At 33.2% G+C, this 110,113-nt stretch overlaps 10 protein-coding genes across 16 annotated transcripts; 5 read left to right on the forward strand and 5 right to left on the reverse strand.

Annotated features, from left to right (window-relative positions):
• Positions 1-12,119: 12,119 nt before the first annotated feature.
• Positions 12,120-14,918, forward strand: LOC125854910 (uncharacterized). Its single transcript, XM_049534510.1, has 3 exons — positions 12,120-12,798; positions 13,605-13,952; positions 14,036-14,918. The coding sequence occupies exons 1-3, from the start codon at positions 12,370-12,372 to the stop codon at positions 14,669-14,671; spliced, it is 1,413 nt and encodes a 470-aa protein (XP_049390467.1). The 5' UTR covers positions 12,120-12,369; the 3' UTR covers positions 14,672-14,918.
• Positions 14,919-22,603: 7,685 nt separating this feature from the next.
• LOC125855592 (uncharacterized) lies at positions 22,604-25,342 on the forward strand. The gene is made up of 4 exons (XM_049535331.1): positions 22,604-23,703; positions 23,827-23,960; positions 24,200-24,866; positions 25,227-25,342. The coding sequence occupies exons 1-4, from the start codon at positions 22,683-22,685 to the stop codon at positions 25,340-25,342; spliced, it is 1,938 nt and encodes a 645-aa protein (XP_049391288.1). The 5' UTR covers positions 22,604-22,682.
• A 2,435-nt stretch (positions 25,343-27,777) lies between these two features.
• On the reverse strand, positions 27,778-31,658 carry LOC125854472 (uncharacterized). Its single transcript, XM_049534025.1, has 4 exons — positions 31,573-31,658; positions 31,252-31,346; positions 29,875-30,149; positions 27,778-28,944 (listed from the first exon to the last, which is right to left on the reverse strand). The coding sequence occupies exons 1-4, from the start codon at positions 31,600-31,602 to the stop codon at positions 28,178-28,180; spliced, it is 1,167 nt and encodes a 388-aa protein (XP_049389982.1). The 5' UTR covers positions 31,603-31,658; the 3' UTR covers positions 27,778-28,177.
• Positions 31,659-31,779: 121 nt separating this feature from the next.
• On the forward strand, positions 31,780-36,138 carry LOC125854475 (cytochrome b5). Its single transcript, XM_049534030.1, has 6 exons — positions 31,780-31,903; positions 32,024-32,068; positions 34,414-34,446; positions 34,535-34,690; positions 35,510-35,565; positions 35,688-36,138. The coding sequence occupies exons 1-6, from the start codon at positions 31,864-31,866 to the stop codon at positions 36,045-36,047; spliced, it is 690 nt and encodes a 229-aa protein (XP_049389987.1). The 5' UTR covers positions 31,780-31,863; the 3' UTR covers positions 36,048-36,138.
• Positions 36,139-36,224: 86 nt separating this feature from the next.
• On the reverse strand, positions 36,225-46,893 carry LOC125854474 (uncharacterized). Of its 4 annotated transcripts, none has more exons than XM_049534026.1 (6): positions 46,453-46,893; positions 45,986-46,100; positions 45,218-45,838; positions 44,525-44,708; positions 38,330-38,403; positions 36,225-36,679 (listed from the first exon to the last, which is right to left on the reverse strand). In XM_049534026.1, the coding sequence occupies exons 1-5, from the start codon at positions 46,527-46,529 to the stop codon at positions 38,363-38,365; spliced, it is 1,038 nt and encodes a 345-aa protein (XP_049389983.1). In that variant the 5' UTR covers positions 46,530-46,893; the 3' UTR covers positions 36,225-36,679; positions 38,330-38,362. The 4 variants fall into 4 exon arrangements, with proteins under 4 accessions (XP_049389983.1, XP_049389984.1, XP_049389985.1 ...); XM_049534027.1 differs by having other exon boundaries at positions 38,330-38,391; positions 46,453-46,763; XM_049534028.1 differs by lacking the exon at positions 38,330-38,403 and having other exon boundaries at positions 46,453-46,759.
• Positions 46,894-50,871: 3,978 nt separating this feature from the next.
• Positions 50,872-54,110, reverse strand: LOC125857009 (MDIS1-interacting receptor like kinase 2-like). Of its 2 annotated transcripts, none has more exons than XM_049536673.1 (2): positions 51,739-54,099; positions 50,872-51,357 (listed from the first exon to the last, which is right to left on the reverse strand). In XM_049536673.1, exons 1-2 carry the CDS (start codon positions 54,074-54,076, stop codon positions 51,161-51,163), a joined length of 2,535 nt encoding a protein of 844 aa, XP_049392630.1. In that variant the 5' UTR covers positions 54,077-54,099; the 3' UTR covers positions 50,872-51,160. The 2 variants fall into 2 exon arrangements, with proteins under 2 accessions (XP_049392630.1, XP_049392631.1); XM_049536674.1 differs by lacking the exon at positions 50,872-51,357 and having other exon boundaries at positions 51,753-51,976; positions 52,060-54,110.
• A 14,628-nt stretch (positions 54,111-68,738) lies between these two features.
• On the forward strand, positions 68,739-71,971 carry LOC125856643 (protein arginine N-methyltransferase 2). The gene is made up of 3 exons (XM_049536233.1): positions 68,739-69,131; positions 70,275-70,670; positions 71,552-71,971. Exons 1-3 carry the CDS (start codon positions 68,858-68,860, stop codon positions 71,863-71,865), a joined length of 984 nt encoding a protein of 327 aa, XP_049392190.1. The 5' UTR covers positions 68,739-68,857; the 3' UTR covers positions 71,866-71,971.
• A 980-nt stretch (positions 71,972-72,951) lies between these two features.
• LOC125854719 (subtilisin-like protease SBT1.7) lies at positions 72,952-75,713 on the reverse strand. Its single transcript, XM_049534301.1, has one exon. It carries the CDS (start codon positions 75,540-75,542, stop codon positions 73,242-73,244), a length of 2,301 nt encoding a protein of 766 aa, XP_049390258.1. The 5' UTR covers positions 75,543-75,713; the 3' UTR covers positions 72,952-73,241.
• Positions 75,714-81,965: 6,252 nt separating this feature from the next.
• Positions 81,966-82,755, forward strand: LOC125854903 (putative glycine-rich cell wall structural protein 1). The gene is made up of 2 exons (XM_049534504.1): positions 81,966-82,386; positions 82,459-82,755. The coding sequence occupies exons 1-2, from the start codon at positions 82,080-82,082 to the stop codon at positions 82,587-82,589; spliced, it is 438 nt and encodes a 145-aa protein (XP_049390461.1). The 5' UTR covers positions 81,966-82,079; the 3' UTR covers positions 82,590-82,755.
• LOC125854902 (acyl-CoA-binding domain-containing protein 3) lies at positions 82,693-87,271 on the reverse strand. Of its 3 annotated transcripts, XM_049534503.1 has the most exons (6): positions 86,573-87,266; positions 85,959-86,404; positions 85,161-85,263; positions 84,990-85,081; positions 84,825-84,870; positions 82,693-82,951 (listed from the first exon to the last, which is right to left on the reverse strand). In XM_049534503.1, the coding sequence occupies exons 1-6, from the start codon at positions 87,041-87,043 to the stop codon at positions 82,946-82,948; spliced, it is 1,164 nt and encodes a 387-aa protein (XP_049390460.1). In that variant the 5' UTR covers positions 87,044-87,266; the 3' UTR covers positions 82,693-82,945. The 3 variants fall into 3 exon arrangements, 2 of the variants coding, with proteins under 2 accessions (XP_049390460.1, XP_049390459.1); XM_049534502.1 differs by having other exon boundaries at positions 85,959-87,265; XR_007445428.1 differs by lacking the exons at positions 82,693-82,951; positions 84,825-84,870 and having other exon boundaries at positions 85,000-85,081; positions 85,161-85,316; positions 85,959-87,271.
• Between the last annotated feature and the right edge of the window lie 22,842 nt (positions 87,272-110,113).

Genomic DNA, 110,113 nt, shown 5'->3' on the forward strand with positions numbered 1-110,113 from the left:
GAGGTCGGATTTTCATTCCCTATACCATCCGATGACCCATTGTTAAAAGTGCATGGATAAAAGTACAATCTTAGCATTTTTAGCGAGTCGATTGAAAAAAAAAACTTTCACCCATCTAATCGTAATAGTTAGTGCATTACCAATATACATACCGATCATACTTATCAAACATTGTACATATTATACTGTGATTATACACTATATATACGTAGTTAATACTTAGAAAACTAGTAAATATTAAGATTATCTCTATTTAATGTGTTCTATTGGACTTCATAAAAAATGTACTGGATATCCTAATAAATTTGGACCTCAAAAGGCCCAAACTACCTTCCATTTGAGTTTTTTCCTTGATGGCTTTCTCCCATGTTGAAAAGTGATAATCCTTGTTGGGCTGGAATTTGACGACGATTGGGCTGGGCTCTACTCAATTCTGTACGACAGTTTTAAATCATTTTTGTCGAAACTTCAAGAATAAATATTTGAATGTTTGTCATATGAATCTTCAAACACGGTATATCTAAAATTATTTCAAAGTGGTTAATCGTGTCGTAAAAGAGGATACATACTAAATAGTAGTATTCAAATGAGGTACCCATGATTTTTTTTACTTATAGTTATATCGAACAATTAAAATTTTCTTACCAATATGGTCCCATAACACATATTCCAATTCAATAAAGCTCACTGAAGCTAATTAATTCATACATTGACACTACAAACGTAGTGAACGTGGTACCAGTACTATACTTTATAATCTTTAAAAAATTTTTATATAATAGCATTTATAAAAATTGTGGTCACCATTTTAATTTAACACCACAGTCGATGACCAACGAATATAAATATCACGACATGTAATATAAAGTGAAAATGAAGTTATAATAAAGTAATGTTCTGTCGTGACACTTAATTAACTAAATGGAAAAATCAAATCAAGTGCTATCTTTTTCTTTAATCTCTGCCATTAATTAATCAGATAAATCATTTGTCAATTCAATTCTAAATTGATTTCCAACATAAAAACAAAAAAACAGACCAACCATTTAAGACTTTCTAAACCTGATTAGGAAAATTCTGTTGAACACAAAAACAACTTGTGGGGATTGTCTTTGATTTTGTGATTATGAAATTAATAACAAGTCATACCTCAATTGCCCCACCTTCTACTAATTTCAATCCCTCTCTCAACTAATTAATAGCAATATCATTTTCTTCTTTAAAATTGGTTACACAGAAAACAATAACATATTCAGTGTAATTTATAGGTGGAAAAAGATTGATACCATACGAGGATGATTCTTTTTCTTTTATGTAAGTAAGGTTGGACAGTTAAATAACACCTCTACTCTTTTAAGTGAAGAATCAAAGTCATCATTTTTAGACGAGGTCTATGTGTTGTGCATCTCTAGCATTCTGCTCGAGGAGAGAGGAATGCGGGAAAGTGGGGTCCTCTCGCATGCGCTCATTTTTGTTTTAGAAGTCAGATTGGATTTGTAAATGGTATTTTCGTCCAAACATACTTAATTGATAATTAATATGATATAAACAATAATAAATTCAAATATTCTGCATTAAGTTCATTACACATTTACACCTACTCACTTCCAACCCGAAGGTTGCGAGTTCAAGTCACCAAGAGAGCAAAAATGGGTGGGAGCTCCAGGGAGGGGTTAAAAAAAAAAAAACATTTACACCTACTCACGGAAGACTTCTCTTTAATAAAATTAAATAATAAGAAAATGTTTTTTTAATGGTATTGATCAGCTAAAGAAGAAATTAATTGATTTTTAAGGCCGTGATCGACCTACCATAGTTGATGTTTAATATATTTTAATAAATTGTGGATTTTTCATTTATACATGTTTGAATATCTATAGTTTGATATTTTTCTTGGTCAGATTATTAATTCTAATTATTACTTACCCGTTTACTGTAGTAATAACCCAAAGGTCCACTTCCAATGAAATAAAAATATCATGCTTAATTATGTAATTGCACAATATTAGAACATGACGTGTAAGAGTACGTTGATCAAAATATACTTTTTTTTAATTGACTCTGATTGTATTAACTTATTCACATTGTCAAATTCATACCCAATTAAAGAAGGAGAATTGAAATAACGTAAAATCAACTAAGTAGTAAATTATGATGTATCATCCGAATACACAAGTGCATGTTCATACATGTTACATGAGAACCTTGGTGTGATGGAAAACGAGTCGAGGGTGAGCTTAATTGAAGTGACATGAACAACAAAAATTCAATAGCTGATTCAAATTTGTTTGATATTGAAGCGTGATTAACGTTTACTACCTCCTTTTAGTAGAACCAAGAAGCATGCACAAATGTTTGTTATTAGCACAACGTGCACACCATGTTACCCATAATTCATGTATTTGCATGGTGAAACACCTACTATGGACAAATTATCTCATTATAAGTATTGTTCCTTTTATTTTTTTTATATTTAATTTATTGTTCAATCATTATTATTTTTCTAAAAAAAATTATATATTAGGGCAAGATTTGACCATGCATGTAATGGAATTTATACAGAATAAAATAAATAATACAAAATAATAATCATATTGCAAGAATAAATTTGTATACAGTCAATGCAGTACTGTGTATAATGTGTGATGTGTTTGGCATTGGAAAAAAAGAAAAACATGAGTAGGAAAGCCAACAACTTAGAGACAAACACCTAATGACATCAATCTAATATTTGTTGACAAAAATAAGGTAGCTAAGAAAAAATAGTGTTTATATATTAATTTTGTGTAGTTTAAATAAACAATTTTTAGTTCCATATCTCTATATACTTCCTCAATTTCAAAATAAGTGTTATCGTAACAAAATTCACGTTAATTAACAAAACAACAAATGCAACATGTAGTTTACTAAACAATATCCTTATTTAATAAATATTTCTTCAGAAGTGAACCGGAGATAAAGTTAAGATTTGAAGCTTTCTGAGTTCGGGTTTGTAGACCTTTTAAGTTAGTAGATTCTAAATTAATAATTTTTACATATTAAATAGATTTCATAAGACAAATATAGAGTTCTGATTAAAGTTACTCCTATTAGATTTGGCCAAACTTGTACAACTTCATCATTATTAGAATGACGTCGTTTGGTTGGGAACAAGTTATCCCAGGATAAGTTATCCGGGGGTTAGCTATCCTGGGATAACTTATCCCATCACTGTGATATAAATTGTGGGATAAGATATTCCAAACATGGCAACCAAACAAGATAATTTTTTTTTATCCCATCACTATTATTTTTAATCCCTCACACTAAACGATAAGAGTATAGTTGAAAAAACATACTAATTTTTATCTTAAATTACAAAGGTGATACTTATTTTGGATTTTTTAAAATTAAAACGATATCTATTTTGATACGAATCCAAAAAAATATGAAGATATGTAGGTCAAAGCGCCATGCATTCTCTTCCGTCAATTGCGCCAAAAAAAGTCCTTACTTGATACCTTCTTTGTTGACATTCCCATATGCTTTTGCTCCCTAAAAATATTTCCACCCAATCCAAAATAATATAATTAAAAAAATAACCAAAATACATTATATTTGGAACTGTATGTGTGTGTGAGTTGTGCCCCATTATATATATTTGACAAATAGTAGAAAATTATTTAAAATAAGTGTTTGATTATGATAAAGATCAACTTTTCATTTGAAATATAGCATTTGAGGTTTGAAAAAACAAGTTCATAAGTTTTCTTTTTTTAAGTTTTCACACACATAACTTTAATTCTATTTTCATGTTCAAACTTAACTATAACTTCGTATCCTTTGTCAACTTAATTTCAAATGATACTTTAAGTATTATTTTTTTAAAATAAAATCATGCTGAAATGCCTACTAAATATGGTAGTCAACACTCAACATAGCTAAGTTTTCGTTTATAAGTCTTTAATTATATGTTTGATGGGGTGAGGTTGGATAATACATTTTTGTTTGTTTGGCTAATTCCTTTTTTAAGTTAGAAGTGTTTATTAGTATTAATAAACAAATAAAAAGGGATTATTTTGAAAAATTAAGGCGTTCAACAATAAAAAAAAAAAAAAAAAAAAAAAAATATATATATATATATATATTTTTTTTTTTAAATTATTTTTTTATTTTTTTTTTAAAAAAAGAAGTGATTTTAAGCCGTAAAATATATAAATACTTTTATGGTGTTGGAAGGAAGCTGAAACTTCTAAATTCGTCATCGAAGTAGAAGAATGAGCAAAAAAATACGTACTTTTTTTTTTCAGAATAAAATTATCCATAAAAAATACATTTTTAAACATATCCTCCTTACTATGAGTATATTGATATATCTAAATCATAATATAGACATTATAGTCTTTTTAATGTTATTGTATTTTTTCAAAAATAATAACATTATTGCTTAGATTTCAAACTTTTTAAGTTAAGAGTTTTATGCATTTTTTTCTATCGTTATCGATTTTATTATAGTCTTTCATAATCAATGTTTAGACTCAATATTTACTTGACTTTTTCATAAAACAACACTCTAAAAGTTCATTTTGGAAATAATAGTCAAAGCAAAGTACTGATAGATATGTTTATCAAGTAATTTTGTCAAAATACAAGTTGTTATTTTTCTAAAGTACTTTCTAAAAAAAGTATTTTGATAAAAATGCATCACAAAATAAACAGATTAAAAAGTTTGACCAAATAATTTGTCTCTTCATTTGGTCGTTATGAGTAGATCAATCAAAATAATACAAAATGCATGTTGCACAACCATGTGCTTCAATAGTACCTCAAACAACATATAATAGCACCTATTAATGCCTATATTATCATTTTTTTTCCTGTTCGAAATCTATATCAAAGTCTCTTCTAAATCTGAATCGCGCACTGCACGATCCATTCGGGAGGACACTCCTCCAACAAAATTTACTTCATACAAGGACTTAAACCCGAAATCTCTAGCTAATTAAGAATAAAATATTTTCACCACTGCATTACAACCCACGTTAGTATGCCTATATTGTCATTAATACTTATTACTCCATGGTATTAACATGTCGCAATTATTCAATGAATTAATGAAAACGATGTGGAACAGTCAAAAATTGCAAATAGCCATAATTAACAATTCAAATATTTAAAAAGAAATAATCTTTTTGGCCAGAAAATTTGGCAAGAATGATATTTTATTTATGTTATTTTACCTTTTAAAACATTTTTGCCCTTTTCACTTTAATACTTTTTAACTAAAAAATGGAAAAAACATCAGTTTATTTTAAATAAAAAAATATTATAATTTTTTTAATTTTCTGATCATTTAGTACTTCCCTTTAAAATTTGTGATTAAAAAAACTTATTTAATTCTCCAAATAATAATTGCATTACATAAAGTGGGAAAGAAGGAGGATTACAAATCTCTAGGTTGTCTAAGAGCGCATCTAATTATATTAGTGGCTATAATTAATTTTTTTTCTTGTAATATTTATTTTTCTTTCACCGCAATAATTTCTTTAGGTATATATTAAAGTAAGGGCGAGGGCGAAAATAAGTAATTAAATCTATCCTGATTATCTAATTAAAGTAGTATTTTAGACAATTTATTTTTGATAATCATGACAACTAAAAATTGATGGAAAGGAATATTTATTTAAGAATCTTGAAATTAAAGAATGAGTCACCAAAATTCCGTACGTATTATTTATCAACTAATTAGTCACTTTATTTAATACCTTTTTATTTATGAATTTATTTATTTTCATTTCAAGCCTTTTGATCTCAATAATTACTATAACAAAATAGTTTTTAGCGGCAATAAATATATACACATTAACAAAGAGGGTTAAAGCTTCTATCGACATTAGTTAATTGTCATTGAATCAATGTCACTACATGCTTTAGAGACATTTACAAAGAGTGTTAATTGTACCTAAAATTAAAATACATATTTAACAGCAATTAAGTTATTATCGTTAATTAATTATCGCTAAAGGTCATTTTCGACGTAATAAATATTGTACATATCATTAATATAAATATAAACTGTTATAGGATGATTGAGATTCATCTACCCCTAAATCACAGATCTTTGAAGCATCATCACAAAAATGAACCTTATAATGCATGAATCTAGATTTAATCAAATTTCAATATTTTACGATTATCAAACAACAAATGAGAAATAAAAAAATAAAAAAAAAAGCAAGCAATATTGTAGTGTTGCCTTTGGCACAAAACAAGAAAATGTGCCCCTTTGTCCGGACCTCTTTGGCATCCTTCACTCAATCGATCCCTTTATTCTTTTCAAGTCATCACAAACCCCATACTCTCTCTCTTTAATTTTTGTCTTTCTTTTTGTCCTTTGCATATTTTTTTTTTTTTACCAAGATTACACATTTCTCAGTAGTATTATAGATTCTAAATTAAAATAGGCATCAGATGATGAAATTTATATATATATATATATATATATATATATATATTACTACTACAGTATATATATAATATAATAAAATGAGTATCAACTTGTGAACTGCGATGGTTTTTTCTTCTTTGGAGTTAATGTACACGTCAGTTGATTCCACTAAAGATTGAGAATCTCAATCTCTGAGTTATCTGACTTTGACTTCTACGAACTAAAACTACATATATGTTCCTCGCTTAACTATTGGCGGAACTAGAATTTTTCATTATTAAGAGCTGAAATATTAAAATATATAAAGAGGTCAAGAATTAACTTTGGCGGAGCTAGAATTTTTCATTAGTAAAAATTAAAATATTGAAGATATATAAAAAAAATTAAGAGAATTCAAAATTTTCTTTTTACATATTCCATAGCCCCGAATGGAGTTGATCATTTCTGCCAATAAAATGAATGTGAAGCCCATTCTGAATGCTTCTACAGTTTGTATTTTAGCTGTCCAAGCTGATATATATACAAAAAATGACTATAATCAGTTACTCCTGAGGTGAATTTATTGATTGAACTAGATTAATTCTTTCTCCCTTCATTTTTTTCACTTAAGCATATATTTTTGGATGCTTACATCAAGCTAATGAATATAATATATATATATATATATATATATATATATATATGTTTTGGGTACACACCAACGCTTAATTATGGTTAAGTTATGTTATGCCTTTCATTTAAATTTGTTAATATTTATTAAGAGTAGTATTTAGTCAGGCAAGGGTGAATGAGATTCAAAAAGTTTAGCTAGTTCCAAATTGGCTATAATTTATGTTAAAGTGATTCAAAATTTAATATTCATGCATAAATAAATAAATAAATTAATCTTATATATATAATGCAATATTCCAATATATCTGATAGCTAATCAAATATAAATACCCGATAGAAATAAGTATTTTTCGAAATTAAGTAGGCCCCAATAGAGTGAATTAAACAGATGTATAATTCAAAATTGATGGTTCAATGGATTACAAATTTAAACAGGAAAATTGACAAACAGTTGGTGTGCACTAAAAAAAAAAAACAAAGTCATCTTAACTTTAATCACAAACAAAACCTTTCATGTTAATGATTTCTCATGACACAAACATCATGTTTTTTTTGCCCACGTTAAAAGTCGTTACCTATGCAACACACAATGTGTGAACCAAACGATTTTTTTTTCTTTCGTTCTTATAAAAAGTTGTCATTTTTTTTTTTTGAGATGTAGGCTGTAAATTAACGTGACTCGCTCCTAGGGGCGGAGCTAGAGTCTCTACTAAAAAAAAGCCAAAAACCGACTTCACGAGGTTCATTTTTAAAGTTTTTATTTTATTTTTTTCATATAAAACCGACATATGAAGGTCGATTCTTTTAACACAAAGAACTGAAAAAATACAAATCGATCTCCAACACTGGATAAAGGTACTATGGTAGAATGTATCTTACCACAATCAAGATAAATTGGGTCGATTTTAAGGATTAATTCAAAATTTCATTATTTTAAAATAAATTAAAATTTAAAATTCATAAATTTTAAATTTCAACTGGATCGATAGAGAGTAATAATGAGTTACATGCGTGATTGTCATTGTCCATCCAATTGTTTGAAGCATGCATTGATATCAGCCTAATGTACTCATTTTGCATAGTCATCATTCATCAACGTCACATGGTTAGCCAAGTCAACCTAATTCAATTGTTTTTAATAATAGTAGGCTCATTAGACAAGCTTCTCAGGACATAAATTCTCATTAATTTTTTCATTTGTTAATTGAAAATATTAAAAAGAAGAATATGAACTTTATGAAAAGAGGGGAAAAAATGAAGTGTAATTAAATGTTATTATAATTTTATAAGGTCCAAGAGGGTGCCAAAAAGAAGCCGACCCGGCGCGATGGGCGCATAATTTTTTTGAATATAAATATCTAACCACTTTGATTCCTATGGCAAATTTGTCAAAAAAATAAATAAAAATATACTAGTATATCAAGTTGTTACATATCTCATCTTTAGTCAATTAGTCATCTAAATGGGAAACAAATAAGATAGTTGCTACGTGGCATAGGGGGTCCCTTTTTGTTGTAGTAGAAGCCAAGAATAACAATAGTTCCAAAAATTGGAGATCGAGTTAGAATTTTGAGTTTAGAAATTTTAAATTTTTATAAATGCTATTTAATGTGTGTTTTAGATAAGTGTGTTAATATAGCCTGAAAAAGCAGGGATATCTCAGTTCTGAAACTGATAACTAACTTTTGATTAATTTAATTTTTTTTGTCCTTCAGGATCAACAAGCGATAGTACATGGGTATTCATATGTTGTCCATTGACTATGTCTTTTGGCATGATCTTAGGCTTTGGCTCATCGTTTGTGGACGGACCGTGAGGAGAAACCTTTTGATCTCACCAATATTTGTGTTANTTAATGTGTGTTTTAGATAAGTGTGTTGATATACCCTAAAAAAGCAGGGATATTTCAGTTCTGAAACTGATAACTATCTTTCAATTAATTTAGTTTTTTTTGTCCTTCAGGATCAACAGCGATAGTACATGAGTATTCATATGTTGTCCATCGACTATGTTTTTCGGCATGATCTTAGGCTCTGGCTCATCGTTTGTGGACGGACCTTGCGGAGAAACCTTTTGGTCTCACCAATATTTGTGTTACTCAACTTGACCTTCTCATTTCTGCTTCAACTCCACCACTATTCACTCGGAGGCTTTTCTCTAAGGAAGAATTTTCTTCTACCGAGTATTATATCACACACTTTCGACAGATTGCTTAGTCTCATTCATCTTACGTACACTTTTTAAGGATGATCTTTTCTAGGCAATCCTTCTGACTGTCTCAAGGTCTAAGTCAATATTATCAAATTTTACCAAACTACGCAGCCCTTTGTACAAAATTGTAACCCTTTGGTCAACATAATTAATGTTTTTTAGAAGATTAAGGACACCATTCATGAAAATAGAGTGTACTTAGCTTCTAAGCTCTCCTTTTTTTCCTACAAATATACGTAAAAGATCATGTTTGGATATTTGTCAGCATCATTTTAGCTTTTACATCAATTTATCTACTTATACGTTAGCAGAATGGAATAAGACTTGAAGCTACTCCTCCCTAATTATCCCTATTATTTACTGTATATAAACAATCAAGTGGTCAAGTCATTAACTTTTTACTAATATAAGTACAAAATATACGTAGAAATCGAACCTATATCAATAAGGGTAATGTTAGATTGATAAATACTCTTTCGTCCTTAATCAAGAGGTCTCAAGTTTCAGTCCCTTTAGAATACAAAGTCGTCTTTGTTAGACAGTACTCTATTCCAACGTGATTCGAATTTAGTCGGCGTTGGGAAAAAATGAAACTATACTCGAAATTCAATAATAACTATTTGATGTTGATCCCATTTTTAATTTTTTTTGTTGGGTGGGGTATGAGAATAAATAAAAGAAATATAAATGTCATAAAAAAACAAAGATAGAAGAAGGCGTTTCACTGTCAGTTGGGGTTAGGATTATAACTCATCGACTGCTCCACTTCAATCTTCCTTTACTCTTCAAATTCATTTCCCACATGCCTATGTTTTAATTGGTACTATATATTTTTGGGTTGTGTTGGTGTGAGGAATTTTTTACTTAATTTTTTTTAATGTTCGGTATGTAAGTAAAAAAAGTTATTCTGAAAAAATTTATATCTATATATAATCTAGATAAATATCGTGGAAGTTGAGTGTGACGGTCATAAGTGCGGGATTGAAGATGAGGTGTGTTGGAGAGTGAAAGGATAACTAATATAGAATATCACTTTTAGGACTTGTTTTCCCTACTTTTTGTGTGTTTTTTTTTTTAGGAAACTTATTTCCCTAGAATAAATGTTTTTTATTTTTATTTGACCAACTAAATATTAAAAATTTGAAAAATTATTTTTCGAAAATGCTTCCTCCGTATAAACACGCCTTGATTATAATAACATTTAGTAGGCGTTTGACCATAAATATCAAATATTCTTTCACTTAGTGGTGAAAGTTTTGAAAATGAAGTTGTAGTTGGTTATAATTTTTGTAAATAATATTTATTTGTTTGTATGATTTTGACTTGAAATGGAGTTTAAAAAAGTAAGAAAATAATATTTTATTCTTGTGGTCTTAAATTAAAGATACTTAGAAATTAGGATTACCAAAACATCATTTGATCTCGTGATTTTAAACATGACATACGAAAATTAAAATTAAGAAATTATCAAAAATGAAAGAAAGATTTCTTTTAAATAGACTAAAAAGAAAAATAAGATAAACATATTGAAACAAAGAAAATAATAGCTTTGCTTGAATCCTATATTTATTTTTAAGAAAATCACTTCAACTGTATAAAATTTGATTTAAAAACCCAATAACTTAATTTTTTTTTCTTCTGAATAACATAATTTTAAATCTCAAATTCCCAAACTAATTTAGGTGATCTAAATAAGAAATAAAATCATTTTAGCATCATTTTTGTAGGGTTCATTAAACCATTTCAAAGAGCAATCAGTAATATGGATTTACAATTAAATATTTTCTCAGATTTGTATATTACTTAATTATTATAATCAAGAAAACAAAAAGGGAAAAAAAGCAAAGAGGGGGGGAATTCAAAAAAGGAAAAGTGAGAAAAACAGTATATTTTGCAAACCCACCAACCAATGAAAGCTTAAGGTGAAAAAAGGACAAAAAAAGAAGGCGCCTAAAATAACAACCTTGTAATTTTCACTCATTTCATCTTTGGATCCTAATGATAATTCTTCTTCTCCTCCTTTCATACCTCTATTTGTACCATACACCTACCTTGCTTGTTGCTTCTTGACATTTCACCCCACCCAATGTACCTTTCTTACACCAAATGACACTTTTACCCCTCACATTTTCCTACAAGTAATCGATGAAACTGATCTCGTATGATCACTTATAAATTGAATAGTCAGTTTTCAGATTATTTTTATGTATAAAATGACATAAAATTAAAAATAACTTTATAAAATGCTACAAAGTCATTTCTCTTGTTCGCTGAGTTTGGTCATACAACAACAATTACATACTCAGTAAAATCAAACTAAATAGAGAGGGTGAAGTGTATACAAATCTTATCACTATTTCATGAAGATAGAAATGTTGTTTTCGAAAAACCCTCAACTCAAGAGCATTAAACCCAAGTAAAAAAAAACATATCAATTGGTCCTATAGTAGATGGTAAAAGAAGTAAAATACATGTCCTAACTCATTAATTTAATGACATCAATCGAACAATCAAAGTACGAATGTCTATTAGTACGATATTTTTTCCTTACTCAATAATTACATAAATCAATCAATTATACGTTAAATCAATTTCTTGAGGTGTGATTTCTTTTTAGACCTTATTAATACTGGATGTTTTGTATATCGAGTTATCATTTTCTTTAGTCAAATTTTCCTTTCTACTTTATTAGGTGGGTTTTATTCCAAGACTCATTTTAAGAAAAATAATCAAGAGTAATAATTTTTTTTCTTTTTTAAAAAAAGATATGATAATAAGGGTATATTTGTCATTAAAAAAGTTATTAGCATAATAAATCTAGGGAATGATGAGTAGATTAGGAGTGCCCCTAGAGGTTCCAAAACTTTACATATTATATAAACGCAAAAGCATGGAAATGTTTTGCTTCTTCATAACGGCATGCCCTTTACCCCACCCCGCCCCCCTACCCTTACTATCTCCTTTCTATCCTTCTGCTTCTGCCTGCATTTAGTTTTGCTTTTTTCAGTGAGACCAACTAGCAAACACCTTCTCTGCATTTCTGCACCAGTTCACACTTGAGAGTTGAGACTCTTGATTTGGGTCTTTTCTGCTCATTTCTCAACTTGGGTTCACCAAAAATGGAGAAGAAACAAGGGTTTTTCTCAGCACTAAAAGATGAAGTGGTAAGAGGATTATCACCGGCTAAGTCAAGAGGAAGAAGCCCATCTCCTTCCGGGTCGGGTTTGCTTCGGAGGAGGAAGGGGAATCAAGCGCCGCAACCGGAAGTTTATATTTCAAGATCGGGGAGTTTAAGGCCGTGTGTGGAGACATTGTCGCCGTTGATGGAAGGTCCGGATCCGAACGGGTCGGAAGTTGGGGATTCAAAGTCTGATAGGTGGTGGATGAAGGGTCAGCTATGTCGGGCACCTTCGGTTTCGACTTCCGGGTCGGGTTTACAGAGGTCGGATCTGAGGTTGCTGCTTGGTGTCTTGGGTGCGCCGCTTGCACCGGTGCATGTTAGCAACAATGATCCTTTGCCTCATCTTAGCATCAAAGATACTCCCATTGTAAGTTGTAGTAACAATTTTTTGGATTTAAAGATTACTTTTTTTGTGTTTTTATTTGTTGTGTGCTAAGTTGTGTGGATTCTCTAAAAATATTTTACTTTTGGAGAATCGGGCACGCACCCATTGACATTTTTGAAGAGTCCGAGCAATATTAGTTGTGTGTGAGATGTGACAAAGGTGGGTTGTCAGTGTAGGTTGTAATTTTGTTTGATTCCAACAAAAATTGTTGCTTTCAGTTTTTTTCTATTTTAAGTATATTTTTTGGACTTCATTGAATTAATAACTGTGTGAAATTGAGACTTTTGGTGTATACTTTCCTGTCGTTTTGCCTTGTTTACTAGTTTTGGATGTTCTCTTGGCTTCTGTTTGAATGCATGATGGGGAAATTGGTTGTGCCATGTTTTTTGACAGAGACTATATGTGGGCATAAATTCTTTTAGATAGAGTAGGAAGGAGGATTGAAGATTATTATATAAATCTTGCTATACACATTGAGGTCCAAAATCAAGAATGGGCTCCATTTGGGGATCTTTTATTTATCATTTTGTGTTTTTGTGGGCTGGAATTGGCTATCTGGATGTAGCCCCTTACTGGTATTTTAGTTGGTGCACTATCAAAGTCTTCATTCAAGGCAATGTTAGGATAATTGGGCATAGTGTTGTGATGGTGGTCCTTGTTTGAGTTTTCTGCGTTGTCACTAGTTCTCATCTCTTTGCGAATTGATTAATTCTTTTTCACGAGGAGTTTATTTTGGATTTAGGTGTAGTTGATTGATTGATTGACTGTGTGTTACTATGAATTTGCAGGAGACTTCGTCAGCTCAGTATATATTGCAGCAGTATACAGCAGCCTCTGGAGGACAGAAACTTCAAAACACTATGTATAATGCTTATGCAATGGGAAAGGTGAGGATGATGGCATCAGATATTGAGACTGCTACAAAGGTAATAAAGAACAGGAATTCTTCTAAGACAGCTGAGTCTGGGGGATTTGTGCTTTGGCAAATGAACCCTGACATGTGGTATGTGGAGCTCGCGCTTGGTAGCAGTAAGGTTCATGCTGGTTGCAATGGTAAACTTGTGTGGAGGCATACCCCTTGGCTCGGTGCACATGCTGCAAAGGGACCAGTTAGGCCATTGAGGCGAGCGCTTCAGGTACATTTTTGAACACAGCTTGCTTACTTTCTTTTGTGGTCCTCAATTTCAATAAATGACCCCTGTCCTTAATTTACTTGTAGGGACTTGATCCTAGAACTACTGCCAACATGTTTGCTAGTGCAAAATGTACTGGAGAAAAGAAGATCAACGGTGAGGATTGCTTCATTCTTAAACTTTGTGCTGATCCACATACATTGAAAGCTAGGAGTGAAGGACCAGCCGAGATCATTAGGCATGTCTTGTTTGGCTATTTTAGCCAAAAAACTGGACTTCTTGTGCACCTGGAGGACTCACATTTGACCCGAATCCAAACAAATGGGGGCGATGCTGTTTATTGGGAGACGACAATTAATTCATTCCTTGATGATTACAGACCTGTTGAGGGGATCATGATTGCTCACTCTGGACGATCAGTTGTAACCCTTTTCCGATTTGGTGAAACAGCTATGAGTCACACTAAGACCAGGATGGAAGAAGCATGGACTATTGAGGAAGTGGCATTCAATGTTCCAGGCCTATCTGAAGAGTGTTTCATTCCTCCAGCTGAGCTAAGATTCAGTTCAATTGGTGAAGCGTGTGAGCTTTCTCAAGGAGAGAGGGTAAAGACTACTGTATCTGCCGCTGCTGCTGCAGCTTACCGAGCTAAGGTTGCTGCTTTGGATAAATCACGAGATGGCGGCAATGTCAATAACATTGTATTGAAGATGAATTATTAGGATCTGTCTCTAATTTCTTAAGATGTTAGGTCTTGTTGGTATAAATAGGCTGACAGAACCAGGTAAAATAGTAAGCTAGGTGTCAGATGATTGAGGAGTTTTGAGGTTTTATAGAAGTCTTATCTCAATCTGTAAATATATTCACAGGATATCTTCTTGTTTCAATTAAGATTCCCTTTGTGGAATCATCTCTCTATCAATCTGCATTTCTGGTAAATGATGTAGGCCTTTTCATTTTCAAGTGTAAAACTGTTTACTTCTATTATATGAAGGTAGTTGAATAGTTTCACTCCATTTAAACTTGCTGAAATTTCCGAGGAAAGGACAAAAGATGTTTGTCTATGTCCCTGACCACCCCCCCCCCCTCCCCAACCCCACAACCCCAAGTTTTTTTTTTTCTTTTCTTGAAAATCTGCATCCGCTATCCTTTGGATGCCTCTGCTCCTATCCTATGCAATAGCTTGCAAACCACATAGGAAAGATAACCCACACTGGGCTTGAGCTCGACCTAGAAGACAAGCCCTTGCTTTTGCTGGCAAGGGATTTTGAATTTGAGACGTGCAACATGAAAGTTCCAAGCTCAAACCATTGGGCCACCTCAAACGGTACAATCCCCAAGGTTTGAAACTCAATTCTTTATGGTCTTTTTGGATAGTGATGATTAGTGTTGCTATGAAAAGTATGGGCAAATGTATAATTTTTGCAGTGGGGTTGTTTGTGTAAACAAGGAATGATGAGTGATTATTGTTATGGTGGCACGCTTTGTGCTAGACCTTATCTTAGTTGCAAATTATATATTTTGCCTTTTGCCTCTATTCTGTGTTGAAAATGCTGACATTAAAGAAAGAAAAAAAAATAGTGTCTCTTGATATGATGATTGCATTACTTGAATGCAAATGGCGCCCAGTATCAATATGTCTGCGTTGAAATTAAACCTCACACGTAGCGCAATCACCATCATTCATTAAAGGCCCGTCACTGTGTATGCAGACCTTACTCTTATAGTCTTACCTTAGGAAGTAGAAAGATTGTTTCTGATAGGGATAATGTGAAGTGAATGTTCAACAACAATATATAGTTCGAGACGAAAAAATAGTAATTTTTATATGGAATTTGTATGTCAAGATCAAGATGTTAGATTCGTCCCCGACATCGGACCACTTCTTTTTCTTTTTGTGACATCAGTGGCAAAACATTGCACTGGACACATGATGTTCTTTGTTCTAAAAAAGAAAAAGAGATAAAGGTAAGAGTGGATTGAATAATACATGACTTTCCACACAACTCAACATCAGGCTTTAGTCGTGTATATAGAGTGTAATAACTGTGGGCCTGTGGTGAAAGTAAATAAATACATACAGCTTACATGAGATGCACATTTCCACGTGTTGATTAGAATGATCCTACATTTGATCGTCATGAGAGGTGTGAAGTATGTTCAAGACCTAATTTGACATGGTATCAGAGTCAAGTTCATTGGGTCTGATGTGGGGCCTGGACTGTGCGGGGTTGTGAATATACTCCGCGTCCTTGAATGTCACGCTCCAGACCAGACAATGGAATCTCGGATAAAGAATATCTTGGATCCAGGAATGAGGGATGTTGACGAGAATGATTTCACATCGAATCGGGATGAGACTCTGAACTATTTATAAGACTTGAACAATTCTCCTCCTTTGAGCTAACGTTTGAACTATGAGTTAGACCCAATACCTAATTTAACGCAACTTCAATTTATCAATTTAAACATCTTGTAAGGTTTTTTTCTTACCTTGGAAATCTGCACCAAAGTGAAGTTGCGTCAATTAGATTCCAATCTCATCAACAGATTTTGTAGGAAAAAGAGAAAGGAAATAAAAACACAAGGAACATATACAACTTTTTAGGAAAAATTAAGCGAAATATCAAATATTTATAGTTTTAGCTACATTTTTGGACATATATGATTCATGGCTATAGTTTTTTAAATTTTTCTATGAATTTGTATAATTCAATTTGTGATTGTATAAATCCAAAATATGTTTATCCCATCTATTTGTATATAATTTGTTGATACATTTGATTTGTATAAGTTATGAAATTGTATATTGGCAAGCTAAATATACAAACAAAATTCTGAAAAATTTCTAATATATAAATACATAATTTGTATATACTTACCATGCTTGTATATTGTCAAGCAAAATATACAAACGAAAATACTCATAGCAAACGAAATTATAGCTATAGAGCGTAGTTAGGGAATTTGTAGCTAAGAAGGCTTATTAAGTTTAATCTCTTTGCTATTTATGAATTTTTCTCACTTTTTAAACATCGATTTTCATTAGTTTCTCAATTTTTAAATATTTTTTTGGACATGTTGTACATATGAAGTTTGAGTTTGAGATCCTGGGCTATTTTTTTTTCTTATTGGGCCCAAAAACAGCCATCCAAGTTTTATTTAATGGCATTTTTACTCAATTTGAGTACAAGAAAAATAAAAAGATGATTATTTACCAAATAGTTATCCTAAAAAGGGTCAATTAGTAAAAAAAAAGTCACTGTTTAATTACTCACATATAATTTCAAATTTGAAAATTCACTGTTTAATGACTCTCATATAACTTCAAATTAATCTTCTATTTCTGATATCTTTATTTATACATTTGTGCAGGTTGTAAAGTGTAATAATAGTCGTCTAGACCAGGAAACTATTACCTTTTTCTCTCTCCCGTTGTTTACGTTCCTTGTATGCCACTAATGAAATATCTATGTATTTAATCTATAACAATATAGTTAGAATCTTCAACATATAAGCATGTACCACATGATTATACTGTTTAGGATAATTAAAGAAATAATATAAAGCTGAATAAAGTATAAAATTGAATTTGGAGTTCATTATTTTAGTATTGGGCTTTCTCTTTTTTAATATAAAACTAGCTAGGTTATTGTTACAAAAGCTTGTGTCTTATTATAGACCTAGTCTTGGGCTTTTCTTTTGTTGATTCTGTTGGAGTGGATTGTCATTCAACAGTAAGAGATGATAGTTGGATCTAGGGTGTGTACACACTATTTGGATGATTGTTATTTATTATTTCGCAATGTATCATATTGTATTATTTTAATGAATATAACATTTAATAGATTGTACCATCTTCCGTCATTATATAATGTTATATATCAACAATTTATGAATAAACCTAAAAGAAATAGGGTACGGATAACTCTATCCGATAGAGCTACTATAAAAAGATGGGGTAAAACATAAAATAAGATTTACTTAATAAGTAAAGAGAAAATGAGAAAAAAATATTAAGGTAATGATGCGATCACACGAAATCGATCGTTACACAAAATGAGTCTTCATCGATATCAAACAATGAATTTAAGCAATATGATACAATAAAATTTAAGTTACAATCAAAGAAAATATGATCGTAACAACCATCCAAATAAGGTGTAAGGAAAATGTTTTCCTAACAAATGTTTTCTTGGAAAATAACATGTTTCTTGCTTATTTTCTAGTGTTTGATAATAAGTAAGCAAAAAATTATCATTTCAAGACATTTATATGCAATCTAATAAAATATTACAGGTTGAGATAGGGTAGGGGTCGGGATTCGAGGGTTGGGGGCATTAGATGGGTGGGTATGACTTATGAGACAATGAACTTAAAATGTCACTTATGAAACTTGATTTTTCCTATTTTCATTAGAAAGTCATTTTCTTCATTTTTAAGGAACTCATTTTTTAAAAAAAAATGATTTTCAAAATAATTTGATCAATCAAATATAAGAAAATGATAAATATTTTCCTCAATTTCAAACACAACTAATCACTAAAACAAAGACTAGAAGTTTTCCTCTGGTCAAAGGACATATTCATACTCCCTCTATCCCTAATTACTTGTCCACTTTTGAATTGACACGCCTATTAAGAAAATAATTATTAACATAGTGAATTTACCATTTTACCTCTATTAATTATGAAGTGGATGAATTAAAAATCTAAGATTTTCAAGAAGTTCTACTTTTTTCAAAGTAATTAATTGAGGGTATAATAGGTAAAAATATTTTGTCCTTTATTCTTGATTTGTCAAAATGGACAAGTAATTAGGGACAACTAAAACAAGAAGAATGTACAAGTAATTAGAGACAGAAGGAGTATTAATTATTGTTGTTTTACTAAAATATTTTCCTCCGTATTATATTACTTGTCCATTCGAATCATATGATTTGCTATCAGTAAAATCAGCACAAGAATAACTCTTAATATAGAATGATAATTTCCTTATTGGGCCTATCCTATACGATTTTTCCAAAATATCTCGTATTATTATGAACATCTTATATGTTCTTTATTTATACGACCGACAATCAATACGAGACTTTATCACACACTCCAACACACGTAAATCATTTTTAAGGGCGATATATATACCATAGATTTGTCACTTTTCTTTAGTCTTGCGAGATTAGCTAATTAAGATTACATAGATGAGGCTCCTTAATCACGAGTTTAGAAGCAAAGCAACTTATGTATAATCCACGCCTAATTATAATTGATTAGTGATAAATAAAGCTTAACAATGTTTGATTCCCAAGAAATAAATACAGATGTCCTCCTCCGAACTATGTGTTAATACTTAATCATCATGATGAATTAGCACGAGTGATACAGTATTAGTCGGCAAACCTTAATTAATTATACTAATTAACCAAGATTATACTTAGTCACTATCTTTTTGCTCTAATTAATTGGTTTATTATTATTAATAATGTGGCCGCATTTTCTTGAGACCTTCCCCTTTTGTACTTGATTTTTTTTTTGTTTATTTAGGAATGAAAGAGGGACCACAATTTCACTTACGGATATAAAGGAATTAATGTCACTCCTTAATAATATGTCTATATATAAATTTTATGTTATATGTGGTCCTTCTAACAAATCTCTTTTTCAGATATATAATTGGTAGAGTATCTACAAAGATTTACTGTCGTTGATAATAATATATTTAGTATAATTTCGTAAGATATAATAGTAAGTATAGCAATTGTGAAGTCAAGATTAATTACATCCCTTGTGATGTTGTTTTTCTCCGGATCCTGCCTAAACATGGAATGTTTTATATATACTGTCTCCTTAAAATAATTTTTTGTGGTAATTGATTATCGTTTGTTGTTCAACATGTTTTTTAGGCAATTAACCCTTTTTTAAATATTCCTAAAGCCTATAATGACATTGGATTCATGAATAGGGGCAATTAACTAATATCAATAAAGACTTTAATTAATATTTTTTATTAATTTATATATTTATTGCTGCTAAAACTATTTCTATTTTAATGTGTTATACGACTAAAGATCAGCCTAATCTCTCATTTTATGTTTATTCTTTTGTAGTCGATAATATGACAAGTTTCACAAAAGGAAAACAGTTTACACCTTCATAGGAATAAAGGTAAAATTTTGAGTTTATAATATTAAGTGAATTTTTAATATAAATACAAACGCTGAATCAATTAAATTTATAAGAAGAACTATAACTTCGTACCTGACAGTTGGTAATTGAAAGGTCACATGATCATGTGAAATGGTGAATGCTATTTCATCTGTTTTTGGATCTAAGGGTATGTTTTGTAGGAAGGAAAATGTTTTCCATGAAAAATGTTTTTCTAAAAAACAAGTAGATTTTTGATTTATTTTCTCATGTTTGGTTGGTGAATAGAAAATATTTTCCGGAAAAGATTTTTAGTGTTTGATTTATGAATGAAAAATGTTTTTGAGAAATATCTTTTATTTTTACTAGAGTAGAAAATAATTTTTGAAATTAAAAATATTTTTCAAAAAAAAACTTAAATTTTTTTTGGGGTTGGGGGAGGGGCTGGTAGGGGAGAGGGTCGAGGGTAGGGTAAAAAAAAATTAAAATTTGAAGTTGAAAATATTTTTTAAAAACAAACTTAAATTTTTTTTTGGGGGGTGGGGGGTGGGGGTCGAGGGTAGGGGTGAAAAAAATGAAATTTTGAAGTTGAAAATATTTTTTAAAAACAAACTTAATTTTTTTTTTGAAGGGAATGGGGGGCTGGTAGGGGGGAGGGTAGGGGGTGGGGGCGTAAAAAAATAAAAAATTAAAATTAGAAATATCTTTTAAAAACAACTTTTAATATTTTTTTTTTTGGGGGGTGATGGTGGTAGGGGTGAGGGTAAGGTAAAAAAATTGAAGTTAAAAACATATTTTGAAAATAAGCTTTAATTTTATTTTTATTTTTATTTTTATTTGGGGGTGGTTTGAGGGTAGAGACAAAATAAATTGATTTTTTCAACAAAAAAAATATTGTAATTTGAAGTTGGAAGAGAGTTTTGGAAAATGTTTTCCTTGAGTTTTGAAGGGAAGTCATTTTCCTTAATTTTGAGGAAAATGAGTTGATTTGAAAAACATTTAACCAAATCAAACATGAAAAAATTGAAAAAACATTTTAAAAAAAATATTTTTCATACCAAACACACCCTAAATTCTAATAGAGTTACATGGTGATTCAGAATGAAGTTGAATTAGTGGGTCATGAGATTTATTTCCTCATTTTTGTCAAAAACATTTACTGCATGCAACTATATGAAATGATATATACCTGAAGACAGTGATAAGGAATCTTTTTTATCATATTATAAAAAAAAACAAATGTTGTAGTTGTACATATGATAAGATTCACATAATTAGAAACCCTGTTACCTGCCACAATAATTATGCAAATTACTGTTTTCTTGTTTAATATATTTTACATGTGAATTTAGAAGGTCCACTTTCAACCTTTTCACGTATCCCCATTTATTTTTTTCACACATAAGACAAAATAACTTTTTTACCCAATTTACCTAACCGGAGAAAGGTAAACAACAAAATCATAAATTAATTTTTCATAAAATATTCAATAATTTTACATAAAATATTGAAATCCAACGTTGCTAACGGCAGCACGTTACAGTTCAAATGACAAAAAAAAGGGACTTTTTTCACTGATTTATGTTATTGCGAATTCGATAATAATTTTGGATAAAATCTTTATTTGAGACTCGACTAATTTAAATTTATATTAGAAAATTCTACTTTTGGAGATAAAGTGTTTCTTATTAAAAGTGACTACATAATTTAAACTTAAACTTAAGATTTCTGTTTAAAAATAAAAAAAATATTTATCACTCCACTAAAACTTTTCATGATATACATGAATGCTTATGCTTAGTAACGATTATTGAGATGTATAAAATAATATAGGAATAACCAACTGTATCACTTGAATGGAACTGTTCTAATTTCAACAGTAAATAAAAAAAATTATAGGTAAACTTATATGATAAAGTATTAAGTGATTATTGGTGGATGTAACTATTATATGTATCGATAGGTAAATGTTTAATACCAAATAACTTTATTCGATCATAACAGATTAGATAGATGAGAAGAATCACATAATATTTGAATTTGATATTTTATAATTCTCTACACATTTTATTGATGTACTATGTCATATTTTTGGGTGTTTTGATACCTAACAACCTTTCTTTCTTGTAACCTGATAGTGAAAAAATCTTTTAAAATGTCGGTATATAATATTTCATTTATTTTTATTTATTTGTTTTAGTTATTATTTTATTTCTAATTGTGTACAGTCAAAGAATATGTATTTTTTAAATATGTAATCTTATCATTCACATTGAACATTCATTAGTTTAACCACTTATAGTATTTTGTTTATAATTTCTAAATATGTAAATTTTATTATTCACATTGCACATTGATTAGTTCAACTCTCAAATCAAACCAAACAAACTGAGGGAGTATACTAAGTAACTAGATAAATACAACATCTTCTCATGTATGTTTCCACTTCCAAAAGGCCACAACTTTGACCAATTTTTCCTATACTAAGATGATAATTATCTTCTTTGTATTAACTTTCAAATTTCAATCATAAACATACACTAAAAAACCCTAGTGTTACTACACCAAAATTTCTCTCCTTGCTTCTTCCATGAATATTTCTCTCAAGAAAAAAGAAAAAGTTCCAATTACCACCATGCCTAGTTTGGATGAGAAATGTTGCTATAATAACTCTTTAGGTTGTTTCTTTTGCATAATGAAGGAAACAAATTCATCAATTAGAAGCAATGAAATCAAAAACTACTTTAAAAAAATGCATTTGATTGATGAAGATCAAGAACTTGTGCTAGTGTTAAGTGGCCTTTGGACCATGGCAATGTCTCAACCAAATGACAAAGAGCTCCCATCTTTAGGCATTTTTGAATGCATGTCAAGTTTAATCAACAAAGGTATAAATCAAAAATCTTGGCTTCAAAAAAATCAAAATATTTATATTCCTTATTATGCTTCTCATATTATTGGTTCTTATACAATGAACAATGTTGAGTTTGCTATTAAAGCATTGGATTGTGGTGTTTTAGTCCCATTATTGGATCTTTTAAGAGGAAAAATGACTTGGGTCGAACAAAGAGTGGCTATTAGAGCAATTGGTCATTTAGCAAGTTATGAAAAGACATTCAAAAGTGTAGCAATTTATGAAGAAGAAATTGTGGAATTAGCCATGAATTTGGCTTCAACATGTCTTGAAGTTGTGTACAAAGAGTTTGTTGGTGTGAAGGATTTGAATATGAGATTGAAATATCATTGTGATTTGTTGACTAGAGGAGTTGGAGGACTAGAAATGGAAAATAGTAAAGCTGAAGAATGGGCTAGTCAACTTCAATGTTGGAGTTTACATCTTTTAAATTGCTTTGCAATTAAGGAAAGGTGTTTAAATCTCATTTGTGAGCAAAATTTTTTGAAGGAGTTAAGTGAAATGTGGGGTGGATTGGCTAATGATTCTTCACCAGGAGGGGTTGGATTAATTAGAGTTTTGTGTTATAATAAAGACGGAAGAAGATGCATAGCTGAATCAAAGGATGTAATCAAGAATCTTTGTAATCTTTCAAGATCTTCAGATGATTGGCAATATATGGGAATAGATTGTCTACTTCTACTTCTCGCCGATTCAGGTATGCTAAATTAAATTATGTGATCATCTCATCTAAAAGTTTTAACCGTCAGCTTATCTAACAACTTAAGTAGTTAGAGAACATGTGATGTTAATAATTTGCTATTATATTATATCTCAACAGGTACAAGGTACAAAGTTCTTCAAGTGGCTTCCATGTGTCTTGTTGATTTAATTGAACTTAGGACTCTTGGAGGTAGATCAAATGTTGGTAATACAATCACAAGAACTCTTCTTGCAGATTTCAAACAAAGAAAGGTAATGATAATTACTTAATAGTATTATGTCTCAACACGCCCCTAATGTATAAATTTGTGTTTTTTTTTCACGGGTCAAATGAGTGAAAATATTTCTATCTTGTAGGTGGTGATGAGATTTGAACTCAGGATCTTTTGCCTATTTTGATACCATTTTAAATTACCATGTCATTTAAAAATTAAAATAGTGAACACATGTAGTACGTTTAATTACATATTAATTATATTATGTCTCAACAGGTGAAAATCAAGAATATCGGTGTTCAAAAAGTGCTTGAAGAAATATGGGGTTTGAAAGTAGATAGGAAGAAAAGGGAGCAAAATATGAGTGATGAGAAACTTGAAGAGAAAAGGGTAATGGTGAGTTTGATGAAACAAGAAGGGAACAATAGTTTTTGGTTAGGGAAAATTGAAGAAGCAATGATGAAATATAGTGAGGCTTTGGAGTTATGTCCATTAAGATTTAGAAAAGAAAGAATTGTGCTTTATAGCAATAGAGCACAATGTAAATTGTTATTAGGAGAGGCTAATGATGCAATTAGTGATACAACTAAAGCTTTATCACTTTCATCTCCAACTAATTCACATGCCAAAAGCCTTTGGAGAAGATCACAAGCATATGATATGAAAGGATTAGCTAAAGAGAGCTTGATGGATTGTATTATGTTTGTTAATTGTTGCTTTAAAATGGATTATTCTTCATCATCATCATCATCATCATCAATGAAGAAAAATATGAGAATCCCTTATTATGCTGTTAGAATGATCAACAAACAAATGGAGTCAACTTGGTTATTTAAAAATGCACAATTGAAGACTTTTGTTGATCTTAGTGAAAAAACAAATCAACCACATGATGTCATGAGAGCTACAAGAATTCTATTGCAAAAGAAGGGTTTCATTGAAGGTATGTTTCAAGATTTTGTGTTGTAGAAAGTATTATATATGTAAGTACCATCAAAGTTTAACTTATATGCACTGACAATGTGTAACTTTCTTACAACGTCCTTCTTATAAAGTGATCTGCAACGATATTATATATAAGCCTAATTCTATAACCCTAGAAAATAAAGTAGATAACATGTAGTGATAGTTAAAATCATTTTATACTGTCAGTGTATATAAATTAAATTTTGTACCATCTTAAGCTAATTTAGTAGTCCAAATTAACTCTTTTTTTGGGAAGCTTTTCAAATTTATCATGTCTAAGTGACATTATTTTCTTATGTGTATGTGAACCCCTTATCCTATATATATTTTTTTCCAGGACTTTCCAGTATATCAGAAGAACCTCAGTTGATTGAAAAGGGTGAAATTAGTAGGAAAAATCTGGTAATTAAGGACAGGGAAAGACAGAAAAATGTATTCACTCAGTCAGTGTAGTGAAACTAGACATAGTTAATTCCCTTGTTATATTAATCATAGGATTAAAAAATTTGCCCACTTCCAATATATATCTCGAATATGATCATTTAAGAAATGTACTCCTTTCTTATTGTTTCTTTATTAATATATACAATTTTGGTCTTTATATTCATTCATCTAGTTACAAGAGATATATCACCAAAAAAGTTACGGTGGAGTAGTAACTAGTAAGTACTAAGGTGGAGTCAAGGTAACGTAAGAGGGTTTCGAATAATTACAATATATTTTGAACTCTTTTGGTAAAAATCAGCTAAGGTATTGAATTTTCTTAGTAATTTTGTCATGTGTTTACCTTTTTATATTTTGAACCCTCTTCGTAAATTTTTCGACTCTGGGACTAGAAAGTACTCATCATCCATTTTTAATTTAAAGGTCACAAATTCGAGTCGTAGATATGTAATCGTCTTTGATAGAAAACACTTTACACCAAACATGAGACGTCTCGATGTGAAACAAATATATCAAAAAGAAAAATACTTGAAAGATTGCTGAGTGGACACGATAGAATTGGAAAATAATGAAGTAAACAAATTTAGTTTGTGTACCAGAAACAATATATTTTGTTCTGAAGAAGTTGTGATGAGGAATGAGTGGGAAGGACCACATATCCACATTGTATTTATTTAGTATTAATTAATTACTTGTGGAATTTCAGCTAATCAAAATGAATTAAGAGTAACTAATTAATTTTTCTTTTAGTGATATCCAAACAATTAATCCACTATTTTTGTTTGATCTTGTCTTTTAGTACATACTTGATTAATTCGTTATTAGCTGATTCACCACCTTCTGCCAATTTGGAGCATCTACTCTACTACAACACAACAACATATCCGGTGATAACTCCGCAAGTGAAGTTTTTTTTAAGAAATGGTATGTGCGCAATCATATTTTTACCTTATAAAAATAGAGAGGTTATATTTTTTATAGACTCTCGACTCAAATAAACATATCAGAAATCATGTAGGTAAAACTAGCCATCTAATCTAAAAGGATTCATTTTATATATATAAAAGAACTTGAAATGATCAATAATTTTATTTATTTTTCTAGTAACTTTGCTTCGATTAACTTCTCTTTTGAGTCAAAGTTTATCAAAAATAATATCTATATTTTATAAGATAGTGCAATAAGGATAAGGTTTGTGTATATCTATCTTTCTTAGATATCACTTATAAAATTAATTACGTGCCCCGCCCAAAATACAAACGACTTCAAAACCAACAAAAAAGCGTGTGCCGCACTCATGAAGGACTACTTCACTGGAGGAAGGCGGGAATGACATCAAGTCTGCATGGCCCTTATGGGCTGGGACACACACGTGCTATCATGACAATTACAATAGGAAGCAAGATTGTAAGGCGGGGCGAATCCAAAAGGTTGTATATAAGATTAGGAATACACATGTTTTATCCTTCTGGTTCCCAATCCCACATATTAGTGTAAAAGATCTTTTAAAGTTGGATCATTGTGAGGACTGAGGCATGTTGGTGGATAAAAACTGTTACATGCAGATTCATATAAAGAATTAATTACAAGGTTTTATTTGTCAAACTCACTATTCTCTCTTTTTTCTTTTTCCATTTTTTCCGGGTGAAAACATATAAAAAAAGACTAATTAAATAATTCCACTTCCAACTTTAAACCTAACTTGTTTTAATACTTAATTTCTTGAACTTTCACACATATATAAGGACTTCTGGAAGCTTATATATCTATAACTCATAAAAAAAAACAGTTTAGTGCACAAAACATCTCATGTTAGCAGAGTCGTCAGAAAGACCTAATTTCAAGAGATATGATATAGACAATCTATCCTAATGTAATATTAATGACTGTTTTCACAACTCAAACCCGTACTATACAATCTATGTATATGTACATTTCGAAGCTTAGCTTTTTCAAATGGAATATGTTAAAATATGGTAGTGTCCCCCTTTTTTTACTTTCTTTCTGTCACCATGGAGTTTATCAATTTTCTGGACGTTAAGTTAGGCAACTTTTAACCAAACTAATTTTAATTCTAAACAATTTGAGGTGGGCTGTATGAATCTTTCACCTATCATATTACTTCATATAAACTTATCTCAAGCAAATTTTATGCAAAATAAAATACTAAAAAATCATTATATATCTATTGATATATAAATCTCTGAAAGACTAAACAACTCCTAAAAAATAGTAATATGACAAAATAAAAATGCTAACATGACTAACCAGTCCAGTTACCGAGAATCCCCGAGGGTCAATGCCGCACAGTTAAAAACTAAGTGGATAGTGACTCCTCGTCCTATCCTTCTCTACTTAAATATCAGTATGCTGTTTGCAACAAAGTTCAAAACTCGAGATGTGCCTATCCCATACATCATGCATTGTACTCTTAAGCAAGAGCAGTACAATTGCCGACTCTTAATCGAATAATCAATCACAAAAAGTGCAGTAACTGAATAACAAAGCACAAAAAAGCAGGATTTTGATTTTAAGTCTTGAGTTCATCCTTTCAGTTAAGGTGGATTCCTTTCCTGCCTTATTTAGTTACTCAATGAAAACATTACCATTCGTCGTCTGAGCAAAGTTTAACTATTTCTAGAGCTCAGCACAACGTTTTCTAGTTAAGTAATTCATATAACTGTTGAGAAATGAAAGAGAACCAGATATCATGGCCAAAATCAATGCGGCATTCTGTGCTGGCCTTGAGCAATGACTGGTGATCGTATAAACGTGTTTGCTTAAATGGTTGTTCAACACCTTATATATGCATCCATCATCATAATGATCTTAGCTCCAATGCCCTTAATCCTCTTCATCTACTGGAGTATACCACGATGGTATGTGCTCTGAATTGCTCAGTCTGTAGTTCAGTAGAACCTCTTCATCACAAATTGCTCTAGTAGCCACAAGAACAAGTGTCTTCAGAACGGGGACTTTTGATTCATTGTTGTTGGACTTCCACGTTTTCAACCTAAAGCTGCCAAATTTACTCGTGTCTGTTTCTTCACCGTTTCCAAATGAAACATTAGGTATATAGGGTCTCATGTCCTTCTCAAGGAGGGGAAAATCATAAGGGTATATCATTACATTGGGGAACATGCCTTTGGTTGGGTGGTTGGCGAAATGAGCAAAGGCTAGAGGGTTTCTCCTTTCCAACACTTCAAGGTTGCCTCCAACGTGTGTTCCATCTAGGTCAGAACCTTTCTCATCAGCTTGCATAGTGTGCTTAGGTTCAGGAGAACTGGTCCAATCCCATATTTCACGAGATTCACCACCAGCACCCCAGGGCTGGGCATTGATCATAGTCCCATCATACCGTGTGATCAGATGTGAATTTTGGGCATCAACTCTAGGGTACCCAAGAATGTAGCGGTAATATGCTGGAGGGTAGACTACTCCAGGATAGAATGCTATGACAGAACCAATATTGGCTTCACCTTGTAAGAATAAACCCTTTCCAGCATCCTCATGGGGAATTTGAGATGGTTTGACCTCAAGAGTGTAGCCCATAAGATCCTTTAACCTCTGTGAAACCTCTGTGCGGTGCAATGTCTTGGTTTCAGGTACAGCTGTGCTGAAATTTTTATCAGTAATTAAAAACCAGGGTGATGCAGCTATGAAGCCACTGCAAAGAACAGATGAAATACAATATATGCAAAACCAACCACCAAAGAGCCTCATGATCCGTGATTTTATGTTATTGCCTATGTTGCAAAAGATTAAATATTTACACCACTAGAAATGTCCATCAACTTCATTATAGATATCATGTTTTATGCTGAATGAACTGAAGGAAATATAATATTGACAATTCACCCTCCCAATGAAGAAGTTGAAGTAACATTCCAATTGGAATAACTACACTCCGTTCCTTTAGCAGTTTACCTCCAGACTCAGTAATCATATTTTTAGTGTCTTAAGCTGAGAGTTGGATTTGATCTACTTAATCCATGTGCAGATGTGCTTTAAGATGAGGTACACCCCCCCCCCCCCCCCCCCCCCCCCCCCCCCCCCCCCCCCCCCCCCCCCCNCGCAAATCCATCTTACCAATCAAAAGATTCTAGGAACTTCATCAATTTCTACATAAATTCAGTAATACTAGACTTCAGAAATTTCAAGTGATACAGTAATTACCGGCTACAAGAGGCAGGAATAACTACTTCCATTGTCTACCTGTATAACGAAAACATTTTCAACACTGGTTGAAGGCTTACTGTGTTTAATATAAAAATGAAGTAGTGGTCTTAACGATAATACTAGATATATACCGGAGAGATACAGCCAAATAATTGTAAGGACAGCATGACACAAGGTAAAGCAATGTCATGGCAGAGCAGAAGCAGGAAATCAAATGGTTACCAACAATGAAGTAGGGTGCAAGTCAAAATTCAAAACAAAGTTTTCACAATATAACAACTAAGAAGTCCTTCTCAGAAAAAAATACAACAACAACTAAGAAGTACATGGAAAATTTAGCTTAAGATGCAGCTGATTCTTACCAATGCGGTCTTGTGCTAGAGAATTCCCACCAACAGCAAGACCAAGGCCACTACTACGAGGAGGAGAATGTGGTGTTGCTGGTGACGTGGCCTGATTGTCTTTGACCTTTTGATCCAGGAGTAATATCTCATCCATATAGCTGCAAAAGTTTGTAACCTGAGAATGCACATTCTCATGAACTTGCCTCTGTTGATCATCTAAGGAGGCTTTGTTAGCCATATCAATAATCTCCTCTGCATCAGCTTCTTCGGCATTCCTTCCTAAACGGTTGTAACTGAAAGTAAAGTTTATCAGGGCAACATTAAACTACAGTGGTGCATCTATTCAAAAAGATAACACATAATTTCACCACCAAAGCCGCAATTTTTAAGGCATAAAAATATTAGTTACTTCTACTATTTATCAAACTGAGCGCCTCGGTTCAGTGGTAAAGGAATTTCAAAATGAGTCCCTCTGTTGGTTCAATTCCCCACTACAGCATATTTCTGTACTTTCTTTTCATACTATTTTGATATGTTTTACTTGATAGACCCTATACCCCCCATCCTCCCCAGACCCCACTTGTGGGATTATACTGGGTATGGTGTTTTGTTGTTGTTGTTCTACTATTTATCAACGAGGGCAAGAAAATAAAGAAACTATCTCTCTCAATGCTACCACAGTTCCCGCTGAAGCAGTACGCCTCTAAAGAAGAAACTGAAAGGAAAATGTGGAATAAGGACTGTTACCACGGTCCCCAAGCAAATCCCTAGTTATAAAAAATAACTTAATGCAATCAGAGGGATATGTCGCAACTTCAGCCCACTGAGAACATGACGCTTGACAAGAGGGTGTGGAGATCGAGGATTAGGGTAGAAAGAAGTCATTCCCTTTTCCCAGAGTTTTATTCGTTTGTTTCCCATATTTTTAGATTTCTATAACTACTTGTTATTTCGCCTCGATATGGTGATAATCTTATTGCTCTTTTCTTTCTGTTTATTGCTATTGCCTCTTTATGACTGTCTGTTCAGCTGATGCTCTTTCGGAAACCTCTCTACCTTCTCAAAGGTAGGGGTAAGGTGTGTGTACACTCTACCCTCCTCAGACCCCACATGTGGGATAACACTGAATTTGTTGTTGTTGTTTTAACTTAAAAGCAAACAGAAATTCACAAATATCAAACAAGTTCTTCATTCCCCCTTTGATAAAGACACAAAAAGTTCTTTCTAGATCTATCAGCAATGAAGAAACCCCAAATTTCACACTACATTATACTTCAATTGTTCTTACTATAGTTGAAGCAAACTGAGAAAATGTTGAATAAAACAATATAATTACAATGACAATATAAAACAGCTACCCATAAAATTAATTTCAATTTGTACGTCACCACTTACCTGGTGTAAAGGAGCAGTAGATTTATGTCAGCTTCGAACTGAAGAAGCCTCGATTCTCTAGCAAAAGTGGGGCTTTTAGCAAGAATTTTCACTCCCTGCAAGTCGTGTGTCAATTCAAAAAATCAACTTTACATAATTAACAGTGTCAATTCAACAAACAAATGCAAACCCACATTACAAATGACTTCAAGATACTTAATGAAGAAAAAATTAGAACAAAATGTACAGTTTGATTGGTGAACAAGTTATCATGAAATTAATTATCCCTTTATCGCTCGTACCAAATAAGCAGTTTAAAGGGTGCAAGGTGAAATAGAGAACCTCTTGAAATTTGTGGAAGAGGAAAGCCATGGCTCGATCGTTGCCTGCTGATCTTCTTGACTGCTGCTACACTAATTTCAAAGAGAAAATGGCAAAAATGGTCACTTTATGTTTATAGTAAGTTCAATGTAGTCCCTTAAATATATACACCGTACAGTTTTGGTCACTTATGTTTGTAGTAAGTTCAATGTAGTCCCTTAAATAAAATAAAAAAGGGCTTTTTATAAGGAAACTTTACTCCCAATTTGTAAATCTTTCTTCAATTGATTGGTAATTTGTTAGCCGGAAGCAATGGTGATGACAAACTTCACTGGAACCGGTATCGGTTTTGGTATGCATAAATTTTCAGTACTTTACTTCTTCTCTTTTAATAAGAACAAAAGCTTATTTTTTTCCTCTCTTTTTTACTTGCTTTCATGTACTGATGCAAAAAATTTGAAATTGTGTTTAGGTGCTGGCATTGGTTGCGGATTCGGTGTAGGATGGGGTTTCGGAGGTTTGATTCCTTCATTTTCAAGCTTTTTTTGGGTTCTAAAATATCTTTTTAGGTCTGTTTTATTGTTTTTTTGCATAAAAAACATTTTTTTCACTTATTACTAACCAAAGGGTCTAGCTTGGAACAGGAAAATGTGAATTGTATATTAGGAGCTTAGTGGGGGTTAAGCAGATTTTTTTTTGTATGTTGTATAGTGATTAGTGATATTACTGTTGTTCTTTGGGAATTCTTGTTCTGAATTTGGTTTAGTGACTTCTTATACTTATTAGTGAGACACTGCTAATTTGCTTGTCCTAGTATCTTTTCAGTATTAGTTCAGAAGAAAAGTTTTCATCTTTATTGAGTCTTTGATTACGTGCTTATGAATTGGGTGACATGGTTTACAAGATTCGTCAGCCATGAAATATGGTATTGCAGAAAGCATTGTACTTAATACGTATTCTTTAGCACCAGCTTGGTTGATTATGAACTAGATTGAAATGAACTATACATGAAAAAATATGATTAATTTGTCATGTATCCAAGTGCACAATTTCTCTAGTGTTTACAGTGCTGAAGCATTTGGTAGAATCTCATACATATAGAGTCCAGATGTCAGCAGATCGTGAACATATATTCAAGAAAATCTATAGAACACTATTTCATAATGTAGAATGCAGTCATTGTTGCTGGAAATACATCAAAGATTTTTTAGAATGTGGTCATTGTTGCTGGCACCTCCATTTTATCTCAAAGTTGTTCAGCGACAGAACAGTGCAGAATGAGGTGGCTGCTGTCTTAACCTCTTTTAAGAGGAATACTAAAAGGGAAGATCAGTACTTTTTGACATCTGCTTGGAAGGGGACATGTTAAAGCATGTATTCTCATGGAGAGGATTGTTTTATGATACTAGCTATATTAAATGTGCATAGAGGAAGTTAGAAAATTTATAAACTTGCCTATTGAAGGCACTGATAGCTTAAGGAGTAAGTGGACCTGAGAAGACTTTTGAAGCATGTTTTTGGCAAACTATGCCAACTTAGAAACTGCTACTCTTTCAATTACTGATATTAAAGCTAGGAAAATGGCATCTAGACATGCCTCTTCGCTAAGCCTCCGAGACATGTGCTCTCAAGTGTCCCTTGCAGTAGATGATCCCCACTCTCCCTTGCTTTCTATGGAACTTAAGTGCATGGACAGATGTAGAATCAAAATTATATGGAGTGTGTATCAGTTTGTCAGCCAAGATGTTCCTTAGCTATTATTAATTAGCTCCCTGCAAAGAGTAGATTTGGGAGGGAATCCTTTCCAGAGATACCAAAGTGTCACTGTTGGTCCCGGTCTAGAGCATGGAAGGCTAGTAGTCGGCATGTTCGGAAGCAATTTGTAGGGGCAACCTTAGTTTTGCCATGTTGGCTGCGTTCTGGATTCTTAAACACCTACCTTGGTTGATTTTTGATGAAGTATTCCTACCTTGGTTGTTGATGACTTCCTATAAATGGAGGAAATCTTTAATGTTCTATACGTCTCTAGGCATCACTCATCAGTGTTATTAAAAGTCACTGCTTCATTTCTTAGAGTGAAGTAAGGGGTAACCGCTTCATGGGTGAAACCATGCGCTTCAAAGAAGTGTTCTTTCAAACAATGACACGTAAAATGATCCAAAAGAAAGGGGATGTTCTTTGAAGCTCAACTTTAGGAGTTGGAAATGTTGGCACTATTGTATCTTGGATTCTGAAATTAGTTGTCAGTTGCAATTTGATTATTATAGTACTAAATTCAAGTACTTTTGGTCTTTTATTTAGTTTTCCATAAAATGTTTGCTTCACTTCTCGCTTTTTCCTTCAAGCCCTATAAACCTTGTCAGTTGTTAGCCCTAAAAAACTGCTATGCATGTTAGTTATTCACTAGAATCTTTGTCTGATGAAAATCCTCCTTTAACATCTCTGCATTCACATTTCTCTGTTTATTTCCTTGTTCCCTTTGTCTGATTGTTGACATGGAAAATGTTAAAAGTATCATATACTACTATCTTTATATTATGAAATTGATTATCCTCATGCTTCTAAAGAAACGAAGGAGATTATCCCTTATGTTTTGCGTAGGTGAGGAAAGCTGTAGTGTTTATCTAAGGGTTGGGACATATCTCTGTCCAAACATCTGAGCACAACCCCCACCCCCCCAATTCTTTTCCTCAAGAGAAAGATGAAAAGGATATGCACTGTGCATTCACTTATTCTCAAAAAAAATCTTATCTGCTTACTCTTGTCGTAATTTTTTTCTTCACATTTGTTACAAGTTTCTTTTTGCAAAATACTCTCTCTAATAGTATCATCTAACCTAATGTGTAATCTTGTTTTTTCCAGGCATGCCTTTGAATTTCTTGGGTCTTGGTGTAGGTAAAAACTGAATATAAGCCATGTTTTCATGAAATTATATCTGTGGTCCAATTTTTTTGATGCTATGTTTCACAATTACTATTTATAGGTGGCGGCTGTGGGATTGGAGTAGGCCTCGGATGGGGATTTGGCTCTGCCTTTGGTAGCCAGTACAGGAACTCTAGAGTTACATTTGACGGCACAGATTTTATCAACAAGGAGCATAGTGAAGAAAGAGATTCAACAGATCTAGCCAAAGGCACTCGAAAAGCTCATTCTTCTCAGTAAATATACACATCTTCTGTTGATGCACTGATATTCTCACTTCAAAATTTGTCAAAGTTGTACAACTAGTTCCATTTCAGCCATCACTTGGAAACGTATGTAGATCATTTGACAGCACTCACTTCTTTGATGTGTAAAATCTGTTTCCTTATGATGCTTGAAAAAATATGTACTTGAAGCTTTAGCTTGATATTGAAACTAGAATGGGACTGAGGAGAGAAGAACATAATTCTATCACAATACACTGATAATGTAAAAGGTGAAGGCAAAGCTTGGAGCAACGGTAAAATTGTTTCTGTGTGACCAATAGGTCACGGGGAAGCAGTCACTAATGCTAGCATTAGGATAGGCTGTAGGCTCTCTACATCACACCCTTGGAGTGTGGCTCGTTACCGAACCTTATGTGAACGTGGGATGCTTTGTGCATTAGGTTGTCCTTTCTTTAAAAGTTCATTTGCACTATTAATGTGTGAACGTAAATCATTTCAGCAATTAGGTCATTTTGTACTGCTTTTAATTATTTTTTAACCTTATTACTCTTAATGAAAATCAATATAAGGAATTTTAAGACACCCCACCAACTCATCTCAATTTGTGGAGGAGAAAAATCTGTTGGACTGTTGAAGATCAGGTAGATACATATATGAAACAAAATGGTAGATGATAATCACATGGGATTCAACCTACCTACCTTTCCTCACTCTCTTTTTCTTGCTGACCAATAAATTGTCATTTATAAATACTAAAACTCTTATTACATACCCCCAAAACATGGACACAGAAAGAATGTTCACCCTTTCTCAAGTTGCACAACACAAGTCAAAGCAAGATTGCTGGATCATCATCCATGGCAGAGTACTATCTCCACCCTCCCCCGGGACCGTTACTAGCATGTTTGACTAAACTCACTGGTTTCTTGGACGTGTATAAAGAGCAGAATCATCGACTCTAAAAATATATGTTATGTTTTTTTTCAGGTAATAGACGTTACGAAGTTTCTGGAAGAACATCCTGGAGGAGAAGAAGTGTTGATTGAATCAGCTGGAAAGGATGCAACTAAAGAATTTGAAGATATTGGACATAGTAAAGCTGCCAAGAACTATATCTTGAAATACCAGATTGGATATCTTCAAGGCTATAAAATCCAAGATGATGATGATGATAATTTGTTTACTGATTCCTACAAAGAACCAATGAAGGCAAAAGAAATTGAAGCTTTTGTGATCAAACAAAACTCCAAGCCCAAGCATTTGGTTTTTGTTGAGTATTTTGTGCCTTTCTTGGCTGCTGCATTCTTCCTGTATTATCGATATCTCAATGGAGCTCTCCAGCTTTGAACTCCCACAACAAAGGGATTATCATATGATTTTCATTGATATTTAGTGTTTTATTTCAACCTTCAAAAAGGGGAAAACCCCATACATTGATGCAATTTATATGATGTAGTTTGGCATGGTTTATACAATACCGATACATTGCATATACATTTACAGCTACTTAAGAAACCCAAAATAGAATACTAAGAGAACTTTAAACCCAAAAGTGAATTAAGTACAGTAATACAATAATATACATGATTTAGCAAGTCAAATAGACCTAATCATCTCTTTCATTTCTGTATACAACAACATATCTAGTGTAATCCCACATAATGGGGTTTGGCGAAGGTAGAGTGAACGCACACCTTACCCTTACCTTAGAGGTAGAGAGGTTGTTTCCGAGGGACGGAATATCATAATACAACATAATTTGGTCTCCACTAATGGTGATAAGGTATTTACTACAAAGTATGTTGAGATAATAGCACCAGCTTTGCATCACCAGAACAAAATTACATGTAATTACACCTTTCCTCTATAAGGTAATACCAAAACTGAGGCCCCTTCTCCTCTGACCGTCTCAACATTGCAAGTTCGTCAATTATAGGGATAAAGGTTCATCTTTCAGATTGTACGGACTGCCACTAGAACTGCAGCAGGGGAAAATAATAATTCAGGCACCAACTAACAAATGAAACTAGTTTTATGTCTAACGATGCATCACCAATACAAATATACACTATACAAGGCCAAATATTGTAAAATATATATGTATGCAGCTCAACGTAATACTAAAATGGATGCACACTGGCACAACAGGTTTTCAGATCTATCTACTTTATGACAGTACAATCTTACCTTAAAGCCAATGATACTTGCAAGTAGGAAATAAACTAACATAGTTACTGCATTCTTGTTAACAAGGGGGTCCATCGATGGATCTATAGCTGATCTTACAAGCAAATTAGGGTTCCATAAATTGTCATTTATGCTGTTAACTTTTTATGATTTCATCCGAAGACTGCACCAAAAGACGTTAAGATATGTTGGGTTATACTGATATACTGTCAAAGAAGAAATGGCAATACCCCAAACATCCTACAATTTGAAATATGTAAGTTGCTTCAACAACACCATAAGGAGACACTTCCATTTCTTTTCTTTTTTAATAACAGTGGTGTACGACCTCGACTATTCCACCAGTTCCTGCTACCTCCCACCAGCACAAGTACCGGGTAAAGAGCTAGGTTTATTTCGTTTAACCATCACATGTGCTCCACTGTACTTAGCATCAATATTTTAATGATGCTCTGTGATCCTATTGGGGGAAGGAGAACGCCCGAAGCAGAATCAAACTAATAGCATGTTTGGCCAAGCTTTTGGAAAGTCAAGTGTTTTTTTAAAAATGCGTATTATAGAGAGTCGAGGTGTTTGGCCAAACTTTTAAGAATAAAATAAGTGCTTCTGAGTAGTAGCAAAAGTTGTTTTTAAGAAGCAAAAAAAGCAGTTTTTCTCCCCAAGCACCTTTGGAACCTTAACCAAGCACAAATTACTTATCTAATATTGGCAAAAGTGCTTTTAAATGATAAGCCAAATGCAAACTACTACTCTCCAAAAGTACTGTTTCTAAAAGCAATTCTAACAAAAAACACTTTTCAAAATGAGCAGATTTTTGGAAGATTGGCAATACAAGCTATATAAGTATTGGTAGATTTAGTGGCATCTACTAACAGACAACCATAGACTACTGATATTTGGGATGTCATCAAAGATATGGCAGTCAAATCGTGAAGTCAATGATTGTATAGGTGTCTATGACTGGGAAATGAAACTTCTTCCATTTGCCAGGGAATAAAATCCTATTCTTCCTCAGATGGTACCATTGTCTCTGCCAAAGGAGTCTTCTGCGCTAGTAGCCCTTCCAACAACAGACTCAAGAAAAAAGGAAGCATTCAGCAGACACAAGGACTTGGGACTTGATACGGGTTCTTTCATTTGAAACAGTCCTTTTCCTTTTCAAAGTTGAATTCATCTGTGAATGAATATAAATCTTGCTGAATATCATCCACCCCTTATCTCCTCATCTTCCTATTTATAAGTCAATACTTCAACATTTTCGATTTCCCATAAAATCTCCGAAGCATTCCTAGCCACAAAAATTTTCCATCCATTACTTCAACTATTAGTCTAGTACCGATCGATAGGAGAGAGAAACATATGGATTAGTTCAATTAGTTAGTTATTGGCATATTCCGGATTCCAAGAGAGACCGGGTCTGGTTTGCAAAAGTTTGAGCTTACCTCATCTCAGCTCAATCTTTCCATGAACCTGAATCATTTGTTGAAGTCTCCAATCATTCTTGCTGGAGAGATGGCTATACAGGAAGAAATCAATTCCCAAGAAAAAAAATGAAAGAAATAACGAATGTGCATCTACAGAGCAGGTACTCTTTGCTTTGTTTTCTTTCTTTTGATTGGAAGGAGTGGACATGAGAAGAAAAAGGTTATTTGTTCGGTATACCTCTCAATTGCAGAATATGTATTCGAGATTTGTAGCAGAAAACAAAAAAAAAAAAAAAAAAAAAAAGCTTAGTTTAACAGAAGTTGCAATCCAATAAAATTACAGGGAACTAAAAGGTAATTACCTAGCCCTCTTTCTTGGTGCAAGTGCCAAATTTCTACAAAAGATTATCTATGTCCAATTTTTTATCTATCTTCCTTTATTTATTTTTTTATAAAAGTAACAGTTAGTCTATATTTATCCACAGGTATACTACCTCAAAAGTGTAGTTCCCCTCCAAAAGTGTTGTAGTTACATAGGATCCTATACCTACCAAGTTACAGCCAGTCTATAGTTGTGCTGATTACTTCTGAGCTATCTAAGACTACTTGTTTACACCAAAAATAATACAGAGCTAAACAGTTAAGCTTAAGTCTATGTATGTTGCTCTGCTTTCCTTCATGACATCTCTGGTTCCTCTCTAGCCATACTGTCCACCATATACATGATGGGACCATCTTCCATCTCTCCTCCTTTCTTCCTGCATTTCCATCTCTATTCCAGCACTTCAAAACCTCTTTGATCCTTCCTGGTTTCACCCATTTAATCTCTCTCATATTGGTGAACATTTGCCACAGCTGGGTTGTCCACTTGCAGTGTAAGAAGAGATGGTTGACTGTCTCTCCTTGCTCTTCACACAAAAAGCACCTGGAACACAGGTGAACTCCTCTTTTGTTCAGGTTCTCATGTGTCAAAACTGTCTCCTTAGCTAACAACCAAGTAAAACAATTTACTTTATAGGGTATCTTGGTTTTCCATATCATCTTCCAAGGCCATTCTACTTCCTCAAAGCCAACTGTGTGGAGATCTTCATATGCTGAATTTACTGTGAAACACCCTTTGCTCCCCACATTCCACAGTCCTCTTCCTCAGACAGGTTACTAAATTGTGCTAGGGTAACCAAAAACTCAGTCATTCTGCACATCTCCCAATCATTTAAATTCCACCCCTGATCATTCCATAATTTAGCTACAGTTGCTTGTTGCATTTGACATAGGTCGTAGAGGTCAGGAAACCTTTGGCTTAATGGGACCTGACCACATCATTTGTCCATCCAGAACGCCACTTGTCTATCTTCCTTTATGTAATGACCCTCCTGGTCATTTTTGTGTTTTGCCTTCTGTGCATTGTTTAGAGCATTTCTGCAGAGACCCCCAAGTCATTTATAACTTGCTGGGACTAATAGTTCATTTGGTAGTTATGTGATTTTCTAGTGTTTGGAGCTTATAACCTTGAACGATCATTTTCGATCAAAAGTTCAAGAATATGACATCTAAATCCAATTTTGACAATTCCATCAGCTCTGGAAGAGTCATTGTAGGCTAGTAGAATGGTCGGCATGACTCCCGAGATTTTCGGTGTGAGTTGATGTGATTAGGCATTTTAACTTTAAAGTTTAAGTTTGACTTAAGTCAACATTCTGAGTAAACGCGCTCAAATGCGAATTCTGTCAACGCGGTTAGCTCCGAATGTCGTGTTTGGTCTAGATGGACCCTTCGTTCGTGTCCCGAGATAATACTGAGCCTTTTGTGGATTTTGACTTAAAATGACAGTTGGCTGTGGGACCCACTAGATGACCTCGTATGGAAATTTAGACTGCGCAATTGAGTCCGGTATATCAAATTCGATATGGTTGCATATCCCGTTTGTGTGCACGGGGTTCCGAACGAGTTCATAACACCCCATCGGAGTTTTTAAGTTTCCAAATAAAATGCTGAAATTTGGTGCATTTATAGCAGAACTATCAGCTCATTTTGGAAACTTTAAAACCCCACATCTCTCTCATTTCTTGGCCAAATGAGGTGATTCAAAGTGTAGAAGCTTCGTTTTGATGCTACGAGAGTGATCAAAAGTTGTCGGGTGTGTATTGTTCAAGAAGTGTTGGGCATCCTTTGATTTTGGTAAATTTCGAGTTTTACCTGCTGCATTTTTTTTTTCAAAATTGATTATAGTGTGATATTTGCATGTTGGGTTTTCGTTGCGTTTCAAGCCCCGAATTGTGTTCCATTCCATTTTGGAACACAAGTTCGGGGTACAGAGCAGTGCACTCCCAGCCCAGCTAGAAAGAGTGACCCCGGGGGGCACCTAACCAAACAGTCCACTCTCAGCCCAGCTAGAAAGAGGGACATGTGGGTGAGGTAGATATTGCGAGTCGTCCTACCATGCAGCCAGCTTCCAGTTCGGCTAGAAAGAAGGCTTGGGGGCGATCGCCGAAATCACTGAGTCCACCCAGCCAACGGTACGCTCCCAGCTCAACTAGAAAGAACAACCTTAGGGGTGATGGTATCTCCAATAGGATCCAATCTAGCAATTGCCACCGTGGAACGTCATCCACTCCCAGATATCACAGAAAAAGGCTTCAAGCGTATACTATCTCAATCCTACGCCTCTAGTGATGCACCGAACCTCCGAGAACGCATCGAAATCACAGAATTCAAGGGAGAAGATACAGAAGTGCAATAAGCAGCGATAGCGCCTACTCTAAGGCTCAGACTATCAGACTTCGCCAAAAGACCCAAAACAGTACCCCAAACTTTTGTTCCAAAATGGAACACAATTCAGGGCTCGAAACGCAGCGAAAACCCAACATGCAAATAAATCACACTATAATTGATTTTGAAAAAAAACATGTAGGAGGTAAAACTCGGAACTGACCAAAATCAAAGGATGCCAAGCACTCCTTTATTCACTCCACGATGTAGCTTCAATAATTCCCGAAACGTGGGACTTCGAATCACCTAAAACCGAGTTAAAATGAGCAAGATATTGTAATGACCCTCCAGGTCATTTTTAAATTAAAGCATTCTTTCCCTTGTATAGAGCATTCCTGTAGCGACCCCAAGTCATTTATGACTTGCTGGCACTGACTGTTCGGTCGCCTGATCGTTCGTTTGGGTTTTAGGCCCGTTTTGGAGATTTTTATAACTTGAAAAGTTGACTTTGGTCAACCTTCTTGGAAGTCGTGCTCAGATGAAAATTCTGACAGCTAGGTTAGCTTCGAAATATCGATTTTGGCTAGAACGACCCTTTGTTCACTTCTCGAGGCTTTAGATGGCAGTTGTGGAATCTGGCTCAAAATGATACTGGGTGTGGGACCCACTTTTCATCGAATCAATCTCCAAATGGAAATTCCGCCTTCACCGTTGAGTCCGAAATATCGTTTCCAATCAGATTCCATATATGGTTTGTATTTTTCCGACTCCGAAACATCGAAATTTAAGTTTGAAGGGTTGTAGAATTTTGACGCGGCGGTGACGTGGTAGAGCCACGCGACGCCACATGGCGGTGGATGGAAATCTGGAAATTTCCAGATTTTAGGACGATTTTCGTCCATCAACTTCAACATAAGATATCTCCTTCATTTTGAGTCCAAATTAGGTGCTTCAAAAGGCTAACTTCAAGAGAATTTTGTGCGGAATCTAGCGGTGATCTCAGAAACGCGAGGGGAGGCTTCGTTTGAGGTAAGGAATCGAATTTAGCCACTGCTAGGGTGATTTCCGGATTGAATTGTTGTTGAATTTTGAAGCACCTAATTTGGACTCAAAATGAAGGAGAAATCTTATGTTGAAGTTGAGGGAAAAAAATGGACGAAAATCGTCCTAAAATCTGGAAATTTCCAGATTTCCATCCGCCGCCACGTGGCGTCGCGTGGCTCTGCCACGTCACCGCCGCGTCAAAATTCTACAACCCTTCAAACTTAAATTTCGATGTTTCGGACTCGTTCGGAGTCGAAAAAATACAAACCATATATGGAATCTGATTGGAAATGATATTTCGGACTCAACGGTGAAGGCGAAATTTCCATTTGGAGATTGCTTCGATGAAAAGTGGGTCCCACACCCAGTATCATTTTGAGCCAGATTCCACAACTGCCATCTAAAGCCTCGGGAAGTGAACAAAGGGTCGTTCTAGACCAAAATCGATATTTCGAAGATAACCTAGCTGTCAGAATTTTCATCTGAGCACGACTTCCAAGAAGGTTGACCAAAGTCAACTTTTCAAGTTATAAAAATCTCCAAAACAGGGAAACGGGCCTAAAACCCAAACGAACGACCAGGCGATCGAACAGTCAGTGCCAGCAAGTCATAAATGACTTGGGGTCGCTACAGGAATGCTCTATACGAGGGAAAGAATGCTTTAATTTAAAAATGACCTGGAGGGTCATTACAGATATAACCAAATCAATATAGCCAAAAACAAGAACTCGAAAAGAGCTACAGCAGTCTGATTTATTGTGATTTTACCTCGAACGACGCACACCCGACAACTTCCGATAACTCTATAGCGAAGCCACCATCAAAAAGAAAATCACCTCATTTGACCAAGAAATGAGAGAGATATGGGGTTTTGAAGTTTCCAAAATTAGCTGATATTTCTGCTATATATGCACTAGATTTAATTTTTTTTTCTTTTTGGAAACTTAAAAACTCCGACGAGGTGTTTCGAACTTTTTCGAATCCCCGTGCACGCAAACGAGATATGCAACCATACCGGACTCAATGGCACAATCTAAATATCCATACGAGGTCATCTTGACAAAAAGTGGGTCCACACCCAACCGTCATTTTAAGTCAAAATCCACAAGGGGCTCCATTAGCTCGGAAGCCTCGAAACGCGAACGAAGTGCCAATCTAGACCAAACTCGATATTCCGGAGCTAACCGCACTGACAGAATTCACATCCAAGCACATTTACTCAGAATGTTGGCTAAAGTCAAACTTAGGCTTAAATTTTAAAGTTAAAACGCCTAATCACACTGACTCACACTGAAAACCTCGAGAGTCATGCCGACTATGCAACTAGCCTTAAATGACCTTTTCGAAGCTGATGGAATCGTTAGAATTGGATTCAGATGTCGTATTCTTGAACTTTTGATTGAAAATTATTGTTCAAGGTGTTCATAAGCTCCAAAAACTAAAAAATCACATAACTACCAAACGAACGGCCATGTGACCAAACTGTCAATCCCAGCAAGTCATAAATGACTTGGGGTTGCAACAGGAACGCTCTAAACGACGCACGGAAGGCAAAACATAGAAATGACCCAGAAGGTTATTACACTTTAAACCTACAACTTTCTCTCAAGAACCTCCGAATGTTACTCTAGTTGCCTCATTCTCTAAGCATTGTACGGAAACCAGATGTATATCAAGTTCATTCTGATGATCATTAGTCATACTGCGATGAAAGAAAAAAAAAAGGAGTGGAACTTATGAAACTTCTCACCAAGGGGAAAAACTCTACTTACCAACTCTAAAATAGACTATACGTACACTTCTTGATTCTGCAAATCTTGTTGAAAAGAGAATGTCATTATACTCGTTTGAAGGAAATTTTACTTTATTTAGAAAAAAGAAGAAATTATACTCTTTGAGAAGTTTTTCCCTTTTAGGTGAGAGACAAGTCAAGAGGGCTTCACTTAAGGATAGAGTTGCTCCTTTGGTAAACTAAAGGTCATGGGTTCGATTCTTTGGAGAAATACAAGGGGAAGCTGCATATAGCATACATCCAATCCTCCCCCACACACTACAAGCTGGTAGCACTTCAGACACAGAGAGATCCCAATTGAAACCTTTTTATAGTAAATAGTTCTACATGAAAAAAAAAGGGCAGCTCGGGGTCTGAGATAGTTCTACTTGTCATGTATAAATAACTTCTCTCGAGTCTCTACTAGAAAATAGAAGGATAGGTAAATCAAAAGAATCATCAGTGCAAGCAAGCTGAAATAAAAAAAAATGGTTAGAATAGCATCAATGGCACAGAAAACTCAATATCAATTGATGATTTTCCCAATCCAGAAGAAATGAAGAAAAACCTCAGCAGCAGAGAATCCACTATAAAGGATTTCTTTTTCTTAGTACTTTCAAAATCTGTTTATGGGTAAAAGAGTCAACAAAAGGTTAGATAGATAAAACAAGAGTCGTTAGCAAACTCACCAATCAGGAAAATGAGAAGAAACACTGAGAAAACTATTCGAACAGGTCGACGATAATGCATGTAATACTGAGATCTTTGCAGCTGGCGCTGAACTGCACCATACCAACCATACAGTTGCTTATCATAACAATCATCACAACCATCAAGGCAACTCTTATTCCTCTCATAGCATGTGTTTATGTTCTGCAATAGAAGTACTAGATCTCATCACATAAACATCATTTACTGATATGAAAAATATACAACTATTTCTGGAGCTTTCATAAATACTACACTTGTGCCAACTGATTTTATTTAGTTTTTACAAGTCCAACTGATTTTTTATTTTACTTTTATAACTCGTAACCTTATTCTATATATCCACATGTATACTACTACCAAAAGTGTAGTTCCCCTTCAAATGTATTACAATCTATCAAAAGCGCAAAACTATATTTTACATAGTTTGGTTCTTTAAATTAAAACTTTATAATTTTAATTCCTGATCTTTTATGGAATATATTTTGAGTATATATTCTCATAATAACGGACAGGGTTAATTTGTTGTTTTACTCGTTTGGGTTCTCTTTTTCAAATTTTGAAATAATTGATATCAATGACTCAAAAATGAGAATTTTGACATTGTAATCAAATAAATGGTCCAAAGAGAGTACTGTAGAACAAATTTGGATACTATAAGAACAGTGCATCACCCTTGTTGGTGGCTGAGTGCGCGGCAATGTATTGCCAGCTTCTTGATTGAACTTCAACTTCCTGTAACCATTCTTGGGCCATTTTAACTCCTTAACAGATTCCACGGCATTCAACAATCCCTGGTAACTGGGTATTCTGCGAGGAGGGGGTGCAGGTTCTTTGATGGAAATATCATTGCCAAGTGCAATCTGCCATGCACCAATGTCAGCACTAGCACTTGCTGTTCTCCGGTGGCCCAAAAACTTCTCGTCTATGGCCTCACCTCGAACACCATCCTCTGAATGAAGAGGATTCTCAGAACACTCGGGAAGTGATTGATTTACAGCCTCTTCCCACTTGGGAATTTGCAGCTCCACTCCATGTACTTTTGCATGGGTTATCCCTGCAGAAGAGGTGGATGGGCCAGAGAGAAATGCAGCAAGTTCATCGACTTCTCCCTCATCCAAACGCACCCATGGAAGTGGTGGTTTGCCTTGTGAAACAGCTGATTCATTAAGAGAATTCTCAACTTTCTTAATCTGACTGTCGATTGCAATAAAAAATTCATGGTGTCTATCTCTTGCATCATCAGCAGATTTACTATTGTAGCTCGATCTAACTGCCCGGTCAAATTCCTCCAGCTGCATTACAACGCCATCCAACATATTAACTCAGCTCTAACCCTTTTATGCACATACACCAATAACATCCCATACACAAGATAGATGCACAATATAATCATTTCTTGGCTTTATTTCTTTTAGGGGGTTATGGATTAAATTTCCTACCTGCCATTTAGCAGTGCCAAGGGTAGTTCTAAGGTCCCTGCGAAGCGCATCACAATTCCAACTACCAGAAGTATCCTTCAACGCATGAATCCACGTCCTATAAGTTGATTCCATTCTTGAAAATGAAAACAAAAGTATGTCAATAAAGAAAGCAAAACCCCCCACATACCAAAACAAATAAAGCCTCAATCTTTCTTCTTCTTTTTTATAAATAGATATCAGATAACTCTGTCCACCAAGGTTAGAACAGACAGGAAGAAATCACCTAGTGTTTTTTCCTCTCTGCTGGGATTTGAACCAGAGACATCATGGTTCTCAACCCACCTCATCGACTACATCACTAATCGTCAAAAAATGACAGATAAAACTAAAAAAATCCAACTTAAATGACAATTCTAGCAAAATCAATCCAAACCCACCAAACAAATAAGAAAAAAATTGTAATTAAAAAGCAAACAACAGGTTACCTGTCGGCAGATTCTTGAACCTCTTCTGCAGCTGAAAAGAACGGATCTTTCTCCCACCTATCAAAATGCGACGCCATATCTTCCAAGTTTTACTTTCTCCTTCTATTTATCACCAAAAAATGAGCAAAAATAACTCTTCCCAGGTCAAAAAACCATCTAAAAATGAACGAATCCAAGTGTATTTTCGATTTGAGATCAAACCCAGATTCAATAAATCCTCTCTCGTTTAATTTTTTGCAGGTACTTCACCAACAAAACGGACAAAGAAAAACTGTTGGTGAGAAGATATAGGTAAAAAGTAATTGTCAAAACAAAGGATTATTTAAAGCTGTTTTATGGGGCACGCCCGTAAAGAAGGCTTGGGAGAGTTTCCAGGAGAGAGAGAGAAGAGACACGGCGCCGTATGGAGAAAACAATTGTGCGAATCAATGACAATGAGGTCCGAGTTGGTTTGACTTGCTCTGTCGATAGCCGACGGATCTATTTATTTATATGTCGTTTTTATTAAAAATAAATTAATTTATGATAATTTATTGAATAGTTTATTCAAAAGTATACTAATTAAAAATACAATAATAAATTTAATAATTTCCTTAAGAGACGTAAGATCTAAAATAAAAACGGAATGGGTATTTAAGAATGTTGTACTGGCACCTTGTGGCTGTGGTTGGCTGGTTGCTACTAGGTGAAAATCAGCTGACTATGAAATCCATTAGGACAACAAAGATACAACTGGAAAATCTCCAAAATTATTTAGGAGTTCCATATCTTAATTATTATATTAAATATTCACAAAGTTTCTGAACAATCATGAATTTATATGCTTTTTATTTTGAGCTTAGTTAGCATTTGTGGTCTTTATAATTTGGGATATGCATAATTAGATACTTAAGTTTATATAAAATTAAATGATTGGACATACGTATTCTGTGTGACAATCTATGTTCTATGTGGCACGACTTGCATGTATTATAATATCATATAGTACGCATGTGTCTACATGTTCAATTTTATAAAATTTAAAGTGTCTAATTATGCACACTCAAAATTGGAGAACATAAATATCAATTGAACCCAACTAAAAAGGCATGTTTAAGTCTTGTGCCTAAATATACTATTAAAATACACCTTTGAAAAATAAGATATGAACATCACGTTCTCCTTCGAAGTGATCCAAGTGGGCAATACATAGAGAATTTTCTTTTAGTGAAAAAAGTTAAAATTCTCCTAAATTATGATTATTTTGTAAATTTTATATCTAAATTATTGAATACTCGAATAATCTTCCTGAACTATCATAAACTCATTATGTCACATGTCCTATTTTGGCACATATTCAATCGAGACAAGAGAGTTACTAATAGAGTTATAGTGCCAACTAAATTAGTTAGTCCTCTTTGGTTAAACAACTTTGGCATTTCTTGCTGTCCCAATCCAAAATAAAAAAATACAGTAGTTTTGATTTTTCTTATTTGAGATATACAATCTTAAATATAATAAAATTCTTAAAATATATTTTTATTAAATAATAAATTAAATATGTTAATCAAATATTATAAGGATCAAAGGAAAGATGCGTGCAACCTTGTCAAATTGAGGTCATTCTGTCATCCTAAAACCATACCTTCTTTTTTCTTTTAGTGTATCACACAAAAGCCTTTTGAGTTCTGATGACACTTCTTTCACATTGTGAAATAAAGGAGTCAATAACAGCATGGATGGTTACCATTTATTCTTAATTAAAAATCTCGAATTCAAGTTTCTAATAATAGAATGAATTCTATTGGGAGCGCACTCCCTAAATTTATACTCTCTCTATTTTTCAATTTATATGTCGTTCTTACTAAAAATAGATGTTCTTTAATACTCTCCCGTCCAACAATAGTTGTCCACTATACTAAAAATAGTTGTCCAACAATACTGGTTCAGTTGAGAAATCAAGAGATAATTTACCTTTTGTGTCTATTTTACCATTGCTATTAAATACTCCCTCCGTCCCAGTTTATATGCCATCCATTTCTATAAATAGTTGGACCACAATACTTGTTATTTTATAAAATTTATGCATAAATTACCATATTTTGCCTATTATACCCTTGATAGAATAGTTAATTAATCTTGTCATTTATTAATAAAGTTGACTTAAGAAAATATTAAATAAGGGTAGAAGGGTAAAGTTACATCATTTCTTAATGCAAGTGCAAAGTAAAAAGGTGACATATAAAATGGGACGGAGGGAGTATTATTTATCATCTAACACATTTATCAAAGTCTTAAATTTAATAAAGTCAAAGAATAAAACAATAACATTACCCCTATTATTTATTGTTTCTTAAGGGGTGTGACAAGTCAATAATGTATAATTATTGTTATAGAGTACTTGTCATTTCAAAAAAATCAATTAACCAAGGAAATTAGGGGAAAAAAACAAATATACCTTTGAACTATCGTAAATGGTATGCACATACCATCTATCATACTTTTGGACAGTGGTGCCCCTGACGTCCAAAAACTAGAGCATATATGCCTAGTTTTTGGACGGCATGAGCATCAATGTCCCAAAAGTATGATGGAGGGTATCTGCATATCATTTACGATAATTTGGGGATATATTTGTCCCTTGTCCCAATAATTTAATTTATGTTCATTTATTGAAAACTTGATTTCAAGAGATCACTTATAAGGGTGCAATGATAAACTTATCTAGTTTATTAAGGAACGTAAAATCTAAAATAATGACATATAAATAAAAACGAAGAAAGTAAGTATAATGTATAATTTCAAATTAATTGAATTCCAATACAAATACTGACTATTTGAAACAAAATTAAGAGAGTGGAGGAGTGAGGACATCTATAGCAAACAAGATTAGGCATTAGCAATAACTTTGGTTAAAAGATTTATGGGGTCCTCCATTTTATGTGAATGCGTCAATTCGGCACTTAGAATTTTATTTTTCTAAAATCTTATCTGCAACATTGTCTAACGTGGCTTTATTCAACCAACCACCTCTTGTCAACTTTGGTTGACTTGACAGTACAGTGTGCATACATTAACACTACTCCCTTACAATTTATTTGCTCCAATTTTTTTAAAAATCTATTTCTAAATATTTTTATATTTTTCTAATGTTAACTTTCCACCTAATATATTTTAAGATCATTAGATATTTTGACATATTTTACATATCTAATAATTTAATATCACAGATTTAAATTATTATTTTTTACTTTCTTAAACTTTGTGTTAAATCAAAACAAGACATTTTGGTACATAGAGGGGAAAAAATGGTATATTTCACATATCTTTAATTTAAAACTATGAGATTCCAAAGTTTCCTTTTTTTTTTACACTTGGTTTTAAGTCAAAACAAAACAAACTACCACCAAATGATGTAGTGTAGTGGATACAACTGCTCCTCCTTTAATGAAAGGTCTCGAGTTCAAGCCCTGACATGAAAGAATCCTTTGTAGTGAGCATTTCCCCCCGAATGGGGTCCTACTCGATGCAAATCCAAAATAGTCGGGCTCTAATGTGGGTATCGGACACCGAATGAGAAACAAACAAAAATAAGACAAGCAAATTGAAACGGAGAAAATAGTAAATACAAAATTACCTTATTGAAATCAAAACTTTCGATACTTCAATTGCATTACATTTTTGCTTTATTACTTTCATCAATTGTGTTAGAATGCGGTTATTAGTTGTTTCAACCATTTATTTACCCTATTAACTATCTCATTATCTTCATATTTATTGCAAGAAAGAATTATTCACCTATAAATAGTGATGCTGAGAATAACAAGAAATATACAAGAAAATATAGAGTGAAAAAAATGAGAATTGTACTATACGTGTTTATACTGAGATTACTGTAATGAAAGAGAGAGTTGAGACAAAGAAAATTATTCTAAGTCTTCAACTAATTCACTATAATAAAAGAAAGTAATTATATGTTGAAGGAAAACATTATTTTTGTAGAGTTTTGGACTCTTCAACTAATCCGGAGCTACTTGAATTGTACGACGTTGTTGGGTTGTTATATCATGGCGGGAACAAGTCAAGAGTGATACTGTTGGATCAGTGTAGATTACATTGCAGTGAACTTGAATCTCCTTAAAAAGAGAGAGATATCCGCCCCTTGGTATGAATATATTTTTCTATTCATTTTTGTTATTTTATTTGAAACTGTAATTTATTAAATTTGTGGTATATTATACCAATAATTTTAAACAAAGTTCATACTTTTGTTACAATTTGAAAAAGTGCAGATATCAAGATAGAAGATATCAACATCATTCTGCTCAACGTCACTCACTTCAAGATCCTATTCCGAGCTAGATAGAAAGACTATTTCCAATAGAAAAATAGTCCAAATTAGTATAGAGAAAGAAATAACGGAGATGAATAATTCATGGCAAAATACTATGGAAATTAGATAATTACCTTCAACATTACACTGCATACACTCTAGTACAATAAACCAGTTAAGCACACTAAGATTTAAAACAACAATACTAGTCCCAGTAATAACATTTTGTGGAACTTCACAACCACTTGCTGTCAAAGGTTATTCATATCGCCTTCCATAAATAGGTGGATGTGTGTCTATTGATGATAACCTATGAGAGATGAAGTACATTGTTGGCCTTGATTTTGGAGTTTCAAGCAAACAAGAGCTTGCTAGCTTGATGATAAAAAACAAAACCTATTTTACTCTCTCTTCAGGATATGGAAGGCGTTCATCTAGCAAATCGCTAACCTGCAGTACGTTATCTCTAGTCGATGAATTTGCTAGCACAGTAATGTATTCCCCAAGATGCTTGCCTTTGATTATCTCCAATGCTAATACTCCAAAACTATAGACATCACACATTTGTGTAACCTTCATTGTATATGCAAGCTCTGAAGCAACACAATTTAAGAAAAAGTATTACTCCCTAAGTTCAATTTGTATGTCTTAGTTTGACTTGCCAAAAAATTTAAGAAGTAAAAGAAGACTTTTAAATCTTGTGATTTTAAACTAAAGATATGTATTGTAAATTTGTAACCAAATGTTCTTTAATCTCTCTGGCTTAAACATGCTATATGAAATGTTGAAACTCAAGAGTTGCATTAGGAAAGAGACAACTTTTTTTAAACATACTAAAAATGTAAGTAAGACAAACAAATTGAACTAAAGAAGGTAACAATTCAAATGTATAAATGAAATAAAAACAGAATGGAGTCTTTGGCTATAGTTCATAAAGTTTGAAAAAAAAGAGAAAATGTAAAGTTAGACCTAACCTGGTGCAACATAGCCATATGTTCCTGCCAACGCAGTGAAATTGGATGAGTCTGGTTTGAGAATCTTAGCAATGCCAAAATCAGAGACACGAGCTTCATACTTGGAATCAAGCAAGACATTACTGCTTGATATGTCTCTATGGACAATCGGCGGGGAGCAATCATGGTGCATGTAAGATAAAGCAAAAGCAACTCCTTTGATAATATTCACCCTCTTCAGCCAATCCAATTTTCTGGACTCAACTTCGTTGCTCAATATACTAGACAAACTCCCCCTCTCTGCATACTCGTAAACCAAGAACGAGTGTTGTGCATTCGAACAATAGCCGTAGAGGTTCACAATGTTCCGGTGCTTAATCCCTATCAATGCCCTTACTTCATTCATGAAGCTATTGTGATATGAATTCTCAAATGAAGAATGAAGTCTCTTTATAGCTATATTCCCTAATGATGGAAGATTTACCTTGTAAACGCTTCCATGCCCTCCTTTCCCGATGCAAAATGTTGCATCAAACTCCTCTGTGGCGTTTATGATATCCCTATACAATTCCTTTCCTTCTAACATTGATATCGAAAGCAAACCATCATCTCCTCTATCAACGTCTCTAAGTACTTTCTTTCTTTTAACACGCATAAGGAGAATGCTAACGAAAGCACATAGTACCAGTGCTCCCAATACATGAAGTACAGTGATGAGAATGAGTTTACGTCCCTTTGCCATTGATTTCTTCTTCATCATAGAAGAGGGCATTTTGCATTGCACAAATCCTGTTAAATTGCCACAAAGACCTTTATTACCTTCCAATGAGGCATTTGTAAAGGCTTTATTATTTGGTATTGGACCTTCCAACTCATTGTATGACAATACAACATCCTGCAGACCAGTCAAACTTTCAAATTCTTCAGGAATGCGGCCAGAGAGGCTATTGTGGGAAAGATTCAAGTTTGCCAAGTCCAGCAAACTGGCTAACTGAGGGGGTATTTCTCCATCAAGAAGATTATGACTCAAATCAAGTGCAGTAAGATGAACAATCCTCCCTATCTCCTTTGGAATTTTTTGGCTAAACTTGTTGTTGCTTAGGTTCAAGAGAAACATGTTCATGTAATCTCCTATAAATGTTGGGATCGACCCGTTCAATCTATTGTTTGATAGATCAAGGGACAGTAATTTTGTTAGTGACCCAAGTTCCCTAGGTATATTTCCAGAAATGTGGTTGTTTTGCAAAAAAAGTTTAACAAGAGAGGTCAATTTTCCAAACTTCATAGGTATCTGCCCAACCAAATGATTGGATGAAAGATCAAGTCCTTGAAGCCCTTTGATGTTTCCAATCTCTGGTGGTATGCTACCACTAATGTTATTTCTAGCCACCTGCAAATTAGTTAAATTCTTACATTTCCCCCAGTTGCTGCTGAGTTCACCATGGAAATCATTGTCGCTCAAATCGATGAACTGAAGCTCCGTGTAGATACCAAAAGCTTCAGATAAATTCCCAGTGAAGCTGTTGTTATCAAAGCGAACCCTTTTAAAACTCGTGCACTTGCTGAAGCTTCTTGGTATTGGCCCAGAAAGTTTATTACTGTTCACTGTAAAATTCTCAAGTTTACCACCTTGGCAAAGCTTCTCTGGCAAATGACCTGAAAACTCATTTTTACTCATTATCATCACTACCAAGTTATCCAAATATGCAAGCTCTTTAGGGATGGAACCAGAAAGTTTGTTGGCACGTATATTCAGAATATGCAAGTTTCTCAAATTGCCAAATGAAGCAGGAATAGAACCAGTAAGTTGATTATCGTATAAAGCAAGTCTAGTGAGATTTTGCAAATTCCCCAACTCTCCTGGAATGGAACCATTTAAATGATTGTTAATGACGCGGAGGGTCTCAAGCTTTGTTAGTGAGCCGATTTGTGGCGGGATTGTGCCTGAAAACTGATTAGACCCCAAGTCAAGATAGACAAGATTAGTGAGCTTTCCTATTGCAGCGGGGATGATGCCAGAGAGCTGGTTGATGCTAAGATCAACATATTCAAGATAAGAGAGAGATGAAAATGGAAAATCACGGAGTGTACCAACGACACCAGCATTTCTAATATTCAACATATTTACCCGACCATTAAAACATTTAACTCCATACCAGCCCCTGCATGCATCAGGATTTGCTTCTCCATGGCTGGAAGAATTCTTGACATCACCAGAACTTATTGTCCAAGAAACAAATAGGGAAGTATTCTGGTCTTCGATAGTTGCTTTCCATTTGAGGAGACCTATTGCTTCCTCAGTGAAAGCAAAAGAAACTCTAAATAAAAAAAAGAGCAATATTCTATGAAACATCATCATGGCTACTAAAACATTTCAGTTGCTTGTTTTGGATACTGTTGAACTTATAGCTATGTAGTGAATTATTGGAAGACTTTAATTTGGAGTCAACTTGTCATTTTTCCTCTACATATAAAATCAATAACAAAGTCCCGTCAAATCACAACAACTGTACCACAGAATGTAGCAGACACCTCAAAAGGCTGCACCAACTTTTAGATTTGAAGAATATTATCCATGGAAGTGAATGTCAACGTTTAAATTGTGGCCAAGGTTAAAGCTGTGGAGATATTGGGAGATTTTTTCTAGAATTATTCAAAAGTCATTCCGTTAATGGACACGCCTGTCAACACATTTTATCAATTTCACGGGCCACGTTGTTGCAATTTTCGCTCAGATGGTCCAAGAAGAAAAAGCCAGAGACCCATTTACAATGCAGATCTGCCGGAAAATTCTCTGGCTTCTGCGGCCTGTTCTTCAAAAAAGCAAGCGTTTTTACTAGTGCGCCTTAATCCTAATGCAGTCCTTGTCTGGTTTCACTATGAAGCAATTGACTCTGTCTGTCCCTAGTTGATCCTGAGCTTGGCCTCAACCTTTAAGTTGAGTGAATTCTGTCGTCCCGATTTAAGTGTCTTAGCTTAATTAGGCAGGGCGTGATGAAAAATAAAGAGATTTTTTTTCCAATCTTGTGATTGTGTAGCTAGTGATGAACTCAAAATTTTCACTAAGGAGTTTCAAAATATAAAAAAGTAAACACATGAGGGTTTAACATCTACATCTAAAAATAATTTTAACTACATATAAATAGTACTAGTATAATTTTTTGTCGAATGAATCTCCTTGGCCCCATCCTAAATCTTATCGATGTTACATAATAAATAATATAATTATAATAAAAGAGATCTTAGTTGTAAGCTTTAAAGTGAGCCAAAAAAATGAACTGAAAGGTATTTTTTAGCCCAATAGATGAAGGGAAAATTGTATATAATAACAAACTATTTATTCAAATTAAATGCTATAAATAGTTTGATTTAATTGTACCTCATAGCAAACTGTTGCTATTTCGCCTCTCTTGGTAAATCTCGCTCGCCACTCTCGTTCTCTCCCTTGCCTCTCTCGCTTTTATACAAACATAAATGTATAAAATGCGGTTGTGTTTGTATAAAGCGAGAAATAATTATATATATACATATATTTTCGTTCCCCTCTCTCCCCTCTCCCAGATCTCGCTCGCCACTCTCCCAAATCTCGCTCACTCACCTCTCTCACTTTATACAAAAACGCAAATGTATAAAATATTTTTGTGTTTGTATAAAGCGAGAGAAAAATGTATATATACATATATTTTCGTTCCCCTCTATCTTCTCTCCTAGATCTCGCTCGCCACTCTCTCAGATCTCGCTCGCTCACTCGCCTCTCTCACTTTATACAAACACAAATGTATACATGCGTTTGTGTTTGTATAAAGCGAGAGAAAATTGTATATACAAATACAAATGCATATATTTTCTTCCTATACACTTATGATTACGATCTTCCCCTGCCAGTTTTCTTTTGTCTTTCTCTTTTTCTTGCTTTATACTAACACATATTATACAATTGATCTTTTGTACATGTATACCAAAACAGATTATACAACTACTTTATTTTATATATGTATAGTGAAATTATACAACTGCTTTCTTTTGTTTATGTATAGCGAAATATACATATTTATGTTTGCTATGGAGCGCAATTATTGTAACACCCTAGAAATTTTTTGAGCTAAGACTCGAACCGTTCTTCATAGTGAGTAAGTTTTTACTAAGGAATTTAAATTTTTCCTAAGTGTTAAGGTCACTAGAAGTAGCACCTTGAGTTTCAAGAAGAACTAAAGAGAGTTCATTCAAGCCAATCCTAAGTTTTCTTAAAGTTTAGGGTCAACTTAAAATGCCTATAAATCCTAGTACAAGATGAGTTAGGTGAGCTACAAGATAGCTGATGAAAGATCTTTGAGTCCTCTTTCCAAAGCCACCGAGTTTGCTAAATTCCGAGCACCGAATAAAAAGTTATGACATATTTACTAACGACGCCCAAACCTGGCAGAAGCTCCGCGAAGGATCCGTGTTACGGAGCCAATGCGGACGTCACTGCCTGGTGAAAAATCATTTCGACTCCCATATCATTTTATTTATTTATTAAAAGGTATTTTGGTGCTAAAAACCTTTGAGAGGTCATCTAAATTGCCCTAAACATACAGAAAATCAGTTTTCACAAATCAAACCCTCTCATCCACTCCAAAAATTCTACGCTCAAGGAATTCAAGAAACGCTAAGGCTAGGGTTAATCTTCCAAGATTTTCCTTTAAGAAGATGGTTCTTTCAGGTATGTAAGCTTCCATAGTGTTAGGTTTGTTCACCCACACGCCAATCATGTCAATTTCAGCGTGAAATTTGTTCTAGAAAGATGAAAGTATGATATTCTGAAAATTTTCTTTAGTTCTTGAGTTTAGATGAGATTGTTGAGTTCCTGATGGAATCATGTAAATTTTAGAGTTGTATATGAGTTAGATTCTTGTGTACATGTGTTGGGTATTGAATCTAAAGAAAAGTTAAGCATAAGAATCGAATTTAGGCGATTTGGGGTTAGAAAACGAAGAAGGGAAAAAGTCGAGCGAATCTGGCACTTAGCTCTGCGTCGCGAACTTGCCTCCTTATTTCACACAATTTTTCTCCGCGTCACCGTTTTGCCTCAAAGTTTATTTCGCGATCAAATATTTAAATGTATCTCGGCGTGCGGACTTGCTTCCAGACAGTGATTTCTTGATTGTTTTTAATGTTTAGCTATCTAAAAACACTCATAAACATCACGAGATCTTTCCTATCACAAATTACAACCTTGAATTCATAAATCAATTTCAAGGTAGAGTTGAGAGTCAAGTTTGAGAGTTCTTTTGAACATTTTTTGAGAAAGTCCGTTTGAGTTATTTTGAGGAGTCTTTTACAATTTCTAATGAATTGTTTCAACACTAGAGCAAATGAGTATGAGAATGATGAGAATGTATTCATGAGTCTACTTTGTCATCACGAGATCTTTCATATCATAAATTATAACTCTTGAATTCATAATTCACATTCAATAGAGAGTTAAGAGTAGAGTTCAAAAAAGTTTTTGAGTTCAATTGTGAATCCTTTGAGATCCATAATCGATTTGAGTTAGGTTTTGAGAAAGTAGGTATGATAATGAGAATAGTGGTATACATGAGTTCCATAATGTTATGTAGCTCTTCGCGTCAAGTCGTTCATACCCATAATTCTACATGAACCCTCTGAGTTGAGCATTCTTGAAGTTCTTGAGTTCTAAGTATTGAGTTCTATTTATGGTTATTGAAAACCTTGCATTGAGTCGTTCACGTCCATAATTCGGCATGAACCATATTTTAAGAAGTCTTTTACAAATGTTTTAACTTTGTTTTAAGACTTAAGTTTTGAGTTAGGCAAAGAGTAAAGAGTTGAGTTCATTTCTTCAAAGATTATACAGGAACTAAGTATTCCCAAGAGTTTGAAATGTTTTCACATTTGAACAATAAAGGGAAACACCAATTTCCAAGAGAGTTTTAAGATAAGTTTGGAGTAATTATCTCAAATCAAAGAAAGAGTTTTGTTTTTTACAAACATATGAGCTAAATATATTTTGGGAGTAGTAATGAGCACCGATATGGGGATGCGAGTTCAAGATAACTCAATTCTCCATAAACCATGTAGCCATCAGGGGTAGTAAATGATCATACTTTTTAGATGATTCCTTAAGTTCTTTTTTGCATAGGCTAGTAGATCCACTTAGTTAAGACGTTCTATCTGACGACAAAATATAGGACAGTTTTGGCAGCGTTGTATCATCACTTAGGCTCATAGTGGTGGTTGTCGGTTAGAAAACTTCAACAAAGTTATCTTGTATTTTTATATATATACTGAGTATTATTGCATTTTTCAATACATTGATTTGCTAACTAGAGTTTTACAGCTTTCTATATATATTGCATCTTTTACTATTGCTTTATCCTTGCGTATCATGAGTTGAGTATTTTGAGTTGAGTATCTTGAGTTGAATATCTTGAGTTGATCTATGCTTCATTGTGTCGAGTACCTTATTGTTGAGCTTCATTGAGTTGAGAACATTATTACTAAGTTGGGTGTTTTATTCTTGAGTACTTCTGAGTTGAACAAGTTTGAGTAGTTTTGAGTATCCTTGAGTATACCTCTGACTTGAATATCTTATCATTGAACTATGTTTCTTTTAGTTGAGAAGAGGTAATATGTTTCATTTTTATCAGAGTTCAAGCATATGTTTATGCTTTAGAATTCATCTTAAATGCTCGTACATTCCACGTACTGAGCCATTTGGCCTGCTTCTTTTCATGATGCACACACAGGTATTCAGAATCATCAACAGGAGCTTTGTTGATACATCCGGGAGTTCGAGTTAGCTATGGTGAGCCTCCTTATTTTCGGAGGATTTTATTTACTTTTCAGTTTAATCAAGATAACGTGAGTCTTGTCCCAACTTCCAACTTTAACAGTTAGAGGCTTCATAAATAGTCAATATAGTTGAGAAGTTTGTATCATTAATTTTATTAAATGTTTTAAAGACGTAAGTTGCCTATTTTATGGCGAGTTGAATAATTTATTTTATTCAGAGTTTTCTTTTGAGTTAAAGTTTTCTATTTAAGTTTCATGAATATTTATTCAGTTTTTAAGCTTTGTATGCTTGAGTTAGTCTTCCACTTGAAGTCAGCCAGGATGAGAGTTCGCTTGGGGACCATCAATGGTTCTCGAGTGCCGATCACATCCAGGGTGTAGACTCGGATCGTGACAAACTTTATATCAGAGCACAAAGTTCAAGGGTCCTTTGTCTATGAAGTCGTGTCAAGTAGGATTTTGTTTATGGTTATGAGGGCCCCACTTCTATAAATGAGGGACTACAGACATTTAAGATAAGTTTCCCTTCTTTCATACTCTTAATCGTGCAATAGACCTAAGTCATTGAGATTTACTCACGTTCGTGTGTTTCTCAAATTCATTCGACTGCCCCTCATACTAGATGTTTTATTTAAAAAATATAAAACGACTGATTTTTAAAGTCGCCACTTAATTTTTAGAGAAATATCAAGAAAACTAATTTTCAAAAGATAAAAACAGTAAATCGATTGAAAATATTAAAAAGGGGTTCAAGGTTCTTTTAGCATTTTGGGAAGGATTTGAAAGCACCCGAAATGTCAGCTAACTTGCAATTATCCGACAATTAAAATATTTGGCTAACAATAAGCATGCTTGACTAGTTACCGAATGAACGAATTTTATAACTTAAAATCATTTAAAGAGGAAAAGGAAATATATTATCTAAAATGTCCATGTAGAGAAAATCTTCTAATTTATTTTAGAAATTAATTTGGAAAGACAAGTATACTTAGTTATTTTAAGATAAAGTACTATAAATTAACTAACTCAAAATGGGTGTTTTTTGGGGAATTATGAGTTAAGAACCTTAAAATTAATTAGCAAATAAGCATGTACTAACAATAAAATTAACACGAAATATATAATAAGGAGAGAGAGAGATTCGGGACCAAGCCTGATTTTCTGTCTGCCTAGGCTAGCACTTGGGCCTAATTTCATTTTGGGCCAAAAGGCCCGATTCTTGCCACCTGTCCTAAATTCTAACAAGACAATAATAAGTAAAATAACAAGACAATCTTTTCACATTTTTCGATCTGCTGTATATTCTTTCAAGCTCCGGGACATGTACGACGATTTTCAATGGTTGGCTGACTCGATAGGAAATCAACTCAGATATGTGGGGGTGGGGTCCAAAATGGACTCGGATTATTGTCACATATAGCAAAAGATAAATAGGTTAGTAACTTGTTCAAAACAATATCAAGATAACAGGAAAAAAAAACTCTATGGAGATCAAATAAAATGTGTCAGTGACATGTTCATCATCACCCATATGGCACCAAAACAAAGTGAATGATTATTCTACATAGTCACGATAATAAAAACAAAGACAAGGCTTAATCACTCATTCAACACATAAGCTAATTTAATTAAAAGAGATAAACCTATAATCAAACCAATAGCTATTTAAATTTATGACCAACACAAATCACATATACAATAATTAAATTAACATGGCAAATAGTAATACTATGATAAAGAAGAAAGAAAATTCATAAATGCTATTCCTAATTTTAATGAAAAGCAAGAATTCAAACTCTTTACAACTTAATGGGTATTTAATATACCAACAATTAGCTAACTGAAAAGTTTTGAAAAGAAAACAGTAAGCAGGCAAAACATCAAAGTTAGATATGAACAAGGTTTTAAACCAACTTGAGCAAAGAAACAAATCAGTGAATAAATATGAACTTAGGCGAGACTTTCAACAACATTTTCGAGACATAACTAGAGTAAAGTTGCATACATAAACTCTATTTTTTGCAATAAATGACTAAATAAAAAGATAGATCCATATTAAAACATGGACTTAACTAAACAGATTTATCATGTAAGGAAAAGAATGCCCCTTTCTTAAAAGTTTAGATTTTTTAGAAGAGACATAGAAACAAATAAAGCTCAAACACACTTGCATCAAATCTCATTATCATACTAATTTAACTATGAACATGACACTCTACACTAGTCTATATGTTAACCCCAAGAACAATCAAGCACATATCATATAATATAAGATTTAAAACGAGTCCAACGAGTAGATTTATACTAATATTTGAGTCATACGCATAATCAAATTAAGACTAAAATAAGCTAGTTGACAACTAAAGAAATCATTCGAGATACTGGACTACTCAAATAGAATTATAGCAAACACATAGCACTCAATATCGAGATAGAAACAAAACAATGAAAAAAAATAGTAATATTAACTCAACACACATAAATACAACTACAAGATAGGAAACTAAACAAACTAGATTAAAATGGTAAATGATGTACCTTCTTTGGAGCAGGAACTGGAACGGACGAGCTTGAGAGCGATTCCACCACCTTGAACTGATTTCGATGAGCTTCAGTGAGCAGAGAACGAGAAAGAAAACCAAAAACTCAAACTCCAAGTCACTGTAGTATCCTTTTTCCTTACGACCTTTATTACTCTGTTTTCTTTTGCCCTTCCAACGCATATTATTTCCAACCTTCTTCCCACCCCTAACCAAGTGAGAAGAGGGGGCATTTAAAGGAAAAATCTAGGGTTTGGAATGGGGGGAAAAAGACAAGGATATAATCGGATAAGAACAAAAGCCAATTTTGAATTTCATCCCCAACAACAGGATATTTCAACGATTGGAATCAAGGTGAACGATCTTGATTCATTCTGTATCCTTGAGGAGCTACGCGGCATCATCTCGCGCTACAAGGACGGAAGACGTGGCTACTTTCTGCTGGAGTTGTACGAGCGCAGGGAGATGCGGCCAAAAGCTAAACCGGACAGAAAAAGTAGAAAGAGACGTGAGAGCGTGAACTCGCCGTGATGATTTCCGTGTGCTATTGTGAGCATCATTTCTGGAGTTTCTTCCGTGCATTTGCGTGAGGAAAAATGAGGCGCGTAGGGGTCGTCTTGGCGTCATTCACGCGTTGCCGTAGCTGTTACGCCGTGATGTTAGCGTTGTACTGCTGCTTCATTCGTTGGAATCAGAAGGGAAGAGAAGTTGGGGTCGGGTACTGTTTGTATTGTTACTGCTGGTGGGCCTTTTAGAATTGGGTTAAAAGAAGGGATGGGTTGTTGAACTGGAAAATAAAAGGAAAAATTGTATATAATAACAAACTATTAATTCAAATTAAATACTATAAATATAGTTTGATTTAATTGTACCTCATAGCAAATTATTGCTATTTAACCTCTCTCCTGGTGAATCTCGCTCGCCACTTTCGTTCTCTCCCTCGCCTCTCTCGTTCTTTATACAAACGCAAGTGTATAAAATGTGTTTGTGTTTGTATAAAGCGAGAGAAAATTGTATATATACATATATTTTCGTTCCCCTTTCTCAGATCTCGCTTGCCACTCTCCCAGATCTCGCTCTCTCACTTTATACAAAAACCTCAAATTGTATAAAATGCATTTATGTTTGTATAAAGCGAGAAAAAATTATATATATACATATATTTTCGTTCCTCCCTCTCCCCTCTCCTAGATCTCGCTCGCCACTCTCCCATATCTTGCTCTCTCACTTCCCTCTCTCACTTTATACAAATGTATAAAATGCATGACAATTGTATATACATATATTTTCGTTCTCCTCTCTCCCCTCTCCCAGATCTCACTCGCCACTCTCTCAGATCTCACTCGCCACTCTCCCAGATCTCGCTCGCTCACTTATCTCTCTCACTTTATACAATTGATCTTTTGTATATGTATACCAAAGCAGATTATACAACAGCTTTCTTTTGTATATGTATAGCGAAATATACATATTTATGTTTGCTATGGAGCGTAATTATGCAAAGTTTGTTATAGCATACAAATATGAATTTTGTGTTTGCTATATATGAAAGTTGCTCAAAATAAAAGGGAATTGGGTTGAAAAGAAATGGGCCGGCTAGGAGTTGTTGAATGTATTGAATTGAAGCAAAGGGTTGAAGAAATTGGCTAAAATTGCCATAATAGCCAATTGAATTTCAATTAGAATTTAGTCGGTGGATTTGATCAACACTTAAAAAAGATGAATTTTCATAAATTAATTAAGTAACTTCTTAATCTTAACGAAATAAAATAATTAACTTAATAAACTAATGACTCAAAGTATAAACTACTAATTTAGGCAAAATTAATAAAATATTTGAGTAAAACTATTTTTTAAAAATGATTTTTGAATAATCATAAAATATACTAATTATATACATAATTATGTAAAACATATATATTATCTAAAATTATAAAAAGTGACAAAACTAGTTAAAATAACTTGCAAACTATATATATATTATTTTTTTTTTGAAGTTTTATAAAACTAATTATTTCAAATCGTTTGAAATTGAAGAAACTCGAAATGATTAATTTAGATTGTGGAGGTCCAAAATTGGGTGTCAACACTAGAGGTAGTTGAAAAGAAAAGTCAGTCCTTTATCGATGAGTTGTTTTTAGCAAGAGTCTTGAGAAAGTCATGAGGCTCAGGGGGGCTTGAGAGTAGCCCAAAGAGCATGTTAAGTGTTCAGTTTTAGTGGAATGCACCCATAATTATATCAATCGTGCGTTTGAGCTAAAAACGAGTTGTACTCTCTTCTCTAAGCCTGTTTCAGCTGAGATCCTTATAAGGAAGTATGTTTAGAGCTTGGTAGAATTTTCACCCGAAAATGTAGCATGAGTTACGAGATCATGAGTTGTAGTAATAAAAGAGTCAAGAGTTAGAAGAAAGTATGCAGAGGTTTAGTAATCCTAGACATGGAGATAGTGTTTTGAAGAGCTATATTACTATAGTCATTCACCCGGTAAGTTATTGATGAGGAGTTTTCCCTTATGGATAAAGTAAAAGTTGCTTTTCAAGATGAGATAGATTATATATTTTTTAACCAGAATAGAGTTGATGTCGATGTGCCATCGTAATAGAGGATACTAAATTCATTGTTGAATAAGAGAGCAGTGTATTTATAAAGTGATAGATCTAAGGTAGGCTTATGATTTTGAGGGAGAGGCCTTAATATTCAAAGTGTTATAGAACTAATTAGGCATTGATGTATAGTGAATGAGTGAATAGTAGTTAGGTTGTGAAGGGAAATGCGATAGTAAGTTGTAAGTATGAAGACTAAGAGGTAAGGATTGACTATTTGTCATGAATTTTAGTGGGAGTGTGATTATTAACCTTATATCTAGTATTTGTAAGTTAGTATAGTAGGCGAGCAATCATATTGATATTCGGGTTTAGTATAAACATTAAGCTTGAATTTGAGATGAATGTCATGATCAAAAGAATGGCACCATGAGGAAGATGATGTTAGTTTTGAGATTTGATCTGGAAGACTTGTAATAGAGCAGGTGAGGAATTGCGGTGCTTAGTTGCAATAAATATAAATGGTACAAGTGAGAGACCCTAACCTTTAAATAAGGGAAGTGAAGTGTGGCTAAGTCACAAGAGTAAAATGAGCATTAAGAGGTGTATTGAAGGGGTACATAATTAGAAAGAGGTCTTAGTACCTGATTATGGAGAGTTCGGTAGTCATGAAATAACATTCTCCCGAGTGTTAGAGTAAAAGAAGATGTAGACAACTTAAAGCTGATGGAATAGGTCCATAGCTTTCAAGTGTCAACTTTAGACCTAAGGGGGAGATGACGAGATGAGAAATCAAGTCAAGTGTTTGAGAGTAAGATAATGATGAGTTCCAAAGAGTATGAGAGATATCGTTTCAGAGGTTTTACTAAGAGAAATAGTTAAATGAGAACCCTTTGTTGGTTCCAAATGAGCTAGTTAGTAAGAGTCCATGGAGTTGTTAGAGTACTAAGCTTGAATATGGTGTTGTTAAACATGCAGTTGTTCTTGATATGAGCCCAGTATTGATTAAATGTGGTAGTAAAGAGTAATAGTATAGGGATGAGATTCCCTACAAAGAGGTATAGAATTCGGACCTAAGGATTTGGGTTAAACTTGAATATAGTAAGAGCATACCATTAGACGCAGACCTTAGTAAGAGTAACCCATTCCATACCTACCCCAGCCGTCATTCAAGGATGAATGATCCCAAGGGGGAGATAATGTAACACCCTAGAAATTTTTTGAGCTAAGACTCGAACCGTTCTTCGTAGTGAGTAAGTTTTTACTAAGGAATTTAATATTTTAAGGTCACTAGAAGTAGCACCTTGAGTTTCAAGAAGAACTAAAGAGAATTCATTCAAGTCATTCCTAAGTTTTCTTAAAGTTTAGGGTCAACTTCAAATGCCTATAAATCCTAGAACACGATGATTTAGGTGAGTTACAAGATAGCTAATGAAAGATCTTTGAGTCCTCTTTCCAATGCCACCGAGTTTGCTAAATTTCGAGCTCTGAGTAAAAAGTTATGACATATTTACTAACGACGCTTAAACCTGGCAGAAGCTCCGCGATGGCTCCACGTTACAGAGCCAATACGGACCTCACTGTCTGGTGAAAAATCATTCCGACTCCCAGCTCATTTTATTTATTTATTAAAGGGTATTTTGGTCCTAAAAACCTTTAGGAGGTCATCTAAATTGCCCTAAATGTATAGAAAATCAGTTTTGACAAATCAAACCCTCTCATCCACTCTAAAAATTCTACGCTCAAGGAATTCAAGAAACGCTAAGGCTAGGGTTCATCTTCCAAGATTTTCCTTCAAGAAGATAGTTCTTTCAGGTATGTAAGCTTTCATAGTGTTGGGTTTGTTCACCCACACACCAATCATGTTAATTTCAGCGTTAAATTTGTTCTAGAAAGTTGAAAGTATGATATTCTAAAAATTTTCTTTAGTTCTTGAGTTTAGTTGAGATTGATGAGTTCCTGATGGAATCGTGTCAATTTTAAAGTTGTATATGAGTTAGATTCTTGTGTACATGTGTTGGGTATCTGAATCTAAAGAAAAGTTAAGCATAAGAATCAAATTTAGGTGATTTGGGGTTAGAAAACGAAGAAGGAAAAAAGTCGAGCGAATCTGGCACTTGGCTCCACGTCGCGGACCTGCCTCCCTATTTCACACAATTTTTCTCCGCGTCGTGGAATGGTCACGGACCGTTCTGCCTCAAAGTTTATTTCGCGATCAATTATTTAAATGCATCTCCGCGTTGCGGACTTGTTTACAGACAATGATTTCTTGATCGTTTTTAATGTTTAGTTATCTAAAACCACTCATGAACATCACGAGATCTTTCCCATCACAAATTACAACCTTGAATTCATAAATCAATTTCAAGGTAGAGTTGAGAGTCAAGTTTGAGAGTATTTTCGAACATTTTTTGAGAAAGTCCGTTTGAGTTATTTTTAGGAGTCTTCTACAATTTCTTATAAATTGTTTCAAGACTAGAGCAAGTGAGTATGAGAATGTATTCATAAGTCTACTTTGTCATCACGAGATCTTTCATATCATAAATCATAACTCTTGAATTCATAATTCACATTCAAGAGAGAGTTAAGAGTAAAGTTCAAGAAAGTTTTTGAGTTCAATTGTGAATCCTTTGAGATCCATAATCGATTTGAGTTAAGTTTTGAGAAAGTAAGTATGAGAATGAGAAAAATCGTATACATGAGTTCTATAATATTATGTAGCCCTTCGAGTCAAGTCGTCCATGCCCATAATTCCGTATGAACCATCTAAGTTGAGCATTTTGAAGTGAGTAGTATTATTGAAGTTTTTGAGTTCCAAGTATTGAGTTCTATCTATGGTTATTGAAAATCTTGCATTGAGTCGTTCACGTCCATAATTTGGCATGAACCATATTTTAAGAAGTCTTTTACAAACATTTTAACTTTGTTTTAAGACTTAAGTTTTGAGTTAAGCAAAGAGTAAAGAGTTGAGTTTATTTCTTCAAAAATTATAAGCGAACTAAGTATTCCCAAGAGTTTTAAATGTTTTCACATTTGAACAAGAATAGGAAACACCAATTTCCAAGAAAACTTTTAAGATATGTTTTGAGTAATTATCTCAAATCAAAGAAAGAGTTTTGTTTTTACAAACATATGAGCTAGGTATATTTTGGGAGTAGTATTGAGCATCAATATGGGGATGCGAGTTCAAGATAACTCAATTCTCCATAAATCGTGTAGCCATCATGGGTAGTAAATGATCATACTTTTTAGATGATTCCTTAAATGCTTTTTAGCATAAACTAGTGGATCCTCTTAGTTAAGGCGTTCTATATGACAACAAAGTATAGGACAATTTTGGCAGCGTGGGCAAGACGTTGTATCATCACTTATGCTTATAATGGTGGTTGTCGGTTAGAGAAACTCCTACAGAGTTATATATATATATATATACTGAGTATTATTGTATTTTTCAATACATTGAGTTGCTATCTACAGCTGATATATTGCATCTTTACTGTTGCTTTAATTTATCCTTGAGTATCATGAGTTGAGTATTTCGAGTCGAGTATTTTGAGTTGAGTATCTTGAGTTGAATATCTTGAGTTGATTTATGCTTCATTGTGTCGAGTACCATAATGTTGAGCTTCACTGAGTTGAGAACCTTATTACTAAGTTGAGTATCTTATCCTTGAGTACTTCTGAGTTGAGTAAGTTTGAGTAGTTTTGATTATCCTTGAGTATACCTCTGAGAATATCTTATCATTGAGTTGAACTATGTTTCTTTGAGTTGAGTAAGTTGAGAAGAGGTAAGTATGTTTCTTTTTTATCAAAGTTCAAGTTTATGTTTATGCTTTAGAATTCCTCTTACATGCTTGTACATTCCACGTACTGAGCCATTTGGCCTGCATCTTTTCATGATGCACAAACAGGTATTCAAGATCATCAACAGGAGCTTCGTTGATACATCCGGGAGTTCAAGTTAGCTATGGTGAGCCTCCTTGTTTTCGGAGGATTTTATTTACTTTTCAATTTAATCAGAATATCGTAGGTCTTGTCCCGACTTCCATCTTTAACAGTTAGAGGCTTCATAGATAGTCAATATAGTTAAGAAATTTGTATCATTTATTTTATTAAATGTTTTAAAGACGTAAGTTGCCTATTTTATGGCGAGTTGAATAATTTATTTTATTCAGAGTTTTCTTTTGAGTTAAAGCTTTCTATTTAAGTTTCATGAATATTTATTCAGTTTTTAAGCTTTGTATGCTTGAGTTAGTCTTCCGCTTGAAGTCAGCCAGGATGAGAGTTCGCTTGGGGACCAATAATGGTTCTCGAGTGCTAGCCACGTCCAGGGTGTGGGCTCGGGTCGTGACAATTATGCAAACTATAGTTATAACATACAAATATGATTTTTATGTTTGCTATATGTGAAAGTTGCTCATAGATGAATGAGGGGCATTTTAAAACCTTTTCACTAAGAATATTTTTGGCCTTTTTGCGTTAATATAGGAATGTGCAAAAATCGAATTAATCAATAAATTGAAAAAATAAATGCTTTTGGGTTATTCGGTTAATGAGATTTTAATGGTTTTATAAAAAGATATATCGGGTTATCAGTTTGATTTTGGTTTTTAATATTGGATAACCGATATACGATAGCCCTTTAAGACTATAATAATTTACTATTTTATTCCTACATAAATATTAATCTCAATACTTTACTAGTCCCTACCTTTGCCTTTTAGCCTTCAATTCACATTTTCACAGTGACTTTTGAGTTCACAACTTCACATCATATAAAACTTTGAAATGTAAAGTAAGAATCATATTCCTCTTAATTTCTCTTTATGTATAGTTCTCTTCAATTAATTATTATTATTATTGTTTCTACTTTATGAGCCTTTGTAAAATTACATTATTATCTTGTCGAGTAAAATTATTAGAAAAGTCATATATTTATGTTATAAGCATTTTTCTATTTGTTAAATTGAAAACTGAACGGTTAAGAATCAAAACCGATAAAACATATCTTGTTGATTTAGTTATTGATTTAGAATATTTAAAAATTGAAAATCAATAAAAAATAATCGATAATACATAAAAATGAACCCCTAATGAAATCAAATACGTATATAATAATATTACAATTCAAATGCCGAAATCAGAATTTATCTATACCTCGAGGATCGAAAGGGCAATATGTCCTAAAACCCTCAGTCACTTCAAAGTCAAAACGCAGAAAATCACCGCAACTATTAGCACAGTTTTTGCTCTGCTAAGAAATGGCCGACGGCGAAGCACTCTGTGGAGCAGCTCGGAAAGGTGAAATCAGCAGTATTAAATCTCTGATTGATTCCGGCGCCGATGTTACCTTCTTTGACAAAGACGGACTAACTCCGCTGATGCACGCCGCCAAGCACGGCCATGCCGAGGTCGTAAAGGCTCTCCTCGATGCTGGTGCCCCATGGAATGCCCTGTCCCCTTCCAATGTCTCCGCCGGCGACTTCGCCATGGACGCTGGTCATCAAGAGGCCTTTGAAGTTCTTCTCAATACCGGTGCTTACTTTTAATCCACGCATCCTCTTTCCTATGAGTTAGCTATTGGCTATTCAATACATTATATGCTTCATTTTAATTTTTTGTTATATATTTATTCAAATTGGTGATGCCTGACGTTATATAACAAAGCTGAAATCCATACGATCTATGCAAATACTACACAATACAATATAAATAGATAATGCGATCATTTTGAAACTATATGTAACAACCATCCAAACAGAATGTAGTTCTATAAGACTTGTGTTTGGTTTGAGGTATAAGGAAATATATTTGTAGCGTAACTGCTGTATTACTAATGCAAAGTCTAGTTTTCTGATAATACAACTGCGAATTAATAATATAACTCTGCGTTGCTCATACAATGTCTGACTTTCTATATGAAACTCCACATAAGTAATAACAGCATAACTTTTGAGAAAAATTATGTATTATTCCAGATAGTATGTGGAATAATAATATGTGCATCTGAAGAAGTAGCTGGATAAGATGTCTAACATCGCAAAGATACTCTTAATGTAAGAGGACTTGTTTTGGTATCACATTTCCTGCATAATAATCCCCGTGTTGTCATCCAATGCATGATAATTCATGTACTAATACGGAACGAAACAACCTGTTAGTCTATCTTATTTCGCTGTATAATTCCTCTCGTTTTAAGCATAGGAAAAATATGTACTCTCTTCATGCCATTTTATATGATGATGTTTTACTCATCACATAATTTAAGATATTAGTTGACGTCTATATAGTTAACTAATTGTTGAAAAAATTGATTGATGAAGAATTTATCAGTGGAATGGTGTTAAACATATTGGAACATCACAAATGGAAAAGTGTAATATAACTTGGGACAGAAGGACTGATTCGTATATCATGCAGAAAATAACAATTAAAAGTAAATTGTTATTTTTCATTAATTTTTCAATTATGTTATTGTAATTATTGTTCATCTTGTTCCCCAATATGCCTGAGAGTCAACATTATATTAAAATTTGAAATTTTGCAGAGTAAAAAACTAGTATCCGAAAAGGCAACTGAAGCCGTTAATCTTCTTTATACAGTGTGTAGTTCAACTAAAAGTTTGTGGTTGTTTAGCTTAATAGTACTGATCAAACATGTTTATTATTCAATATATAGCAATCCAGGCAGAATTAATCCTTGGAACAATTGCAAGGAAGGACAATGCTAAGGGGAACTCAGATGGGGACTATTTAGATGATAGAGTTACTTTTAGTGAAGATAAAATTATGGACTCTGATAGTAAGGCTATTATGATGGCTTGGGAGAAGCCATTGATGGAAGCTCATGCGAAAGCTGTCTGCTCAAATGGCGGTCACATACTGAACATTGGATTTGGGATGGGCCTTGTAGATACCGCCATACAACAATATGCTCCTTTATCACACACTATTATTGAAGCTCATCCAGAGGTCTATGATCGTATGATGCGCGCAGGTTGGGGTGAGAAGGAGAATGTGAAAATCATATTTGGTCGGTGGCAAGATGTCATTTCTAAACTTGAAACCTATGATGGTAAACTTCCACTTCTTCCCTTTCTATTTCCAAAAGAAGAAAAAAAACCCTTTATGCTGGTAATACACTTCTGATTTTTGGTGTCTTGTTAGTGCATTGCTTGTTTTAATCATGAGATTCTTCCCTATACATTTTCACTTCTGGTAAGTTTAGAAAACACTCTCTCTCATCATGCCTATGAACTATGAAGGACAATAGAATATACTACTTCAAGGTTTCAGTGCACTTAGTTTAGCGATGAAAACTTGAAAACCTTTCAGGAAAACATATCAGTTTCAAGTAGAAGTTCCTCTTTTTCTCCCTTCAGTTTACTGCTCAATATCCCAAGTCGATAGTTGGTGCATGATTCTTGTTGTCATCAATATTATGATCTTACATTATTCTGAAGTTTGTACTGGTCGTTGTTAATACATTTTCTTCAAAAAATGTATGCACTTTGCACGATTTTTTGTTTTATTGTATGTGTACAGGCACTGCTGTAACATAAAATTCATTTCTCTATAAAAAACTGTGTAGGAGGTGTTTTTTAATCTCCACGAGGGAGCAATTTTCTTTTGAGCTACTAGCTATTGATTCCATATGCTGATTCTTGCTGTTCCAATGACATAAATGCCTCACAAAACAACATACAATGCTTTTATTACTCCGCTTGCTAGCAAAAGCAATAACACAAATAATAAGAGGCATGAGTGTCAAGTTGGCCTACTTCTATAACTTGATGAAGCAAAAGTTTTACTTATCTAACGTTGTAATAATTGAACATGTCAGTTAATTATTTAAGCTCAATTCTCTTTTGTTAGATTAAAGTTTAGATTCTATCTGTTGTCTTCTTTTTTCATCTTTGTGATTTTCTCTTAATGTGTATCTACTCTGTTCTGCAGGCATATTTTTTGATACTTATGGGGAATATTATGAAGATATGCGGGAATTTCATCAACATCTTCCTAGGTTATTGAAGCCAGGTGGTATATATTCATTTTTTAATGGTCTATGTGGAGGTAACCCCTTCTTTCACATCGTATACTGTCAGCTAGTCTCTCTAGAACTTGAGAGCTTGGGATATTCTACGCAGCTGATACCATTACCAGTGAAGGATTGTTTAGGTGAATCTGTGTGGGAGGGTGTTAAACAGAAGTACTGGCAGTTAGATACATATTACCTTCCTGTTTGTCAATCTATGAGCGAATCAGAATGATATTATTGGAGCACTGATTATGTGGCACCAGATGAAAAAGCCTCCTAGGATCCTCTTCGTTTCTTGTTGTGTATTCATTTTGTAACGAGTTTGGTAGTATTTTCACCATATTCGATTTTGAGATATTATTATGCTGGCATTCTGCTTATATTTTTTTAGGAATTGGGATGTTTTGTGTGGATCAATGCATAGATGCTATTACAACACCAACATACCCAGTGTAGTCCCATAAATGCATAAATGCTATTGCCAAGAAAAAAAACCCAAAGAAAAGAGAGGGAGTGTAGGTGTTTTGACATTTGGCGTTTTATTTACTATTTTTGAAGCTAACTACTCTCTGCAATTTTAAGTACATGAAACATTTTACTTTACAAATCCATTAAAAACCTCTTTGTCCTTCCTAGAACCCAAATTGCTCCTTCCACCCACCACAATAAAAAGGGTGGGGGCAGGGGTTCTGAACCCTCTATAGTTTGAACAAAATCATTCTGTTAATGTATAAGAACATGCAAAGTCGAAATTACATAATAGGAGCGTGGAGCTAGAATATTTCATGCTCGAAATAACAGGTTGCAAAACGCCTGAGAGCATCCACTTGAAGCTCTGAATGCCTAATAGCTGTAACAACTCGAAATCTGATTTTGAGAAAATTTGGGAGAGTAGGATCACTAAGCATGATTGTTGTGAAAATTCATTCTCTGGAAACCTGGAGTAACTGCATCGGGGTTTATATCTTCTCTCAAAGCCATGCTGAATAATTTATCTTTCATTGTTACACCATGCTTAAACCTCCTAACTTCTTAGGTATAAACTAGAATATATTAAATCTCACTTGCTATTAATTATGGAATGATGTTATCTTTGTCTCTATTTAGCTTTATACAAGATAATTTATTCGCCTTTGATAGTCATTGGAAGATAAAACCTAGTTTACCCTCTTACTGATTAAAATAACTTATTTTACCATCTTGATTATGTTTGTCGCACAACAATAACATACCCAGTGTAATCCCATGGATGTGTCATCAGTTCAAGGGATATTCAATTGCAAGTTGAGACATAATCAAGCTGACCCAGAAACCACCATTAGAAAAAAAATTAGTCAATGACTGAGACAAGAAATAAAGCCAAATTATATCCACCTGTATTGTGTGGTTCAGTACATAATTATATCTGGCAAATACAGCACCAGCCTTTTGCTGGGCAAATCAACCAACATTTCCTTGCCTAGAATTGCCTAGGTTTCTTAATTATAGGTCAGGGATACTTGTTCAGTTGGTGAAATATTAGAGGAGTAACTGCTGCACACTAGTAATTATTTAAAAAGGACTATTAGCACTTGTACATTTGTGGTGAATGACTTAGAACTAGCAGAATCATGTCCAGCTGAAAGCAATTGGGCTAGCAACAACGTGTTGTCCATCTGACCATTCCAGTCGAGCGAAGCTAGTTGTGCCTGATGGCTTGGAACTAGCAGTGAATGTCACAGTGTAGGTTTTCTTTTCGTTCTTTCGGCTGAAAGTTAGTGTTTGTGGCTCAACCAGAATCTTCACTTCCTGTGTTTCAGAAGAGACCGAGGCCTTGTATGTAGCTGGGTTTCCCACATTTGTTAGAGTCCTTGTGTATCTGGTCACGGTAGGTGTACTACTATCTGCATGTTCACCCCAGGCCGTTTCCAAAGGAATGGAAAAAGATGGGTAATTAAGATCAGCAACTCTATACTCCTTATTTTTGTCACAGGAGATGTCTCTCTTTGCAATGACCTTGATCATACTTGGGCTGTAGTCCAAGGCACAAAGAAAGTTTATATAGTCATCAACTGTTAGATCATATACTAATCCAGGATTGACAGCTGCTGTCGGATTCACATGTCCAGCACCATAATCAAATGGTGTAGATGACATTCCTGTTGCAACATCCTCAATTGTTTTTCCGTTTTTGTATGTGCTGTAACTTGTAGTCATCAGTGCTGACCTTATAGCTGCTGGACTCCATTCTGGATGGGCAGCTTTGAGTAGTGCTGCTAGCCCACTTACATGGGGACATGACATGGAAGTTCCAGAGATGATGTTGAAGCCTACATTCCTGGTGTCTTCTTGCAAGCCAGTTGGTCCAACTTTCCCTGTCCAACCAGCAAGAATGTTGACACCTGGTGCTATCAAATCAGGTTTGAGTATATCTGGTGTGATTGGGTTTGGCCCTCTGGAACTAAAAGCTGCAACAACTGGCGATGGTTGAACACCCAACTTGGTACCTCCAAATGCAATTGTGGCAGTTGGATTACTGTTAGAAGCTATGTACTGCTTGATCAAGTTGCCAGCAGTTTGACCAACTGCAGCTGTAGGTATGAGGTGTGCATCAGCAACCAACTCATCTCCATAAGTGTCTGTGTTTGCCAGAATCATCCCTATTCCACCAGCATCCTTCACAACCAAACCTTTTTGTGCCCTTGCATTCATCCCCCGGTCACATACTACAATTTTCCCAGCAACTTTTTCTGGAATTAGACTACCACTTGTGCATAAATTTCCATTCGATGATTGGCTGACATTTCCAGCATACACCAGTGGCATAACAGAACTAGGCAATGCCTTTCCACTGTAAAGTGATACTCCATTGAGTTTTTTCCCATTTCCCATGCCAATGTATGCTGGAAATTCACGGTCCATGGTTCCTGCACCTACAGTAGTTATCCATGGTGCAACATTGGATAGGGTTCCAGAGCTTGGACCGCCATTCCCTGCTGAGCATGAGACAAAGATTCCTTGAGAAGCTGCAGAAAATGCTCCAACTGCAACTATGTCCCTATGATAATCAGAAATTGTGCCACCAAGGGACAGTGAGAGCACATTTACACCATCTATGACGGCCTGGTCCATCCCTGCCAGTATGTCGCTGCTAAAACATCCTCCGGTCCAACATACCTTGTATGCAGCCACTCTTGCATGTGAAGCCATCCCACGTGCTGTACCGGTGGCATAACCCAAGAGGCTAGCTCCGGTGACAACCGAGCCAGCTGCTGTAGTTGCAGTGTGTGTGCCATGGCCTTCATCGTCCCTTGGTGACTTGGATTCAATGGTCTCATCGATTGCCCCAAAAGCTGCTTCATAACCTTGTGAGAAAAACCTCGCACCAATGAGTTTCCGATTACAGCTTGATGCGTCGAAGTTCTTGCCAGTTTGACACTTGCCCTTCCAGCTCGCAGGGACTGGACCTAGTCCAGTGTCATCAAAACTTTTCGATTCAGGCCAAACACCTGTGTCCAGCACACCAATAATGACCTCACTCCTTGCTTCAGTCTGAGGAAAGAATGATCTACTTTTGTGCCCTTCAAGTCCCAGAAACGTAGGGGATCGAGTGGTGTGAAGCTCGTATATCACTTCCTCGTGGACCGAGAGAATTCCTGGTTGCTGTTCAAGTGCTTTGGCTTCATCAGCTGTTAGCTGTGTTGAGTAGCCATGGATGACACTGTTGTAGGTGTAAAGCACATTGGCACTCTTGGATACTGACTTCAACGATGAGTCATACCACTGTGTATGATCATCAAAATCAGCAGGCATGTTGAACTTGTCCATGTGAATTATGTAAGTCTTCTTCTGGTTCTGGCTTGCATCAACAAACACATGAAACAACACTAGTACTAGTGTTGAAAGAAACACGATCCCGAGTCTTTCCATCTTTCTGTGAGTTCTTGGTGTCAAGTGAACCTGAAGGTGAAAATTAGTTCTCTACTGAAAAGAAAGAGCTTCTTTTTTTCTCCTATGGTGAAGATGGGCTGGAGTTTTGAGTGATAGGCTCTAACTGACTATGATATGTAATGCTGAAAGGTGATAATGGTTCATTGAGGGGCACACATTGGGGACTTATTTATAGAGTAGCCAAGGAGTGTTTTATTTTAGTATATAGGAGTAATTGATTAATTCCTTGGGTTCAAAATTTCTATGTTTTAGGACCCACTTGGTTGACATAATTGAATCTTGTGAAAAAGATTCAACTGTTTAAATCTCAATCAAATGATGCAGCTTTTAGGAGAATCTTTTTTCTTTCAATTTGGGATAACAATATTGTTTTGTGCTATATGTCTGATACATAGTCATCAAGTGGAAGGTAAGATTGTACGCGCTGTCTATCCACTCGTGTGTGTAGTAGCTATTTACCTTTGTACTAGAATACAGAATATTGGCCTTCCCTCTGTTGCGTATTAAATTATTATTGGAAGGTTATCTAGAACAGAGGGAAAACCAAGTGCATGAAAGTCTCAGAATTTTAAAGTACCCTACATGATTTCTTCCTATATCTGGTATCTTATGGTGACAGATATCTTGTGGAATTAGTCGAGGTGTGCACAAACTGATTTGGAGAAAAAAACAGTACTTGTACTAAGATATTGACATCTCTATACTGTTTCTTTGTATGATGGGAAGTGATGTGCACTTGGGATAATTAGGATAAGAATCCTGTGTACTACATTTTTTAAAGCTGCGTGACGATGTTTCTAGCAATGCAGAAATTAAGGGTCGTCTTTTCTGTTTTAACAGTTTATTTGGTATGGTAATTTTAAGTGAATTTCTCCATTCGTCAAGTGTGAAACTATTTAACATGTCCCCCAAAATTTACGAGGAGAATCGCGTTTTCAGGAACATGCGGTGGAATTATAACGATGTAAAGAAGATTAGCATGACTTGTGAGCACAAGTTTTATTGAGAGAAGATCAGGCATACATAACCATGAGCAAGTACGATGCTTGTAAATTGATAATCAGGTGTATTTAAGTCTCGATTAATTGTGGTGAATGACCAAAGTAGTTTTTGTTGGTTCTGGGAATATAATTATTTGTGTGTATGTTTGGTACTTGTATTTAAGTCTCGATTAATTTTGTGATGAATGACCAAAGTAGTTTTTGTTGTTTCTGGGAATATAATTATTTGTGAGTGGGTTATTTGCAGAATAAAGGAGATTAGAGATAATCCAAAAAAGGTCTAGTAATACGCCGCATATCTATGATCTTTACACATCACTTTCCATACGAATGCATCTTTTATAATTTATTTGAAACATAAGAACGGAAAGTATGAAATTCTTACTATAGATGAATTTAATGGATACCTTGCATTATTTGAATCTCTGATTGGATGAAACAAAAGCTTTTATTTCCCACTGAAAAATTAGCAAAAAGTATTTTTCTGATCGAATGAGAATGTCTGAAAAAGCAAAAAAAAAACAAACAAACAAAAAAAAAACAGTTGCTTTTCTCAACAACTATCTGAATAGTTTTACAAGTGTGATTTATGGAAGATGGAATGTGTATAGACTTATCCTTATTTTGTTGGGTGGTCAGTCATTTTCGATAGACCCTCGATTCAAGAAAATATTTTTTTTAATTTGAAAGATATCCAGAGTGAAACGCTATGATGAAAACATTGAACAAAGAAAAGTACTGACAACAAAAATAGTAAAGATAATCAAAGTAATTAAAATAACAATACTAATAGAATCAAGTGCATTCACGCTATGAGAAAATGTGAAGAGGTTTTAGAGGAGAGATAGCAAGTGTTGTAGGTGGAGTAGTAAGTGCTATCGTTCATTGAGCACTCGATCGCCGAAAAGACTAAAATAAATCAACAAAAAGTAGTCTAAGTCATCTTTAAGATTTCTTATTGCAAGAAAGTATATAGTTGTAAAATGAATTTTTTTTTAGCAGTTTTAATATATTGGCAAAGTCATCAATAACCATTTCGACTATCTCACTTGGTGACGTATATCTTTTTGTTTTTTTTAATTAATCTTGGTCACTTCAAGTTGATCCTAAGACTTTTTTGATCTCGGACCAAGCTCCCTAGCACAATAATAATACTATCAGTAAAGAAACAAATAGATGCTTAAGACTAAAACTCTGCTTTACCACTGAAAAGGAGTAAATGTTGGACTAACTACTAACTGTCTATCCTAATCCTCAACTTCTTTGCTCTCGTACTAATAATTGCCTATCGCATTCTCCCTATTTTAATTGTGATTTTTATAAAAGAAAGAAGAGAAGAAATTTTGGTATTGGCGCCCACAAAGTATCACCTCAAAAGAGAAAGGAAAAGATAGATAATATATGTGATAATGCTTATTAACTAATTCCATATTAATTTAAGGAAAAAGACATAAATATTGGCCTCTTTCGTTTGTGTTTTCACATTAAAATATGAGATTGGATGGTCCAAGTTGAGATTTTTGTCTAGTGGCTATACAGACAAAGTAATTGTTTTTAGTACTATAAGCCCATGATCAATTGCCTTTTATGCTTCTAATGCTAAACAACATAATTACCCATAATTATTATTATTATTATCATCAGTATCCAGCAACATTTATGCCCAAAGATATTATTTTCTTTTTACCCCTCAAATCAATATCATTTCATACGCCATTAAATTTGTTTAACTTATTATAAAAAAATATTTAGATTTTTTTAATAGTTACTTAATTTTGACAAATTTAAGATCCAAATTTAAGTTTCATTCAAACTTCAAACTTGAGGTGTAGAGTTAAAGTGTTAAACTTTGACATACCCTAATTCCAAATCAATAATTTTGTCCAAAGTTGAATTTGGGACAACTAAATTTTAAGACTTTATAAATTTCGATTATTCCTTAAAAAGATATCTTGAAAACGACTCCTTGTGAATTTCACCCCTTTTACTCAGATTCAGTCTTTTTTCTATTTACCCGATTTACCATGAGACGACTATGTTTGGACCCCATTACATGGATGCCTACAAGGCTAAAAAATACATTATATTTTGCGCAATCAAGCAGTATGACTTATTATCACCATTCGACTAGTATATGAATTTAATCTAGAGTGATGGAGATTTTTTTAAGGCATTGATTACTTTTAAAATAATATATATCTTTCCTTTTGATTATTTTCATGTAATGTTGACCTATTGTATACTTAATACTTTGTATGTTTATTTCTACATCCGTCCACTTTTATTTGTCATGTTGCACTTTTCGAAAGTTAATTTAACTAATTTTCAAAGTTAAATTACATTAACTTAATTCGATATTTTAAACAAAAAAAATAATTAAATATTCAAAAACTATACAAAAAGTACTATAAATTGCTATTTCTTGCATATCAATATGATGAAAAAATATCGTAAAATATTAGTCAAAGTTTTTATAGTTTGACTCTAAAAAAAGAAACCATGACAATTAAAAGTGGACCGAGGACTGAGGAGTATCAGATAACACCTAATTACAACAACAAAAGTACTTAAAATTAGAAAAAGAAAAAAACGTTTGACCTACTTTTAAAGCAAATTCAGCGTCTATTTAATTTTTGGATAAAATTATTAATAATTCACTTTGCTTTAATGGAAAAACCACTAATAATCGAAATAATTTAGGTGCTGAAAAAAGCAGTAAGAGTCTTTTTAGCTAATTTCTATAATTATTGGTTCATGGAATATGCTTCGATCACCATAGTATTAATTCGGCGCACAAAATTGACTCTAAATTCCATGATATTTTTAGTGAAAATGATATTTTCTTATTTAATTTATGTAATATTTTTTAATCCGTTATAAGTTGTTATATTTTTATAATAAAAAATAATTTATGTATTTTTTTTTCATCTTTAATAAATAATTTATAATTACATAAATGCTTAGATTTATTTGAAACTATAAGTTTAATTTGTTTAAAAATATTTTATGTCAAATCAAATGATGTCACATGAATTAAAACGTATCGAGTATTATTATTATAATATTTTTGAAAGTGATTTGACAAGAAAACCACTTATATATAGTCTGTATCTTATGGAAATTAGCTGGAATGGGGCCTACAAGTCTACCACTAATAATTGTGGTGTTTCGGAAAAAATAAATATTTCTTTTTATTACGGTGTTTTTATGAAGATGATTAATGGACCATTAATTTAATTAGCTAAGATGATTGATTGGTGATTGACCAAACAACTGACGGGGATTTTCTATAATTTTTATTACAAAAGTATAATTATATGAAATAATTGCTGTAGATTTAATTTTATGCAAGTACATTCATGTGGTTTTCAGTGTAAATCACCACCTTGTATTATTAGTTGTATACTTGTTTTAGAGTAATTCTATCAACTTGGTGCACTGAACCCTTAGGTTAGTGTTGGGGCCTTGGAGCTATAATGATGAAAGACTAAGTCAAGGTTTAAAATTTATGAATTCGAAATTTTAGTTACTTTAAATTACTCCTAATAATTTATACAAGACAAAATATTTGGAGTCTAAAGTGTTTAGGTTGAGCAAGTCTGAGAAAGACTGTAAAGTTTAAAGGGTTTAGGTTGAGCATGACTAAGACAAAATATTCTGAATGCAAAGTTCAGTGATATAGCTTATGTGACACATGTGGAAGTAAGAATTGATATACAAGTCATCTCCGAGAAAGAAAGTTTCAAGTATCTGGGGTTAATAATCCAATAAAATAGACAGATTCAACGAAGAATGAAATGAAAGCTCACATCTCATAGCTAATTATTAAGTACAAAAATTGAACCGAAACATCCAATGAATACTCCAATTCTCATATCTAAGCTCATATTTTTCTGTAGAACTTAAAGGTAAGCTTCAGTAAATATGTTTTTTTTTAAATTTCTAAATTTTGAAGATGGCCGACTATTTTATAATTAGCTTATTTTTGTACTCCATAAATAATCAAATACTAAATGACAGCATTAATGAGATTGATAACAATTGGTGAACTGCTAAGTACAGCCTCAATCCTCTGGATTATTATTGGCCCTACATATATCATTTTCATGTTATAATAATCACTCTTAATTTCAACCTTAATAGTGACAGCTGCCAAGCAAAACCTAGATAGATGGTTGATTAGTCCTCATGAGCTAACGGTCGAGGATCTTTCGAAAAGAGTCTATATACCTATTTGAAATAGGAGTTAGGTTTGCGTATATTCACTTTTTCCAATCCTCAAACTCAACTTATGAAATTACACTGAATAAGTTGTTATTGTGAGGCTGTGAGCTAACAGTCTTTAATGGATCTTCTAAAAAATGTTTTAGAAAAAGATTGACCATAACATTTGGAGTTTGAATTTTAGTTCCAAGTGCATGCATCTTTTAAGAGTTTTAAAATTAGCACTAAATAAACAAAGATAAACTCCCTCTCATCACCATCATCACGATTTAGATATTAAACTTTTTCGTATTTAATGAGTGTTATTGAAGTGTGTGACTATATTATTTAAAAGTTTAAGTTGTTAGAGAGAGTCTACTTTTATTTACTTAATCATATTTGCAACAATGATAAGGTCCGAGCACACCCCATCCTCCGTAGACTCCATTTGTGGGATGATACAGGATATGTTGTTGTTATTTTAGGAAAAAAAGAGAAGTGGCAGGGTTAAGAATCAGTATTATTCACCAAACAAGCCCACCTTAGTCTTGGACCTCTTCTTGGTGACACCAGAAGCAACCATACACTTTGTAGCAGTTGACAAGCTAAAGCTACCAGTTTGTTTCAAAAGAACTTTTATGTTTTCGACTTCTAAATGTAACACTTCCATGTCTACTGACGTGATGCAACTGATATGGAGTAGGAACCTCAGAAGACAGTGAGGTGTTCAATGGCAAGTAGATATGACAACATTGATTTATGGCCTAGCTTATTGAGCCAACTTGTTTGAATCCCAAAGTGAACATAAGAGGTGGATTCAAGATTTTAAGTTGACGAGTCTGTTCTGCTATTGTGTCTATACCCACATTCCTTAGTAATATTTGATATGATGTTAATATGAATATCTACTTTTTGAAATTCTTGTAAATGTAAAAGCTTGAACTAAAAACTGTTGATGGCTACATTTGTTACTGACAGAGATTCATGTTTCCCCCACTTTTCGTCCACACAAAATTTGTAGTCTTGATCTGCATCATGCAATTTTCAATTATCATGAATCATGCATATTGGCCTGACTACCTATACCCTTCCATCATCCTCAACAGGCACAGATTTATCATACTTTTCTGCATATTTATATCTTAGTGAAGAGAACATCCACCAAGAAAAGCCAGCAGCATCGACTTTATTTTCTATCCTAACAACTATTACACATTTTTCTCTATGTTTTGTTAGTTCTCCTAAAAGGCTTTTCTTGATAGCTAGTCCTCTTAGTCATAATCAATTTGTTGAGCAACATAGGAGAAGTGATATGGGAGAGCACAAAGTCTTTGTATGGAGTCTAAGTTTCCTGGTTTTGTTGTGTTTTGGGCTTTATGGACGTGTAACAGTTGAAGCAATCCGAGAAGGGAAGTTTTTAACTTCTCAGGCTAAGGCTGCCAATGTAGCACTAACCAATGGTTACGGAAAAGAGTTTGGAGGTGGAGGTGGAGGTATGGGTGGAGGCATAGGAGGAGGTGGTGGTTTAGGCTATGGATCAGGTGGTGGCGGTTTTGGTGGTGGAAATGGTAACTATGGGATGGGTGGAGGATCTGGCAGTGGCCATGGCGGTCAATATGGTGGAGGTAGTGGTAATGGCGGTGGCTTTGGTGGAGGATCTGGCAGTGGCCTTGGTGGTCAATATGGTGGAGGTAGTGGTAGTGGCGGTGGCTTTGGTAATGGTGGTGGCGTTGGTGGAGGAAATGGTGGCGGATATCCAGGTTATGCTGGTGACAGAGTGCAGTCTAAGTTTCCACAAGTGTCTGCAGGGAGGAAGAACTAATAAGGAACAATACTCATGTAAAATAAGGACAATGCTTACTACTAAAGCTAGTCTACCTTACACTATTGTAAGCAGCAAAGTAGGTCCAGAACCAAAAAGGATATAATAATAATAATAACCAAAGAGATTATTATTCACTTCATATAATAAAAAGTCACTGAAACAAGGAGATCATTGTTTATCTAAATATAGTGTCGTTTTTATTTAGCAGAAATAACTATATACATATGCAGAGTAGATGCATAATAATCTGATAAGGGAACATTAGGGAGAACCAAGTTGTGTTATGAGTTGCAAGGACCTCAAATTCTTGAAGCAGAACTTGCAGTATGCCTGCTGGTGAGTTCTTCTCATTCTTATTCCTGAAAGAAACATATGAAAATCCCTATAAACCAAGTTTTATCTGTGCTGCAATTACCTATTGATTTCTTCAAACATAACATCAATATAAGAATTACAAAAGAACTATTAACATATTCCATATCTGACCTCTAAAAGGGAAACTTTAAAAGTTCAGATATCTACTAAATGAACAATCATAAAAGCCAAGTAGAAATTAGCTCACATATAAGTAACATTCAATTTGAAGTTGTGAAAAGAACAGGTCATTGGAGTAAAGTTAAAAGTGCATCAGAGGCCCCAAGACACTTCTCAATCAAATTTCTGAGTCACCCTTAAACTTTGAGAATGTTCGCATCTTAATGTTGTCCACTCATTAGCCAAGACATCTATCACTTCTATTAACCACACCCTCTCGTTCATCGCCTTCATATTAAACTTGAACAATATGGGAAGATCATATATCTTCTACTTTGGCTCAAGTTAGATCCCTAGTCTTTATATGGCCATTATCTTGCAAAGCATATATGTAAATTGGCTTGCTGGACCAAAATTACCAAAAGAAGTTCTCATCCTTTATACCTACATAGTTTTTTAATAAACTTGTCTTTCGGATCATAGTGGATAGTAAATTGCCTTTTCTAGAATGAAGAACCAATTCTACTTTACACTGATTTCGATGGAGAATTGGTTCTTGAATACCAAAAATATTAAGGGCCCATTGCTAACTCTAAAGTTGGGTTTGACATTTGGAATGACTAACACTACTATTATCATTGTCAAAAACCTGCATAAAATTGATAAAGTGGTATAAAAGATGAATGTCGCAGAAGTTTTCTTCCAGAGTAAATGAAAGAGATTTTGAGATCATATACTCAAGTATCCTACTTCATGAACCAAGATACAGAAGCAACAGCAGGATCTTATGTTTACTCTCGGGTGCTTGTATGAGTTGTTTATCAATTATCATCAATTCAACAGATATAAAGGGATGCATTTGTAATCTGACAGTACAGATAAATAGTTTACATCACTGGTTCCTATATTTACCAAGAATTTAAAAGATGAAGCCATTATACAATAAAAGGAGTCAACTATAAAATTTAATGTTCAAACAACTCCACTTATAAGGCGAATGGAAAATTAAGCAACTCTTTTAAATGGTCTACTGTAAACTAACTATAACTCGGCAAAGAGATGCAAATTGTGAGATTAGTCGTATTGTTCCAAGAAGCCAACTACATTGATGTGACTGATCCAGATGAGTTTAACAGAACAGAGTCTCAAGTAGTGAGTATGTTCTTGATTGATATTCTTTGAGATGGAATTAAAGCCCAGATATTACATACAGTATTTCTAATAATAAAAAAAAAGGGCCTCGTAATCAAAAGGACAAATCTCAAAAAATTGGACTAGGATTTACCTAAAAGGATGTCTGAGTGATGACTGGAAAATGGATGTCTGCTAGACATTTGAAAAGACAAGATCACCTAAGAAACAAAACCTAACGAGGCAATTTAACCTTTAAGAACTCAAAGGGAAATGTAGAAAGGAAAAGAAGATACCTCAAAGAATCTGGTATTAACAACAGCAAATGTTTTTATTAACTAGATCATTATGTTCTTATCCTGGAAGTGAACAGTTGCATCTTTGAACTTGCAATCATCCAAGAAAACTTCAGTCATGTGGAGTGATTTTTCTTTTTTTGGCAAACAAGAGAATTAATAAAAAGTTGAATGTGATGTTTAATATTTTCACCAGATTTGAAGTTAAAATTCAACCAACAGCAGGTTTGAGGGCCAAGTTTCAACTACATGGAACATAGATTCTTTGGATTCTCCAAACAAGTGAACATCACTACAGAATAAAATTGAGTTAGAAAATAGTATGAATCACCTTTTCACCTTCATCTCCTTCTGCAGCACGGTTCATTTCATGTGTCCTGTAGATACATGCAAAAGCTAGTGAGAAAGGCAGATGAGCAAAAATAATCAATAGTCGAATGAAACGATACAGTAGGAACTTTCAGGGGACATAGTGAGGAAAGTGAAATAGAAGTACCTTTCATCTTTGCCTGTATCATTAGAAGAATCTGAAATGGGATCTGGATCTCCATGCATTTTAGTTTCTGAAGACCCTACTTCACAATCATCCTGCACGGTAAACCATTAGGAGTGACATTTCAAGAAAATCTATGAGTAATCCATCCAAAAAAAGGGAAATAGTTACAACCTTACTATGATGTGTCCATTCGGGAACATGGTCCGACAAAAGCTTAATGTACTGCTCCATAGCCACTTCCTGATTCATGCTTCCCATTTTCTGCCACGCATTCCTTGCACAATGGAATTATTGTCCTCCATCACTTACAGATAGCAGCTTTCATTCCTGTTGTATAACTAGCAATCAAACTACACCCGAAAGTAGTTTGAAGGTCTGTCCTTTACTGCTTATTGTATTTACTCTAGGTATTTTATTCTAACATTCTTATGACATAAATGTACTAAATATCATGCTTAGTTTCCTGCCTCCGTCCTCTCAATTTCACTACGAAATTCAGGCTATAGAAATCTATTCTAGTTTCTGGTCAAACTATTCTCTGGTAAGACCAGGATACGGTAGATTTGATGAAAAAAAGTAAAGAATAAATGCTACTCCTACTATGCGAGGGGAAAGCTACTATAGGTCAGATCATCCAACATCGTCAAGGAATCCAATTGTGAATGATTAGACTCAAAGTCAATAAAACTATATGTGAGATGGTGATTGATCTCCCCATTTTCAGCAGCATTCCTTGTATTTTCTTAAGTATATAGGCATGGTATATATTGATCGTTTCCTCTCGTACAAAAGGTTCTACTAATCCAATAATCACAAATATCCAATTAACTAGATAAACGCAAGCATTCGCTACAGAATTTACTTTTTTGGTTCAAACAAATCAAAGAACATTTGAAAAAATTAATGCAATTGAAATAGAGTACAAACAATATGCTAAAGCTCATATTTTTTTGGAGTAAGAGGTTATACCATTTGGCGCGGGCGTAGACTTTCAATGCCATTGGTTGAGGTTCATGACAAGGTCCTTCCATTGCAATTTTCTGGAGTCCATACAATTGCATCATCAATTCACTCCCCAAATTCTCCATACTGCTATTCTTTCCATTTCCCCCATCCACAAAGTTTACAGCTTTTACAAATTCCTCCTCCAATTCACTCCTCTCAATTCCCTCCCAATCATCATCACTATCTTCATCCATCGCCATCTTATCCGTCTTCTCATCATCCCCTTTACTCAACCCTCCTCCTACCTCAACCACCTCATTTTCACCTACTTTGACTTCATCAACAACCACAGCATTCGCGGTATCTTTCTCCTTCGCAACAAGCAACTCATCAATCTTCTTAACCTCATCCTTTTCCTCCATCAACCCAATTTTTCCACACATATCTGCATCATCATGACCATCACTCATCTCCCTTTCACCACCACAATGCTCAGTCAAATCAAGATTTTCATAAACCTTTGCGCCCGTAAAGTCCTCACCTTTCTTTAAAACACCCTCAATTTTCTTAACTTCATCCTTTTCCTCCACCAACCCAATTTTTCCACATACATCTGCATCATCATGAACATCACTCACCTCCCTTTCACCACCACATTGCTCAATCAACTCAAGACTCTCACAAACCTTCTCTCCCTTAAAGTCATCACCTTTCTTCAAAACACCCTCAATTTCCACCTCCCTTTCACCACCACAATGCTCAACCAAATCAAGATTCCCAAAACCCTTCTCTCCCTTAAAGTCTTCACCTTTCCTCAAAACACCCTCAATTTTTTTCTCAACAAACCCTTCAATCCCATCTTTATTGGGTATTTCTCTTTCTACACGATCAACATTTCCAACAACTCCTTCTTCAACAAATTTGACTCTTTTCTTACTTTTCCTACTCCTAACAACCAACCCTTTTGAAATCTTGACTTCCTCCACAACAATTTTCTCTTTATCAACCCTTCCATCTTTTGACACTGCAGCAGAAACAAATTTAACAATTATACAAGAAAATATAAGTGTTACCATAGCAGTAACAAAGAATTCTTGAAAAAGATTCATTTTTTAACTTTCCCAGATGATCTTCTTGCCTCTTGGGATACAGTTAAGATGAAGATCAAAAGATAATTATTAATATTAATAAGAAGAAGAGTTCAACTATGAAATGGATTTGAAAAGGATAAGAATGTTTGAAAACTGAAGGAAAGAATTAATGATGTGGAATTTTACTATGCTTAGAACATTTCCATGCTATAATATTGGTGGAATTCTATCAATCATAAAGGGATATTTGCAGCTTAGAGTAAAGTATATTCGGTTTTCCTCTTCCAATAATAAATATATGGGGGTTGTTTGTCTTGCGGATAAAGATATCTCAGGATTATAATTTTGAGATTATAATCATGGGAATAATATATCTCATATCTTTTCTCGATCTCATATTAAGTGAATTTGTGAAAAAATGCACATTTATTAAGAAAAACATAATTTGAACTATATTTTTCATTATTGTTCTTTGTGAAATCATAAATATAACTTTGTGGGTAATGTAATTTATCTCCTAAAAAATATAAAATTTCATTAAAGAAAAGGATAAATATAGAAAAATATTCAAACATTCCTCTTGAGCTTTAAATAATCTTACTATTTTAAACAATAAAAAAGGCCACAAAAATTTACTTAATATGTAATAGAAGGAGACGGAATAAAATAATATCCTTAACGACTAAGGTTGAAATTAAATCAATATTATGTTTGTTTGAAGTTTTAAATTTATACATAATATGAAAATATTTTTTTAAAAAAAAGAGTTGGAAGAGAAAATTAATAAAAAAAAAATGCATGATTTTTTAATGTTTTAATCATCTCGCATACCATATACTCGATTATAATTGTTACTATCTCATAGTATGACTCTGCAGGCTGCAATTATAATTATGGGAATAATTTATCCTACGTCTTTCGATGGATAAAGTAATACCAAATTTAAAGTTAAATCTCTCTTTGAAATTAACTACGTATACTTTTAAGTAAATCGTATATATATATTTAATTTTAATATATCTCATTTTATTTCGCCATCCATATAACAATATTACTTTTTTGTTTTTTTTTATTAATGGGGTCCCATTCAATTGTTTTAAGGGGGTCCCAAAAACATGAGCATCTTTATTTGGTGTTTGATTTAATGTCAAGACGTAAAAAGTGTATATATGGGCCATCTTAACACGTTTGTTCATGTGTTTTCGTCTACCTATCTTATCCTCTTCTCCCATTTTCTGATGTGTCATCTTTAAATCGAATTTTTTAGATTTATTTGTATGTTTTTTATAAGTAAGAAAATATTTTTCTTGTTTTATTGGTGAATGAAAAACAATATTTATTAAGAATTGACATAAATTTATATATGCTATTATCTTGAAATGTTAATCAAATCTAAAAAGATCTGAATATTGTAATTCAATTATGAAAGATTGTCAAGTAAACTGGCCTTCAAATCTAATTACAATTAGATAATATATTTTGCATAGAGATTATATAATATAAAATATTTGATCATAAAAAGCTTGAATGCTTCAATTCAACTATGAAAGATCACCAAGTGAACCGGCCTTCAAATCTAATTACAAGATAGCATATTTTGTATACAGATTAAAGTCATTTGCTAAGAAAAATCTTATTGTCTATAAATAATTAAAGTCATTTTCTTTGTATGATGAAACTTCTCTTTTTGAAAAATCTTTTCTAGTAGTCAAACATAAGATGTGAATTTTTTCCCAATATATCAAATTAGCTTGTTTCTTTTTATTTATTTTTAAAAAAAATTGATGCTAAATAATTATATTTTTGTCTAGTTCAAATTTTAGAGTAGATATAGACAAAATACTAGGTATTTTTTTTTCTGTTTAAATTTTAGTGAATAGAAATATCAAATATCTATATTTTTGGAAAATAGCAAATACTACATGAAATTAATTGAAGTTTGCATATATTGTCCCGAATACCATGACTATAAAAAGTAGTATATAATAATTCTAGTATTTGTTAATTTGTACCTTTGTAAGTTAAACAATGTTTTCTTTGGGATGGAGTAATACTTTACCAAAATTAAGATTTTCTCTTTCGTGTCAGTTCTACTTATTATTGCCAAGTTACCTTTTCTTTAAAAAAAAATAATAATAATAAAAATTTTAAGCTGTTCTTTGCGTATAAAATGTTGTTCGTGAGAATTTTTTTTCAATTTTCTTAATTATTATTATTTTAATATTATTATACATTCTTGCTGCCAAATAGTTGGAGTATTACAAGTAATTGATTAAGGAGGATAAAATAGGCACTAGAGCAAGTTATTCCATCATATAATTAATTATAAATAATGGTTAATAAAAGTTAAATACTACTCCTATTTTAAGTTTTAACCAATGGAATTAAATATTGATTAAATTGGTAATTTTATAAGGCTAAAACTTGAACAATTTTAACAAGAAAAGCAAAGGACAACATTCCTACCAAACAATTGTTTCGTACATAATTATAATATACCAGAAAGAGATGTGGTGCAGAGAATGTGACTGTTTTTCTTAATCAGAGATTTTGAATTTGAGCTCTGAATATAAAAAAAAATTCATGATATAGAGCGTTTTCCTCCGAATAAAGCCCTATATAATGTAAATTCGAAATAGTTCCAAGTATCAAATATCGAATTGGAAATCAAAAAACAAAATTATATTACTTCATTGACTTTTATTATGTCATGATTTTTATTCGTTTCTTGGTTTTTGTTTCCTTGTAGATTTGGACAATTATAAGAAGAGTAACTAAAATATACATTGTATATTTACTTTTAAATATCTCAAGTTATGAATCATGATTAGATAATATGTTATAATAGGAAAAGGTTTAAAAAGGAATCATGATTTGGTATCTTTATATAAAAATGAGTAAAATGGTATTTTTCGACAAGATGAATGAAGGGTATTTTGAAACTTTTCCTATAGTTTAAAGGTAGTATTTTTTACCCTTTTTTGTTATATAATTAAGGAAGAATAAACTCTGAAGTACTATATGACAAGTTCAATCACTACGAGAAATGGGTTAATAGTTTTTGTGGTTCATTAACTATTAATAAATTCTTATTTTAAATTTTGTGATTTCTAATTAAGCATATTCAATTTTTAATTTTTTGAAATGTGCTTCTTTTTTTTATATAAATAATTGTAGACTTCCTGACCTATTATTCGTTTCACCATTTAATTACATATGTATTATATTAAGCTTGTATTAATTATTACTTCATAGTTGTAGGCACTATGGTACTAAAAGCAATCAAAGATAACATATTTTCTCAATTAAGTGACCATTTAGTTAATTACGTATTAAATATACTGAATCATATATCATAAAAGTTCAAATCAAAATCTTCTCATAACAGAGGGTTCGAAAATACAAGTATCCGATTAGAAATTTGACGAGATATTTCCGCATTAGGTTGAAAACGAAAAATATTTGATAAGTGTTTATCTAATGTGATATATATCTCTGGTGGGATTTGCAAGCTTTTTTTGCTGGAGTAATTGATTTCTTAAATAATATAATAAATTAGTATTGAGAAAAATATATATAATAAATTATCCCAAAAGTTCAAGTTGATCGTGATACGTAACTGAGTTTATTCAACTGGCCACTCACTATTATGTTCATTATTCATTTATACTTTATTTTTCTAGTTTTCACCTAATTTAATTAATTAGAGATTCTTTAAGTTCATATCTTAATATTAAAGTAGCAGTTTAGGATATCTTAATTTTATTAATAGTCCTCCACCCTCAACAAATAGCACAATTCTTTATGCTAATGACAATTAAATTTTATTTAGCTTCCTTAATCAGTACTTTGCTTTGGCATATAATTGACTTTTACAAACAATACCGATATTATACAACAAGCAACATAAGTAAAACAAGCTAGAATATTTTACTTGGTCATTTCCAAGAGCACCTATAAAACAAATATTTCAAAATTTATTCCTAACTAGAATCAAGTTAAAACAATATTTGATTTTAACTATATGATTTTTATGTATATGTTTGCAAAGCATAAGTTAGATGTATGTGTGTTTCTGTGTACATGTAAGGACATCAACTGTCTGTGTGGCCAACTGAATCTGATGTATGTGTTTACAAACTATATGTGTAGATCAGTTGTATGTGTGGCCAACTGGATCCGATGTATGTGTTTTCAAACTGTATGTACAGATCAACTGTATGAAAAAGATATGTGAAATGTATCTTGTATGTAAATAATGTAATGGAAGAACAAACACCTAAAATATATATTGTATGCATGTCATATGTGTGTGTCAAATATTAATGTCGTCTTTATTTAAAGAATGCTCATTTCTAGAATTTTTAAATACATAGATACGATACGTTGCATCAGATAAGTTTCTCATGAATTAAAGCATCCAACAACATATGATCTACTCACGTAAGAGCAGATTCTAGTATCGATATACTGATGATTAATTTAACTTTAATCTGTCTTTTTTTTTTTTTTTAAAATGGCAATTTAGCTTTGTAATTAGTGCTTAATTCCAATCGTGTCATTTGGACTTTCTTTATTTGGCTTATATATAACCCAAAATTAGCAAAGTGGTCTTCAAAAGCAACTACATAAACCTTTTAGATTAGGGACAGGACCTAATCATTTTTTCTTTTACTTTTCCTTTCTTCTTTTTATAGTTATTATCAAATCAAAAAAGCAATTAAACACTATGATGCTCCCTTTAATTTAAAATAATAGCAAAAACAATTATTTGTCTAACTAATTACAACTTCTCACTCCAAACATTTGACATTTTATTAATTTTTAAATGACAATGACTTTCTTGCAATGTATTCACCATGTCATTATATTACTTTACTTCATTCTATATAAGTGTGAGTCCTCAATACTATCAAATTATTGTGTCTTTGACAACATTACCCTTCACTTCTATTAATATATTTCTTTCTTTTATATAATATTTTCTATTTCTACTTTCTATTTCTATCTATTATATATCATTCATTCTATATAAGTGTGAGTCCTCAATACTACCAAATTATTGTGTCTTTGACAACATTACCCTTCACTTCTATTAATATATTTCTTTCTTTTATATAATATTTTATATTTCTACTTTCTATTTCTTTCTATTATATTCTATTTTCTATTCTACTTCTATCTATTTTATTATTATTTTTTTGGTTCACATGGGGCTAATTAATATTTCTACTTCTATTAATATATTTCTTCATCTCATTCTATATAAGTGTGAGTCCTCAATACTACCAAATTATTGTGTCTTTGACAACATTACCCTTCACTTCTATTAATATATTTCTTTCTTTTATATAATATTTTNTAGGGACAGGACCTAATCATTTTTTCTTTTACTTTTCCTTTCTTCTTTTTATAGTTATTATCAAATCAAAAAAGCAATTAAACACTATGATGCTCCCTTTAATTTAAAATAATAGCAAAAACAATTATTTGTCCAACTAATTACAACTTCTCACTCCAAACATTTGACATTTTATTAATTTTTAAATAACAATGACTTTCTTGCAATGTATTCACCATGTCATTATATATATGTGTGTGTAAATTATAATTATCTAGACGGCGACTTATATAATTATTAGCTAGCGAGTTAATATCTAAGAGGAAAAAATGTAAATTATGATATAGACTATGCCTATGCGTCGATACTTAGGCTATTGAAAATATAATTAAGAAAATAGAAATGTGCACGAAGATCGAGGTTCTTATTATTGTCACTTATTATTAGGGAAAAAAATTCATGTGTTTTTCACAAAAAAAAGTTAAAATAAATTTTTAGACGAATATTGAATGTCACACTCTTTCGTTTTATGTGTTGGATCATTTGCAGAATCAAATCTTATTCACAAAGTAATAGATTAGCTATACGTCCTCCTTACATTTATACCGAAGACATCATGCAATGACTTATGTTAGGGGATATATGAACTCTTTTAATTGGTCCTAGCTAGCACAATAATATTTTGTTAATTAAGTTAAAGTTTTCAATCAATATATTTAAATATTAACGTGTAAAATTGTTAGACAATGAAATTACACTAACCAAAAGTCCAAAACTTATGATGTACACAAAATCACAAGACATAAAATTGCTGATGGGGAGGCACAAAATAAAAACATTACACCTTAATTTAAGCAAACAATCTAATAATGTAGTCAACAAGCTTATCATTTTGAATTCTTGTGTTTTTTTTTTCTTTCATAAATGACAATATTGTTTTGGGACGTATCATCACTAGGGCCTAGGGGTGGACATAGTTTTACCCAACTTAAAATTCAAATCGAAATTCAGGTATTTAGTTTTGGATTATGGATTCAAATTTTATTTTTTAAATATTTATGGATTTTAGAGTTTGTACCATGGATTTTTGGAAAACTCCAGATTTTTATACCTTATATTCAATCTTGCATACCCATATTATATGTGTCAAATAGTAATAACTAATAAGTTCAATTTTTTAAGGTCTAATAGATTAGTATCATACGACCTACTCATTACAACATTAAGTCCAATATGAAATTACACATTGTGTGCGTTAGGATGACTTCAATCCTTGATATAGTTATATATTCCGAGAAGTAAATTATTAGGTGAGCATGAGGTTCTTAATTGCTATGATTTGCTGTAAATTAGGAACAAAAAATCAAAACCAAAAAATCCAAAATATTCTAATTAATTAATGCTCGAATTTAAAAAATTCAATCCAACCCTAACTTCTTTGAATTATAATTTCTTCGATCCATAAACCAAAGTTCAAATCAAAAATATTACATTTAATTCAATCTGCCTAAACACCCACATTAATCATCACATACGACACTAAATAGGATTATTTGCACTGTATAATTTCTTGAGGCCACTTATTAAATTCAATCCATATTAACTTACTAGATTAAAATTTGCATTTAAAACGGTGAAACGATAATCTAAATAGTAGCCTAAAAATGGCCAATTGTTATATACATAGGTTCAGTTAGGTCCAAGTAAATAAAATCCACCTATTTGATTTTAGTACATCTATGCTTTAGACTAGAATCATATACATTTATTATTGAAGACTTTCAGAAAATCACATTTATAGTAGATTGGTACCAATATATACTTGAAAAAAGTAGCACTCTATATTCACTAATATTTTGTAGCTAATAGCTACCTTTGGTCCAGGCTCGAATAATTTGTCACAACTATGTATGTTCCCATAGCATAAAAAAGAGAATTTCTCGGTGGGGTCAGTTAAATTTTATTCTCTTTGTTTATTTTTTGTTTTACCATTTAAACTTTGAAAGCTTCGAAACGACATAATGATTGATAATTTGATATGACTATTTTATTAGAATAGTTCTATTAATTGATGATGTTTATGGTTAGATCTTGTTAAATTTTGGAAATCATATTTAAACATAAAATTATTATAATTTTCCAAAAATAAAAAAAAACTTTAAATACCCGCTTTCACATTTTTGATCCAAATGTGATGTCTAAATGAACATGGGCAAGTTAAAAGGAAGTCGTCGTCACAGCTCTTCTACTTTGTCCCCGGCCTTCTCGTTCTTTTGAATCGTTTTAAGTGAATTGTATATCAAAACACTTGAAATAACGAGGAAATTCCATATGTAAAATTTGGAACTATTTAGAGGTGATTTTGAGTTGGTCGTAATTGTATACTTAGTGTATACTTCATATATAGTTAAGTTATATTCAACTTTTTGAGTGTATCATAATGTATAATCAATGTATAACTTATATATATGCAAGCTATGTTGTATAGTGACTATAGTCAGTATACTTTTTATGACTTTCCACAAATAATAGTATATAGTTAGTGTATGATTTTATGACTTTTGACGTTTTTTTTATGAAAATAAAAATACAATCATATTTTTTATAAACTAATTATTTGATTGTGTCTATTTGAAACCATCCCTTTGAAATAATTCGTTACTTTATTACACAAATTTGTCATTCCACCCACTTTTATTTCAAGCGACATGCATTTCTCTCTTCCTTCTTATTTAAAAATTGTTTTTATTCCCTCTTATTGTTCTTGACCTTATCCATTGATAAATTAGAAAAGAAAGGAGTTGACGACCCTAAGAAGAAGAAAGAAAGAGCGTGTGAAAGAAAAATGGAACAATTTGCAATTGAAGAGGTCGAAGCTCAGATTTTAAAATTTGACTTGTGCGAACGGAACTTGTTTTGAATGAATAATGTATTAAAAGACTCGAAACATTGAGAAGAATTCATATCTAAAATTTGAAACGGTTTAAAAGAGGTTTCGGCTGAATGTCCTTTGAATTCGTTATTGAAGGGCTTTGAAATTCAAATTTTAAAATTCGACTTGCAGCAAACGTGAATCGTTTTGAGTGAATAGTATGTCAAAAGAATCGAAACATTGAGAAGAGCTCATATCTAAGATTTGAAACTGTTTAGATAAGATTAATTTGGTCGAAACTGAAAAAAATTCAATTCGTAAAGAAGATGAACTATTGTAATTTACAAATATTGTATGATAGAGTATATGGAAGTGTATACATTTTTATACATAGTTATACACTACTTATACAATATTAATGTATATAAGTTATACACTATTTATACATTATTAATGCTTTACATATATATCACTCACATAATTATTTATACAATATCGATACATTATGTATAGGAAAAACTACATAAAAGAGCCATCAAACCTAAAATATTTACAAGTTCATACCCAAACCCAAAGTCACTCTTCATATACCCATTCTCCCCATAATATTTACAACTCATACCCCTTCCCCTTTATTAGTGTACTCCTTTATTGTCGAATCGTTCGGCCCAATTTGTTATTCATGTCCATTCCTAATTGTCCAATCATTCAGACCAATTTGTTATACAAAGGGAATAGGCCTCAAGGAAATAACCCACCCAGTTTGTCTAAGTGGAGCAACAACGAAGTTCAACAGTTCTCTGCAGTTTCTTTCGTCCGCCATTGTTAGTCGAGATTACTCTACTTTTTGTGTGGTATAATTCTTTCTCTATTCCACTTAAATTTATTTTTGTTTTCAATACACTTACTTTCAAATTAATTTTTGGTTTTCAGTGATTTTTTTCAATTTTTGAATCGTTTTCTATGGGTCGTAAAATCATAGCAACTAGTCGTTGGTGGGGTCATCGTTCTATAATGCTAGTTTAGTTGACAATGTTAGCGATAATGATAATGTAGGTGACTAAGAGTTGAGAGTTTCTAGTATGTCTGGGCCAAATTTTTCTCTCCATTTGGATGCAAACACAGCAGACAATGTTGATTTAAGTGAAGAAATCAACCATGAATTTTAATTTGTAGCAAAGATTTATGAGGAATCAAGATTGATCATAAAGATCATCATTTATTTAGGAAAAATTACGTAAAAGGGCTATCAAACCTAAAATATTTACAAGCTCATACCTAAACCCAAAGTAATTCTTCATATACCCATTCTCCCATAAATATTTACAACCTATACCCCCTCCCCTTTATTTCGGGCCACTTTGTTATTCAAGCCCATTCTTTCACCTATTTATTGTCCAACTGTTCGGCCCATATTGTAAACCCACCCAATTTGTAGCCCACCCGTCCTACTCATGTTAAACTAAGCGGAGCACATACGACGACCATCAAAGTTCAACAGTCCCTTGCAGTTTGCTTGTTGGTTGGCTTATGATGGTTTCCTGTCCTAATTCAACATATTTCTTTCTTCTGTCTTAATTCTATTCTGCCATTGTTAGTCCAAATTACTCAGCTTTCTGTGTGGTATAGTTCTTTCCCTATTCCACTTATATTTATTTTTTTATTTTCAATACACTTACTTTTGAATTAATTTTGGGTTCTCTATAATTTTTTTCTTGATTTTCCAAATCTTTTTCTATGGGTCGTAAAAACATAGCAACTAGTTGTTTGTGGGATCATCGTTCTATTTATGAAAATTTGTTGACAATGGTAGTGATAATGATAATGTAAGTGACCAAGAATCGAGGGTTTCTACCATGTCTGGGCCAAGTTTTTCTCTCAATTTGAATGCAAACATACCAGATAATGTTGGCTTAATCGAAGAAATCAATCATGCAGATGTTAATGTTGGAACTAAAGTCAATCCAGTTGTGGGTGTTGACAAGTTTGATCAAAACCCTGGTAATGTGGGTGAAGAAATCAAGGTTGACTTGAAGAGGAAAGGGAAGGCTCCCATGTATTCTGATGAACAACCGAATAAAAAACAAAATTTTGATAGTCATTCTGGTCCTTTCAATCCTTCTGAGTCGTTTGCTCAAACTGAGATCGAAAATATCGATGAAACCGGTGAAGAAGAAATTGATCAGTATTCTCATTTGAAGGTATCATGCTGTTTTTTTTTTTGATAAATTCATCTGATTTTTTATTGATTTATTATTAAATTAATTATATGTAGAGAAATGTAAAAAAAAAAAAAGAATTTTTAAAAAAAATAATTTTGCATCTTACCATGCTTTCTCCTGTTCCTTTTTAGTGAAACAACACCCATTTTGTATCCTTTTTACTTTTCGTGAAAAATTTAAAATAGTAAACAACAACAATAATAATAGCAAAATTAATTGAGTAAAATTGGCTAATTGAGCTTTTTTATCAAAAAAAAATAAATCAAAATGAAGAAACAAAGTAAAAGAGGATAGAATAATATTAATTGAAATAAAAATAATACAACAATGAATCTTCAAAATGTTTGAAAATCATTTAAACTTTTATACTATTATGGCAACCTCTCTTCATGAATCTTTCAAGATAATTAAGCTTCCTTCTTCATTTTGTTGAACTTGTACCAAATAATGTGAACATCTCTTTGCCTACGTGATGAATCTTTGAAGAATATATCTACGATTTTCATCAAATTAAGTAAATGTCATATCATAATATTATATTTTTATGTCTTCTTTTTTTTATTATTAAATACATGATTGATTGATAAAAAGATGAAGAAAAGAAAATTAAAAAGAAGAAAAAACCTATACTAATAAACAGAAAGAATGAAAAAATAAAAATGAACATTCAACATCTTCATAGATATTTATTTGTATTTATAGATTGGGTCATCCATAAATATAGTTAGAAGGGAGTTGAAAAGACATGTTATTTAAGTAGACATGTTAAATAAACTGTTTGTGCTAATTCAATTATTATGGACGTGTATCGTACTAAAGAAAGGATAAACAATAATTAAATAATGAGTATAATTATAATACTTCATCGATAAAAGTATAACATTAAATTTATATACCGTGATTATAATTACAAGTAATTGTTGATTAAGCTATTTACGAAGCAGGAATGTTACAAATATATTAGACATCCTGCCACAAATCGTAAAATGTGACATGTGACAAGAGAAAGAGTAGTGCAAGTCTAAAATGTTAAAGCATTTGTTGTAGTCAAAGTAAATTGGGATTTGTCTAAATTTTAACTTTCGAGTCAATTGATAATAATCAAATTAAAATAAACTTCTTGTTGAATTAAAAGGAGCAAAAGAAAAAAATGGAATAAACTGATTCTGTTAGCAGGTAATAGCAATTTTATGTTCCAAACAATTTTGTTTCTTTACAGAATCTACATAGCACCATGAGATCCAAGCATATATTAAAATCTCTAAAACAGAGATTAAAGAAATCCAAAACAAAGTCTCATTTGCACAGCAAGAGCATATGGTACATGACAATAAAGAAAACACATAATACAATTGAAAATGTAGAGAATAGTGAAGCAATAGCAAACAAGGATCTTACAGAAAGACAAGAAGATCAAAACTCAAATTTCCAACAAATGAAAAACAGATGTACATAAGATTTTAAAGATGACAAACAACTCTAATAACAAAACTAGCTGTCAATATGAGTATTATTAGTGGTTTTGTACATGTGAAACTCTATAAGAGATTATGTCTTCTGGATGGCCAGCAAAACAACTCAGAAACTAAGTAGTAGTCAGGTAGAACTACAAACACTAATGACCTCTGTGCATATGATCAATTCTCTCTCTTTTAGACGTGGACTTGTATATTCATGTAGAACACATATTTCACTTCTCTTTCTTTTAGACGTGGACTTGTCTATTTCTGTACAAATTATATCTTTAACAACTTCTTCACATAAAAAGTTTGTTAGCGATTTAGGAACTACATTCATATCTTCAACAACTTATTGAAAAGTATCCATATCTCCAATGATTTGGCAACAATTTAGAAACAACAACCTATAGGAATTTATATGATTTAGTCAACTCAATCAGATCAGATCTAAAACTATCGGCCAAACACAAGGGTCAAAATAAAGTTTGGATCAATTTTCCTTATGATGACCCCTGCTGACATGACAGAGGGTCTCATCTCAATCAATGCGTCATCTACACATAATATTAATTGATTCACTAATGTATAGTAATATGTATATTGACATATACTAATCATAAAAATAGAAAAACAATAGTGAATAATTATTTAAACAATTTAACTTTAGCTGACGGGAAGATTTAATTTTCTGCATAAGTAGCAATTATTTCTTTTCTTACCCAATCTATTTCAAAATAATTGGCAAATTTTATAACGATATATGGCAAAGGCAAATTTTGTAACAATATATGGCAAGAAAATAAAGGTGTTGCCCTAACCNTAGTTCTATAGTTTTTAGTTCATACTATGTGGGCTGGGCTTTTTTAATCCTAACCCTAACAAAACCAACGAGTCACACACTAAGCATAGCAATTATATCAAATGGTCAATCGAATTTTTATTCAACCTTATAGAATTAAGAATTATAAATGTCCCCCTTGATTAGAAAAAGAATGGGTTGGTCTTTTTTTTTTGTTCAATCATTGGATAGAAGGGAAAGACAAGTAGTCAAATTATTCCTCGTCTAGAAATATCCAAATTTTGATGCCCAATATTCCATAGATAGTTCGAACTGTATAAGAGCAATAATCAATTTTAGCTCGAATCGTTTGTAGGGGAACCTGGACCCTTTTTTCTCATTTTGTTTGAAGCGGGCCAAATAGAGAATGAAATGCATAAATTATTAAATGCAATTTTTTGCAAGACAACTCTCTCTAGTGAAGCAATTATTTTCTTGGCATCCGAATTTTTGAAATGCAATTTAAAATTCCTCATTTGTTCTTCTGTTTCGTTCAGTTTGATGGCTATGAGTAAGCATCCAATGCTTTCCATGATTTTTTTTTCCTACAACGGGGATGATCCTTTAAACAAATGAAAATTGAAAACTAAAAAAGTTGAAAAAGTGATTTAGAATTTGCTCAAACTTGCTCTGACAGGACCAATACAAAGTGATTTGTCAATGAATTGGACAACAATGTAGATATCTTTCAATTGTTCTACCAACTAAACTGAAAGAAACCAACTAAACAAAAAACAAGAAAGAAAATTAACGAGAAGTTATCAAACGAAAACAGAACAAAGAAATTTTAGTTACCTGAAAGACATAATCAACTATAAACTTGCGTGCAGAAGGATCTGCAATAATGCGAACTTTCTCATAATCCAATATTTCATTACAAAGAAATTATCTTCCTCCTTCAAATGGACAACAAATATAGGACAATTCAAAATTGGCTAACGCTTCGGAAACCACATCTTTATCTTCAACACCAACCGCATCTTCAAAAACCTCTTCACATGAGAGGTTTGGCAGCAGTTCAGGAATATGATCGATCTGTTTAAGAGACTCATCACAAAAGAGATTTGGAATCTCCACTGAAACTTGAAAATACAATTTTTTTTCTCTGTTTTCCTTTCGTGCAGGACAAGTTTGGGTGAATCACTCGGAGAAATAAAGTGCGTGGGGTTTAATAGTAAGTATAAAATGAGTAACCACTTATCGTATAAAAAATTGTTTTGGGGGAAATTTAACCCCAACTTTGATTTAAAAATCAAATTCCCTCTTTTTTTTTAATTAAAGTTTTAAAATGCCTATTATATCCTTTATTATCTTTTTTTTTTTAACTTCTTTAAAAATTATGATATTTTTATTTATTTTTTAAGTAATGTAACAATTTTTTCATAAAAACATAACCATTATATTTTGAACAAAAAATTTGAGAAATACTAGTTAATATATAAGCTAAGGATGGAATCTTACGGGATAAGGAATTTGATGGGCTAGGGCGATTCGACCCTTCATTTGGAAGGGCCTGAAAATGTTCACCCAAATCTAGCACTAGAAAGGCCATGGGCTTGGGCGGGCTATCCCTATTTTTTTTCCGACTTAAAAATCTATAATATCAAGAAAATGAAAAGATTTTCAAATCAAATATGACAACACGAAGTGTGATTACTGATAAGTATGTTGTAACAACCCTAAAAATGAAATAGGAGGAACTAAAGCTTCCCATGTATTTTAGAAGTTAGTAACTTGTTTAAATGTTGAGTTTTGACCTTTAAAGTCTAGTTGGAAGAGTTTTGAGGTTGAACGTCAAGGGACGACCATGACGTTCGGGAACTAGTCTTGTGAGTTTATATGTTCTAAGTGGTGTATGGTAGTTCCTAGACTTGGTTGAAAGAGTTTAGTGAGTCAACGTTAAGGCATGTGTTAGGCTCTATGCTAAAAGGTGTTTTTGAATGATGCTTAAGGGTAAAGGCTTGTGCCAAGCCAAGGAGAGCAAGGCCTAAATCAAGACGGCAAGGCTTGCCCAACCTTGGCCAAGCTACTGCCCCATGACCATGGACCACTTCACGGCCAATGGTCATGACCACGGTTCATGAAAGTGGCCGTGAAGGTCACTTGGTGGCAAAGCTTGCAAGGCCACTTAGCCAAGCCACTACCTCTAAGTCCACGAGCATCACCACGACTCGTGGTGTTAACCACGGATCGTGGGAGCTTCCGTGAACTTGCCTTGGCCTTGGAGGGTTTGGCAAGTGAGGGATGCACATTGTCTAGGGGACCATGAGCACCACCACGAGCCGTGGTTCCCTTCACAACCTGTCCAAGTGGGCGTGGTCCCTGACGGGGCTGCCTCATTTAAAGGTAATTGAGTAATTTCGTTTTAAGTTTTTATTAAGTGGGGTTGATTTTTAATGGTTTATATATTAAATATAAATAGTTTTAAGTCTTAAAACCTTCTTTTAACTCATTATTCTCAAATACCCAAATCAAAACCTCCAAAGTTGTTCTTTCTCAATATTTCTCTCTCAACTCAAAGAAGAAGAAGAAGAAGAAGTGGAAACTAGGGTTTGGATTCAAAGCTTTCTTCATCAAATTTCTTTGGGAATTCATCAACTAAGGTATGGTGGCTCTTTATCTAGGGTTAGTTTTCGCCCTAGAGCCAAATCTCAAAATGATTTCCAAGGTTTTCAAAAATTATGAAAACCCCAATTCTTCCTCAAACTCATGGGTCCTTGCATTAAATGGTTTCAAATGATTTATTATGATTATATTATGGTCCAATCAATGTTTTAAGGTCAAAAACTTCATGGACCTATGATCTCCATAAATTCCTAAAATTTGGCTTATGAAATGGGTTTGATAATTATGATTGTATATTGATGGAATTGTGTTTAGATTGATTTGAGTTATTGATTCCTATTGTTATCTATATTTATTGTCGGTGGATTGTTGGTGTATGGATGAGTTGAGAATTATGGCCTTGTAGGCAAGTCATGGGTAAATTCTCTTGTGATATTAGAATCGTTGGGAATTAGATAATGGTGATTATGGATTTGGAGAATGGTAAGTTGACCTACTTTCATGCTATATTGAAATTGTTCTTGTTTGGATTGATCCACTTATGGTGGAGGTGTGTACTTATTGAATGTGTATTGATTACGGCCTTGAAGGCATTATATAGTGAATTGAAGTATTTTCTTAGGGTGTGTCTACATGTGTGTGCAATATGAGGGTTATGTGTGTGGTGTTCAAGCATAACATGATGGTATATTAGACAATGTGTATATATTGTGATTGAAAGTATGTTCTCTCTTAATGTTTGTATGTGATGATGATGGACTATGAAAGGTCTCTATATGGTAGCGTTGTCTCTTGAATTGGTAGACCTAGATTGGTAACATCTCTTTAAATGAATGAATGTCTAGGATCGGTAGACCTAAAAGTTGGTACCTTTCTATAAATGACTAATGAGGTACTCTAGGTTATGGCTTGAATCGGTTAGACCTAAGCATAGTACACATTCATGATGAGTCTAAGACCCTATGTGAATGTAAAGCCTTGAAGGGGTAAACCTAAGGGTGATAACCTCTTTCTTGTGTAAAATGATAGACTTAGAGTTGGTGGACCGGAACGGTAGAAAACCCTCTTTAAGAAAGTCAATGAGCTACCTTTTATGAACCTTGATCGGTAGATCCTTGTGGTGCCCTTCTTGGTAGAGTGTTATGGATCGGTAGGCCCAATGATGGCGCCCTCTCTAGTACTCACATGTGAATGAAATTACTCTATGGGAAATAAGTCTAAGCACAGAGTAGATATTGTTAAGATAGTGGCTCTCTTTGAGTATGAGGTTAGAGTACAATAAACATCTTTGGATATCCCCTAAACCATGTGCCTACATGGGTTGTTTACTAGTTCTACCCACCTTCCACGGTGTGGGGTCTTATGACACCGGATTCCATGCCTAGCTAGTGTGGTCTATGTCGGTTAATACCCATTCCCATCATGTGGAATGTGCACTCTAGTTACTTGATAGGTTCTATAACGTGTAGATAGTAGTATATGATGTTATCTACCCATGGCATGAGTAGGCCTTGAAGGTACTAAAGTGAGTTCCTTAAGTCTTTAATGACTATTATGTGAAGTCCCTTATATGCATGAACGTCTCTTTAAATGTCTCTAATAACAAATGTTGACTTATTGTTTTATGTTGAAAGGGAAATGTCCTTATCTTTAGTAGTCTTGAGGAACACTTAGGTGTGTGTGAAGAGGTTGTATGGGCAGCCCCTTCATGTCTTACTTAGGTGGGTCTTAGGATAACCTTAGATGGAGGGTCTTAGATGATGAAAAGGTTTACTTGATAAATATGGTTATGTCTTGTAGTTTGGTATTAGTTGAGCATGTATATTATGTAAGTATTATCTTGTATATGGATGGTGACTAATAGAAATTACAAACTTCAAGTCCAATTCTAAAAGTCAAAGATTAAAATCACAAAAATAAAGTAATAGTAAAGCAAAGTCAGACTTGTAATATGTCTCTTATACTTGTATTATGAAGTTTTATAAAAAAAATAGCATGAAAAGCATATACCTCAAATAAATGTCCCTTTTTGCATGTTTTTGCGTAGTCATCATACTTAGTACTTAATTGTGCTAACTTCATTTTTTTCCATGTTTTACTACAAGTGTAGGGGTTGGCAAGTGAGATGCTTTCCATAGTGAAGATTGGGACTAGAGTTTCTCTCAAGACTTTGGTATGTCCTTATATGTCGAGGACAAAGATTCTATATTTTAGTTTCTTTTATTAAGACATTTGTAATAGACTTGTAATTTCTTTCAAATGTAAAGGGTCGTGCCCCTAGTATGTTTCTTGGAGTTTTGGGTCTAAGTTGGCCATGTGAGACTAGTATTCCGCTTGTGTATAAAGACTTCTTTAAAATGACGTTGACTTTCAAGTCTAATGAGTTTGTTTTAAAAGGTTTTAATTCCGCACTATTTTTATTGCCTATGTGATAAATGAATGCTATGGGCTTGTATAAGACCTCTTCGAGGTTGAATACGTCGTGTCACGACTTGGGGGTGCTCTCGGGTCGTGACACATGTATATATGATACTAGACACGTGAGATACATATATCTAATGTGTGCATCCCAGATATATGAGCGAGATAAGAGAGTGACGAGAGAGATAAAAGGGAGGCGGGGGTGTAGGATTTGTCTATGTATCCTAGATACATGTGAATCCACCTAGATATAGTGTATCCTGAACAAAATACACCAAATTTTGAGTCCATGTATCTTGAGATACACGTATCTGGACGCACCAAAATCTAGTAAAATTCGTAATATTTTAACTAACATGTATCTAAGTAATTAGCTCATACACTAGTAAAATTTTTGTAAGTATCCCTTATATAAATAGTTTTGACCCTTAGATGACCCCGACCTGGCCCCAATCAAGCCTCAAGGAACAAGGTGTCACGACCTAGAGGTACACCCTAGACGTAACATGGCATACTAGACCCTGAAAGGCCTAACACAAGCCACTTAGCATATCATAACATAAAGTAAATATAAATGATGCGGAAATTTTAAAACTTTTCTTTATAATAGAAGTCTTTTATAAAAGCAAGCGGAAGTCTAGACTTGTCTCACTATAGCCATCTATTACAATAGATCAAATGAAAAGGGACACATCCCATACAAACATAGTCCGAAAGTGAAAACTACTAGAAATAGAACTCAAGTGAAACTCCCGTCCTCGAATCATGAGGACTTACCACAAGCAAGGAGAATAGTCGAATCCAAGCTTGAACCAAATGATGACAGTCATGCATTAAAAACCTTGAAAACATGATAAAAGAGACATTTTAATTGAATGCATGCATTTTGCTAAGTTAAATCATCATTTTGAAGATAGTGGAAAAACACAAGTCATAAGCATAAGAGACATCATAATAAGGCATATGCTATAACATAGTAGACCATCATCATAACTAGTAAGCATAGGAGATAACATCATAGGTATAGTCATAGTCAATGCAACTCGTTTTAACATAACATAGGAGAAACACTTCATAAGCCACCTCAAGGCAAGNGAGACATCATAATAAGGCATATGCTATAATATAGTAGACCATCATCATAACTAGTAAGCATAAGAGATAACATCATAGGTATAGTCATAGTCAATGCAACTCGTTTTAACATAACATAGGAAAAACACTTCATAAGCCACCTTAAGGCAAGCTTGTGCCATGCCTAGATAAGATCCATAATCCCACCCATGCTAAGCAAATCACTTTAGGTCTGCATTCATGTTTTCCATCCTTTGATCTCATTCTTAGCTTAATTCTCATAGACAAGGTAACATTCACCTTTAGTTAATCATATCAAGGAAAGCAACTTATAGCAACAATTCAAGTTAGCATACATCATTACAAGTAGTCTTCATATCAAATGCACTTGCCATATAGTCATAAACATATTCATTACATACATCATCATACTATAAGAGGAATACACCATAACTATCCTCAAAGCATACTTGTGCAATGCATGAATAAGATCTCATACTCTCACCCACACTAAGTAAAGCTTCTTAAGTAGCCATAGTTCATACTAGACTTGACCTTGTGGTAGTTAGCTTTAACCAACATAGACCGTGTGAGCTTAACATGGAATCTGATGTTGCCCACACCGAAAATGGTTGCTCTACTTGCCTAAGGTAGAACCATTAACTTAGCTTTCGATCGAACCAATAGCTAAATAACCTATGGGAGCACGCAGTTGTGAGACAAAGAGATTGTTACTAGATACTCGACCTCAACTCTCGTGAGGGCATCCATCTCAAGAGATTGCTCATAAAAACCCGGCCTCAACTCATGTGAGGGCTTCCATTTCATATCAATATTCACTCGGCGCTAAGCATAATTCCCACATAATACTTTATTAAGTCATAACTTGCTTCATGTCTTATGGAAGGATGTACTAGACAATCAATCAAAAAGAGTTCATTAGGATAGCTCTTAGATCATGCGTGAGAATAACCTTTCACCGTCGATGTCTTCATTTAAATTCAATTATGTGAGAAAACCTTTCACATCATGTTTATTGGGTGTTCATGAGAATAGCCTTTCAATTATCACAATATCATTATCATAATCATACATAAGTGTGTAAATAATAATATCCTTTCAACCACACACAACAAGAATGTAATCACTTTACTCTCAAGGTACGTAATCTTAAAACAGATACATATATCTCATAATCATGCATAATACTCATACTTTCACCCTTCAAGGATCCAAAATCATATTCAATCAATACATCTAGAATTATTACATCAGACATAGATAATAACATAACTCAAATAATCAATTCGCTACATTTACAATATTCTACTTGCATCAATCAATACCTACACTATGAGATCCAATTTGGGAAAATAGGGGAATTCATGGATTCTTGGGGAATTAAACATAAAACCATATAAAATCATCAATTTATCCTTTATAAAACATAATTCAATCATTAAAAAATGAATTTGAAAGGAATCCATGCGATTGAAGCCAAACCCTAACTTTTTTGAAAAATCTCTATCTTTGAAATTGAGTTTGGAGGGACTCCATGGATGAAGACTATCCATGGATGAAGGACTACCATACCAAGAAAATCCTAGCTCTTTGAAACCCTAGGCTCCAGCCTCCCTCTTCTTCTTAGAGATTTTTTTAAGAGGATGAACTTTTTGGGAATTGATTTGGGTGTTGGGAATAAATGATTTGAATGAATTGGTTTTTGACTTAAAAAAGCTTATATAGGTGTATTAAAACTATACAAAACGACCCCACTTAATACTAATTTAATAAGAAATTTCCCATTGTGCCCTCACTTAGGCACAAAATGACCCACTTAATACTAACTTAACGTTTAGCTCTAGTTTAGCCTATTAATTTCCAGAGTGTTACACAAGGACTTATATGGGTTGAGCAAAGCATGATTTTAAATGGGCTTGAAAAATTCTATCCCAACCCTACGCAAATAATGAGTCGGATTGGGCCGGCCCCATGGGCTAATCCCATTTTGACGACTCTAACTTTAAACTATAATTTATGTAATACTCCATCAATGCTGATAAAAACTTGTTTATGTATATATAGAGAATACCCCGCCGTTTATTATACTTGACCCCCATTCTAAATTTTGTTGTTTTAATTTACTTGTTCAACTTATGAAATCAAAAGAATTTTTTAAATAATTTTTTATTTGTATCCTTAGTATTAAGAATAACTGCATAAAATTGTGTAATAATCAAATTTAAAGTTTCAAAGCATTATTGATGGTGTTAGTTTAGTAAAATACCTCTCCAAATTAATTTTTTTAAGGGGTATCAAATCAAGAAGAGTTAAGTAATATGAAACACATGGAGAAAAATAAAAATATACGTGCACATATATACATACACGCTTAATGCATATTATATTGAAATAACTGTTATAAAAATAATATTAAATTTTATCACAAATTCATAAAAGTACTATTGTAATTACAATATTGATGAACTTAAGGAAAAAATTATAAATACCTAGATTAAAAAATAAATTATATATACAATAGAAAGAGGTATTACATATATGTGATATAACAAGGGCAAAATGGACAATACATATGATAAAGGGGGGAGTTTGATTATTATTCAAAGTTGAGGGGAAAGTTTGATTTATAAAGCAAAGTTAGAGGGTGAAAATGATTTTTACCCAAAAAAATATTAGTCATTAGGTTGAGAAAATAAGTAAATGTCCCCTAATCTATTAAAAAGGGTAAAAAAAAATATCCTTAAACTATTCAAAAAGGTTTAAGTATACCTCTCATTCATCTATTTGGCTAAAAATCCCCATCAATCTACCTTTTTGATCCACTTTTACCCTTAAAACTAACAACATTTTATTTTTTTAATAAATATTATTATTATTTATTGTGGCGTCTTCCTATTGGATAAAATTAAATCTCAACCCATCAGATTTTTCTCTACTTGCCTGACTCATATCTACCACCCATGACCCAAACCCAATTAAAAAATTCATCAAAAATAAGTTGCATGAAAACCTAACAAACATGGAAAGTGGGATGATTTTATCTTTCCGGATATTGTGGCGAAAAACAACAAAAAATCACCAGGAAAAGTGTTTTGTCTACTCGATATGTACACTCCAATAGTCGAGCACTGGATGGAGATTGAAACTAATTTTTCTTAATTCGAAATATGTTTTTCGATCTCAAGCATTGACATCGCTTGCAAGGTGGCTAGTCCATAAAGAATGTCGTTGGCTAAGTTTGAAACTGTTATACAATAGGAAGATGTCACGTCATAAATAATAATAATAATAATAATAATAATAATAATAATAATAATAATAATAATAATTTAAAAAGACAAAGATGTTAGTATTAAGCGTAAAAGTGGACCAAAAAGATGGATTGAGCGATTGAGAGATATTTTTAGCTAAATAGGTGAATGATGTGTTTATTTAAACCTTTTCGAATAGCTTAAGGATATTTTGACCCTTTTCGCTTAATCTATATCCGAATTTTTAACTATACACTTAAATTTCACGGGGTCCTACTACCCTGGAACAATTTAAAACTGAAATTATTACCTCCTCAATTGCTAACCTGGCAAAGTGAGCGTATTTCACTCTCTTTGAGATAATGAACACCACAAAATAAATATTACGTAAAATAGAGATGGGTTGGAGATAGTCTAATGAAACTTTTTTTTATTTCGACATACGTAATCTTGAAATTATTTAATTCAAAATTATATATTTTTTGTTTTAATTTATTTATTTACTTACTTTACTTTATTTTCTTATATTTTGTATCAAATCAAAACACAAAAATAAATTAAACTTATGAAATTATATTTTGTATCATACTCAATATTTAATAATGTTTAGAGTTAGTAATTTCGTGATAAAACAATACAGGAATATTTTTTCAGTGTTGTTTCTCCAAGACTCTACTCTCAAGTCTCAAACTTCTTTTTATTAAACTTACGGTTAAATTAAAAATAAAGTTTATCCTCGATTATATGATTGTATCTATTGCAGAACTCTTTATATTTTTAATTTTATGAACCAATTAGCTATCAAAAAGTAAATTCACCAAATAATTTTATAGTTATTTAATTTCCATACTAAAATCTCCATATCTTACTAACAGAACACACCAGATTAAATAAACTTTGTTCCTTTTTTATGTGAACGTATTCAATTGAATACAATTACTTTCTTTTTAAATTCAATTATTTGAAATATAATTTTTTAAAATAAAATAAATTAGAAGTGTAGCGTCAATTCTCAAAAGGCAT

This window comes from Solanum stenotomum, chromosome 2, assembly GCF_019186545.1.
Source record: "Solanum stenotomum isolate F172 chromosome 2, ASM1918654v1, whole genome shotgun sequence".
Classification (NCBI taxonomy): domain Eukaryota; kingdom Viridiplantae; phylum Streptophyta; class Magnoliopsida; order Solanales; family Solanaceae; genus Solanum; species Solanum stenotomum.

Coding starts and splice junctions, on each gene's coding strand:
- LOC125854910 (XM_049534510.1), top strand. CDS start 12,370: ATGGAGAAGAAACAAGGGTTTTTCTCAGCACTAAAAGATGAAGTGGTA. Junction 12,799..13,604: donor GCATCAAAGATACTCCCATT/GTAAGTTGTAGT, acceptor ATGAATTTGCAG/GAGACTTCGTCAGCTCAGTA. Junction 13,953..14,035: donor CATTGAGGCGAGCGCTTCAG/GTACATTTTTGA, acceptor ATTTACTTGTAG/GGACTTGATCCTAGAACTAC.
- LOC125855592 (XM_049535331.1), top strand. CDS start 22,683: ATGAATATTTCTCTCAAGAAAAAAGAAAAAGTTCCAATTACCACCATG. Junction 23,704..23,826: donor TCTACTTCTCGCCGATTCAG/GTATGCTAAATT, acceptor ATATCTCAACAG/GTACAAGGTACAAAGTTCTT. Junction 24,867..25,226: donor AAAGAAGGGTTTCATTGAAG/GTATGTTTCAAG, acceptor ATTTTTTTCCAG/GACTTTCCAGTATATCAGAA.
- LOC125854472 (XM_049534025.1), bottom strand. CDS start 31,602: ATGGCTTTCCTCTTCCACAAATTTCAAGAG. Junction 30,150..31,251: donor CTACTGCTCCTTTACACCAG/GTAAGTGGTGAC, acceptor CTTTACTTTCAG/TTACAACCGTTTAGGAAGGA. Junction 28,945..29,874: donor TCTAGCACAAGACCGCATTG/GTAAGAATCAGC, acceptor ATTTCAGCACAG/CTGTACCTGAAACCAAGACA.
- LOC125854475 (XM_049534030.1), top strand. CDS start 31,864: ATGGTGATGACAAACTTCACTGGAACCGGTATCGGTTTTG. Junction 34,447..34,534: donor TTTCTTGGGTCTTGGTGTAG/GTAAAAACTGAA, acceptor TACTATTTATAG/GTGGCGGCTGTGGGATTGGA. Junction 34,691..35,509: donor AGATCTAGCCAAAGGCACTC/GAAAAGCTCATT, acceptor TGTTCACCCTTT/CTCAAGTTGCACAACACAAG.
- LOC125854474 (XM_049534026.1), bottom strand. CDS start 46,529: ATGGCGTCGCATTTTGATAGGTGGGAGAAAGATCCGTTCTTTTCAGCT. Junction 46,101..46,452: donor GTTCAAGAATCTGCCGACAG/GTAACCTGTTGT, acceptor TTCATTTTCAAG/AATGGAATCAACTTATAGGA. Junction 44,709..45,217: donor GCACTCAGCCACCAACAAGG/GTGATGCACTGT, acceptor CTTCTATTGCAG/AACATAAACACATGCTATGA.
- LOC125857009 (XM_049536673.1), bottom strand. CDS start 54,076: ATGATGATGTTTCATAGAATATTGCTCTTTTTTTTATTTAGAGTTTCT. Junction 51,358..51,738: donor ATATGGCTATGTTGCACCAG/GTTAGGTCTAAC, acceptor GTGTTGCTTCAG/AGCTTGCATATACAATGAAG.
- LOC125856643 (XM_049536233.1), top strand. CDS start 68,858: ATGGCCGACGGCGAAGCACTCTGTGGAGCAGCTCGGAAAGGTGAAATC. Junction 69,132..70,274: donor TGAAGTTCTTCTCAATACCG/GTGCTTACTTTT, acceptor TTCAATATATAG/CAATCCAGGCAGAATTAATC. Junction 70,671..71,551: donor TAAACTTGAAACCTATGATG/GTAAACTTCCAC, acceptor TCTGTTCTGCAG/GCATATTTTTTGATACTTAT.
- LOC125854719 (XM_049534301.1), bottom strand. CDS start 75,542: ATGGAAAGACTCGGGATCGTGTTTCTTTCAACACTAGTACTAGTGTTG.
- LOC125854903 (XM_049534504.1), top strand. CDS start 82,080: ATGGGAGAGCACAAAGTCTTTGTATGGAGTCTAAGTTTCCTGGTTTTG. Junction 82,387..82,458: donor TGGCCATGGCGGTCAATATG/GTGGAGGTAGTG, acceptor AATATGGTGGAG/GTAGTGGTAGTGGCGGTGGC.
- LOC125854902 (XM_049534502.1), bottom strand. CDS start 87,043: ATGAATCTTTTTCAAGAATTCTTTGTTACTGCTATGGTAACACTTATA. Junction 85,264..85,958: donor GTCTACGCCCGCGCCAAATG/GTATAACCTCTT, acceptor CCATTGTGCAAG/GAATGCGTGGCAGAAAATGG. Junction 85,082..85,160: donor AATGGACACATCATAGTAAG/GTTGTAACTATT, acceptor TTTACCGTGCAG/GATGATTGTGAAGTAGGGTC.